The sequence below is a fragment of the Astyanax mexicanus genome, chromosome 22 (assembly GCF_023375975.1).
Source record: "Astyanax mexicanus isolate ESR-SI-001 chromosome 22, AstMex3_surface, whole genome shotgun sequence".
In the NCBI taxonomy this organism is placed as follows: domain Eukaryota; kingdom Metazoa; phylum Chordata; class Actinopteri; order Characiformes; family Acestrorhamphidae; genus Astyanax; species Astyanax mexicanus.
The window spans coordinates 30,527,266-30,649,161 of record NC_064429.1 but is presented as its reverse complement, the minus strand read 5'-3'; the positions used below and the strand labels follow the sequence as shown (position 1 = coordinate 30,649,161).

The 121,896-nt window shown below is 37.9% G+C and overlaps 4 protein-coding genes across 8 annotated transcripts in view; 2 read left to right on the top strand and 2 right to left on the bottom strand.

The window, feature by feature from the left end:
- Positions 1-19,770: 19,770 nt before the first annotated feature.
- purba (purine-rich element binding protein Ba) lies at positions 19,771-24,678 on the bottom strand. Its single transcript, XM_007238145.4, has one exon. It carries the CDS (start codon positions 24,337-24,339, stop codon positions 23,371-23,373), a length of 969 nt encoding a protein of 322 aa, XP_007238207.2. The 5' UTR covers positions 24,340-24,678; the 3' UTR covers positions 19,771-23,370.
- A 1,611-nt stretch (positions 24,679-26,289) lies between these two features.
- On the top strand, positions 26,290-32,513 carry LOC103037668 (histone H2A.V). Of its 2 annotated transcripts, XM_022667618.2 has the most exons (6): positions 27,686-27,732; positions 28,738-28,843; positions 29,701-29,778; positions 30,712-30,825; positions 31,011-31,140; positions 32,080-32,513. In XM_022667618.2, exons 1-6 carry the CDS (start codon positions 27,701-27,703, stop codon positions 32,139-32,141), a joined length of 522 nt encoding a protein of 173 aa, XP_022523339.2. In that variant the 5' UTR covers positions 27,686-27,700; the 3' UTR covers positions 32,142-32,513. The 2 variants fall into 2 exon arrangements, with proteins under 2 accessions (XP_007238208.1, XP_022523339.2); XM_007238146.3 differs by lacking the exons at positions 27,686-27,732; positions 28,738-28,843 and adding an exon at positions 26,290-26,527.
- Positions 32,514-35,661: 3,148 nt separating this feature from the next.
- hs3st1l2 (heparan sulfate (glucosamine) 3-O-sulfotransferase 1-like 2) lies at positions 35,662-75,839 on the bottom strand. Of its 2 annotated transcripts, XM_007238143.4 has the most exons (3): positions 75,350-75,839; positions 55,675-55,804; positions 35,662-39,610 (listed from the first exon to the last, which is right to left on the bottom strand). In XM_007238143.4, the coding sequence occupies exon 3, from the start codon at positions 39,458-39,460 to the stop codon at positions 38,540-38,542; it is 921 nt and encodes a 306-aa protein (XP_007238205.2). In that variant the 5' UTR covers positions 39,461-39,610; positions 55,675-55,804; positions 75,350-75,839; the 3' UTR covers positions 35,662-38,539. The 2 variants fall into 2 exon arrangements, with proteins under 2 accessions (XP_007238205.2, XP_007238206.2); XM_007238144.4 differs by lacking the exon at positions 55,675-55,804.
- Positions 75,840-107,707: 31,868 nt separating this feature from the next.
- Positions 107,708-121,896, top strand: part of si:dkey-13n15.2 (protein transport protein Sec24C) — a 21,267-nt gene continuing 7,078 nt past the window's right edge. Inside the window, exons 1-17 of one of the 3 annotated variants that reach the window (XM_022667532.2) lie at positions 107,708-108,077; positions 108,753-108,844; positions 109,144-109,515; positions 110,327-110,397; positions 110,625-110,693; positions 110,800-110,911; positions 111,820-111,947; positions 113,189-113,324; positions 114,053-114,156; positions 115,847-115,959; positions 116,040-116,231; positions 117,225-117,318; positions 117,890-117,994; positions 118,594-118,761; positions 119,727-119,823; positions 120,017-120,165; positions 121,069-121,207. In XM_022667532.2, the coding sequence (XP_022523253.2) occupies positions 109,200-109,515; positions 110,327-110,397; positions 110,625-110,693; positions 110,800-110,911; positions 111,820-111,947; positions 113,189-113,324; positions 114,053-114,156; positions 115,847-115,959; positions 116,040-116,231; positions 117,225-117,318; positions 117,890-117,994; positions 118,594-118,761; positions 119,727-119,823; positions 120,017-120,165; positions 121,069-121,207 (1,993 nt within the window). In that variant the 5' untranslated portion in view covers positions 107,708-108,077; positions 108,753-108,844; positions 109,144-109,199. The remainder of the gene's footprint in view (positions 108,078-108,752; positions 108,845-109,143; positions 109,516-110,326; positions 110,398-110,624; positions 110,694-110,799; positions 110,912-111,819; positions 111,948-113,188; positions 113,325-114,052; positions 114,157-115,846; positions 115,960-116,039; positions 116,232-117,224; positions 117,319-117,889; positions 117,995-118,593; positions 118,762-119,726; positions 119,824-120,016; positions 120,166-121,068; positions 121,208-121,896) is intronic. The other 2 variants (XM_022667530.2, XM_022667533.2) reach the window with 2 other exon arrangements.

Below are 121,896 nucleotides of genomic sequence, written 5' to 3'. Positions count from 1 at the left end.
GTGCAGGGCACTGATACTCAAATCTTAAACACATTTTCTTACATAAATCTAAAATCATCTTCAGTCTATGAGTGCATTCAAAACTCTATCTACATACTTTACCATACTATACTATACTGAGTGACTCTGATGTCTCTAATTAATACTACATACAGTGCTGTACTGTTTTAGTACTTTAGGTTGTATGTGGTCTTGGATGCAGCTGTATGCCAGTAATGCTTTACTGCAATTAAATCTTTCATTGTGTTTTTCTCACCTGCGTAACACAGGTAACTTAAATTAAATTTAAATTTATTTGCAATGTGAAATGTAGTTTTTTTTATGCAAAGCTTAGTATAGCCCTGCTAACAATGATGTTTTGAACAGCATAATGGTATTTGATGATGTTTGAGCACATAAACCGACCTATATGGACCCAATTAAGGACAACTTCACAGTCTGTTACCGTTATTAAAAAGAAAAGAAAAATGCTAAATGATGTGTTAACCAAATAGTCAGCTTCACTTAGAGCACACCAGTTACTTTGACCCTGCAGCTAAACACAATCACAATCCAACAACAACCCGTTTTTAAGTTTAATGGTTTGTAATTTGTTCATATCAATAAATATGTCGTTCTAAAATAAGTGCATTGAGCAGAATTCTATAAGCGAGTCAGAAAGGGTAAAAGTGAGGTTACACTGGGTCTGATAACTTAGAGGTGTAATATTAAAGAGACTTACAGAAAGAGACGGAGTGTGAGGAGGTGAGCCCCCTGGAGCACCAGACTCCGCCTGCAGAACAGATACTCACTTTAATTAATGCTCATACATCTCCAGCTTTATTACTGACTTTCATTTCAGTTTTATTTCAGTTATGGTCTAAAATGGCAGAAATTTCGAGGTTACTGACCTCAAGTGGAAGGAAATACCACCAGTCCATATCCGACTGCGGGGCGTCGAATCCGGTTACCTGGGGGGAAAAAAACACAGCAAAACACAACACAGAAAACACAACAATTACAGAATAATTAAACTATAATATATTTAGTAATTAAACTAGATAATAATTAAACAGTCTAAAGGATAAATCAGGCAGTGGGTCTGTAGTGGAAGCTGAATCTCTCTCCAGAGTGAAAAGCTGCTGCCGCTGCTCTCAAAACTCAGAAAAGAGTTTAAATAAAAACAAATAAATCGAACCTTTTACACCGTGCGCGCTCCCGCCGCTAAAGACCCGTATGTGTTTTTTATTTGTAACAATATGAATAATAATAACTATGATAATAATAATAATAGTAATAATAATAATAATAATAATAATAATAATAATAATAATAATAATAATAAAAAGAACATTATTTATTTTAATTACAGAAGACATAACTATAATATTACCATAAATATAGTTTATAGCCTTCAAAAACCCTTTGTGACGCCGCGCGCTTTCCTGCCACTAAAGTAATTTTTTTTCCAGTTTTTATTTATTAGTAATAACAATGATAATAATGGTACAAAATAACATTGAATTATTGAAGATATAACTATAATATTCACATATAGTTTTAGCCTTCAAAAAAATATATTAACGTTATATTTTTGCTGCCGCCGTGTAACATTTTCCCACCTCTAAAGTCCCGTCTTATAGCCTCATATAATATTAACAACATTTTTAATAACGATGATAATAAGATTGTGTATTTGAAATATGGTAGATATAACTATAATATTTACACAACAAATATAGCCTCATATAATAATAATAAATATAATAAAAGTTACAAACATAATGAGGCTGAAACAGACCGCACAGCCCTTTGAAGTGCATTTAATGTAAATGCGTTCCAGAGTCATTTATTTAAAATAAAATACCTTAAAACTCACTAATTTTAAAAAAAAGTGATATTTAAATTATTGTATGTGCATGTTTGTATTATATATTGTATTATGTGTTTTGTGCGTTGTATGATAGGACACACGAACCAAAGAAAAGTAATTACAGCACATAAAATAAATTAATACCCAAACATAACTAACACAAACACTGCTTATTTAGATTTCCATCAGGAGGACAAAAAGCTGTGTCTCTGCAAGGTTAACTAACTACAACACTGATACAACACAGACCCTTAACACTTGGGAGTTTTGTTCAGAAAACAATTATAGACACAACCAGGCATTTGGCATGAAACTATCCAATCTGGCAGCACTGCGAGCCGGTGTACGCTATTAATTTCACATACTTCTCTATGTAATTTGATATTAATGTGAGGATTATGTATCTAAACAGTGTAGATATAACAGAGAGATTACTCCATGATCAGCTCAGAGCTTCACTAACTTCAATTTAGAGCATAGTTTGTTTGTTTATAGAGTTTTAAACACGGCCCAACCACTCTAAATTCACTCCTGTTTTCACCACTAATTAGTGCACTAAATAGTGTCTCCCTATATAGTGCAACACTAATGAGGGAGTAGGTTGCCATTTGGGGGCGTGTCAGTAACAAGAGGTCAATAAATTTGTTAATTCTATTTAAATTGATAAATAAATTCAGTAAATTGATGCAGACAGTTCATATTGTAAACTGCTTAACACTTGCAGGTTGTTATTAGTTAACTAATAATGATTCTCATGATTCACAGTTCTAAAGAGAAAAAAAGTTTCACACTGGTAAATATGAGTTTGTGGTGGTGTTTATAGTGTAAGGTTTATCAGTTTAATTTTCTGAACGTTTTAGGCTAAATTTGAACATAGAAAATTGGGTATAAGACTTCATTATTTCATTTTTCATTCCATTTACTTTAGTGGAGAAGGAACTGATTTGCATATGTTTTTCCAATCTTTAGTTTTTCTTTTCTGCTTTTTGCTAACAAAATAATAACAATAAAATAATTATAATAATAGTTTTTATTAGTTATTATTATTATTATTATTATTATTATTATTATTATTATTATTATTATTATTATTATTTTCGTTTTTTTACATTGTTGCATCTTGTAACAAAAATCTGATGGTATATTGCAACTTAATTTTGTTACAATATGGAAAAATAAGAACATTGAAAAAAGATGTATTTTTTCTGCAGTTCTAATTGTGAGGTTCAGAAATAAATAAAAAAAAAGATTAAATTGGAAAATGGATGAAAATCCATTTTTTCTATAACTTACCCTAAATGTTCTATTTTAAATTAAGCCTTAAGATGTCAGACAACTACATTGATTAACCTTACACTGACTGTTCACATGGTCTCCTATCCTAAATACGATATTTTTACACGACTTGAAGGCAGCATTAGGAACTGTTAATTAAAAAAAAAATTAAACTAGAACATTTATTTTTTTTACACAGTTAATCTTTACAAAAAAGGGTAAAGGTAAACCCTTTACTGCCTTATTAACAAAAAAAAGCTGTGTCCACTATAAAGTAGGTGGAGTTAGGTGCATTCTGCGATTAGATTGGTTAGCCAATCTGCCCTGGCTAAGGTGGCTGTGTGATACAGTAGGTAACTGTAACAAAAAGGGGAGAGCAGACGGGGAAGCAGAGCAGACGGGAGGCGGACTTGTAAGCGGGTAAGAGAGACTTTAATGAATAACAAATAAACAAACAGAGGATTAACGAATAAATATATATACATAAACAAACAGGGAAGACCAACAGAGAGCTAAGCAAAACAGATAATAACAAAACAGGGCTAGGGATATATACAGGGAGAAAACGTAAATAAGATACAAAATAAACAATGAAACAAACAGGAAATGAACGTGACTAGAAATAACGTGACTGACAATAAACAAGAGCAAGTAAATAAGAAACGTGGAGAAAGCTGTGACGTGACAGACAACGTGGGAAGGTGCAAAGACCGACGGATAAACATGGACTAAAGCAGGGGTGTCCAAACTACGGCCCGCAGGCCATTTGCGGCCCGTTTCCTTTTTTGGAGCGGCCCGCGAGGTATTTTAGATATAGAATGAAAGTTAGCCCGCTGTTAAGCAGGTTTTTTATAATGTGAGATTAAAAGTTTGAACGCTAGGTGTCAGAAACGGGCCAAAGAGTCGGAGAGGATGCGCATTTCTAGCGCAGAAAAAACGGGCCAAGAGAGTCTAAAAGCGGAGAGGGTGCGCATTTCTAGCGCAAAAAAACTGGGCAAAAGAGTCTAAAAGCGGAGAGGGTGCGTATTTCTAGCGCAGAAAAACTGGGCAAAAGAGTCTAAAAGCGGAGAGGGTGCGTATTTCTAGCGCAGAAAAACTGGGCAAAAGAGTCTAAAAGCGGAGAGGGTGCGCATTTCTAGCGCAGAAAAACGGGGCAAAAGAGTCTAAAAGCGGAGAGGGTGCGCATTTCTAGCGCAAAAGAACGGGCCAAAGAGTCTAAAAGTTTCCGTAATTAAGAGTTTTATTTTAAGAGACATCATGAAATTAAACATCAATTTGAAAAATCTTAGTTTACACAACACTGTCAAAGATAAAGAGAGTAAGTCAAGTAAAATGGTGTGTAAATGAAATAATCAGGAAAAATTTATTATTTAAAGTGGTAAATTTCATTATTTGTTTTATTACAGAGTCTGTGGCCCATGACTTCAAATATATTTCTCCTTCTGGCCCCCAACAAAAAATAGTTTGGACACCCCTGGACTAAAGAGTACTATATATAGGAACATGAAACACTGAACACCTGGAGAGACAGGTAACGAGGGGCGGAGCTACAAATTACACACACGTGACGGAAAACTACTGGAGAAACACACTAGGAAATGGGGAAAACACAGGGAAACATAGCGAGGGCGTGACAGTAACGCTAAACTAACATGACAATGTTACTCCAGAACCACAGAGCTAACCCAGCTAACTGAAGAACCATGGTCTAAAACACTTAACGTAAAAAGGTTTAATGTGGGTTTTCTTTCTACTGAAACCTATCCGAAGGACAAATCTTAACGTGACTTACTGTGAATGTACTAAAACAACGAGCCAGAAACACCAAACATTTCTAATTTATTTCACTGCATAATAAACTTAATCAGAATCTTCATAAGATAAACAAACCCCTGCACTATAACCCACATTACTGACGTCTTTTTCTCTGTGACGTCTTTCGTGTGGATGGAAGGCCAAAACGGAGACAAAAACCTCTTTTTTTTTAAATATCCAGATTCGTGTGGAAGGGGCCTTAGAACAACATTTGCGGAATTACAGTTAATCACAAAAAAACTAAATATTTTTTTTTCTGTGTTCAGTTTACCATTAGTTAAATCCAACCAAAGGCGACTTTACAACCGAAACATGTTACTCCACATTACATTTACTGTTGTTAAAATATGCGTACAATGTCTGAATTATAATATATATATTATATATATATGACAAAAACTGATCAGTTATCTCCTAATATTTAAAAAAAAAAAACATTTCATAGAGATTTTAGGCAGAGGTTTATATGAGCATTAGATAACCCAAACCCTCCCAGTCTGTTAGCAGAATAAGACATTTCCCAAACTTTACTTAGAAATATGCTCTGAAAGTGGGTGCTTTTCATGACTGGGATGCAGATTTTGATGCGCTTTCAAAATAAAAGTTTATTTTAAAACAATATATTCTTTTTCATGTGATTTTCATCTTGTTGCTGCTGTCTGAGTTGTATGGGACTTTGGGTAGCTTCAGGAAGCTCAATGATATATTTTATGTTATTGTTGATTTCCTCCTCCCATCTGTGTTTTTTTCATCAGGCATTTTTTTCATTCAGGTGATTTTAATCAAAAGTTAATGATAGAGAGTAACATATTTTATGGGTGTATTTACCTGATGTTACCTGGTGTTTGTGTGTTTAAATCAGGCGCTTACATGTCCCAGGAATGGGTGGACCAAAGACAAAGTTCCCAGCAGCATTATTTATTTTGTTAGGACAGAATTACCATATTTGATTTTCCAATAATTTGCCTGCTTTTGTATGGGGTCATCCATGATACGTTTTTGTTTTATGTGCTGCTGTATGACTCTTAAAAAGCACATATCTGGTTGTAATTCATCAATACTCTGTGACAGACAATGTGTCTGTTCTTTTTATTTTATATTAGACAGATGCACTGGCAAAAATGGTTGGTTGATTTTAAGTAAAATAAAAACATTCTGGTATTTAACACATGTACAAATGTCCTCTGTTGTTTGTTGCTATATTGTCTACGCCTGTTTGTCTGTCAGCTAAGACTAATTCGCTATATGTACATTTTTATTTTCAGGGAGAAGAACTGGGATAAAAAAAAAAAGACATTGACCAGCAGGTAAGAAATGTTACACCTTCATATTGAAACAGTCTTTTAATTTAGAATAACTGTAATGTTATTCTCTATTTTCACTGTTTTAACCCTTAGAAGCCCATTGATGATTCATACTTTGTGACAAACAGGGAACTTTATTGTTTCTAAAAAATGCCCTGACCTCACGCTGAACTGAAGTGTTTTTGAGAAATATATTGTGAAATACATCTAAAGAATAGGCACATTTTTTCATTATAACGCCATTTATTGTCTCAAACCACACCATAATCTGCACGTTTTTTTTACTCTGTGGTCTGTGGTAAATCTCATGATTTCATTACTGGCACTGATTAATCAAAAAAAAATAAATAAATAAAACCGTGAAAAAAAAAAAAAACGTTTTTTTTTTCAGCCATTAATATTTACTTCTATTGCTTCTAAAATATTTAAATGAGGTATAAAATTAAATAATGTTAAACACTAGAGGGTTTATGTTCAAATGTATTAATGTTAATGTATAAATCTTTTTTGTGATATTTCATAAACTTTTCATTCAGGTTTTTATATGTGCATTTTAAAAACAATTGGAAAATCTTGATGAATGAAAGAAACAAGAGACTTTTAAAAAGCTGCTTTAAATTTATAAATACTCTGTTTTTATTTTATATAAGTATACTCCGAAGATGTTTGAAGAGACAATGAAAACTACTGACTATTAACCTCAGTGTCTCCCTAATCTGTCTGCTGAGCAAGTGTGTTAACTGTTAAAAATGGAAATATACAGGCACATTTCCTTTGCTTTTTAGTAAAACACATTGTTCTAAATACTCAGAACAAGTAGATATATTTTTAAATTTAAAAAATAAAAAGTTTTTACCTTTTAGCTCAATTCACCCCTATTCATATAGGACTCAATCGCGGCTCCCTCTAGTGTTTAACAGTGATATAACAAGGGAACAGAAAGAGGTCATTATTTATTCATTTAAAAACAAATTGTGTAGAAATAATACTTTTTAAATTAAAAACAAGTATATAAATAAATACAAACTCGCCACCTTATTACCTTAGAAAAAAATGGCCAACTATCTATGAACTATTTTGCTAAATTTCCTTTCGGATCAATAAAGTATCTATCTATCTATCTATCTATCTATCTATCTATCTATCTATCTATCTATCTATCTATCTATCTATCTATCTATCTATCTATCTATCTATCTAGGGTGCTGTCAAATATAGGAGAAATTTAGGAAAATTCGACATCAATGAAAGGGAAGATTTATTTGATATATAACGCCCTAATGGATATTAATACTTCTTCCCTATCATCACTCAACAATGTGCGGCAAAAAGATCTGGAATGTGTTTTAAGTGACCAACAGTGGGACATCATGTGTCATCATGTTTTCTGGCCTTTGTTAAGGCCAGAAGGTCAAAGGGTCACCACTACACCTGTGTATACTTAATCTTAAATTTAAGAATTTAAGATATGCTTAATGAATCATTACAGTAGGACATCTATCACATCTATTACAGTTATATATGCTTATTATTTTAGTATTTGAATAATAAATATACTATGTAAGTCTCTAGATTAGAAAATGTAATATAAATCAGGATTAATATGTGACTTGGTTTTGATGTTAATCGATCAAGTTGATTGACAGGCCTTTGTTAAGGCCAGAAGGTCAAAGGGTCACCACTACGCTTGTGTACACTGTTTTACATCTGTTTTTATGTGCGGTTTTGATTATATTGAGCCTAAATGTAATATAATGTATAGTTTATATATTTTGCAGTACCTTTTGTGTTATGGTTGTGTGTGTATTGTAATATAAACATTTAACTTAATAAAACTGAGTGTGTAAATTGAGTGTGTGTGTGTGTGTGTGTGTGTGTGTGAGTGTGTGGGCATGTGCTCTCTGTATGGTGTGTTTCTATGCTTTTCGTAGGAATGTTGCCAGCAGAGGGGGTTATCTTTTTCGTGCACATATTTCATACAGGAATAAGTGTGTGTGTGTGTGTTCGTGTGTGAACACATGGCCATATCTTTAGCTTCCTATGGCAACATGGCAACACTGAGGCTAAATATAGCACTGGAAACCCAGCACACACATAGGTCTTCCTCTCTCTCTCTCTCTCTCTCTCTCTCTCTTTTCTCTGCTGTGTCAAACCTCTCTGCTATGCAGAATAATCCCCCTCTGGCGCCCCCTGCCTCTGCTCACAGCATCCTTCATCCCTTATTCCTCTCTCATTCTCTCCGTCCTGTCTTTTTCTATCCCATCTTTTCTCTGTTTTTCTCTTGACATCCCTCCCCCTTTCTGATTTTCTCTCTTTTTCATCCACTTGTTTATATCGCTCTTGTTTGTGTAATCTCTAATCTACTCTTTCTTTCTTTCTTTTTTCCTTTCTTTATATTTCCTCTACCTTATTTACCCTACATTCTCTTTTTCACATGCTCCTGTCCCCTTAAATTTCTCCTTTACTCTCTTTTATACATTCTTACATTCTGCCTTTTAGAGTCTCTCTCTCTCTCCCTTCTATCACTCTATCTTTCATTTAATTTGAATTTACTCCTCCTCCTCCTCTCTCTGTATCTCTCTATCTGTTTCTTTCTCTGTCACTTTCTATCACTCCCTCTCTCTTGCCTACTTTCTTACAATTATCTCTGCTACACTTTCCTTCTATCTCTCTCTTTTTTCTCTTTATCTTCCCCTCATATATCACATATATACTTTTCTCTCCCTCTCTCTCCTGTCTTTTTCTATCACATCTTTTCTCTGTTTTTTTCTTTTCATTCCTCCCCTTTCTGATTTTCTCTCTTTTCATCCACTGGTTTATATTGCTCTTGTTTATGTGATCTCTTCTTTCTTTCTTTCTTTCTTTCTTTATATTTTCTGTATTTTTTTTATCCTACATTAAAAAAAAAACATTTTTTAGTTTTTCTGTTTTTATTTCTTGTTTTTTCTTTGGTTTCATCGTTTTGATAAAAGCTGTTTGTGCCGCTGTTTTATGTAAAAAATGTTCATTAAAGGCACTTAAATTCATGTCTCTCTCTCTCCCTGTTTCTTTCTCTGACTCAATCTACCTCTTTTTTGTCTGTTTTTCTCTGTTTATTTGACTCTGCCTCACTTTATTCTTTATCTCATTCATTTTATCTCATCTCATCTGACCTTTCTGTCAGTTTTGGTGTTTCTCTCTACCTCATTTACAATGTCCTCTCTCTATCTGTCTCTTTCTCTGTCTGTCTCACTCTCTCTCCCCCTTGGTTGATTCCCTGCCTCTTTCCCTCTTTGTCTGTCTCTGTCCCTGTCTATCTTGTCACTTACACTCTCCTTCTATTTCTCTCTCTATCTGTCTTTTTCTGTCTCTGCCTCTCACGCCCCCTCTTTTGATAATTCTCTAATTATCTCCCTCTTACTCCCTCTCTCTCTCTCTCTCTCTCTCTCTCTCTCTCTCTCTCTCTCTCTCTCTCACTAAGTGTTTCCTTCATCTATTGAATTGTCTCCATTTTCCCCCTTTACTTTACACTTCCACTATCTCTTTCCCTCTTCCTCTCTCTCACACACACTTCCCCTTGCTTGATTACTCCCTCATCTTTCTCCTTCTAATCTCTCTCTCTCTCTCTCTCTCTCTCTCTCTCTTTCTCTCTCAGAGCTGCGTATTGGTGACCTTGTTGCTATGGGTAGCTTTAGATTTATATGTGCTGTAATTGCGGGGATACACACAAACGACTCAGCAGGGAAACCTCTCTGCTCTTTCACTCACTCTGCAGAAACCAACAGCTTCCCACAGACCAGCAGTTCATATTTCTAGACCTTTTCTTTCTTTCACTGATGCTAAGAGGTGCTCACAATTTACACCAGAATCAGAATTACTGTGCCGTGTATGATCGCATTTGCAGAACTGCAGGCATTCGACATTCATACACTGACAAACTGATAATAATAAAAGATTTAAATGATTTATTTAGTAGAACAGAACCAGATACAGACTGATTTCCTCAATGTTAGAACAAATTATCCTCTGTTATCAGTAGATAGAATTTAAAGGAGTTTAGCTGGTTGCATTTTAAAGGAGAACTCCGGTGTAAAATGGACTTTTGTTGTAGTAAAACATGATAAAAAGTCCTTACCTTTGATGAATAGCACACCTCCGTTCTCCCACAGCGTTCTGAGATCCAGAAATTTTAACAGTTTGTCCAAACACCCTTCAGAACTGGGTGATACGGGGTATAATTTACCCTGATAAATCACTTTTTCCATCGTTATCCAGCTCAAAGTAGCTCCACACCTCTTTGCTAGAGCCCTGACATTTAAAATGAGGCATTAATAGCTTAAAAAGTGCACAAGAAGCTTATTAAAACCCACTGTTTACGTCCCATAATGCTTGCTTCAGCTTTACTGTACTGATAATGATATAGACATATATACATAGACTGTGCATAGCCTAACAGCCGGCGCCAAAAGGAGGCAGGCTATGCGGAATCTGTGTATATATGTCTGCCATTATCAGTACAGTGATGGCGGCGCTTGGAGCTGAAGCTAGCGTTGTAGGATGTAAATAGTGATTTTAATAAGCTTCTTGAGCACTTTTAAAGTTATTAAAAGCCTCGTTTTAAATGTCAGAGCTCTCCTGATTCTAGTAAGGAGGTGTGGAGCTAATTTGAGCTACTGAATAACGGTGGAAAAAACGATTTATTAATTATGCTCCGTGTCACCCAGTCTGAAGGATGTTTGGACAGTTAACAGCTAAAATTTCTGGATCTCGGAAAACTGTGGGAGAACGGGGTGTGTTATTCATTAAAGCTAATTTTATCAAGTAAAAAAAAGACTCCAATCTGCTTGGTTTTAGGACTGAAATGAGCCACACCATTCTGTACTGGACTGTTGCAGTTGAGTAATGCTCTGGTATTTAACACTGGATGCTTTAAATGCTTTTCCATGGATGACATCATTGTAAAAAATGTGAACGCTAACATGCCACAGATCAGTAATGAGTATTGTGTAGAATCTAAAAAAAAAAATACTGCACTGATTGTGGGATATGTGTGCGTGAGGAATATGCTATAATTCTAGATAGAAATTGATCGTCACAACCCACTGCATTATCCAATATGATGTACAGATGTGGACATTTGTTCCCAAGCCATCCCATGATTTTTTTTTGTAGTATTAGTTTTCCTCTTGACCAACAAAAGTTTTGCATATAAAATAGCTCCAAATAAATGTGTATACATATTTAGATATGTGTAATATATACAATATATTGTCAAAAGTATTCACTTTTGATTGATTTCGGCTTTCGATTTAAGCGACAGAGCGCATGCTCCCGAGAGGGGGTGCTTTTCTTGGCAGGGGTGAGGAATTCGGCTAACCAATCACCTAATCAATAAACCAACCAGCCAACCATCTATCCTCCCTACCTACTTACCTACCCTTCCAAACACTGAATGAACTACCTACCAAATCAGCCTTTCTATCCTAACTAACTAACCAACCAACATGCCCATCAAAACACTAACCCAAACTGCCAAACACCTAGCCAAAATCCTAACCAACCTGACAACCAACCACCTAACCAATAAACCAATCAACTAACCAAGCAACCAGCCAACACTCTATCCTCCCTACCTACTTACCTACTCTTCCAAACACTAAATGAAATACCTACGCAATCAGCCTTTCTATCAACTCACAAACTGACCACCAACTCAACTAACTCACCTATTCACCAAACCAAACAGGCACCATCCAACAAACCAAAGAACCTACTTATCAATCCAAACACTAAACTAGTACCCCAACCATGCATATACCTATTAAATGTATCTTTCCCACTCAACCTACCATCAATTCAGCACTCTTTAACCCCATTTCAGGTATTACACTTAAGTTCTTCGGTCAAAAATTCTTCTTTAGGACTATATAAAACCTTTTCTGATCCCTTTTTACTACAGAACCACGGCTGTATTATCGCACACTGATGCTGGGCGTAGAGATGATTAAGAAGAAGATTAAGTATCCCAGCATACAACCAACCAACCAACCAATCACCAATGTAGCTACCCACCCACCTACCTACCTGATCTCCTCTCCAACACTAACCTTAATACTTTTCTAATCAACCAACATACCTACCCATCAATCTATCAACTAACCAATCAGACCATGCTTCATTTATCCCTATACTGTGCTATACTATGCTATGCTATCCAAACATTATCTTACCAAACTCGCATATTCCCGCCACAACTCCAGCCTCATTTTGAAGTCTAAGAAATCTGAGCTGATTCTGTAAAAGAGCTCACAGCAACTATCCCAGATTCTTGACCAGAGGCTTCTCAGGTTCTCCAGTACACTGCAGCTGTCGCTAGCTTTGTCTGTGATCTGTGAGGTGATATCTGCACAGCTAGCTTTAGCTTTTGCTAGAGTACGGTGCAGCCGGTTCTACAGCCCCTCAGCTTCTTTGCAAGGCTCCATCACGATCTTTATCTGCTGAATGATCTCCTCTCTCTTTTTGTTCAGCTTTTCTCCGCTGCTTGCTGAGCTCTTTCTCTGCTATCTTTCTGTCTCTCGCAATGGCTTTCCTTTCATCCTTAATCATCTGCTTCTCTACCTCAATAGACTTCCACTCCTCTTCCAAGGTCTTCGTCTTCTCGCTCGCCTCTCTCTATATATCCTTTTTTGAGCCTCTGGATCTCTTTCTCAGGCATTTCTTTTCTGACGATCTTTTTTATTTTTGCTCCTCTTTCTCTTCCTTAACAGCCTCTCTTCTCTCTTCCTCTTTCTTCTTTTCTTGCTTTACAATTTTTTTTGTATCTTCCAGTGTCACCTTTTACACCTTTTCAAGCCTCTCCACTTTTTTTTATCTCTTCCTTTCCTACTTTCACTCTTCTTCTTCAAATTTCCAATAAATAAGGCCTCCAAGTTCCAAGTCCCCCTTCTGCTGCTTGTCCCTCTCTCAATCTCTCTCAGTCTCCTCAAGCTCCTCTTTTGTCAGTGGCTCACTGGTTCCAATGACCTCCTTCATCTCCAGATATTTCATCTGTTCAGAGGGCTCCATATTGCTCTGTTCCTCTACAGAAGTCACACAGCAGCTGGGCTTGCTATATACAGCTCAGGAAAAATGAAGAAAGCACTTCAGTTTCTGAATCAGTTTCTCTGATTTTACTATTTATAGGTTTATGTTTGAGTAAAATTAACACTGTTGTTTTATTCTTTAAACTATGGACAAGATTTCTCCCAAATTCCAAATAAAAATATTGACATTTAGAGCATTTATTTGCAGAAAATGAAAAATGGCTGGAATAAAAAAAGATGCAGAGCTTTCAGACCTCAAATAATGCGAAGAAAACAAGTTCATATTCATAAAGTTTTAAGAGTTATCAATATTTGGTGGAATAAACCTGTTTTTTAATCACGGTTTTTACGCATCTTGGCATGTTCTCCTCCACCAGTCTTACACACTGCTTTTGGATAACTTTATGCCTTTACTCCTGGTGCACAAATTCAAGCAGTTCAGTTTGGTTTGATGGCTTGTGATCATCCATCTTCCTCTTGATTATATTCCAGAGGTTTTCAATTTGGTAAAATCAAAGAAAGGCATCATTTTTCAGTGCTCTCTGATTGTTTCCAGAACTGTATAAAAGGATATAAATTACCAGTCAAACGTTTGGACACACCCTACAATCAGTGGTTTTTCATTATTTTAAAATGTTCTGCATTGTAGATTAATACTAAATTCATCCAAACTATGAAGAAAAACGCATGGAACTATTTAGCAAACAAATACGTGTTAAACAAACCAGAATATGTTTTATATTTTTGATTCATCAGGACCGCCCCAGGAAAGGAAGACCAAGAGTTACGTATATTGCACAGGATAAGTTCATCAGAGTTACCAGCCTCAGAAACCACAAGTTATTAAACAGCTACCCACATAAGAGCACCTAAATGCTTACTTTTTTTTTTTTTTGGTTTGTTTAACACTTTTTAGTTACTACATGATTCCTTATACAGACTTCAATATACTTTTTGGCCTGTTTTGCTTTTGTTTTTTTAAATACAGCTAAATTTTGCGTGACAGTAAGCCTCTTGTTCATTAGGTAGAGATGAGTTTGAAAAGCTGAGCACCAAAATCCTTTTTTAAGATTTAATGCAGAGAGTTTGGATCAGACGCAGCCTCACTGATGTTTTGCAGAGGGAACCTCTGGGTCTGGAACTGAATGAGCGAATAAGTGACAGCTGTGCCGGTCAGTACGTATCTTATCCTCATCCTCGGCGGGAGGCCACACAAAGTGAAATAATCTCCTCTGCCACTGGCACGCTGCCCAGCACGGTATTACACGCCCTTGAACTGTCCTCTCCCCTGTAGCCTCGGTGGATACGGGATGCTTTGCGAGCGAGTGTCTGCGTGTATGAGTGTGTGTGTATGCTCTCCTCTGAATGTGAAAGCATCTCCATATAGAGGAGATTACACAGGCCATCAGGTTCCTCTGCTTTGTGAGGAATAAGCTGGATGCAGTCTCTTACCACTGAATTAATATTACCATAGCATTAGCAGTATGGAGGGATATGCAGATAGGGTAATACACCGACACTGAAGAGCGTGGTGTCCCATGACTTTTGCCATGTCTCATGCTAAAGGAGCTTGCACTGATTCCTGCATTTTCTAATTTGTAAAAACCATCACTGATTGGTGGAAACTTCACACTAGAACTCAAGCAGCTTGGACTGTGTGTCTCTCCACTCTTCCTCCAGACTCTGATCCCTTGATTTACAAATGAAATGTAAAATTTACTGATGATCAGTGATGGTTTGGAGAGACATGTCATCTGCTGGTGTTGATCCACTGTGTTTTATTAGCAAGTCTAAAGTCAGTGCAGTTTTTTTTCCCTTGAAATCTTACTGCACTTCATGCTTCCCTCTGCTACTGACAACTTTTATGGAATCGAGGATTTCATTTTCCAGCAGGACTTGGCACACTGCCCACACTGCCAAAAGTACCAAATGGTCTTTTATAATATTAAATTTTTCTGAGACGCTGATTTGTGGGTTTTTTTATTGGCTGCAAGCCATAATCATCAACAATGAAAGAAATAAACGCTTAAAATAGATCACTCTGTGTCTAATACATCTATATATTGAGTTTCACATTGTGAACTGAATTACTGAAATCAAGCTACTAGCTACAATATCTAGTAGACTGTTTACTGTTTCATATTTTAGATTCTTCAAAGTAGAACATCTTGTTTTTTTTTTTCAATCAGTTTTATGAGGTAGAGTCACTTAAAATTCAATCAGTTTCAGTTAACAGCTGTGCTGAACTCATCAAGAGTTAATTACTTGAGTTTCTTGCCTCTTAAAGTGTTTGAGAGCATATTCATATTCAGGTATACAGTGAATATTTGAGTAATGTTCAAATGCAGATTATGAGAAGCAACAACTACTTAACTACTGAACATTAAAAGTATACTTAAGTTTAGTCGCAAAGACCATCAAAAACTTTATGATGAAACTGGCTCTCATCAGGACCACCCCCAGAAAAGGAAGAGCAAGAGTTCATCAGAGTTACCAGCCTCAGAAACCACAAATGAACAGCTCCCCAGAAAAGAGGTTTGTTTAACACTTTTAAGTTACTACATGATTCCTTGTTTTCCTTCATAGTCAGAATCACTTCAGTATTCATTTACAATGTCTCATTAAAACCGTCGTACACACAGTCAGTACTTTTCTTCTTCTTATCTGTGGAAATGTTTCCATGCTGTTTAGATGCACAAAATACTGTTTAATCAGTGTTCATACGATCTTTATCCAATCATTTTCTATGATTTTTTTATGACTTTTCCATGCTTTCAAGCTAAATTTTCATGACCATACAATTTTTAAAACATCAGTGCAGACACGCACAATAAAACCGAATTTAACTAAAATTAATTATAGTAGTTATTAATAAAGTATATTAATAAAGTAATTTTGCCCTACACAATGGAGCTCTCAGGATCTGACACACATTGTATTATTGAAGACTGTGTGTCAGATCCTGAGAGCTATTTGTGTAGAGCTAAATTACTGAATTAACTCTGAGCTGATGTATTTGTTTGCTCAAAATAGATTTGTAGACCAAATTTCCATGATTTTTCCAAAACTTTCTGGTATTTTTATTTTCCCAAAATTTATCCAGGCCTGAAAATTGCTTTTTTCAAGTTCCATGACTTTTCCAGTTTTTTTCATTACCATGCGAACCTTGTTAACCCTGCTTACCTGGGTACATGTTAACAATGAAAGCTATCTAAATTATATCTGAATGTTTAATATGAACACAGTAAATCTGGGTGTGAGGTCATTCCTAGCTCTGACTTCCCAAGATAATTGGAATGCAATATTACAGCAGAAACAAGGACCTTAGTCTAGACATTTAAGCTTAGAATGAAATATTTCCTCATTCCTCATTTATTAACAAAATTACAGTAAAACTGAATCCACAATTGACCCTTTGTTGTGGCCTGTTTTGCACGATGACCTTTTTCTGAACTCAGACTTTCCTCTTTCTCTGAATCTATGAATCAGCTCGTAACAGATCTTTGGACACCAGTTACTTTTTCATTCAGACCGATTGCAAAATTTCACTGTGCAGTTTACTGCCATCACTGTTGGTCATCATTGGCCATCATTCTATTGGCGCACGAAGATTACGCACGTCACAAGCACCCTTCTGACAGAGGATGAGTAGGAGTGATCTGCTCTTGACCCCAGCAGGCCGAGAGAAAGCCCTGGGCCTGCCTTTTCCAACACATTTCACATCATTCAAAGCGCAGCACTAAAACTGCTTGCACATCAGCATTACACTCAGCTCTCTGTGACTCACAACAAATGCAGTGAATCTAACCTTTCATCATCAGCCTCCAGCTGTCAAATGATGACACCACTCAAAAGACGCAGGTTTCTATTCTGGACAAGCTGAGAGGCAGGCTGTAAGAAAAAAAACGGCTGTTACGAAATAACACACCAATACAGCAGAATTGCTCGGGTGCTCACGACATGTTGAACGTGTCCTTGGTCACTTTTGTCTAGCGTTATGTAGTTTGTGTCTGTGTGGGTCGTGACATGATCACCCAGCTAACAGAGAACATTGAGTGAATAGCTCTTTTTGAGTTGTTATATCCTCAAGTGCAGTCGCAAAGACCATCAATAACGTTATGATGAAACTGGCTCTCATCAGGACTGCACAGGATAAGTTCATTAGGGTTACCAGCTTTAAAAAAATGGTGAAATAATGGTGTCTAGTTAGTGTCATGTAGTTTGTATCTGTGTGGGTGGTGAAATGATCACCCAGTTAAAAGAGAACGTTATAAGAACATTTAGCAACTTTGTTATACAGTAAATAGCCGTATTTGAGTAATGTTCTAATCTATATTATGGCAAGAACTGCTTAGCTAAGTAAAGAATAAAATGACTTTAAGACATAAAGGTCAGTCAATCTGAAAAAGTTCAAGAAATATCTTCAAGTGCAGTTGCAAAGACATGATGAAACTGGCTCTCATCAGGACGACCCCAGGAAAGGAAGAGCAAGAGTTTCCTCTGTCGCTCAGGAAAAATTCATCAGAGTTACCAGCCTCAGAAAAATATGTAAAATAATACACGACATGTTGAATGTGTCCTTGGTTACTTCTGTCTAGTTAGCGTTATGTAGTTTCCAGAAAGAGCAAGGCCAATTGTGCTTTCTCTGGGCTTTGGCAGCTGATGGCAAGCTACATAAGAGGGATTCGAACCAGCGATCTCCCGATCATAGTGGCAGCACCTTAGTCTGCTAGTCCTAAATAAAAATATTCTAAGAACATCCACAAAACTTGACAGATTGAACATTATAAAAGCATTAAATTTTACCGTTCAGAAAATGCTATGCCAGTCACGATCATTCCATCCCACTTCTCTGGGTGGTAATGCCTTCAATTACATGTGTATGGGAAACATGCGACACTGTGGATCAGGGTAACACTAAGGTAACACTTTGATATTGTTATCCATGACTTTTGGTATGTCAGTGTGAATCAGTAAATCAGTTTGAATCATAGATACAGACAGATACAGTACGCTCATCAGAGGGGCTTCTGATTTACTGCCTTCTGTGGAAAATAATGTCATCAGTAACCAAAACTACGCCTCTGGGTGAACTCTATGACCTGCCAGTCAGAGTGGAAGGGGAGGGGCTTATGCTTCATACATGCATACTCCCACAAACTATTGCCATTTCTTTTAAAGTAGCCTTTTTTTTAGATGTATTTTAATTAGAATGTGATTTATATGGAATGTACACGTTTCTTTTATTTTGCCATACCCCACTGTAGCTAAAGAATACTGCACTCACTTGTGAGACGTGTGTGTGGGGTCTCCTGCACTGATTATGGATGTTATTTCTGCCAGTTACTTGTCCATAAGCATGGCCAGAAACTGCCGATCATGATCATTACCACCTACTGCAGGTCAGGCTTCTCTGGTACATGGTAAAATTCAATGGAGAAAATACATGGTCCTTTCCTATGATATTAGGCAGGTCAGTGTATGAAAACAATAAGATCCATCATATACAACTCTAGAAAAATAAGAGACCATTAAAAACCATGACTTCCTTTGATTTTACCAAATTGAAAACCTCTGGAATATAATCAAGAGGAAGATAAATGATCACAAGCCATCAAACCAAACTGAACTGCTTGATTTTTTGCACCAGGAGTGGCATACAGTTATCCAAAAGCAGTGAGTAAGACTGGTGGAGGAGAACCTGCCACGATGCATGAAAACTGTGATTAAAAACCAGGGTTATTCCACTAAATATTGATTTTTGAACTCTTAAAACTTTATGAATATGAACTTGTTTTCTTTGCATTATTTGAGGTCTGAAAGCTCTGCATCATTTTTGTTATTTCAGCCATTTCGCATTGTCTGCAAATAAATGCTGTAAATGACAATATTTGTATTTGGAATTTAAAGAATTTAGAAAAAATGATGTTCATAGTTAATAGAATAAAACAACAGTATTAATTTTACTCAAATATTTGTCTCTTCACTATTTCCAGAGCTGTATATAAATAAGCAGGTCGACCTATGCTATTAAATTATCATTATCTTAGCAGCTTAAAACTGTGTTAACATTACAATAATATTGTATATGTAAATTATTTCGAGGACAATATACCATCCACACAAAAATAGTTATCATGACAGGTCTAGTTTAGATTGAACAATTAAATAACTGATTCAGCTAATCGTATACTAACGTTCATTAATGTTTATTACTCCAATAGATAAATTGGTACTGTTAAAGCATGAAAAGCACTCAAATCCGAGGGTCAAAGGGCCTCCAGGACCAGAATTGAGGAACACAACACTGGTTAAGGTAGTATCTTAAACCAAAGTCCACAAATGTTTTTTTCTTCCCAAACCGGCTATACATAAGCCAAAAACAGAAAGTTCCGGTAACATATTAGAGCATCGTTTATTTATCTTCCACCCGCCCTCCCGCCCCCACCTCAAATGAGAGTCATTTCCTCAGCAAAGAATTTTTCTTTATTGTTGAAAGGTCTGTGGAGAATTAGGTACAGCAGAACGATCTGGACTGAACAGCTGCCTTTGTCACAGGACACGGTACAGAAAAGACTGAAGTCCAAACTCAAACAGATTTTTAAAAGTAGTAGAAAATTACTATTGCTTCCCGGTGGTGTGGATTATGACAAACTCTTTGCTGTTTCGAGGGCTTCAAACCAAAAACCAAAAGAAAAAGGATCAAGGAAGGTTTCACATATCGGATCTGAGAAATGTGCAAAGAAAACAAAAAGTGTGACATTTTTTTTGTGAAATTAAGTAACAGCTTGCTCCTTTTTCTCTTGAGAGAAATAAAACTTGTGTTAACAGATAATACAGTAATTTGACAGGTTAAAAAAAACAATAAAAAGGGAACAGTGGGGCGGTTGTAAACTGTAACAGGCATGCACTTGAATATACCACGGAAAATCGCAGTGGACTGATGATTTTTTTGGCTGTCGTTTTGGATGATCAAATAATATCTTGTGATTGTTTAAATACAGGTAATAAGAATGTCAAAAAAAATATTTAGGGGGGGATGAGAAAAAAAACGTATGTCAAATTATTTTGCTGGCAGAGAGACATGATATAAACTAAACTGAATTTAAAGCATCTTAAATAGTGTCTATTTTGAATTCTATAATTTTCTATTCTTATGGCCTTTCGTCCATAAGGAACATAGTAAAAGTTAAGGAAACAACAGTAAGAAATATCCCACCGGATAATTGCATCCGAGATTTGTTTAAATAAGCCTGTTCAGGAAGCATTTATAATTGATTCTATATTCCTATATATAAATATATTTCTATATATATTTCTGTATATCATTTTTAAAAATAAGTCTTTAACCCCTGCTGGGTGTTTTTTTTTTTAGTTTAATCTCATCTCTTTTCCAGTTAATGCCTGAAAGCACTCCTTATATTCTTAATTCAAAAACTTCTAATTTGACAATCAATCAATCCAAGACTGATACTAAACTACCAGTGCTTTGTATGCATAATGTCCAAAGCACTGGTCCAAAACAGGCCAATGTCATTCCCTTTAAACACAATGAAACCCAGTATCCATGATAATAACCACTGCAATTTAAGAGCAAGGTGGCATCATCAGTATCTTCTAAATCAGCAGAGGTTACGGCCAACCTGTAGGCTTGGTGTGCTTTGTCAATCCCCCACCATCTCTGTAAGCACATTCTCCAATGAATTAGTATATACGCTCGTCCCTAGGACAGGTCTGAATCCTGTCTGTTCTTTCCTGACAAGAGAAAATAAGATTTCTTTTTTTAAAAGAAGAGAACGTAAGAAACCTCTGCTGATGCTTAAGGGAGGTGGTGAGAGGTTCATAGCACCTTTCTGGTTGAATTGTTCCACATTATGTGGCTTTATATACTGCAAATGTCCAAGCTGAGGCTTGAACTGCACCCAAGAGTTACGACGATCCAACTTACGACTCAGTAATTTGATCCAAAATGTAATAAATACATCAGCAAAAAGAAACCTCCTGAATTGGCTTTCTATGGAATCCACATGTCACTTTATAATCAATCAATGCTGGTCTTCTGTCCGGTATGGTAGCTAACACACCACAAGCACACTAAATAATCTCTTATCTTTTTTTCTCTTTTTCTTATTTTTTTTTCTCCAAGTAATACTGTACGCCCATTTGAGTTCATAAGCACACTAAGAACAGTTTGAAGGATTTTAATGGGTAAGGGAGTTTCTTGTTTCTTTTTTTTTTTATCCATAACATTTAAAACCGGGTTGCACCAAAAGGATCTTCCAGGCGACTAGGCCTCTACTGCAGCTAGCTACCTTGCTAACATGCTCATGTGGGGCACACGTAAGAGTTTGTGTGTGCAAGTTGGGATTTCCAAATAAGTAACATCATAACAGCCCACCCTAATCTCATATAGCAATGTACAACCCATCTAGTTATATGGAATCCATGTTTAACCCCTGCTGGTCTAACCACTGACCCTGTTGGGCATCCATATGTGTGGTCCAACATGTAACCCGTACACAAAACTGTACTCCCACCATTTGACTCCATGAGCACACTAAAAACAGTTTAAGGAGGGTTTTAACAGATAAACTCAGTTGCACCAAAAATACCTTCCAGACAACTAGGCCACTAAGCTAGCTACCCTGCTGACATGCTCATGTGGGGCTCACATGGGTGGTGTACATAGGCTCTAAGTGAGATTTTAATTCACATGTTATGTCTTTGGGACCCAGTTAGCTGAGTTCCCCAAAGCTAGAGCCCATGAGCAATGTACATGTTTTACCATCCTGGTCTTAACACAGACAAAACTTTCTGATTCTCAGCTGGGATACTCATACAGGCCCCACATGGACATGTTAGCTAGTGAAAAGTGATATAGCAAGCTAGTTAGCATGTCAGCTCATCTACACTGCTTTTAGAACAAAAATCTCCATAACACTTAACACTAGGTTGCACCAAAACAATCTCCAAGAAGGCTTTGCCTCTAATGCAGCTCATTAGCTACATGCTCAGCTTCCAACATGCTCATAGGGCTCACACGTGTGGGCGTTGGCTCTGAGTAGGTTTGTAACTCACACGTTTTGTCACTGGTAAATAAAGCCCACTTTATTCTTGTATGGGACCCATCTAGCTATGCCTCGAGTGCAATGTACAATCCAGCTAGCTTAAACATGAGCTACATGGTGCTCATGTTTAACCCCTTCAGGTCTAAACACTGAACCTGGTAGACATCCATGTTTGGAGCCAACATGAAGACTATGAACAAAACTTTGTTTGCCAGCTGATTTCCCATTATTGTTCCCCATCATTACAGCCTGCCCTAATTTTACATGGGTCCCATTTACCTAGATCCCATATGCAGCAGTTTACAACCTACATGGGGCCAACCTACATTAATTGACCCTTCCTGGTCTAATCTCTTATCCTGGTGGACATCTATATGTGGGGCTCAGTTGGTCTCTGTTTGGTTACCACTTAAGCCTTCTAAATAAATGTTTCTCATCATTAGAGCCCACCTTATTCTCACATGGGTCCCATCTAGCTAGGCCAACATGGAGGTCATGAACAAAACTTTCAGGTTGTCAGTTGGGCTAGTTACCCCATCCAGGGCGTGGCTCCCACATGGGCATGTTTCTTAGTTAGCTAGCTAGAGAAGTGGTTTAGCAAGCTAGCTAGCCATCCATATATCTCATCTACACTGCTTTTAACAAGAACTTTTATGTTTTTTTTTATTCGTTTTCTCAGTCTTACAACTTTTATTCGCCATAGTTTTCTTTTTTAGCACTAAAGTTCGATTCGTCATGCACGTTATTATTTTTTTTTATTATTATTATCATCATCATCATCATCAGAGATGGGTGACCCAGGTCCGGGCAGCTGGAGCCAAATCCTGGGCTGGATTTTTGGTTGTTTTTTGCCACTGTCTGGACCTGGATGACCCATCTCTATTCTTTTATTTTCTTTTCTCGCCTCGCGGAGTTGTCAGAAACACAATAACAACAGACCAGCTGACTGGATCGATCGATCAATCGACCAGTCAGTCGATTAATCGGCCGGTTGGTCAGTCATCGTCAACGTCGTCTCCCTCCGACTCCTCTCCACCTCCTCCTCCACCTCCACCTCCACCTCCTCTCCTCTCGTACATCTTATCCCTCTGCCTCTCCTGGATCTCCTTCATCTCCTCGGCGTAGCGGCAGAAAGCGCCCCCGAACTTGCTCCAGGCTTTGAACGGTATCGTTATGGAGTTCCTGTAGCTGGGCTTGACCTCGCTCACCCTCAGAAACACCCCGTACTTGTTGGAGCCCACATCGAAGAAAAAGCGCTTGGAGTCCACCGTGATCGACGTGCCCTCGGGGAGCTCCCCGTAGCCTCCGCCGCCGCCGCAGCCTCCTCCGCCGACCAGCTCGTCGTCCTCGCCGCCGTAGTCGTCGATCAGCTTGGCCAGCGCGTCGCGGAACTCGATCAGTCCCTGAGCCGGGAGGGCGATGGTCTGGCCGGACTGCACGCCCCCGCCGGGCACGCCTCCTCCGCCGCCGACCCCGAAGCCGGGCCCGCGGTTGACGGTCTGGCGGATCCGGAGGAACCTCCCCCGCTGGTTCTCCTTCAGATCGAGGTAGTATTTACGGTTCTCCCGCACCAGAAACTCGCTCTTCAAGGCCCGCCGAGGCCCGCCGTCCTCTCCGCCCGAAGACTGAGCGATCTGCTCCGCGGTGCTGGGCCCCAGCTGGGCGTAGTGCTCTATGAAATCCCCCAGGTAGTCGCGGAACTCCGCCGCGACCGACATGGAAAGTGTCAGCCGACTTTTCGAGCCCCCAGCGCCGACCTCAGCGATCTTGATGAACCGACCCTTCGAGTTTTGCTTCACGTCCAAGTAGAAGCGCTTGTTCTGGATGTCCAGCCGCTTGGAGGCCAGCTCCTGGGTCTCCTGGTCCCGCTGGAAGTGCGGAAAGCCGCCGCCTCCACCCCCTCCTCCGCCGCCACTGCTTCCACCGCGCTCACTCCCACTGTCCCCATCCGCCATCTTCACCATCACCAGCCAGGAGCTGCTCCTGCGTCCTCCTGCGCAGCTTTACTGCTCCCCCTCCTCCCGCCTTCTCGCTCTCAATTCCCGAAACACTATTGGATAAGCAGCTGTCAGTCATTCAATCTCAGTGCTGTGATTGGACAATACTCGTGTCGATCAACTTCTCAGTCCGCTCAGCGCTCGGAGGTGTCCCGTTTCATAGCGCTTCACAGGGTTGCACGAACTCAAGCAGTAGCACTGGATTAGCGTCAATCCCATTGGTTAGGCAGCTGTCAGTCACTCAATTCCTCTGCAGTCATTGGACGAAACCCGAGCCCATCAAAGCCATAATCCCACCCTCGCTATGTTGTCAAGGTTTGTTTTTAGCAGCGATTGGCTCGATGCTCTGTCAATAATGATGATATTTAATAATAATAATCTGAGCAAAGAATTTATGTTCGTTACCTTTTTCTAAGATTTTAAAAATATTTATTTATTACAGGTGCTTTACATATTATAAAAAAGTATGAGCTATAATTTGTTTAATGTGTTGTTGAACAGTTAAATTAAAATGTGTAAATACAGTTTCAAGATTAAGATCATTTTCTTTTCAAATATATTTGCTTTAATGAGCTAGGTCGTAATTCACAAAGCAGGATTGCTCAATTTAGCTGAATAATGTAGACTTAAAGTAAGTCTGTCCAATAGAAAACCTATAGACCTAAGTGATTAAGTCTGGGCAATATGTAATAAATATTGATATATTCACCAAACAATTTGTAGAAGATAAAAAATGACCATATCATAATATCACACCTGATATGCAGTTTACCAGTTAAATAATATTTAATTCTAAAAAATGTCAGATGTATGCTGCAGAAATATTGAATTATGGGAAAATGTTAAGAATATACTGCAAGCTATAATCACATAATTCGTCACCATTTCTGGAGATAAGAATTTTAAGTGTCATATCATCTATTTCTAAGAGGAATATTGCTATTGGGCTAAGATTATGACTAATAGAGATGCCTGCTTTGTGCAATGCATGCTAAAGATTGCTATGTGTTGATGTTCTTTTCTCCTTTGCAATGTACCTATTCATTTGCTTGTACTGAATATACAGCACCAGTCAAAAGTTTGGACACACCTCCTCATACCAATACCTAGAGTGTGCAGATCTGTCCTCAAATCTAAATGTGGCTACTTAGAAGAATCTAAAGTGACCCTAAACTGACCCTAAACAGTAATATATCTATTTTTTATAGCATTTTATAAGATTCTTGCTATAGGTTAGGGTCAGTGTAACGTTTAGCAGTTAAACTTTTGGACCGCATCAAGCTAAATACGAAAATAAAAAATTGGGTATAAAACTATATTTATTTTTTCCCATTCAGTATAGTGAAGAAGAAATGTATTTTATCCAATTTTTTTATCCAATTATCTAGTTTTTCGTTTCGGCCTTTCACAAATAGAATTTTAAGAAGATTGAAAAGTTGAATCTTCTCTCGATTTTCAGATTTGTCCATTTTTGGATCTTGTAACACAAAGTTAATGGTATAATCCAACTAGCAAAATGCAAAAATTGAAAAATCAGAAAATAAAGAAAAGATTCATTTTTTTTATTTTTCCCGAAATTCCGATTGTGAGGAGCAGAGATGAAGAAAAAAAAATGGGAAAAATGGATGAAAACTTCTTTCTTGTACAATTCACTACATTAAAAAATGAATAATGAGTTTTTACACCAATTTTTTTTATTTTTGCATTTAGCCTTAAACGGTCAGATAATTAAATTAATAAACGTTACATTGACCCTAAACACTAATATATCTCATTTTTATAGCATTTCATAAGACTCTTGCTATAGGTTAATATAGGTTAGTAGTAGTTTCCTATATCCCTCACACTCAAAATAAAGTTAGCACTGTTTTTGTTTCTTCACATTTCGGCAGTGGTCGTAAGACCCGCCTACGTGCCTGTATGTGCGATGCCATTCATCGGTGGGGGGATGGGAAATGACCCCCTAATAAGACGCGCTTCCATTGGTCGAACGGAAAATTCGAACCGAGAAGGCGGGCTGGGATTGGTTGTCGCGGCTGCTCGGTATGCTTTGAGTGTTCTCTCCTAAAGGGGCTTTATTGTTCCTCTGTGTTTGAGTCGAATTTGGGTTTTTAAGCTCCGGAATCCACCTTCTAAACGTCAAAACGATAAAATGGTACGTGTGCGGGGTTTATTTTATTAAATATATGCATTTTCTCAGCGGTTTGCCGAGTAGTGCGTGCATACGGCTCTGTTTTCTAGCTGTGTTGTTTGCTAGTTAAATGTTTAAAACCGAGAGAAGCAGTCGGTTAGCTGACTGACTGGCTGCAAGCGGCTGGGTTAAATTCAGCGCTCTGGGGATAAGCACGGTTTAAAGTAGTAGGTTGTCGCGTTAATGTTTGGGTATAATATGTTTTAAACGTTTATCTCAACCTAATTTCCTAGTTTATACGTATCTTATATTTCTTGATCGTTTTTTAATAGTTTTAACCTGGCTATCGAAACCACTGGTTGAGATTGAGAGCTAGTAAAGAACATTTGAATAAACGTTAGATTTTGGGTTGCATTGTGTTTTTAATAAGGTGAGCAACAAAAAAAAAAACTTATTTAGCTATTCATTTTATTTATTTTTTAAAGCTTGCTAACTTTAAATACTGTAGAAAATTCTGACATTTTATCAACGTTTATTTATTTAATTAAAGGTTTTCGTTAGTTTAATGATTAGGGCTCTGAATCGACACGACATGGATAAGTTTTGAAAAATAAACATACCCAGAAAGTTTTGGTAAAGTCATGGAAATGCAATTCACAAATGTGAATCTATTGCCCTATACAATGAAGTTTCTTTATTGAAGATTGTGTCAACATTGCTTACTATTATAGATATTGTTTTGTTTTATTAGCCATGTCTGCTGCACTGATGTTTTAAAGCTCGTATGCTCATGAACATTTTCCTGAAAACAGAAAAGTCATGAAAAAGTCATAAAAATGAATTGGTTAAAAAGTGAATGAGCCCTGTATAACTTATGTCCCTTTCCACACTGCAAGAGTAGCTAGAATACAAGCTATAACATAAACGAATAAAATACAAACAAAATAAGGTAACTTATATAACTTAGCATTACACATTTATAACGTTATAAAACTTATTTACCCATACCGTTCAATCAATGTTGAATCAACCTATAAACGATGTGCACGAATAAATAACGCCAGCTAAATCGATTCTGACCGTCAGGTAACTTTATCTGCGTAATTGCATTCAATACGTTAAAGATGGAAACGTGAACGTTGATTAAACGCGAAAACTAACTTTAGCTGTTACTTTTCCTTTGCAGCTACAAAGAGGATGTCACCTCTGCGTAAAATAAACGCCGCCAGGTTTGTGCAGTTTAGCTTTCATTGGCAAAACCCGGCTTAAAACACAGCTGAGCTCGTTTATTATAGTTTATTTATACTTGAATACAGTTTAAATCTAGATTTTGCTTAATACTGTAGCAAACATTTTTTAAGTTCTCTTTTTTGGCATTTTTTTTGTTTAGTTAAATTAAAAAATGTGCCTTTTCTGAGCGGGAGCAAATCTAGATAGGTTAGCTAACGCTAGCTTAGCCTAGTTAGCTAGCTAGCCTAATTAGTTAACATAGTGTTGGTAGTTAGCTAGCTAACGTTTGCTAGTTGTGTAGCTTGGTTATCTGTTTATTGTATTTCTTTTTATGTATGTAACTGGAATGTATAGCGACGTTTAAATACTTTTAACCTGTTTTGAAGTTAACAAAGAGCTAATTCTCGAAGCATTTGGGATCCTGCTCGGCGGGAAACACCACAGTGTGAATGGGAAACAGGAGAAATGTTTAGCTTCGCTTACTGTAACCCCTTAACAGGTCTTGGTCTGTAAACAGGCTACAAGTGAAGGTGATGCAAAAAACCTTTTCTCTGCAGTAAAACAAGTTATTTTTATGAAGTTATGAAGCTGAAGGATTTGCAGAGGTTATTGTATAGGACACTTGGAGAAGCTTCATGTTCACTCTGTGCTCTTAATACAGTTAATTTCAGATTAGTTTTAAGGTAAATCATGGCAATAGAGATAAAAAGCTAGAAAACCCTAAGAAACAAAATGTTTGGAATACAATGAAATGAATAATGTATTTAGCAAAATTTTTATTTCATTGTATATTGACAGATTTACTTTATTTTTTAAATATTTTCTGTTACAATCAGGAATTTCAGTAATGTTCCTTATCAAACATGAAACCTTTTATATGTGATGCTTGAAGAGAGATCCACAAGATATAGCTGTGTACCATAAAAAAGTGTTTGTCCTCCACAATCCCCTGATCTAAACCTGATCGACTGGGATTGATGGTTTGGGTGACTTCTGTCCATCAGAATAGATCATCATAAACCAGCCAATGAAATTATTCAGTGTCTTAGCCCCGCCTACTGCACTGGGGGGAAAGTGCAACTCAGACATAAGGGCATGTTAGCCAAACAGGTTTGTGATTTTAAAAACACTTTTTATCATATTTAGAAATACAAAAAAATTTCATTTTACTTATTTTAATATAGATTTTATATTAGGATAGTGGTGTCTTATTTTGTGTGCATTACAGACAGAAAACAGCATTAATATTTTCCCGTAACTTGAACATAATTCAGATCTAAAAGAGTTCAATAACCAACATTTTTTTTACCTGATATTAAATTCCTAAATCATCATGTTTAAAGAGAAATGATGCTGTAAATCCTAATTGTAATTGAAATATTTTAAAATAGTTTTAGGCAAATCAGCAACTGTCAAAATTAGGGATGCAGCGATGTGGAAATTCTTGGCTGATGCTGATATCCAATATTACACATTGATCTAGGTTCTATACCTGCTGATGCTGATAAAGCTACTCATTCATAACTTACAGATATATATATAGTGCTACCTGTACTTTCTAAGTTAGTACCTGAGTACCTCACTCCAAACATTTCAGTGCATCAATTTCCTGGCATGTTGTGCCAGTGACGGACAGTACAGCTTGAAAAATGTAGTAGGCTTTAAATGCATAACTACATTTTTTTATTTGAACTTTTATAAGGAACTTTTGGGAATAATAAGGCAAATGTGACACTTTTTTATGATTTGTTTGGACAATTACTATTATATTTAAAGTTTAGGTATGAATGATCAGAGAGATCTTGCTATAATAATTTGATTTAGTTCATACATCATTGCTGACCCATTTTATGTAAAGTGGAACGTCACATGCATTTGTATTTTGTAAGCACTGTTTTTCCAATTGCTTATTGATCGTTCAGAGACGTTTTGTCTATTACACATGACGCCCTCTCTCTTCTTTCCAGGCCGGAGGCAAGGCAGGAAAGGACAGCGGCAAAGCCAAGGCGAAAGCAGTGTCTCGCTCACAGAGGGCTGGACTTCAGGTAAGATTCATGTGAGAGTTATGCTTATGATCTGTTATGACTGTGTGTTTCCTCCTACCTCCCATAACACTCAGTGTTTCGGTGTGGGCTATACATAACTGCAAAGATGTGAATCAGTGGTTGGGAAGCAGGTTTGTCAAGATCGTAGCTGTGTGACTGGGTCATTTCACAGCCTTTTCTTAGTTTTATTGTAGTTTTTGGAATAATTTTGCTGTCAGAATTAAAGTTTCTAGTTACTATTAGTTTGTTCTAAAAGCACTGGTTGCTGGTTTAATAATATTATAGAGATATCAGTATAAATACATATAGTTATGGTATATTGTATCTAGGGGAGGGCCATATCGTATTGTATACAATAATATTGCTAACATTTTTGATTATCGTGAACGATATTATATCCTGAAATATCGTGCCATATCACCCACCCCTCGCACTGTTCTCATTTCCCATTATGTATCTACTAGAGACAGATTATGTCCTAGTTTATAGATCTGTCCAGTATCATTAATTTTACTTTTATTCTGGATATATGGAGATATTTGAAATGCATTATTAGTATCATGACATTCTGGATCATTGACTTTTGTTACAAATCTGATATTATTTTTCTTGTATTTTTTTTTATATGCAATAATAAAATTAAATTTTCATTTTGTTACAGTAGTGCATTATTGATTTTTATTTTTTATTTTTATTCAGTGTTTTGTCATATTGCCAAGAGAGAAATATCGTGATATTATTTTAGGGCCATATCGCCCACCCCTTATTGGATCACTGTCACACAAAAACATTGTATCTACCTTTACTGGAGAAGGGAAAATCATTTTAATTAGTTTTAAATGTTTCTGTTGGTTCATTTGCTGTATTTATTTTAGTGAAATTCATCTATTAGATCTCACAGTAAATAGGTTGTCCCTTTCCATCTGTTTTTAGTTCCCTGTGGGTCGTATCCATAGGCACTTGAAGACCCGTACTACCAGCCATGGACGTGTGGGGGCTACAGCAGCAGTGTACAGTGCTGCCATCCTTGAATACCTGACAGCTGAGGTAAATTCTTCTGCTCTATACAGTCTGTGTTTTTTGTGGATTGTCTTTTTCCAGTTTCCAGTGGAAGAATGTGTCTTTAGGGCATTTCTTTTCCCCCTCCAGACATGTGTAATCGGATAAAAATGTGTAAGGTCCTAAAGCTGGATGGCTTTCGTAGTTGATTAACGGTGGAAATCACTCCTTAGGTGCTGGAGTTGGCAGGCAATGCTTCCAAAGATCTGAAGGTGAAGCGTATCACTCCACGCCATTTACAGCTGGCCATCCGTGGAGATGAGGAGTTGGACTCCCTCATCAAGGCTACCATCGCTGGTGGTGGTAAGTTGGGATGCGTTTTAGTGCTTATCTTTGGATTTAAGTGCTGTTTTTGAATTTTTATGTGTCTTTTTTGGGTTTCTGTGTTCAGAATAACTCCCTATTGTAGACATGGTGCACTATATCTGTGCATTTTGTAGTTTTCTTTATAGTTCACTTCAACCATAATGTTATGTACAGAAGATGTATGCTTATATTTACATTGTAGTCCATAATATATAGGGGTCGGTCTCTGGTGAGCTTTTGTTTACAATCCTCCCCTGACTCTGTTGCGCTCCACGTGACTTTAGTTTCCGCCCGTTCTCGTTTTTCCGCCCATTCTTGGGCTCCTTATCTCCTTATAAGGGCGTTTTTTTCCCCCGGACATGTCCCAATTCACTAGCTGGGGCAGCGGTAGTGTATTGTACCACAACCCTGATGACACAGGTTCAATCCCGTGTGAGGAGAGGTGTGTTTATTTTTTTTTCCTTTCTTCTTTCTTCTTGGGTTTAGCTGCTTTGAGATCAACTGTTCTGCCATCGTGTTCAACAACCCTCTTTGCTGGAGAGCTCCATCCCTTAACACTTTATTTTCTAAAACAGAATTTTATTTTTTGTGGCCCACCATGTAATGCTTGGAAAATATCTGGCCCGCGGCCAAACTTAATTCCCGACCCCTGACATAATGCATTGGTGTTGTCAGGCATTCTCAAAGCAGCACAAATAAAGATGGTTTGTTTTTTTTGGGTCGTTGCCTAGTCAATTCACTATATAGTAAATGCTATGTAATGAATACAAGTAAAAAGAAGTAAATAAGTGAACCATTCTGAACACAGCTTTCATTTCTTACAAATGTGTGGGTGTGCATTAAACTGTCTCCCAGATGTCTTCTTCCTTCTTCAGAGGGGAAGATTCAAATTAATCTCTTGAATACAGAGTAATATAGCACTCTCTGTCTCCACAGGTGTGATCCCTCACATCCACAAGTCTCTGATTGGCAAGAAGGGCCAGCAGAAGACTGCATAATCACCATCGTCTTTGCCGTGGTGACCTGGACTCAAGGACTCACGTTTGGACTGTGACCAGATCAGCTTACTTTCATTTATTCATCCGTTTTTATTATTATTTTTTGTTTTGTTTCTTTTACTTTTGTTTCTTTTTATAAATTAATGTTAATGTTGTACTAGCTAACCACACGTGATTTGTTAGGTTGTTATTGTTACCTCCAAAATTAGTTTCAAAGAATTATTCTACCGCCCCTCAAAGCTATTTTAGAGAGACATGCAGGAGTTGTGATCGTCCTGTTGTGAAAGTGAATTCATTTGTTTGATTGGCCAGAGTTATGGAAGTGTTTTATACTGAAAAATGGAACTGATAAAAGTTTTTTACAAAAACAAAGTTTCTTGTTTTGTTTAATTAAATTCAATGAAAACTCTACACTCTACTTCAGAGTTTCCACATGTGCTTTAGTAATGGCTTGTGTTTATTATGTGCAGGGATGCAGAAAATGGGTTAATGTCAGTTTTATCTAAACTGATGCCGTTGTCTAAAATATCAACCTGGACGTGTTTGGTCTCCAAAGTTTGCTTCGTAATTTTACGCCGGGTAGTTGTTAAAGCTGATGTCTAAGTTTTGGGATTTAGGGCCCTCTCTGGTGAGAATGGATAATTGCACCCAGCATGATGAAGAAAAATAATTTTAAACTGAGCGGGGTGTAATGCGGTCTCCTTTCAGAGCGGATTAATCTGATTCCAGGTTATGTTCAGTCAGAGAGAGAGAGAGAGAGAGAGAGCACTCAGTCAGAAACTTCATTTCAACTATGGACTTTTTTTTTTTTTTTTTTTTACTATGCGTGAATGAGCTACTGAGCTCTAAGTTTCCTCTTCTGAAGTCTCCATTGCTCCACCAGCCGCTCGTGCTCAGTAAAACTGAGCTGGAGCCTCTTTTAGAGGTTGTACGTGTGACGTGGCCAGAAGAACTCCCACAAAAAACGACCTGTTTTTGTAATGAATATTATATATATATATATATTAGGTTTAGCAGGGATGGTCGTTCCAGCACACTGGTACCATTAAACACTATATTTTGTCCCTTCTCCACTGCGAAATGCGAAATTCTGCTTTCAGTTTAAAAACTAAATAATACGGACTCATACCTTAATTATCCAATTAGGTAGTTTAAAGATGTTGGGAACAAGGTAAACTCTGGAAGGTGTTGGGCATTGGGTCCAAGATCAAGGTAAGGAGCCAGTGCATTATAGTGGTGGATTTCACTCACTACTGAGGTAGGGTAAATTAAGCCATATAAATATAATAGCCATATAAATGACCAATTTCTCTTAGACTGAAGATACTGATTTAGAAGCTTCACACACGAAAATAAACCTTGTGTAGCTAATCTCTCCCATTTGACTTATCAATTAATCCTATTTATTTTATAGCTCGCAAAGAGCTTGATATGCTGGGCAGAAATGTACTCCAGAACTACTGCTATAAATGTTAAGCCTAGGGTTACTTTTTTACTTGCACCCAGAAAGTAATCTACACTACACTAAAGCAGTGGTTCTCATACTGATCCCATACAATATATGGGTATATATTGTATGTTTTATGCATACAGTCGTCTTCTTACAGATTTTTTGTTTTTGCTTTTTTGTCATGTTGATATATATATATATATATTTTTAATTCATATTTAATTATTTATTTATTTATTTATAATTACTCATTAAATTAGTCTGAGTTTAAAATTTGATGATCTAAAAAAAGTGTGACAAATATGCTAATACTAAAATACATTTTAAATATATTCCAAATATGTTTCTCTGTATTGTAATCCCTGATTCAATACAACATTCTAAATAAGAAAGTATTTTATCAATTAAATATTACTTTTCAACATACTTTAGGTGATTACTATATACATACATATATAATACATAACGATACGGTATTTTAAAAGTTTTGATTTATTAGATTAATCAGTGGTTAAAAAAACGTATTTACCGCCACCTAGCGGTCAGAGTGCGCAGTGGTGTTTTACAGTAGCTGTGTGTGAGGTGAGGGGTGGGGGATCTACTGTAAGAGTGTGTGTATGAGAATAATGGGTCCTGTAGTGCTTGTAGTTTACCTGTGCTACATATAGAGCTCTGGTCTATTTATAGCTGTTACAGAGCTGTGCAGAGTTTGTGCTGAGTGTGTGACCGTGTGAATCTGAGCTGATGATGATGACAGTGTGTGTGTGTGTGTGTGTGTGTGTGTGTGTGTGTGCTGGTTTTGGTACAGTAATAAAGTAGGGTCTCCTACTCTCCTCTGCTGACTAAACATACTGCCACAGTTCCTACCATTCCTACTGATACTGTGCTCAGGTACAGCGAATATTTGAGTAATGTTCTAATCCAGGAATTAATACAATAAAATTAAATATCGAAACTGCACAAAATAAATAAGGCCAAAAAATTAGATATTTCACGTCTCTGTATTCAGAGTACATTAGTAAGAAATTCTCTCTGTCTCTTTTTGCAGTTTCTACAGTCTAAAAACGATGTTACTCTTTACTAAGTGGAGGAATCATTTATGTAAATGAAGTCTATAAATTGAACATTGACCATACTTTATAAAAAAATATGTGTAACATTTGTTGCAGTGACTTTTGTAATTAATTTTATGCAACATGGGCTAGTTTGTCATGAATTTCACATGTTTTAAAATTGTATTTATAAAAGCACATACAAGTAAACACAGCTGAAATGAATGACTAATAAAAAGATCTAACTTCTTCAGTTAAGAAAAGTTGGATTTAGTAGAATTTTAACCTTGAATTATGGAGAACACTTTTATAATGCTGCGAGGCTGCAGAGGAACCGGGAGGATGGGAAGGTGTAGTGACGGGGTGGAATATTTTTTAAATTGGCTGGATGTTGAATTGGAAGGTTAATATACCAAATTCATATAATTATAGATGAGTCTATTTTGTTGAGGCTGCAACAGCCACCCATCTCCACTAGAGGGCGACATAGAACCACTTAACCTTGATTAGGATCAATCAGCAGCACCTGCTCTTCTTACCCATAACCGCTAGAGGGAGCCCGCGAGTGAGTCCTCAATGAAGGAGGATGAATGGGGGTTTAATTCAAATTTAAAAAGTCTAACTAATTATTATCCAGAATATTCATTAATTATCAGAAAGTTAAAACATATCAATACCAAAAAGCAGTTATGCAGTAAAGGCACTGCATTTGTGCTTAAGTGTGAAAGAAACACACAACTCTGAAAGTTTGAAAGTACTTACATCTCCTTCATCTGCTGACATGTCGCAGTCAGTAGGTACAGATCCCTCCCTCAGAAGAAGTCTGCTGGTTAATCCTGCTGTGTACTTTTTGAGGTTCTCAACCAGCAGAACATTATGTCCATTTTAATATGATTTCTGGATCTGACTCCAGCTTCAGAAATCGTAGTATGCTGTTTACATAACTGATTAAAAATCAGATTATGAACCGTATTTTGAGTGTGTATGTGAACACATTGATTGATTGACAGAGCAGGTGGACCAAAGCAAAAATATTTTATTACAAAATCAGTAAAAGTTTACTTATACCGGGTCCTGAATTACAGAATAGACTGCATTGAGTATTTATCACTGGAGTAGTGAAACATGAAAACAGTTATTTCATTTTATTTTTCATAATTCTGTATTATTATCTTCTGAGTTCTGAACATTGAATAATTATTTACAAACCTTTTTACTGAATAAAAAAAAATATTTTGTTTTGTGCTGAATGTTTAAAAAAAATGCGATGCCTCAAAATAAGCCATTGTAAGAGACAGTTAAAAAATAGAAATCTCTATTCAAAATGTCCCAAAGTAATCTTCAAGTACAAATTATTAATATTATGATCAGCAAATATATATTAAAAAAGAACAGCTATTGAACTAGAAGGATTATGGCTCACATTTGTGAAATATTTACATTTTATACAGAAATTTGAGAGATTGAGTATCTCCCTACTGGTCATTTTAACCTCAATTACTGTAGAACTTTATACACTCATCATCAAAATAATAGCTGCACCCAGAAGGAATCAACCGTCAGGAGTGAAACTTCGTGGGTAGTCGAGCCAGACTGTCCTGGAGTGACTGGCAAGTCGTTAATGAGGTCCTACAAACAGTGGTCCCACCTTTTCTGAGTGCACACTCCAGTGCACTATTCCAGCAGGACAATGCTCGTCCACATGGTTTGAATCCTGTTCATGTAGCTTGCCTTCAGCTGCCGGAGCCCTGAGAGAGCAAAATTGGCCTTGCTCTTTCTGGGTGGGTAGATGGCGCTCTTTCCCCACATCACTTCTAGGATGATGTCGATCAGCACAAGGCTGCGTCTGTGAGCTGTGATGTATCAGAACCGAGTCGCTGTGCTTTCCTTCAAGTGCACTGTGATGCTACCTGGCGATGCTGCATCAGAGTCTGACTTTACATGTACCAGAGGAGGTGTGTGCTAGTCTTCACCCTCCTGGTGTTGAAGCATCACTAGTGATTGGGGGAGTCCTAATGGGTGGGATGGGTAATTGGCCATGTAAATTGGGGAAAAAATGGGGATATAAAAGGTTAAAACTGAGCTGCATTGAATTGATGGATTATTGCAGAACTCCATTAGGAACCTCTACAACTCCACATGCCAAGACATCTGGAATGTAAAGTTAGACATACTGTAAATTACACACTATTTCTGTATCTGTAGCTCAATAAATATGACCCAGAGTTATATCCCATATCAGTCTAAATTTGTAATCATTTATTTTATATATGTTCCTGGTAAGCTTCATTTTCCTTCCGGATATAATTGTATTTTAACACATCTTTATTCAGTGCCAGTCTAAAGTTTAGACACACTTTCTCATTCAATGATTTTACTATTTTGGCAAATCATGGCAAATTGATACAGAAGTCATCCAGACTATGAAGGAACACATAAGGAATCATGTAGTAACTTAAAAGTGTTAAACAAACCAAAATACTCTGTGATGCATTTAATTGCTCTTATCTGGGGAGCTGTTAACTTGTGGTTTCTGAGGCTGGTAACTCTAATAAATTTATCCTGTACAACAGAGGGAACTCTTGCTCTTCCTTTCCTGGAGTGGTCCTGATGAGAGCCAGTTTCATCATAATGTTTTTGATCTTTTTTGCGACTGCTTTTTAAAAATTTAGTTGAGAAGTTTTCCCTATAATCTGGATTAGAACATTACTCAAACAGAGCTATTATTCACTGCATACCTGTAACTCTACCTCTTCACAACGTTACAACTGATGCTCTCAAACACTTTATTAAGAGACAAGAAATTCAAGTAATTAACTCTTGCTGAATTCAGCACAGCTGTTAACTGAAAGCCTGAATTCCAGGTGACTCTACTTCATAAAGCTGACCGAGAAAATCCAACCAATCTATGCAAGAGGTGCTACTTAAAATAATCTAAAATATAAAACATGATTCTGGTTTGTTTAATATTTTTTTGTTTACTAAACAATTCCATATGTTTTTAGTCTTTAGTATTTTTCTTCAATGTTGAACATTTTAAAATGAAAAATGAAAAAAAAAAGAAACACTTGAAATGTAAGGTGTGTAACTTTTGACTGGCACTGTTGGTACAGCTATTTCTTTGAATATGAGTGTATACATATATATTAAATATTTTGCAATATAAAGTCTTGCATATCAATATATATAGCACATGTTGTGCAAACCAAAAGCTGTTCACTCCGCTTTACATTTTAGATGTGTAAATTGTACGAGCATCATGGTGGCAGCTTGGTGTTTAGAACGTTCACCAATCAGCACTGGGGTCTTCGGTTCAAGTCCCGCTCTGGGTGGAGTTTACCATGTTCTGTAGTATCCTACTACACATCTGAGTTTACACAAAATCTGATGTAGTTCTGCACAACAAACGTCCTCTGGAAGAAGCACCTTTGAGCCAAAGATTGCCCAGGTCCAGGACTTCTGTGTCCTTTACATCGGCATGGATGTGGATGTAAAGTTCAAGTTGTGTAGAAGTCATGATAAATGTTTTACTACAAAAAACGTCCGTAAAAGCGTTTAAAAGTTTAGAAGTTCCATTATAAGTTTCTTTCTTTCCTGCCAAGAGTCCATATGGGAGTTGCATTGTTTCGCTTGAACCATAGTAGCTACACTGCCCCCACAGTTTTTTGTTTTTTTTTTGTGGTACTTCTCCTTTCTGTTCGTATTCGTACTTGTATTTTCAGAGCATGTTCACATACAGTACAACACAGACTAAAAGACTGCAAAGTACGGACAGGTGGCTTTGTCTGTATCTGTATCCGTACTTAATCAAATATTAACTACTGCTTAAAGTCTTGAGGAACAATAAACCCTGCCCTGGCAGTTCAGGCGATATTCATCATCATCATCACCACACATCAACACCACTTGAAGGTCCGCCCCACCATCCTGAAGAAGATCTGATTGGGCACCCACAGGTATCGACACAGCTTTTGGAATACCTCATTACTGAGGGGCGCATGCGGTCGTCCCTTGGACTCGTCGAGACACTTGTCGTGTCCTTCAGACAGCAGGCAGTAGAAGCCTTTAGTGGTGTTGAAGTAAAAGTTGTCTTGGGTGATGCGGGGTGGAAGTTCTAGGAACTTTTCCGCTTTCTGCAGCTCAGGGAATGGGTTGCGGATCAGCGCCTCACCGTCCACAATGTGGATCTGCTCCTTGGGGAAGAACTCCAGCCACCTGGCCAGGTGTTGGTGGTACAGGCTCCTCTGGAGGGCCTTGTAGTTCGGGTTGATTCGGCCCTTGCGCAGCAGCAGCTCCTCCAGAGGCTGGTAGGGCTTGTTCTGCTGGAGACGGTTGTGCAGAACCTGTGTGTAGTCCGACACCAGTCTCTCGGCCGGATCCCGAATGATCAGAAGGAGCTTCACCGCAGGATTGGTTGACCACATCCTGGATGGAGCCAAAGGTGCTGTGAAGTAGCCAGGTGTCTTTTCCACGGTCACTTGCCCTGGCAGAGTGAGGGGCATCTGGGCACGGTACCAGTCCAGGCCTTTGCGGAAGTTTTCGTCCAGGTTGAAGTAGTGGACCTCGGCCTTGGCGACCTCGATGTCCGGATGAAGGTTAAGCATCTCCAGCAGGGCTCTGGTGCCGCCCTTCCGGACGCCGATGATGATGGCCCCTGGCATGCGCCTCGAGGCCGTGGCGTTTGGACCCTGACCCGGGGGCACTGAGGTATCGGAGGACACTGAGGTCGTGGAGGATCTGAGCTCCCGCAGGCACACATACAACTCGGCCTGGAGCAGCAGCAGGAGGATCAGCGCCAACACCAGAGTCCACAACATGGCGAGACTTCAGTCAGGTCAAGGGTAGCACGAAGGAACACACTCAGGAACTCTCAGCAGGCAGGAGACGACCACGCGGTCGGTGGGCACGGGCACACTGGTACACAGCAGCTGTCGATAGTGGATGATTCAAATATCTGCTGCAAACATCTGCAGAGGAACAGAAGAAGATTTTTACATTTTTACATTTTTGCACTTTATTTTCTTTTAATTCATTATGGACAATTTATAAATGCGTTGTTATTATTAGTATTATCATAAGCAAGAACATGCAATGAAATTCATACTTGCATTCAGAAAAACTACCCAGCACCCAATTTTTTTTTCCTTTTTCTGGAAGACGATTTTAAAGTGGCAATAACTTATTTGAACAATTCAAATCAGGTTTCCATCCATTCCACAGTACTAAAACAGCCCTACTTAACATCACAAATGACCTTCTCTTTGCTGCTGATTCTGATTTACTATCCATACTCCTTCTGCTTCATCTAATTGCAGCCTTTGACACAATTTCACATGACATGCTTCTTGACAGACTTTTCTCTTTTAGTTAAAATACTGTTTGTTTCACTCTGTTCCTGTCACTTCAGGTGTTCCCCAGGGCTCTGTCCTGGGACCCCTGTTATTCATTATTTATCTTCTCCCCCTTGGTTTTATTTTTCACAAGCTGACACCCAGCTCTACTTCTCAACTAAACCTAATATTACACTCTCACCTTCACCCCTTACGGATTTTCTCCTTAAAATAAAACATTGGTTCACCCTACACTTTCTTAAATGAAATTGCAATAAAACAGAACAAATACATTCTACAAATACATTCCTCCATCTTTCCCTCCACTCAGGTCAAGAGTCTGGGTGGCACCCTTTCCTTCGCTTCCCATGTCAATAGTATCACTCGGTCAGCCTACTTCCATCTCGGAAATATTAATCGTCTCCGTCCTTCTCTCACTCCTCACTCTACTGCTATTCTTGTCCACACTCTGGTTACGTCTCGTTTAGACTACTGTAATTCTCTTCTTTTTGGCTGAACGCAAAAAAAACCTACATAAATTATAATCGGTTCAACATTTAGCTGCCCATATCATTACACGGATCCTCTCAATCCATCATTTCACACATGTTCTACAACAGTTTCATTGGATTCCTATCCCATATCGCATCAACTATAAAATACTCTTCCTAACCTTCAAAGCTCTTCACAATCTTGCCCCTACTTATCTTTCGGACCTTCTTCGCGTTACTACACCTTCCCATACCCTCAGATCCACCTGATCTCTATAATATGTAAGGTGAGGGAAGGCGCCCACAAATAAAATGTATTATTATTATTATTATTAAATGAGATTTTGTTTCAGCCTTGCTGCTCTAAATTTGAGTTGTATGCGGTTGGGATAAATGTTTAGTTTTAAGTCTTTAAATACTATCCAAAAAAGCCCAGAGATCTTTATAATAAAATATTCTGAGGACAATGAGACAGGATTCCCCTCAGCAGATGACTCTTCTTTGTGTCATATTAATGAAGTGAACAGAGGTCTGTGTGACTGTTGAAATAATATTCTCTTTGTGTGATTTAATTAACATTGCTATTAAAACGCCGCCAGAGGAAGCGCATTAAACATTCATGCTGTAAGCAGCACTCGCACTCGCACAAATCCCAGGAGTCAGAGCAGCTCACCACAGCATGTTACAATATTTCTGATTCTGTCTCCTTCCAGCGGTGAATCACAGAACTACACTCATCAGTAAACTCAGAACTACTGATACTGATACTGACCTGACACACTGTGAACACGCTCACACAAAAAATATAATAAAACACAGAATAAAATATACAGCTCCGGAAAAAACACTTCAAAGTTTATTTTTTTTCTGATTTTACTATTTTTATGAATATGTTAAATGTAAAATGTATTTTTTTTTTCATTTAGAGCATTTATTTGCAGAAAATGAAAAAGGCTAATATTAATTAAAGAAAACAAGTTCATATTCATAAAGTTTTAAGAGTTCAGAAATCAATATTTGGTGGAACAACCCTGATTTTTAATCACAGCTTTCATGTGTCTTGGCAAGTTCTCCTCCACCAGTCTTACACACTGCTTTTGGAACTAATGTAATGTAGCTCCTGGTGCAAAACTTCAAGCACTTTAGCTTTGTTTGATGGCTTGTGATTATCCAGCTTCCTTATGATTTTATTAAAAATCAGGGTTAATCCAAATATTGATTTATGACCTGTCCTGAGTTAAAACATCAGTATCGCTGTTTCTAGATGAATATGAAATTGTTTTATTTGCATTATTATTATTTTAGGTATGAAATTTTTGCAACTTTTTTGTTATTTTGACCGTTTCTCATTTTCTGCAAATAAATGCCCTAAATGACAATATTTTTATTTAGAATTTGGGAGAAATGTTGTCCATAGTTTGTAGAATAAAACAACAATGTTTATTTTACTCAAACATATAACTATAAATAGCAAAATCAGGGAAACTGATCATTTTTAAGTGGTCCTTTCATTTTTTTCTGTAGCTGTATATACACATAAAAATGCAACTCAGAAATTAAAATGGAATTTCTAATAAACTTTTATTTAATTGTAAACACTATGAACCCAGAATATTTAATAATTAATTCCTCTGCCAATTTTTTTCGAAATTTAATTTATTAATATACATTTTTATTTATCAGACCTGCAACACATTTAATGAAATTTAGGACCGTAAAGCATTTCCTACTTACTAAAGTTGTAATTTCTTCTCACAAAAACAATGTATATATATATATATATATATATATATATATATATATATATATATATATATAACTTTTTTATTTTCTCAATATCTTATTTATTTATTAATTAAATTTAATTGCATTTTTAAAATATTTATTTCTTACTTATATTTTTACTTTTTTAATTAAACTCCTTTTAATGGTTATTAATTGCATATTTTTCTTTGTTGTTTTTACTTAATATGATCAAATTCTGTTCTCATTTTTTTCGCTAAACTATATTTTCCTTTCAGTGAAAAATCTCCACACAAAAGCTGTTTAGTCCAGGACTAGGATTAATCTCTGACCTAAAACGCACAAAAAGTTCTGTAAGATTTTCTACAGTCATTATTTCAGTTATGTCACAATGCTCTGAGTTCAGAGCGGCTACTTTACCCGCTCTCTGCACCTCGGCTTTCCTCCCCGTCGACCCGGGGTTATTAATTTGCTGTATCTCTGGTCTGGAGCAGAGAGGCGGTGTAAACAAGCTGTTCTTCCACATGCGGTTTAATTGCACCGCTGGGAGTCGCTGTGAAGCCGCTCGGCGCATGCGCTGCTGCGCCAGAAGATCATCATCATCATTACCGCTACAAGCATCATCAACTTCCGTCATTACAGACCGAGTTGTCTGCAGTAATGGCTCTCGCTTTATTCCCCAGGCAGGCGGCTGTTAACCTGAAGTATTGCAGGCTAGCGTTAGATAACTGATGCATTCAGGCCAGAAATTTCGTTTGTATAAAGCTGTTTTTGTGCTGCACTGAACTTCTGCAGTTCGGCAAATTGGAAGGAGTCAGGTATTTTATATATCGTCGCTGTCCTATGAAAAGTACTCATCTCCATTTTTGTCGATTTTTAGTTTACTACATCATTTGAACAGACAAACTGTCCCTTACACTGTGCCAGAATTTCTTGATGAACAGACCAATAGAAACTCTTCAAAATGGTCTAAAATTAACTCTTTTTACATTGACTTCCATTGAAAGTTTACAAGGATTTTTCTCTCTCCTGTAAAGTTGCTGTTTTGGAGATAAGCTTAAGTGTTTGATAAGCTTAATAAGTTTGATGTTTGCTAAAAAAATAGTTTTTAATTTGTATATTATTTATTTATTTTAACTTAATTTAGGGTGTGTCAGTGTGTCTTTGCTATTGTAACAACAGGAAAAGTACATCTTGCACGGCTCAAAATGAGCAAAAGGTGTATATACTAACTCTCTAAATTAATCATGGGTGTGTTTTGGGCGTAACCTGAAATAAACCAATCAGCGTATCACTTGCCTAACATTCCCTTTAGGAGCCAGGTGTGCTCTGACTTTAGCAGATTGCTATTTTAACGGCGCAGCACTTCTGCTCTTCTTAGCAGAGAAAACTGATCTGCTCGTTTATGTAGGTCGGAAATTGTGAGGATTCAGGTATTTTATATATAGGGTCTTAGTAAGTATGATGCTTGCTAAAAGATAGTTTTATATGTTATATATATACATAATTTATATACTGTATTAAAATGTTTCGAGTATAAACAAATAATTTATATGTTATATGAAATTAAAATAATAGTGTTTAACAAATTCCTTTAAAAGAAATCAATTTATTCATTAGTTTTTTTATGTATTTACTAAAAACTGTTTTGAGCACATTACAGACATAAACAGCATTTATATAATTTTTTACATCACTAGAACATAAGTCAGGTCTGAAAGGGTTAAATGATGCAGATGGAAGGCGTGAAAATAGACTGTTGACGGGGTGTAAGATAGCAATGAGCATCGCGATGTGCCTATAGACTATTTAATAGGAAAGTAAGCCAAAGAATAGCTGTGCTGGTCACTTATAACTGTATGTTGTTCAAAACTGTTGGAATTGTCTTCAGATTATCACACTGCTTGTCAGTCTGCTATAACTATTGTTTAGGAAACTAAACGCTAGACAGTCGGTAGACATGCAGTTTTCCAGCGTGTTGGAGTGTAAGAAAACGGAGGCTTTTCTTTAGTCGTGTTCAGCTCCAAAAATGAACTTAAACATGCCATTTACTGGCTTTTCCTGTCGGCATAGTATTAACAGTTTTTGTAGCTAATGACTTTTTAAGGTCTTAAAAAGCTCAGTGGAAACACTGTATTGGTGTAGGATTGGTGTCTCAAGCTCCAATAAAGAAATGAACATGAGAATGTTTCACTCTGATGCATTTTACTGAGTTAATCCTCCCACCAAAACTACAGGCTGAGTATAACCCTGCTTACATGTGTGTGTTTGACACGAGTGTCCGTGTGTACAAAAACAGATGTCTGGTGTTAAGTGGGGCGCATGACTCCCTTGTGACTCTTTGCTATGACAGCGTATCCTCCCCTGCTCATTCTTTTTCTCTAAGCCCACACACACACATACACACACACACACACATACACTGTAACTTGTCTTTTGAAACCACATGATGCTTCTAATGCATCTTAATTTCCGACACGCACAGGCTCATATATTTTATTCACTGGTTTAATAGCAGATTATTCTGTCTATCTGAGCAAACCAGCAGAAAGAAACCTTACATCTTTCTCCAGCTACAGATACAAACTGTCATACACACATTTTTTATAAAATACAAGACAAAAAATGCACAAGAATGACATTTTAATAATACAGATAACATCTGGAATATGATTAAGAGGAAGATGGATGATCACAAGCCATCAAACCAAACTGAACTGCTTGAATTTTTGCACCAGGAGTAAAGCAGCATAAAGTTATCCAAAAGCAGTGTGCAGGACTGGTGGAGGAGAACATGATGCCAAGATGCATGAAAACTTTGATTAAAAACCAGGGTTATTCCAGCAAATATTGATTTCTGAACTCTTAAAACTTGATGAACTCTTAAAACTATGAATATGAACTTGTTTTATTTGCATTATTTGAGGTCTAAAAGCTCTGTATTTTTTTTGTTATTTCAGCCATTTCTCATTTTCTGCAAACGAATGCTCTAAATCACACATTTATTAATTTTTATTAGGAATTTGGGAGAAATGTTGTCTGTAGTTTATAGAATAAAACCAAAATGTTAATTTAACTCAGAGATAAACCTATAAATAGCAAAATCAGAGAAACTAATTCAGAAACTGAAGTGGTTTCTTATTTTTTTTCCTGAGCTGTGTATATATGGGGGAAACACATAATTCTGCGTCAGGCTGTACAGCCCTAATGCTGACACTGTCTTTGTATTAAAGTCTTAATTATGCTGAATGAGTTTGATGGTGTACAGATGGAAGCGGACTCAGCCTCTTTGGTAAATGAACCCTGAAGTGAAAGTGACAGATAAGGCTTTTCTCTTCTCTCCGCTGACTGAGAGACTCTTCTTTCAGCCAGTAAGCAAAGACAAACAACCGAGAGTCCCACGAAGCTGAGACTGGCACTGGGGCACATATTGGCTTTAATGAGGCACAGAAGGTGGAATCAGTTAGAGGCAACTGTGTTGGTTTTAAGTAGCTTTAAAACTGGATAAAAAGCTTGTATCGATTTGTCTCCGTGCCACTCTCTTATTGTTCTCTGGAGTTTGGCTGCTTTTGGCATTAAAGGTCCCATAGCTTACATCATTATTGTACTTTAATGGACCCTCAAGTCCATTTATGATGTTCATGTTTTGTATTTATGCACAAAATATAGTCGAACAACTCATCCTTTACTCTTCTTTAGCATTAACCCTTGTGTGGTGTTCGGGTCTGTGGGACCCGTTTTCATTTTTCATCAAATGATACAAAAAAATATTTTTTCTAACTCAAACTCATTGGCATTGGCTCATTTTTTGTGAAAAACATATATCAAAACACATTTTCGATAAACACACACTGTTCACCCCCCCCCCCCCCCCCAACCATTTATATTACATACAGTATGTTTGGCCAAGGGCTAATAAACATTGCTTCATTTGTAAATTTGAAACTAAACAAATTTTCTACTCCAATTCATTTTCTTTTACATTTTATTAAAAAACTAATAAAAAAAAGAGTAGCACTTTTTAAAAGAAATGTAACATAAGAAAGGTAAAGAGCAAATATTAACCATGTAAGCTGTTTATATTGTATGCAATTTAGGTGAAGCGAGCATGTGTAAAGCATTTTAATGTAAAATTGCTTAATTTTGCTGAATTAAATACAAGTAACAAAGTAAACGAGTAACAAAAATATGAACACCACACAAGGGTTAAACAGGCTTTTTTTTACTATGTTACTATGACTTTAAATATTCGACTATTATTTATTACTGATAAAAACTGATTAAATATAGTAATGCAGAAATGAATTATTACTGTTTCTGTCAGATAAAATCACACATAAATGCTATATTTAGAGAGGTATGTAGGATGTGGGCTGTTTAAAAACATCCTTTTCTGCTCCTGAATCTCACGTCTTTAACTTTTCCACTCACAAACATCCTCCCATGTCTCCTGAAACAAATGGATTCCTAAATTTAAATAGTAATGTTCCACTTTCTGCTATTTTTAAAAAATTATAATCACTCATTTTGTCATGTGTGCGTGCTAGCAGCTGATGACATTTCATTTACACAGAGATTCAGACGTGCTAAGCAGCTGTATTTTAATGAAGAATTATAATGTGTTTTCTGAGATAATGCTAAATGCCTGGAATTTTTTCTTCGTATAATTTTTTTAAGCAACCAGTCTTCCTTTAAAACCCTGCTGTTTGATTAGTTCTGTCTGTGCCCACAGAGCCACTGACAGTAGGTGGATCATTCTGTTAAAATAGTCATTTTTGTCTCCTTAGCTTTTACAGATATTATTTTAGTTAAAAAAAAATTAAAGTATAATTTTACTCATATTTTATATATAAAATAAGACAAGAAGACAATACAATTATTGAACCTTCTGAAACCATTAGTTTAGCAAATATTTGATTTATATATATATATATTTGATATATATATATATATAAATATGTATTTTTTTAAATTAAATTATATAGTATACAAGCACCACAGAAGCGCTGGTCCCTGCAGAAATTTTCTACCCTTTTAACTGTAATGATTTTGAAAGATTGAACATGAACATGAATGTAATGTGCAGTTTACTGGTCAGTTGCAGCAATTTTGTAAAATATTATGTGAATAAGTGCAGAAAAAATGAAAAAACAAAACAAAAACTAAATTACCTGTCATTCATGCGTATTTATATAACCAATAAGTTAAGCAATAACATTAAAATCTTTAAAATCTGACATTTGTACATCCCAAAAGTTGACTTTTCTGTAGAATTACCCAGACACAAAACTGGTCATGTGCAAACAACAGACAGAAGGGGCGTGTCTCTGAGTGTAACATTATTTTAGACAAGCACAATAAGGCCCTCATGATCAATGCATTATTATCTATTATACCACAGTTCTTTGTGACCCTGCAGTGTGACTGGCTGAGAGGTGTTCTATGAGTGACATTATCAGCCGGTAATGCACTGCAAACGAAGCTCTCCATGTATTACTTGCCACATACAGATAACCTACCAACAATGCAGCGCTTACAAGCCAAACAGCGCAGCTACGGAACGATTTTAACTAGAGTGTTTATAAGTTAATAACTAAAAAGATCGTATTTTCTCAGTTTTTGCTTAACTATAAATCATTCCAAAAGTACAGCATTGCATCTGTAATAAACAATATATGGCCAAAAATATTGGGACACCTGCTTATTAATTGCTTTTTTTGAAAGGAAGTTTATTAGAGCAAAATGTAGAACTGCTTATGTTGGAGTAACTGTCTCTACTGTCCAGATGAAAGGATTTCTACTTGATTTGCAAATTGCTGTGAGGGTTTGATTGCATTCAGCATGGTGCCAACAGGTTGATGTATTTATCTTTTCTAGATAATCCAATTGGCAATACTTTACCTCTACAGGGAGTTGACTATGTGTGTGCTTTTGCACATGTGTGTCAGCAATAGGTGCAGCTTAAAGTAGCTGAATGCATTCATTAGAAGACGATGTGTCTACAAAGATTTGGACATACAGTATAGTGTATGAGTGACTACAGCAGACAAGTAGAAAACTAGTGGTTGCACAGCTGAGGTGGTCCCCCTTTTAGGTGTTGCTATGGTGTAGCTACCGTATGCGGTTGCTGTGGTATTTCTTGTGGCTTCTGTGGTGTTGCCAGTCAGCTGGTTGCTAAGGAATTGCTAGTGTAGGTAAGTGTTGTGAAGCCCTACTCTTGGAGTACTGCACTGTATAGCATCTCATTAAAAAAAAGTACATGTGGAACACCATATATGGTAATTTGATGGATAGGCGGAGCTTAACTTGACCATAGGTTGAATAGGTGGATGCATGTGGTGTTGGGTTTTGTTACCCTCACAAAAAACAGGCTGATGGTTTAGCTTGGTGTTCATGTATGCATGAAAAATGTGTGTGTGTGTGTGTGTGTGTGTGTGTGTGTACATGTGTGTGTGTCCATATACACTGGCCTTTATCAGAGGCCCACAGACCCCTTGATACAGAAAGCCACTTTCCCAGCCTCAGCCAATCTCTCTCTCTCTCTCTCTCTCTCTTTTTTTCTCTATCTCTCTCTTTCTCTGTCTCTTCGTCACATATATACACACACTCTCTCATATACACATGTGCTCACACACACACACACATACACACACTCTCCCCTGCCGAGAACACACAGCGTACCCCTATACACACTCTACAACCTCACACTGCGCCGTTTAATCCTCTTTTATGAGTACCACTACCCATCAGAAAAGAAGCTCAGTGACTGCGATCACACACACAGACACACACACACACACACACACACACTTCGCCTATCACCCTTCAAACCACACTTTGCTGACTTTGAGTCTCCTCTGCTTTGTAGTAACTCAGTTCTGTGTGCGGGGGTTCAGTAATCCTAACATGCTGTTATAAGGAGATACACACAAATCTACACACACACACACACACACACACACACACACACACACACACACACACACACACAGTATAAATATATGTATCATTCCTGTCATACAAAAACCTTGTTTTCCACCATCGGACATCACCAGCTGTGCTTTAAACTGCATTACCATTTTATTATGACTGGACAAACAGAAATGTCTGAAAATGACGTACATCAAAGATGACTGTATATTGCATTAATATATACTAGGGTTTCACATGACATCAGATTGCACTCAGGGCTGTCAAGTCTCACGCATTGGGCATATGACACGCATAATTCAAGCCACACCTTAATCTCTCATGCACAGAATTAACTGGGACAACGGCCACCAAGGTAGTGCACCTCTAGTGTTTAGCCATGGACGAAAAACAGCATCATGTGATTTCCCACAAAGTTCCGAGAACTTCCCACACACCAGTCAATAAATTGAGAAATGTAGCTACCCAAGTTCCCGCCATTAATTTACCAAAGAAGATTCTACACTGCTTGGCCCCCAAAAAAGTCTCCACCTGTTTTTAAGTAAGTAAATGATGTGGGGTTGATGCTGCAGTTGGTCTGCAGGTTTAGGTTCAGCAACAGTATGCGCTGAAAGAATGAGGTCAGCTGACTACCTGAATATACTGAATATAGACCAGGTTATTCCATCAACGGATTTTTCTTCCTGGATGACACAGCCATATTCCAAGTTGACAATGTCAGGATTCATGGGGCTGGAATTGTGAAAGAGTGATTGAGGGAGCATGAGATCATCATTTTCACACATGGATTGAGAGAGAGTTCACCACAGAGTCCAGACCTTAACCTCATTGAGAATCTTTGGGATGTGCTGGATGGAGAAGAGCTGCTTTGTGCAGCGGTCAGACTCTACCATCATCAATGCTGCTGCAAGATCTTGGTTGCCAGAAACTTGCAGTAGTGATTACAGTAGTATTGCTAGGTGGCTGCTGTGGTGTTTTCTCATGGTCTTAGTATTCCAGACAGTTGCAAAGTATAGGTGACTGTTTCAGTGTTCTTTAAGAGGGTCCTCTCCTCTTGAAAAGCAACTTCAGTGAAGAGTGAATGGGGATTAAAGCACAAGTGTGTGCAGATATGATTGCGCCATCTTATGACTGGAGTGTGTGTGTGTGTGTGTGTGTGTTGGGGGCACAGACAGGGGAACAGAGGACAGGAAAAGGGAGGGAGATAACAAGACAGAATGGAAGAGAGAGAGAGAGAGAGAGAGAGAGAGAGAGAGAGAGAGGCAGAGGGACTGTGTAGATAAGTGTTTATGAACCCCACTGTCCCGGCCCGAGCTACACACACTAACCTACACACACACACACACACACACACACACACACACACACACACACACACACACACACAGAGACAGACCACCAGCTGTGTTTCAAATTAGCCTCTTTATGAAGCTCAGTTCCATTCTCTCTTTCTCTCTTCAGTGTATGCTTATATATCTCTCTGTGTTATTCTCTCTCATCCTCTTCTCTTTTATTTCTGTCCATCTGTCTGTCTTTCTCTTCCTCTTTCTCTCTCCCAGTTTACGCTTACCTCTCTTTTTGTCATTCTCTCTCTCTTCCTTTCTCTCTCTTTTGATTCTTACTCTCTTTTTCTCTTTTATAACACATTGTTTCTTTATCATAGTGTTTACTTATTTATTTATCTTGTTGTCATTCTTTCTTTCTTTCTTTCTTTCTTTCTTTCTTTCTTTCTTTCTTTCTTTCTTTCTTTCTTTCTTTCTTTCTTTCTTTCTTTCTTTCTCTCTCTCTCTTTCTCATTGTCCCTCTTTGCCTTCCTCCTTTTCTTCTCTCTTACTTTTTTACTTTCTCTTACAGTACATGCTTATTTATCTCCCTCTCTTTATACTTTTATATACTTTATCTTTTTCTTATAAACTCTTAGTTCTTTGTATTTTATTTACTCTCTCTCTCTCTCTCTCTCTCTCTCTCTTCTTTTATATACTTTATTTTTGTCTTATACACTCTTATTTCTTTGTCTCTTATTTAATGTTTCTCTCTCTCATTCTTTCTTCTTCTCGCTTCTCTGATGTGCTTTATTTTTTTCTTATAAAATATCTTCCTCTTTTTCTCTTATACACTCTCTCTTTCTCTCTTGTACTTTGTATGCTTGTTTCCATCTTCCTGTGATAGTCTTCACTCGCTCCCTTTTTCTGTTACATACTCTCTCTCTCTCTCTCTATCTGTCTTTCTATCACTTTCTCTCACTGTCCCTGTTTGCCCTCGTTTTCATCTCTCTTGCTCTTTTTACTTGCTCACTCGTACAGTACATGCTTATTTCTCTCTCTCTCTCTCTCTCTCTGCGATACTCTCTCTCTCTATTGCTCTCACAAGATACAATCTTGCTCTGTTTTTACTCTCACTGTGATTTTCTGCTGCACTCTCGTTCATATTTATTTTCTTTCTCGCTCTTTCTCTCTTTCTCTGATTCTCTGTGATCTTTCTCTTGGACTCTCGCTCATATTTATTTATTTTTTGGTCTTTCTTGTGTAATTTTTCTATTCTATATTTCAATGCTTTCTCTCTCTCTCTCTCTCTCTCTCTCTCTCTCTCTTTCTTTCTCTTTCTCTTTTTCTCGACTCTTCACTCACGCTTGAAGATCTGGGTCAATCGTATCAAGAGCTCAGAAGTCCCCTCTGCATGTTCCTTGCATTGATAATGAGACGTGTGTGTGTGTGTCGGGTGGGGTGCCTGTGTGTTTGGGTTGGTTTGGAGTTGGGGGAAGGGTTTCTGATGCCAGTGTGTGTGTGTGTGTGTGTGTGTGTGTGTGTTGTGTGTGTGTGTTGTGTGTTGGGGGTGTGTTCTAATTAATGGGGTTGTTGGCATGAAGAGCATGGCACGATGGTTGGCACACTGCCACACACCTCATACAGACATGTCTGTCTGTCTGTCTGCCTCTCAGCATCCACTGTACATTAGGTGCTGATTCAGGACATTCACAAGGAGAGAGATAATGAAATAATGTAGAGAGAGAAATATAAAACAATATATGGGCAAAAGTATTGAGACCCCTGATTGTTTATTGTTTCTACTGAAATCAAGGGTATTAAAAGAGTTTATCCAGCTTTTGCTGGAGTAATTATCTCCACTTTCCAGGCTAGAAGACTTTTTAGTAGATTTTAAAGGAGTTTTACTGTGAGGATTTGATTACATTTACCGCTCCCTGATGCCCGTAGATCAGATAAAATGCAAAACTCTGCATGCAAAACAGAGAGGGCTGTGATTGTTCTCTGCAAAGAGTCTGTAAGTCAGTTTTTATAGTGTGGGCGGGCAGTGTTTTTTAGTCTTCTCCTGAATGGGATGCGTTCAGGAGCATCATGGTTATCATTAAAACTGATTCCACCTCTCACTACTCTAAAGTATATCCATGTCTGGTAAAAGTAAAAAAAAAACATTAAAATCTTGCCTGCTGTACAGTTTGTAATAGTACTAAATGTTTGCAAAAGGCATGTTGAGGTGAGTTATTGTGACGATGTATCTATCTATCTAGGGGCATCTCCCTGAAATTATTTTTTGCAACTTGGGATGTATGGTGCCAATGCATTCATGTTTAACTGCTTCAGAGAATCCTATTCTATTGACAGTACTTCTCTACTGGGACTAGACAAGCTTTAGAAGGTGTGTCCACAAACATTTGGACAGTATCAGTCCAAAGTTTCCCTTTTTTTCTTTTTTTTCCTACATTGTAAATGAATAGTGAAGTGATCCAGACTATGAAGGAACACATAAGGAATCATGTAGTAACTTAAAAGTGTTAAACAAACCAAAATACCCTGTTTCTGAGGCTGGTAACTCTGATAGAAATATCCTGTGCAACAGAGGTAACTCTTTCTCCTCCTTTCCTGGGGAGGTCCTGATGAGAGCCAGTTTCATCATAAAGTTTTTGAGGGTCTTTGCGGGGACTGCACTTGAGGATGCTTTCGAAGATCTTGATTTTTTTTTTCAAATTGACTGACCTTCATTTCTTATAAAGTAATTTATTTTTTTCTCGCTTCTCATAATATGGATTAGAACATTACTCAAATAGAGCTATTCACTGTATACCTGTAACTCTACCTCTTCACAACACTGAATTTAGGTTGTATCTAAACGTTTAAATGTCACTGTAGTTTAAGTGTGTACTGTAGGTAGAGAGAGGATGAGATTTAGGTTTACTGGGAGAAAGAAAGGGTCAGTTTGTGGTTGTGAATCTTTACCATGGCGCCTCTGTAGATTGATTTTTGATTTCTCTCTCACTTTTTTATATCGACTACATCATTCGCTCTGCCTGGCATGAAGGACGATTGTCTGTACTTAAAACAGACAAAAGGTTGATTGTGTTTGTCACCAACTGTGTGTGTTTACTGAGAACTGTCTCCGTCTCTGTGCGAACAGTACGTCAGAGATGTTGATACTGTCATATATTTTCACTGCATTTGCATTTTAGTTTGATTGACAGGGAGAGGCCCCGGAGCCTTCGCACTGTCACTCACACACACACTCGCTCAGTCACCAGTGACCCGCTCCAGTGTGACTCCATTTACAGGGGAGTTCAGGGATTTCACGTCTCTCACATCCACATTCCATAGTTATGTTTTTATTTTTAGCTTTATTGGAGAACACCAACCTCTGTGCATTTGTGTGTGTGTGCGTGTGTGTGTATGAGAATGTCTCAATGATTGGACCAATCAAAATGACCCAAAGCATACATACTGTACATACATACTAGTGGTGTCAATCGATAAAAAAATTAAAAAATGTAAAAATGTAAAAATGACTGAGGACAACATTCTGTGATTAACTGAGATTAATTGCACTTGTTTTTTTTTAAGATGCAGGTTTTTATAGTGGATATTTTAATTTAAATAAAATAATAAATGTGTAAGAAATGTAAAATGCAATTATATTTATATGAGTGATGTCAATTAAAATACTAGTATATACTTGCATGTTTATAGGGAAATAAAATCAAGTTTTGGACAGGGGTGGGGCAGATTATGGTGGAATTTGCGGTTAAATTTGGTGACTTAATTAACTTGTGTTAAAAAAAAATAATAATGCGATATTGATTCCAAATTAATCACATGCATTAACGCTTTAATGTTGATAGCCCTATGTAATACACATGTAATTACACAAGAGATTTTCTCCCTTCCTTTAACAAAAAAAAGTACAGGCAAAAGTATTTGGCCCCTCAGTCGTTCATGGGATGGAGCATCGTTATTCCAGATATTGCAGTTTTACTTGTCCACAGCTCAATGCTTGGGGGTTTACACACATCTAGCCCATTGTCTGTTTTAAGCTAATTTTTTAAAAGTATACTTAACATAGAAAATACATACTTTTTAAAAAAATTAAATATGTACTTAAATACATATTAAATTTACGATTTTGGAACAATTTATGGCAACTTAAGTATATTTCAGTTGTAATTAAGCTATATTTAAACACAACATAAAAGCATTCAATTGTTCTTTTTAGTGTTTTTTTTTTTCGTATAATTTCTGCGAACTTAAGTAGATTTAAGAATATTGTTTTTAAACACATTTTAATAGACTTGAAGTATATTGTAAATGTACTACTTTACGAATTGATGCACATATTGTGTACACAACTTAATGCTACTGGGAAAAAAAACCTACAGTAAAGTGCACTTTAAAAAGTATTTAATGCCACTATATCAACATAACGTTTAATTTAAAGCATATTGCTTAAAAATACATTTTATGGAAATACAGAAAAAGTATATTAAACTGAAAATGTACTATTAGAATTCTTCACCTAAATTGAACGTATTTTTAATGCTCTTAAGTATACTTACTTTTCACAAGTGTGATCTAGTCTGGCATTAGGCATGTTAATCTGCTCCAGAGAGTCCTAATGTATTGGCAATATTTCCCAATGAGCCTAGAGAGTCAAGCCGCAACACACTGATTTCATCATCATCATCATTATCATCATTTTATTCACAAATCTGTTTAAGAAACAAGTGTAAAAACAATTTTTGACATTTAAATGATGCGAAAAGGGACACCCTAAGCTAAAGAGCTTTAATTTTTTTAACGCACAAAAATAAGTAACATATAACAAAGAAACTAATTTTTATAGTGAATCAACCCCCCCCCCCCCTCCAAAAAAATTAAGGTTCTCAATGTGGCTGAATGCAAAATATAGCAAACAAACTACTCAACCAGGCCAACTACTCTACACTACTTTGCACATGCTCAGTTTGACTATTCAGTTGAAGAGAGTCTACTGAGCAATTGCTACATATTTTAAAATGATATTTTAAGGCTAGTTTTGTGCAGCTGTAGTGATTGGTCTACTGTATTGTGCGGTGAGGGCAATGTCAATAGTGTCTGGAGGGGAGTGTGCCGTGTCTGGGGTAATCTGTTTCTCAGCAGGGGGTTTGTGTGTAAATAGGCGCGAATGGCAGATGGAGGCTGGACGGTTTGGGTCGATGTGAACAAGCGTCAGTGAACTCCGCTGCTTCTGCTGGGTCAGGGGGGTGTGAAGACTGACCTGGTTTGTGGTGTCCTTTGGGGGAATCGCTGAGCGCTGTTTGCAGGAGGAAATGTGGCGAATAGTAAGACGGCAGCATCAGGACTTGTTGCTAGGGTGACAATTTCACTTTCCTGAGGCTGTCAGGAGCCTGGCGATAAAAAAAATGTGTTTTACCATATTTTACGACTATAAAGCACAATTAAACTCCTTTAATTTTTGCAAAAAAATCGACAGTGCGCCTTTTAATCCGGTGAGCTTTTTGTATGAATTCTACCAGTCAGGTATTAAGGAGCAGTAAAGCCACTCTGCGTTATAAGTTTTCAGTAAAGTTTCTCCAGCACTAAGGCTGGGTGCAGCAGCATTAGCCGCTAACCACAGCACTAGTTCTTTCGCCATTCAGAGGCAAGTATATTGGATTGTAGTCTGTGTGTTTGCTGTTTTAAAACAAGCTACGTGGCATGAACCACTAACTAATAGCACCCTCGGTTAACGGAACACTCGGGATTAGCGGCTAATGCTAATGCTGCTGCACCCAGCCTTAGTGCTGGAGAAACTTCACTGAAAACTCACCCTTAGACAAAATATTGAAAACCTAAGCTTACTGTAAATAAACTGAAGCACTTTTCTCACAAAAATAAACAGTTTTCAGGAGAGAAACCTGTGCAGATTAACATCCAGCACTCATTTGACTTTGAAATATATATTTTTTTAAGAGTTTTGTTTATTAGGGCACTTTCCCCAGCTTCCCCATTAAAAGGGAAACATGGAGATACCCTTGCTCATTTCGATGTAGGCATCCTTAATGCACCTTATAATCTGTTGCATAAATAAAACCTTCCTGACGTTTAGTGGAAGTCAATGTAAAAAGAGTTTATTTCAGGACATTTCTGAGAATTTCTATTTGTCTGTTTATCAAGAAATTTTGATATAGTATAAAGGAGAGTCTGTATGTTTAAATAGTGTAGTAAACTAAAAATTAACAAAAAATAGATACTTGTTTTCACTGGACAGTGACGATATATAACTACATCAGTCAAAGTGTAAGCCAAGTTATTGAAAACTATGATTTTAAAGTATTTAAAGTATTTAATTAAAAACAAGTATTATTGTGACTATATACAGTACTGTACTGTACTAATGCATATACCATCCCTGGTGAAATTTATTTTTACTTAATTGTACTTATAACATATTGAGAAATGTCTAAGTATGCAGTCAATATACTAACAGATTTATGTACTTACTTAAAATATATTAAAAGTATGTTAATATTGTGCTTTAATCAAATGTTTAATAGAAAACTTTGATCATACTTTACAATATAGTGTATTTTAAATAAATAGAGAGTGTACTATGAAGTACACTTTTAGTTTAATGTAATTCAATATACTTCTAAAATACTTATTTTCAAATATACTTTTGTACATTTTTATCAAAGTGTGTTAAAAACAGCTGTAACAGTAGTTCACTTAAAGTACGATGTATCATTTAACTGTTTAGAAAGTAAATAAAAAAACTTAATTTATACAACTTAAAGTAAATTTGTAACACGCAAAAAATTGTAGTACAGTATATTAAAATATATATTTTAATACCCAATGAAATATACTAGAAGTGTGCTACTTACAAAAGATGGAAAACAAAAGGCATATTTGTACTCTAATGTACAGTAACTAGATCACATATATTTAACATCAATTCTTCTTAATTCTAACATTTCTAATATACTCTGTGTATAATAGTAATACAGTTGTAATACTCATTAATGAATGTATTATACTATATTTTACTGTAAGCATATTTAAAATATGGGGCTACATACTGTACATGAAGTAGTTTAAATGTTTAAATGTTAGTTAAGTATATTTAAAATAGCTGTATTTTAGTACAGTACTCTTAGCACAATTTAAGTAAGATTTTTGTACTATTTTTAATCAATTAAAGCATAATAAGTATTAAAAAACCATTTACTTTTATTGCATTTGCTTGATGCTCCGTATCTAGGGCAGCATACATTTACCCTGTTATAATACAGGTAGAAGAATGTAGATTAAGAAATTGTGCCAAAAAACATTATAAATTATTTAGCAAGTTTAAGTAGCGTGATGAATGACACGAAAAAAAAAAATAGAAAACTCAACTCACTGCACTAGATTTAAGATTTTTGAGTTTTTGAGTTGAATTTTCTTATTTTTTAAGAAAATGTAGCACTATTTAAATATACTGATTAATAATAATGTGGCTACAAGAACATTTTAGTGCACTATAGCTTTATAATAACGCTTAGTATACTTTAATCTACATTTTTTCAATATGGAACTCTTTTTACATTGACTTCCTTTGAAAAATGTATAAGGTTTTTTCTCTCTCCTGTAAAGTTGCTGTTTTGGAGATACTTGTTTTTCATTGGACAGCAACGATATATACTATAACAGTTCTGTACTATTATTAGGCACTATGCAGCCCATGTTTTAAACTGCACCTAATAATGCAGTTTTAAACACTAGATAATGATTAATGGAATACTGTTGCTTCTGCTCATCAGGTGGAGGCTACGTTACACCAGGTGTGCAGAAGGTATTTTTCTCTTGTGAACATTCATTAGAACCGGCTCAGCTGAGGCCGTCCCCACAGGGAGAGAGAGAGAGAGACTTGTGTAGATCTCTATTGAACACCATATCTGCAGATGATGCCACAGTTGGTGTCTTGTTACAGATAAATGAATGAAGCCCACAGTGGCGGTAATGGCGCAGTCTAATGCTTTAGCCATAAATGTGGAAGTGAAACATTTGGCAATTGGTGAGAAATATGGCCTGCAGCTCAGTGTGTTTACAGTAACCGCTGTGATTACTGCCATTTTCATAGTAATTCTTGTTGTGACCCGCTGGGGAGCAACACTGAAGGCCATGCTGAATGTCAGACACTCAGACAAACACACACACACGTTGTCTGATAGAGTTTCTAACACAGTTGTTTAAATCTGGAGCTGAAAATGTAGAATATATCACATTGGACCCTTTTGTACACCCTGTGCAAGGCGAGTCGTGATGCTTGTTGCTATCGTAAACCCCATAAACAGTCTATTTCAAGATTTGCATCTACGTCATTAAAATAGCATTACATGGGCATACACTAATGGGCGTGGTGTGGTCTGGAAGTGAGGTGTGTTCAGGTAGATTTCTGGAGTGTTTTTATCTTGGCGCCAGGAAATACAGGTGTGCCACTTACTGATTTAAACCCTGACAACAGTCAACAGTCCTCAGCAATCAAACACCCCAACTCGTTGCACACACAACGAAACAATTCAGCTTTTAAATCAACAATAAACTAAATAAAAAGAATAAAACAACTTTACTTTTAATAGGCCAGTATTCTGCACAAAAGTGCTGTGCTGTTAAGCATCCTGCGGCCACATGTGTTGCTTCTCATGGAAAGGCTTCTATTTGGTATATTTTAGCAGGATAATGCTCACCCACACACAGCAAAGGTTGTGCAAATCCCAGAAATGTCTTTGCCAGATTACAACACTTCCTTAGCCTGACTGGTCATAAGATTTATTGCCAATAAAGCATTTATGGGACCTGCTTGGAAGCCTGTGTGTGAATGTACCCATATAAAACAAAACAAGCAGTTTTGGTTCATGGATCATCGTATATAAAATACATCTCTGGAAAAAAATAAAAGGCCAGTTAAAAATGATGAGTTTCTTTGATTTTACCAGATTGAAAACCTCTGGAATATAATCAAGAGCAAGATGGATGATCACAAACCATCAAACCAAACTGAACTGCTTGAATTTTTGCACCAGGAGTAAAGGCTTAAAGTTATCCAAAAGCAGTGTGTAAGACTGGTGGAGGAGAACATGATGCCAAGATGCATGAAAAAAACTGTGATTTAAAACCAGGGCTATTGCACCAGATATTGATTTCTGAACTCTTAAAAACTTTATGAATATAAACTTGTTTTCTTTGCATTATTTGTGGTCTGAAAGCTCTGCATCTTTTTTTTGTTATTTCAGTCATTTCTCATTATTTTTTTGCAAATAAATGATCTAAATGACAACAATGTTCATTTTACTCAAACATATACCTATAAATAGATAAATCAGAGAAACGGATTCAGAAATTGAAGTGGTCTCTTCATTTTAATTAAATTCCAGAGATGTATATGTAATCAATAGTCAGATTAAAGCAGTTTTTTTTTTGGGGGGGGGGGGGCAATGTAAAACAAAAACATCCAATGAGAAATTTGACAGAAATAATAATACACAGAATTACTGTATATCAGCTCGATTTTGCATTTGAGTTTGCTAGCATTTGATAAAGCTTGTGCTAATGCAGTACATAATATTCATGTGTCTAAATTCAGCACACTCCAAAATTCACTTTTTTTCAGAGTGAGGGTGAAATTGATTTAATGAAGAGAACAGTCAGAGGGTGAGAATCCGTCAGCGCAGAAACAAGCGTCGCTCTCTCGTCTCGCAATGCCAATTAGTGCTGAGCACAGAAAGAGTTGTTTAGAGGAGAGATGAATGGTGCTGTCAGTCTGCATGCAGGTTTAGAGCGTCTATGTGTGTGTGTGTGTTTTGCATGTGTGTGCATTTGTATTCGGTGTGTGTGTCTGTCTGTGAGACGGTCTTTTCAGTACGTGTGTAATCTTGGCGCTAATGCCTTTGGTTCCACTTCTTGGCTGTGCTGGTGTTTCTGTGTTTTGTTTGCCAGTCCGCTGCTTTTGTCCTCAAATCCCCTCCGCATTAAACAACAGCAAAACAGCTTACTGCCTTCCGTATCATTAGCAACGTTCCCTAATGCTTCTCATTCACCATTATTTACTGTCTGCTGTCTGATCAATGTGATTGTAGTGGTTTCTCACTCATTCGCATCTGTATAACTACTCTTAGTAGCTGTTTATAACTAATCCAGCTTCTGTCCCTGACTTAACTTTATCTACAAGGTGTTTCAGCTGTAGGTAGGAGTGTGTATAATAGAGAGTGGAGGACAGCGAGAGATTAAACACAGTGTTTAAAAACTCCAGCCGCACTGCTGCTGTATCTGATCCACTCACTGTACCAGCAGCTCAACACACACTCCAAAGCTCCTGAGTACTGGAGAACCGGGTGAAAGAAGGGCGATATTAATAAAGTATACAGAGAAACACAGACTACAGGACTACAGTCTGTAATTATTAAAGAACTACAAAGTGCTCATATATATAATCAGTCAATCTGAAAATGAATAATGAGTGTAGAAACAAGTGTTCATAATGTTATGTTTGATACTGTGCTGTGCTGTGTTGTATTGTATGACTGTGTTGTTTGGCACAAGTGTGTTATACTGTGTTGTGTTGTATTGTATGACTTTTTATATGGCTGTGTTATACTTTGTTGTGTTGTATGGCACATGTGTGTTATACTGTGCTGTGCTGTATTGTATGACTGTGTTGTTTGGTATGAGTGTTTTATACTGTCTTGTGTGGCATTGTATGGCTTTATTGCACTGTGTTGTGTTGTATTGTATGTCTGTGTTTTATTGTATGACTGTGCTATACTGTGCTGTGTTGTATTGTATATCTGTGTTGTATTGTACGGCTTTTCAAGTCAAAGTCAAAGTGGTTTTTATTGTCATTTCAGCTATATACAGAGTACACAGTGAAACGAAACAACGTTCCTCCAGGGACCATGGTGCACATAAACACAGTGTAGACAGAACAATAAGTGCAACAGTACAAAAGTGCAGACAGACAATACAACACAATACAGAAAAAGAATAATAAATAACAAGACAGTGTGCAAATTATGCAGTGTGCAAAAAAGACCAGTGAGGTAGTAATTACCTCTATTACACAGTGTGCAATAGAGTCCAGTGAGGTAGTAGGGTTTTTAGTGCTTTCCATTTTCTGGGGTAAGTGGGGTAAGAGTGTGTGTGCATGTACAGAAAAACCATCAGTTCAGTCTCTGCAGTTGAGGAGTCTGATGGCTTGGGGGTAGAAGCTGTTGCAGCATCTGGTCGTGCTGGACCGGATGCTGCGGTACCTTCTTCCCGAAGACAGGAGGGAGAACAGTTTGTGTGAAGGATGGGTGGGGTCCTTCACAATGCTGGTTGCTTTGCGGATGCTGCGGGTGGTGTAAATGTCCGTGATGGAGGGGAGAGAGACGCCGATGATCCTCTCAGCTGTCCTCACAATACGCTGGAGGGTCTTGCGGTCAGAGACGGTGCAGGTCCCAAACCAGGCAGTGATGCAGCTGCTCAGGATGCTCTCAATGGTCCCTCTATAGAAGAGTGTGAGGATGGGTGGAGGGAGACGGGCCTTTCTCAGCTTCCGGAGGAAGTAGAGACGCTGCTGGGCTTTCTTGGCTGTAGAGCTGGTGTTCAGGGTCCAGGTGAGGTTATCTGCTAAGTGGACACCAAGGAACTTGGTGCTCTTAACAATCTCCACAGAGGACCCGTCGATGTTGAGTGGAGAGTGGGTGTGTTGTGCTCTCCTGAAATCAACAACCATTTCCTTTGTCTTGTCCACATTCAGGTGAAGGTTGTTGACTGTACACCAGTCTGTCAGCCGCTGCACCTCCTCTCTGTATGCTGACTCGTCGCCTTTGGTGATGAGACCCAGCACGGTTGTATCATCGGCGAACTTGATGCTGTTAGAACTGTGTTTTGCAGCACAGTCATGAGTCAGCAGGGTGAACAGCAGAGGACTCAGGACACTGCCCTGGGGGGCCCCAGTGTTCAGTGTGATGGTGCTGGAGGTGCTGCCCCCGAACCGGACTGACTGGGGTCTCCCCGTCAGAAAGTCCAGGATCCAGTTGCAGAGGGGGGTGTTGAGGCCGAGCGAGCTTAGCTTCCTGATGAGGTTCTGTGGGATGATGGTGTTGAATGCTGAACTGAAGTCTATAAACAGCATTCTGATGTAAGTGTCCTTCTTCTCCAGGTGGGTGAGGGAGAGATGAAGGGTGGTGGTGATGGCATTGTCCGTGGAGCGATTGGGACGATACGCAAACTGCAGGGGGTCTAGTGAAGAGGGCAGTTGTGTCTTGATGTTCCTCATGACTAGCCTCTCGAAGCACTTCATGATGACAGTAGTCATTGAGGCAGGACACTGTGGACTTCTTCGGCATGGGGACGATGGTGGTGGACTTGAGGCACGTTGGGACAGTGGCACTGCACAGGGAGATGTTGAAGATGTCCGTGAGGACATCTGTCAGCTGGTCTGCGCACTCCCTGACTGAACACTCTGCCAGGGATGTTGTCTGGTCCTGCAGCTTTCCGTGGGTTGACTCTGTGCAGAGTGTTCCTCACATCCACTGCAGTCAGGCACAACACCTGCTCATCCGGCTTGGGCATGGTCTTTCTCGCCAACGTGTTGTTTTGTGCCTCAAACCGTGCATAAAAGTTATTCAGGGCATCAGGGAGGGAGGCATCACGTTCACAGGACGGTGGCATTGTCCTGTAGTTGGTGATTGCCTGGATGCCCTGCCACATGCACCGCGCGTCACCCGTGTCCTTGAAGTGGCTGTGGATTCTCTGGGCGTGTGCGCGCTTTGCCACTCTGATAGCTCGTGACAGGTCGGCTCTCGCTTTCCTCAGGGCCACCTTGTCACCCACTCTGAAGGCGGAGTCACGGGTCCTCAGCAGCGCACGTACCTCAGCAGTCATCCAAGGCTTCTGGTTTGGGTGTGTGGTGATGGTCTTGGAGACAGTGACATCATCAATACACTTGCTGATGTAGCCAGTGACTGATGCTGCATACTCCTCCAAATCAACAGAATCGCCTTCAGTAGCAGCCTCCCTAAACATGTCCCATGCAGTGCACTCAAAACAGTCCTGAAGGGCAGAGATGGAGCCTGCCGGCCAGGTTTTCACCTACTTCTGAACTGGTCTGGAGCGTCTGATGAGTGGTGTGTATACTGGTGTCAGCCACACACACATGTGGTCCGAGAAAGCGAGGTGGGGGCGGGGCTCCGCCCGGTACGCGCTGGGGATGTTTGTGTAAACAAGATCCAACGCGCTCCTCTCAAGTTCACATGTTGGTGGAATTTAGGGAGCACTGACTTGAGATTTGCGTGGTTGAAATCTCCGGCGATAATAAACAGTCCGTCTGGGTGTTTGTTCTGCAGATCGCTGATAGTCCGATAGAGTTCACACAGAGCCTCTTTAGCATTAGCACCAATGCTAGCGCTGGGTGGGATGTAAACAGCAGCTATTAGCACGGCGGAGAACTCCCGTACTAAATAAAAAGGTCTGCACTTGACTATCAGGAACTCCACCAGCGGAGAGCAGTGTTTGGCGACAGTCACAGCGTTGTTACACCATTCCGTGTTGATGTAAACACACACGCCTCCACCGCGGGTCTTCCTGGATAGTGCCGCGCTCCTATCTGCTCTGAACGCGGTTAGCCCGGCTAGCTGAATGGCGCTGTCCGGAATGTTGTCGTTCAGCCACGATTCCACAAAAACCAAAACACAGCAGTCTCTGAACTCACGCTGGGTAGTTCGCTGGAGTCGGATGTAGTCCAGTTTATTGTGGAGGGAACAGACGTTTGCCAGAAAGAGCGATGGTATAGCCGGCCGGCTAGGACTAGCCTTTAGCCTCGCGCGGGTCCCGGCTCTCTTTCCGCGCTTCCGCTTACGCTTGCACCGCTTGCGATGGCACTTCCGCTGGGCTCCGGGGTCAGGAAACACCGCGGGCTGGCGGCCTGGGTCTCTTAGCAGGCTAAGCTCAAGTAGCGTCTGCAGAACCTCGTCCGGTAGCGTGTTTTCTGGCTGATTTCTCCACTGTAGCACGGTTTGGCGGTGGTAGAACATGTGCACGGGTGTTCCGATGCACATATTTGCAGGAAATAAACGAAAAAAACGACAAATAGTGACACAAAAGCACCATTTAACGGACCCGGAGCGGCCGCTGCGTGTTAACGCGCTGTGTTGTGTTATACTGTATGGCTGTGCGGTATTGTATGGCTGTGTTGTATTATATGGTTATATTATATTATATTATATTATATTATACTATGTTGTGTTGTATTGTAAATCTGTGCTGTATTGTATGGCTGTTATAGTGTGTTGTGTTGTATTGTATGGCTGTGTTTTTGTACGACTGTGCTATACTGTGCTGTGTTGTACTGTATGGAAGTGCTGTGTTGTATAGCTGTGTTATACTGTGTTGTGTTGTACTGTATGGCTGTGCTGTATTGTATGGCTGTGTTGTATTGTATGGCTATATTATATTGTGTTGTGTTGTATTGTATGGCTATGTTTTTTTGTATGACTGTGCCATACTGTGCTGTGTTGTATTGTATGGAAGTGCTGTATTGTATGGCTGCGCTATACTGTGCTGTGTTGTTCTGTATGGAAGTGCTGTATTGTATGGCTGTGTTATACTCTGTTGTGTTGTACTGTATGGCTGTGCTGTATTGTATAGCTGTGTTGTATTATATGGTTATATTATACTATGTTGTGTTTTATTGTAAATCTGTGCTGTATTGTACGACTGTGCTATACTGTGTTGTGTTGTACTGTATGGAAGTGCTGTATTGTATGGCTGTGTTGTATTGTATGGCTGTGTTATACTGTATTGTGTTGTACTGTATGGCTGTGCTATATTGTAGGTCTGTGCTGTATTGCATGGCTATGTTTTACTGTTTTGTGTTGTATTGTAAATCTGTGCTGTATTGTATGGCTGTGTTTTACTGTGTTGTGTTGTATTGTATGGTTGTGTTTTTGTACGACTGTGCTATACTGTGTTGTGTTGTATTGTATGGTTGTATTTTTGTACGACTGTGCTATACTGTGTTGTGTTGTACTGTATGGAAGTGCTGTATTGTATCGCTACATTATACTATGTTGTGTTGTATGGCTGTGTTATACTGTTTTGTGTTGTATTGTAAGGCTGTGTTGTTTTGCATGGCTGTGTTTACTGTGCTGTGTTGTGTTGTACAGCTGTGTTATACTGTGTTGAGTTGTATGGCTGTGTTGTATTGTATGACTGTGCTATACTGTGCAGTGTTGTATTGTATGGAAGTGCTGTATTGTATGGCTGTGCTATACTGTGCTGTGTTGTATTGTATGACTGTCTTGTGCGTGTAGCTTTTTTTGTGCTTTGCCATATTTGTTGTGTGGCACAGTATTAAATATGACAGTGCTGTGTTGTTTGGCTGTGCTGTGCTGTGTATATTGTGGTATGCTGGGTTGTCTTGTTGCTTTGTTCTGAAAGCATAATTGTGTGTTTTTTTCGGGACTTTTTTATGCTTTTCGTATTTAATGTGCTGTGCTGTGTGGTGTTGTGTGATGTGCTGTGCTGTATCATGCGACCTCATGCTGTGTTGTGTTGTTGTGCTGTGCGTGCTGAGCTGCAACGCTGAGGTCAGTCAGTGTACTGTAGCCTGTCATCTTAATGGAGCGCAGGCTGAGACTTCCAGCACTAATGACCCAAAAAATGACTGGAGTCCAACACGCGCACACACACACACACACACACATGCGCAAACAAACACTCATACACTCATAGCAGACACATTCCACACAAACACATAAACACTGCTGCATCTACACACACTTATTTTTCTATTTTAATTTTTTTTAAATATTAAAAAACTAACAATATCTCAGGATTTTCTGAGGACGCAGCTTGTCATAAACAGCACGTGTGTGACGTACGTAATGAGCGCAGTGGCCTGGCGTAAACCCAGCGTCTCCGTACAGCCTGAAGCCTCTCGGTCGGCCGTAGGAAGTGCGGTGTCGGAACATTAGGCTCGTGGTGGGGGTCGTGATTGTGACTGAATGCTTATGACTCTGAAATGGTTTCACATCGCCCCCCTCCCTCTGTCCACAGGCTCAGTATCGTACAGCTAATCAGAGAACGTGCTCCGGCTGGAACCGCAGAACCCTCAACAAGCTGCCCTCACACGCCTCACCAAGGTCACAGAGAGAGACGTAGCATCTCGGCCAGGCTCGGCTCGGCTCCACCTGTTATAGAAACGCTCCAGTGTTTTCAGCTCAGCGTGATCTGCTATGTGTGCAGTGCAGCACTGATTGGTAATTGTTATGGACATGCAGTAGTTAGTGAAAGAACAGAGAAATATTATACCATCTCTTCTATGCTCAACAACCTTACTGAAGCTCAGTGATTACCTGTTCAGCAGAAAAATAGCCCATTTCCTTGGCTATAGTACACTGTTTGCTTGCTGCTGTTGTGTTCTATACCTGGCGACCCAGGGTGTGGAAATGGAGCAGAGGAAATGGTGGTGGGCAGATTCGGAGACTAAAACTTCTTCTAAATCACTCACAAGATAATGATATACCACAACAATCCTAACTTTGTAGCTGATCAGTGAATATAAATGATTCAGTGCCCAAAATGCCCATCTCTACTATGCTAAGCAAACTTACTGAAGCTCAGTGATTACCTGTTCAGCAAAAAAATATATACATATAGCCAGCTCGCCCATTTCCATTTCCAACTCAGCATGCTTTCTTAATTTCTGAAGATACATCCTGAACATGTTATGAGTTACTACAGTTACTACATTCCATTGTCCATTACATTGCATTTTATATGGCATAATTAAATAATGAGGGTTAGGTACTGTAGATACATTTGCCAAAAGTATTTACTTGCCCATCCAAATCTCTAAATCATACCACTCTATTGTGTGGGATCAAGTAATAGTACCACAGTAGCAAGCCACAACAAGTCTTACTCTGTAGCTTATCAGTGAATGTACATGATTCAATGTCCAAAATGTCCATCTCTACTATGCTTAGCAACCTTACTGAAGCTCAGTGATGACCTGTTCAGCAAAAATATATATATATACATCTAGCCAGCTCCCCCATTTCCATGGCTTTAGTACACTGTTTGCATGCCGTTGTGTTATATACCTGGTAACCCAGGGTGTGGAAATGGGACTTGGGAGATGGCGATGGGCATTCGGAGGCTAAAACCCACACATATATCTGTGACATACTGCACAGTTAAGAAAATAAGAAAATACTGGCTGAAGCTCTGCTGATAAGAGTTGCCAGTGCTTTAACTCTGCATGTTTCCTTAATATCTAATGATACATCCTGATTATGTTAATACAGTTACTACAGAAGTTACTATAATCCTTAAAGGTCCTTTAAATGCCCATACACCAACAGTCATGCCTTGCTTAAACATTCCTAGTTCTCGTCACCTTGCCATGAGCCCACTGGCCAAACATCTTCTAACTCACTCACAAGATAGCACATAGAGGCACCAATTTTCTGCAGTGTCACTACATCACTACAGACCTCCAAACTTCATGTAGCTTCAGATTAGATCAAGCCGAGCAGCTCCATCCACCAAGCCTTACATCACCAAACGCAACCATGCAGGCGAGCACAGGATACTTTTGGGAACATAGTTTATAAGTGATATACTGTGAAACTCAAAGACTTTTGTGTAACAATAGCTGGAAATGGGCTAATTGCTAAACACCAAATCTGTTGCCTGAAAAAAGGCTAAAAGCTAATGCTAGGCTGACAGGAACAAATGCTGCTCCAGAGTAGGAAGAGCTAACTTGCTTCAATCTTGTTCAGATTCAGAAAAAATGCCAAAATATAATATGTTCATGTTACAGTGCAAAGCTAGGCTAGGCTACATTAGGTTAGGAGAGGATATGAATCTGTGGACCATCTTAGTGTCATAAAGCAGTTTAATAAGGTTGTAAATAAATATGGTAAACAGTACTTTTTCTGCTACAATTAAAGTCAAATACTTATCTAAACATCAAGAAGCACAGTAAATACTCAATAATTGCATTTTGTGGTACTTTTTAAATAACATCAGTAAATTACGTCAATGTCAGAGAAAAAAGTTGTATATGTACATAATATGACCCTTTGCATTGTTCTTTACAATTCTTTAAACTGACTTCCATTAAAAAATAACAATGTTTTTCTTTCTTCTGTAAATATGGAGTTCTGGCTATACAAGTTTTCGTTTGACAGTGATGATAAGCAAAATTGTAATTAGTCTGTTTGGGGTGTCCCCTGTCACTGATACTGACTCTGCTCTGAAACATATGGATGAAGCTCCTGACACCAGCCCTGGTCCAGTGTCCAGTCTGAGCGATGGAGAGCACCCAGGGTCAGCCCATCTGTCCATCAACGGGGTGTCTGTGCTGTCCAAAGTGACACAGTTCGTGCTGTTTACTTAAAGGAAAACTCCAGCATTTTTTAAATAAACCAATCAATGAATCAGTTGTGTCTGTAATATACAGACAAAATTCAGTGACCTGGCACAAATTCATTGACTTCAATTAAAAACTAGTTTTTCTCCTGCTTTTCTGTTCTTATTTAAGGTGAAGGCATTTTATTTTCAGGGTTTTTTATTAAGTTTAGAAAAACCACAACATAGTTAGCTGAAAATCTTCTTGCTGTGCCAGTATTGCACATGAATGGCACTCTATAAGTACTCAATAAGTACTCTAAATACCGCGGAGCCAAACTGATAAACTACTGAGAAGATTTTAATTCTGACTGTGTTCATTTAAAGCGGCGAAACTTTTCTTGTCTTTACGGTTTACGTGCTCTGCGGCGCAATAAACTTACAGACCAATCACATGTGCTGTACAATCACCAAATGCTCTCCTCAGCCAATCAGATCTGTGCAGATTTAGAGCGTGGAGGAGCACACACAGGTAAAGTAGGCAGTGAAAAGTGGCAGTCGGAGAATAAAGCAAGAAAGGCTAATTCAGAGGTGCGCACCAGAAAAAGAAATTAAAATACTACGTTTATAAAACATACTAACAGTAATAATATTAAATACAATAAAACTGCTGTTTTTAAACAAAGCTGATATTCTGGCCATTTTCAGCAAACATTTCTTCATATATTGTACGATTTGTCATTCATGTAATTATCATGACAGGCGCAAATCTAATATAAATGAAATAAAATAGAATAAATACAGCATTTTGAATCAAAGTTAACATACAGATTCACATTAATAGACTGGATAAGTTAAATTATTGAGGGTATTTTCATTTATTGTATGATAAGTCGATAATGTAATTATTTCAACAATAAATATAGTTAAAATATACTGAGTAGTATGTGTAATTTGTTTTGTCTTTCAGCTGTTAATAACATAAAACACTGACAGAACTACTATAGGCTTCTTCAGTATACAGGATAAAACACTGAATCATAACACAAGTTAAAAATGATGATGGCCTGTATATAAATAACCTTGGTCTGTATATTTTCCATATTTTAATATACTGTACTACAATTTTTAGTGTGTTACAAATTTACTCAACATTTTTTAAATGTAGTAATTTAATTTACTTTCTAAAAAGTTACATGATACACTGTACTTTTAGTGAACTTCTGTAACAGTTGTTTTCAACACACTTTGCTAAAAATGTCCAAAAGTATATTTGGAAATAAGTATTTGAGAAGTATATTGAATTACACTGAAGTAAAAGTATTTTTTTAATAAAAAAAGTACAATAATTTCAAGAATTTCCCCCCGGGGATCAATAAAGTATCTATCTATCTATCTATCTAATCAAAGTTTACTTTCAAACATGTGATAGTGAAATATCAATAATATTAATGTACTTTTAATATTTTTTTAAGTAAGTACATAAATCTGTTAGTATATTTACTGCAAAAGTATTAATGTATATTTAATATATATTTAGTATATTTACTATATATTTAGTATATTTACTGCAAATGTAATAATGTATATTTACTATATATTTAGTATATTTACTATATATTTAGTATATTTACTGCAAAAAGTATTAATGTACTTTTAATATATTTTAAGTACATAAATCTGTTAGTATATGTACACCATACTTAGACATTTCTCAATATGTTTTAAGTGCAATTAAGTATATGTTTTTTCCACCAGGGATGGAATGTCATTTAAGTTTATATTGCTGCAAATGCAGACATGCTATAGTGTACAGTACATTACCTACATATAGAATACCTAACTTAGCATTTTTATTCTAAATTATATAAGTGTAATAAATATTATATGTGCGCTTATGAAACACACTTCATTGACCTTATTTAAGGTGTACAGAGCAGTGAGTGAACAATTCACCCCGATGATTAAAGATTCATAGCGGCGTGTCCACAGGTCATCTGCGCTTGTCTCGCTCTTTTCTCGGTGGATAAGGTGTGTGTGTGTGTGTGTGTGTGTGTGTGTGTGGGGTGGAGAATGAGTGTTATTCTGCAGTAATAACTCCCGTCTGATCACTGAACGTCAGTCATGTGACTCAGTTAATCCCGACACTGAGGAGTGTGTGTTTAGTGATGCTCCCCTGAAGTGTCTCTCTGAACTCAACACTGTGTTCCTTAATTTGACACAGAAGCCCCGTCCCCTCTCTTTGCGGCCCCGCCCCCCACTCGAGTAAATACGGTTGATTGCGTTTGACTAGAGGAGCATCTCCTCCCTCATAAATTATGATATTTATTATTAAAGTCCCGCTCTCTAATGCCCCACCGTGTCCTGATGGGTCCCCCATAATGCACTGCAGCGGCAGCAGCAGCACAGAGTGAACCCTAAAAGCAGGTCACACACACACTTATACACACACACACACTCATGTGCACACACTCTGACCTGAACTGGGGTTTTCCTTTACTTATAGATAAACAGAGACACACTGATACACACCAGATAAGAACATGCAGGATACTCTACTGTTCTTTCTCTCATTTTCTTCTTCTCATTTCTCTTACTTTTTCTTTTTTGACACTGTTTTCTTCTCTTTTCCGTTCTTTCACTTTCTTTCTCTTCCTCATGCATTTTTCTCTTTTATTTTCTGTTTTCCAAATATTCCATACTTCCATACATACAAACTTATTTTCTCGTTTGTTATTTTATTATTCTCTTGTTCTTTTTCCTTCTTGTTTTTTTTTGCTTTCTCTTGCTTTTTTGCCTTTATCTTTATTTTGCCTCTTTTGCTTTGCCTGTATTCATTTTCTCTTCCTTCTCTTGCATTTTCTCTTTTATTCTTCTCATTACAGCCTTTTCTTTTTCTCCTTCCTCCATTGTTTCCTCTTCTTTCACACTTGTGTGAAGTAAAAACTTCTCTTTTCTTTTCTTTCAACTTTGTTCTCTTTCTTGTTCATTCTCTTTTTTTCATGCTTTCTCTCTTTCTGTCCTTTTCCTTTTCTCTTTCGTTTTTGGCGTTTGGCTTTTAAACATTTTCTTTGTCCAGGTCCCTCCCTCATTTTCTCACTGTCTCTTTTATTTTCTCTGTTTTTTTTTCTTTTATTACTCTCTTTTATACTTGCCCTTTTTTCCAACTTTTTCCTTTCTTTCCTTTCCTTTTTTCTTTCTGTTTTGGTTTTCTGTTCTGTCTCTCTTCTTCAAATTCTCATTTTCTTTCTCTCTCTTCTTTATTTGTTGGATATTTGTCTTTATTCCCATTTTCTCTCTCTTTGTCACATTTTTCTTGCACTTTTCATTATTTGTCTCTTTCTGTTACATTTCTGTTTCTCCCTTTCTTGCTTTTTATTTTGTCTCTCTATTTTCCAACTTTCCCTCATTTTCTCTCTCTCTCTCTCTCTCTCTCTCTCTCTCTCTCTTTCTCTCTCTTTCTCTCTCTCTCTCTCTCTCTCTCTCTCATGCTACTGATTCCCTTAATTCAGTCCAACTGTTTTTCAAAGCATTCCACAAAAATGTAAGCCCTAAAGGTATTTGTTGGAGTGTGTGTGTGTGTGTGTGTGTGTGTGTGTCACGTGTACAGATGTGTGTATGACATCAGTGTTTTACCAGCGTTCCAAACATCTGTACATTCATCAAAACCATCCTTTCCACCCTCAGCTTAACCAAACACACACACACACACTACACAGACACACACACACACTACACAGACACACACACACACACACTTCGTAGGCTCAGTGAGTACACTCAGTTTCAGTATTAATAATATCTACCTTTCCTCCTGTGAGTGGGCGAGTTAAAGAGCTAAAGGATGAAGAGAGTCTTCACTCTGACCTGCTTTTACCTCCTCTAACCTGCCCCTCACTGATAACATGGTATCACACACACACACACACACACACTGTAATAAATTTGGACCCAGTTTATATTAAAGCTGATGTCTGTAACTTTTGGGATTTAGGGCCCTCTCTGGTGAGAATGGGTAATTGCACAGAGCATGCGGAAGAATCATTTTAAACTGGGCGGGGGTCTCCTTTCAGAGCGGATGAATCCGATTCCAGGTTATGTTCAGTCAGAGAGAGAATGCGCGAGAGAGAGAGTGCTCAGTCAGAAACTTCACTCCATCGTTTCTTTGTTTTTACTATGAGTGAATGAGCTACTGAGCTTTCAGTTTCCTCTTCTGAAGTCTCCATTGCTCCACCAGCCGCTCGAGTTCAGTAAAACTGAGCCGGATCCTCTTTTAGAGGCTATACTTGTGACGTAAGTATGTAAAGACACGTGACGTGGCCAGAAGAACTCCCACGTAAAGTGACCCGACGCCCAAATTTTTAGAATGAATATATTAGCAGACTTATCAGGGATGGTCGTTTCAGCACACTGATACCATTAAACACAATATTTTATCCCTTTTCCACTCAGAAATGCTTCTGCTTTCAGTTTAAAAACTGGATGGATTGTTTCTAATAATGGTTTAGTTACACATGAACAAAACTACTGGTGATGTATGGAGTGGTACACAAAATGTACAGTACTATGGTCTCTGTAATTACATACTGTTTGTGCATCAGCTAAATATAGGAAGTATCTAAATAGAGTGAAAACAAAAACTCTTATGGCCGTGTTTGATAAGGGAGCCTGTGCTGCCTGTGCTGCCTCATAAATCAGTACCTTAGCGGGCAGCATTGGGATGAAGGTACCTACAATCAAACTGTTTTTGTGACACAATTTGAAGGAGCAAAACGAAGTTACCAGTATACAACCAACTAATTACAATCAGTAAAAATAAAAGCCAAAATTTGGAAATTATGCTGAACATTTCCCATCACAAATTAAATATAAGGGGAAAAATAATTGTAAATTAATTGTAAAATAATTGTAAAAAACTTACAACTTCAGCGTGTTGCTGCTGCTAACCCACAGGATCATGGGATACGTAAGGTACAAAAGAATACATCCTACTGACACTATTATCACAAACCGGCAAGATGAAGGTGTCTTCTTTTGCTCTTCCCTTTTCAGTACATTCCTGCCTTCAAATACTGCCTAAGTAGGCAGCATTTATTACATTTGAGATGCAGCCTAGATTTGTTTTTATGTATTGTGCATCTGGCAGTTTTTTTTGTTTGTTTTTTTGTTACAATGTATCAAGATTTAATAATAAATGGACCAATAGAAATGCTCCAAAAAGACATTAAAAAAATATTTTTTACACTGAAAATGTTTCACCATCTGTAAACTTTTATTTTGGAGATATTTGCATATTTTTACCTAATACCTAGATAAACCTGTAGTTTTTGTCTGCATTATTAATGTGTAACAACACTGTTATTGGCGCTTAATTATTATTAAGCAGAACCTGTTTTTTCCTTTTCAAGATGTGCCGCAGATTTACATAATATAGCAGCAGTGTAGGAAAATACTGATATATCAAACTATCATAATATTATGGGTACCACTTCGTTTTCAATTTTGAATTTTGAGTCTTTAAACAAACCAGAGTTAAACAAACCAGAATATGTTTTATATTGTAGATTCTTCTTAAAGTAGCTCCTCTTGATTAGATAGAGACATCTTGCACATCTTGGCTGGATTTTCTCAGTCAGCTTTATAAGGTCACCTGGAATTCAGGCTTTCAGTTAACAGCTGTGCTGAACTCATCAAGAGTTAATTACTTGAATTTCTTGCCTCTTAATAAAGTGTTTGAGAGCATCAGTTGTAAAGTAGTGAAGAGGTAGAGTTACAGGTATACAGTGAATAGTGAATATTTGAGTAATGATCTAATCCAGATTATGAGAAGCAACAACTACTCAACTATGTGACTTTAAGAAATTAAATATTTCAAGAAACTTAAAAGTATCCTTAAGTGCAGTCATTGCAAAGGCATCAAAAATGTTATAATGGAACTGGCACTCATCAGGACCGCCCCAGGGAAGGAAGAGCAAGAGTTTCCTTGGTTGCACCGGATAAGTTTGTCAGAGTTGCCAGTCGCAAACACCACAAGTTAACAACTAAATGATTCTCAGACTAATTTGATTTGTTTAACACTCAAGTTACTACATGATTCTTTATGTGTTTCTTCATATTCTGGATCACTTCAGTATTTGAATTTACAATGTATAAAATAAAAGAGGTCAGAAGGTGTGTCCAAACTTTGATTGGTCCTGTAAATGTATACATATTGTACTGCCAGGTTTTTCTAAATACACCGATGTGACAGTATGTGTATTGATTTTATTGGTTATTAAGTCATTTTGCAGCATTTCTATTAGTTTATTCATCATGAAATTGTAAAATGATATAAAGAACAACAACTGGATTCAAAAAGGGAAAAAGAGCAAAATGTCAAGTACTGTATTTTGACACATTGATTCAATCTTAGCGGTTCTTTACACTGTTAGAACTGCTACTAAAGATTAGACTGAACAAACCTAATGATAATTAAAACTTAAAATGAATTACAATAAAAGTTAATTTCAGATAGAAAAGAGAGAAAGAGAGAGAGAGACAAAAAGAAGAGAAAGGGTGGTGAAGCTTACCAGAGTTCCTGGAGGTTCCTAGAGGTTCCTAGATGTTCCTAGAGGTTTCTGGAGGTTGTGGTATCTGCTGCAGCTTCTTCTGAAAGTCTATCTCTTCTCTCTACAGCTGATTTAATTCTTCTGTCTTTCTTCCATCTCTCTCTCTCTCTCTCTCTCTCTCTCTCCCACTCTTGTTAAGAAATCGTTTCCCAGCTTCCACTCAGAGCGAGTGTGAGTGAGAGAGGGAGTAAGGTGTGTGTGACAGTGTGTGAATGGATGTGTGTGTGTGTGCGTAGAGAGTGTGTGACTGTGTGAGCGAGAGAGAGAGCTGAGAGTGTGGATGAACGAAAGCAGACGTTTCACTGAGCGCTTATCTGCAGCGTGTGTGTGTGTGTGTGTGGGTGTGTGTGTGTTAAGCTCGCAGTCTGAGACAGTATGTGTGAGTGTGTGTTTAAGAGAGAGAGAGAGAGAGAGAGAGAGAGAGCACAAACATGTTGCCCCTCTGGGAAAGCCCTCCCATCCTCTCCCCTCTTCTCTATTTCTTCCTTTCTTTCTTCCACCTTTCTCTCTCTCTCTCTCTCTCTCTCTCTCTCTCTCTCTCTCTCTCTCCTGCACTATATCACCTACAATTCTCTCTCTATCCCTTCTTTTCCTCTTTCTATTCTTTCTATTGCTCTTCCTACTCTCTTTTTTTGCTCTTCCCTCTTTTTTTTGTCCTCTTTTCTTCCTACTCTCTTTTTCTCCTCTTTCTAATCTGTATTCAATCTCCTTTTTCTCTTTCTCTATTGTTACGTGCTGTTCTTTTTTCTTATTATCACTTTTGTCTTCCTTCCTTCTTTACTTTTCTTTCTTTTCTCTTTTCATTTTACTCTTTCATATTTTTCCTTTCTTTCTTTCATCTTTCTTTCTTTCTCTCTCTCTCTTGTCCTATATCACCTTCTTTCTCTCCCTCTATCCCTTCTTTTCCTCTTTCTATTCTTTCTCCTTCTCCAGTTGCTCTACCTACTCTCTCTTCTTTTCTCTTTTCCTTATTTTTTTCTTCTCTTCTTCTTTCTATACTCTATCCCATCTCTCTCATCTTTTTTCCCTTTTTCTATTGTTATGCTCTCTCTTTCTCTGCTCTTCTGCTTATTCCTTTTTTACTTTTTTATTCTTTCTTACTTTCGTCTTCATTCCTTCTTTTTTTCTTTTTACTTTACTATCTTTCATATTTTTCCTTTCTTTCTTCCACCCCCCTCTCTCTCTCTCCTGCCCTATATCACCTACATGTCTCTCCCTCTATCCCTTCTTTCCCTTTTTCTATTCTTTCTCCTTCTCCAGTTGCTCTACCTACTCTCTCTTCTTTTGTTCTTCCCTCTTTCTTTTTCATTCTTTTTTCTTCATACTCTCTCTTCTTCCGCTTTCTATTCTCTATTCAAGCTCTTTTATCCTTTTCTCTTTCTCCATTGTTAAGTTTTCTTTGTTCTTCTGCTTATTCCTTTTTTATTCTTTTCTCTTTTCTTTCTATTGCTGTTCTTTTTCCTTATGTTCACTTTTGTCTTCCTTCCTTCTTTACTTTTCTTTCTTTTCTCTTTTCATTTTACTCTCTTTTATATTTTTAATTTCTTTCTTCCACCTTTCTCTCTCTCTCTCTCTCTCTCTCTCTCTCTCTCTCTCCTGCCCTATATCACCTACTTTCTCTCCCTCTATTCCTTCTTTTCCTCTTGCTTTCTCTCCTGTTTTACTACTATTTATTTTTCCTTGTTTGTCTCACTTCGTTCTATTTCCCTTTCTTGTTCCTCTTTCTTTTCTTTTCTTTTCACTCTCTTTTCTCTGTCTTTCTTCCTATTTTTTTCTCTTTTAACACTTTCTTCTTCCTCTTACTGTTCTTTCTCTCCTGTCTCTTAATTTTTTTATTGCCACTCGTGTCTTTTACCTTCTTTTTAATTTTCTTTATTTTGTCCATATCTTTAACTTTGTTCTTCTTTAGTCTTTTTGTTTTCCTCTTTCCTCTCTGTAATCTTTATTTCTTGCTCTGTCTTTTCTTTTCCTTATAAACAGCATATTTGCTAGAGTCATGTCAACACAAGTAGTTAACACTGTGTGTGAGTGTTAAAACACTGTTAGTGATTAATTAACTCCTATTTTATTTAACACTAACAGTGCTGACTTGTGCATTTGCTCACTCTCTGCATCATCTCTCTCTCTCTCTCTCTCTCTCTCTCTCTTTCTCTCTCTCTCTCTCTCTCTTTTCATCCTCCTCCATATCTTTCCTTCTTGTCTCGACACAGGAAGACATCCTTCACTCTTCTCCGTATCTCCACATGTTTGTCATGTTCTTCCATTTTTGGAATTCCAGTCAGTGTGTGAGTGTGCGTGTGTGTGTGTGTGTGTGTGTGTGTGTGTGTGTATGTGTATGTGTATGTTTTTTAAGAGTGTGTATGAATGGGTGTGTGTGGGGGGGGTGGGAGATTGGGGGTTGAATATATTTGCTTCAGTAAAATCTTGAGAATCATGAATAAGTTAGAGCTGCTGGCACAAAGCGCACATATTTACAGCACATCACTCTATTGTCTGTGTTAATCTGAGCACAGACTCCTAACACAAACTCTGCAGCTCACACACTCTCTCTACACTACACACACTCTTAATATGTGTATACATTATACAGCTCTGAAAAAAAATTATAACACTTAAAATGATGAGTTTCTTTGATTTTAACTAATTAAAAACCTTTGGAATATAATCAAGAGGAAGATGGATGATCACAAACCATCAAACCAAGCTGAACTGCTTGAATTTCTGCACCAGTAGTAAAGGCATGAAGGTATCCAAAAGCAGTGTGTAAGACTGGTGGAGGAGAACATGATGCCAAGATGCATGAAAACTGTAATAATAAACCAGGGTTATTTCACCAAATATTGATTTCTGAACTCTTAAAACTTTATGAATATGAGATTGATTTCTTTGCATTATCTGTTATCATTTTTGATTTTATCATTTTCCAACCCCCAGTACAGTGGGTAGGGCTAAGCTTTAAACGTATAAACTTTTTCTTTGGCTCGTTTATAGTCTATTTTCATTAAAGCCAGGTCTCAATTAGTGTTACGTGAAACAAAATATTTAAAAAAATAAGAAAATACTTGATGTTTTTTGTAATGTACGTAGAGTCCGAAAGTGTTAAATGAGCTAAATGCATTGAATATTAATATAAATATAATATAAATAATATAATATAAAAGGTGTCCAAAAACATTTGGACAAGATTTTTGGGTACCACTTTAAAATAAGACTACCCTTATACATGGTTTATAAATGGTTTATAAACTAGATTATTAAGTATTATTGATTAGGTTGTAAATGCCTTAAAACCATTGATAAGCAGTTACAACACATCAATTAAAAAGGCAACAGTGTTTCCGTTGTTTGCTTAGTCATTTAATTCGGTAATTGAGTAATTTAATTTATAGTAAATAGTTAAACATGCAAATATATTAATATGACAAGTTTAATGCTGATTGATGGAAAACACAGTAAGTGTCACAGTAAGATCAGTATCTAGAAAGATCTGAGGTTTGACAGTATAGAAATAAGTGTAAAAATGTTTAACTCACTGTTATCAGTTCTATCCATGTTGTTATTTATTCATTAACTGCTCATTAATGAGTTTTAAGGTTTAAGGTATTTGAAGCCTAATTAATAATCATTAATAATCTCCTGTATAAACCATTCATAAGCCCTTTATTTTTTGTATATATTTTTTTATAATTTTATTTCAAATTTTTCCCATTTTCTCCCCAATTTACACGGCCAATTACCCAACCCACTCATTACCCCTATCACTAGTAATGCCCCGACACACCATGAGGGTAAAAACACTAACACATGCTTCCTCCGATACATGTGAAGTCAGACACCGCTTCTTTTCGAGCTTCTCTTCAAGCATCACAGCACGCTCGGAGGAAAGCGCAGCGGCTCGGTTCTGATACATCAGCTCACAGACGCCCTGTGCTGCGGACATCACTCTAAGAGAGATGTGGGGAGAGAGCACCATCTACCCACCCGGAGGGAGCAGGGCCAATTGTGCTCCCTCTGAGCGCTGGCCACTTGATGGCAAAGCTGCATGAGCTGGGGTTCGAACCTGCAACCTCCCGCTCATAGTGGCAGAGCTTTAGACTGCTGGACCACTCGGCACCTATAAGCCCTTTATAAAGGTAGTCTTATTTTAAAGTGGTACCAATTTTTGTGTTACAATGACAATTTACATCATATTGTACTTCAGACACGACAGCTTTCTTTACAATCAAGCCCTATTATTTTCATTAATTCCGCTGCACGATGGTTCGATATATGACCACAGTAAGCTAGAATGCTGCTCATAGTGAAAAACTCACAGAGCAGAGGAACGTTTTTGGTATAAAATCTGTAAACACCAGCAGCTCCGGTGAAAAAAATTGGTTTCCATCACAATCAATTCAATCTATCTTTCAAACCGTCCCCCCGCATCCCTGCATTACAGTCCAGCAGGTGATAAACTCCCTCTCCTAGACTTCAACCAGATTATACCATCAGCACAATTACAGCCCACCGCTCCAGCGCCGGGATGCGCCTCACCCCTAATAGAGATAGTGTGTGAGCTGAGGGGTGTGTGTGTGTGTGGAGGGGGTGTGAGGGCTGGTTTTGAAAGGGAGAGACCCCCCGCTGTGCTGTAAAGTAGAGATGTACCCCTGCCCCCCTCCTCCTCCCCTCCTCCTCCTCCTCCTCCACATTTGGATTTCTGGATTTCTGTGTTTTTGTATCTCTGCTCTGTATCAGCTCATATTCCTCTATAATATCAGAGCTTTAGCACACTGTGTATTCAGACTGCAGCTTCAGCTCCAAACCATTTACTCAGTTAATGAATACTGCACTCTATCATCTAGATTAATACTCATCTATCTGTCTGTCTGTCAGTCCATTAGTATATTTGTCTGACTGTCATTATATCTAGTAATATATGTCTAAATATCTGGCTGTCTCACTGTCTGGCTTTCTCTCTGTCTCTATCCATCTGTGTGTCAGTCTCAGATTCTTACAAACAATATATCATGTTTATCTGTCTGTCAGTATGTCAGTATGTATGTCTGTCTATCTGCCTATTAAATATATTTTGTGCATATGTCTTTCTGGCTGCATTTCTATGCACAAGTTTAAAAATGTGTCTGACTGTCTTTCTGTCTGTGCGTCTCTTTCTATTACAGGACCTATTCATATGTCTGTCTGTCTGTATGTCTATCCATCTGTCTCTCTTTCCACATGCCTGTCTATATGTTTGCCTGTCTGCCTGTCTATTAATGAATCTGTCCATATGTCTATCTATCTGTCTGTCTTTCTATTCCTGAACCTTTCCATATGTCTGTCTGGCTGTTTGTCTCTCTATCCACATGCCTGTCTATATGTTTGCCAGGCTACCTATCTATTCTTGAATCTGTCCATATGTCTGTCTATCTGTCTGTCTGTACATCACTTTCTATTCCTGAATCTGTTCATATGTCTGTCTATCTGTTTGTCTCTCTATCCACCTGCCTGTCTATCTGTTTCCCTGTCTGCCTGTCTATTCCTGAATCTGTCTGTCACACATTAACTGTGTGTCCTGTCCTGTGTATTTCCCTCTTTTGGTTCTATGTGCTCCTGCCCTCTGTTTTCCTGTCTTGTGTTCCCAGCCATGTCAGAGGGCAGGAGCACATAGAACCAAAAGTTTGTCTATAAATCTGTCTGTTTAATGATGATTCCATATTTCTGTCTACCTGTCTATTTATGAATTTGTCCATATGTTGTCTGTCTGTCTGTCTGTCCATCTATCTATAAATGTCCATATGTCTCTCTGTCTGGCTGTCTATCACATTAATGTATTTGTCTGCCATTATATCCAGCAATCTATCAAGTTAGATCTGTCTGTCTGCATATCAGTCCATCCATCTATCTACCTGTCTATACACAAACCTGTCCATACTGTCTATCCATCCAAAATCAGTTCATCTGTCTGTCTGACTGTCCATTAATCTGTATCCTATTATATTTTGCAATCTACAAATTGTAACGCGGGAACCAGACGGGAGGCGGACGTAAATGCGGGTAAGACCAGACTTTATTAAATAACAAAGAAACAAATAAACAAACAGGGAAAAAACGTGAAACAGATAATAACAAAACAGGGCGAGGAAATATATACAAGGGATAAATACGTAAATATATACAACATAAACAAAGAAACAAACAGGAACTAAACGTGACTAGAAATAACGTGACCGATAACCAAACAAGAAAACAAACTAGAATTATACAGGGAATAAACGGAGATAAATACAAAACGAAGAACTAGAGAACGTGGAAAATAACTATAGCGAACGTGGCAAGACAAACAACGGGGGAAGGTGCAAAGACCGACAGCAAACGTAGACTAACAAGAACTATTTATACTAAACATGAAACAATGAACACCTGGGGAAACAGGTAACGAGGGGCGGAGCTACAAATTAGAAACACATGTGGAAAAGTACTGAGACGGGAGACACAGGGGAGCACAGGTCACGTGGGGAATGCACACAGAGACACGAGACGAGACCAAGACGTGACACAAATGTGGATCTATCTGTCTGTGCATCTGTTTAACTGCAGATATATATGTCTGTCTGTCTGTCTGCCATTTTGTATTTGTATGTATCATATACATGTATCATTACATCCATCTCTTTGTCTTTTTAGGTATCTTGCTTTCTGTCTATCTGTCAGCATGTCTGTCAGTCTGTCTATTATTCTATCTATTGTTTTTTCTTTCTCTCTCTCTGTCTGTGTTTGGGTGTCCCAGGGGTGGTGGCAGGGTGGTGGGTGGTGTGTGTTGGTGTGTGGGGTATGATGGGTACAGTGTGAGAGTGTTTGGAGTTGGGGGGGGTGGGGTGATGTGTGGTGGTGTAGAGGGTGGGGGGTGGGTAGGTTGTAGGTGGGGGTAGTGCCGCGCCCCTCTGCCATGCTGCTTGGCTCGGTGGGGGATGCGCTCTCTCTCTTCTCCTTTGGGAGATCCAGGAGCAGGGTTGTTTGTGAGTGTGTCTCATTAGCCTCCAACTCTTTCTCTCTCTCCTTCTCTCTCTTTCTCTCCCTCTTTCTCTCTTTTCCTCTCTTCTTCTCCCAGAGAATCCTCAAACTTTTTCAGCTATTTTTAAGCGCTCTCTCCTCCACTCCTCTTTATGCTCAACTTTCCCCTCGTTTTATCCTCCCTTCTCTCCGTAAAATCCATTTTCCCCCCTCCGATCTTGGATTTTCACTCGGATTCCCACTATCCAGCCACGATAGCTCGGAGCGAAGTGCTTCTCGCTGTCATTTTTTGAGAAGAGGAGGCTCCTTTCTTCTTTTCTTCATTAAAGCTGCTTTTTGTTTCTCCTCCACTGCTTGGTTTTATGGTTTTAGGGGCGTTGGAAGGGGGGCACACCCCAGACTCGCAGAGGGTGGGCCGCTTCTCAGGTTCAGGCCCGGAATAAAAGGGCTGTTTGTCGAGCGCCAAAGAAAGAAAAAGCTCTTATGATTTCTTTAAAGGCATCTTGGCTGAAGCGTCGCAGTGCTGAGACAGTATTGAGAGGCCAAAGCTGATTCGGAACGGAGTTTCTTGCTTGTCATTTCAGTTTTCACCCTGTTCTATCTCCTGCGGCCGAATTAACCTTTCCCATTCCGGCTTTCATCCCCGGACAAAAGTCACACGCTGAGGCGCTTTTATTTCCCGCAAACAAAGATGAAAGTGTGAGAGACTTTACTGGTGAGATTTAGGCCAGAACTGTTCCCCGAGAACCCTCACCAATCCGGGTTATTACGGACACGGGAACTCTAAAAGGGAATTTGCCATGAAATGACGATATTTCATCCGCCCAGCTCCAGAGCTGCCATCGCTCCAGACGCCTCCGTCCGCGGAGCGATGAGGAAAATTAAAAATGCATAAAAGTGACTTTAGAAACTGCCGATATTGTTCCTCATGAATTATTCATTAATGCATTAAACCAACAGTCACTCAAAACTGTGGCCTGTAATTTGAGAGTTGACAGATGACTCCTTTTAACTTAACCCATTTACACACACACACACACTTTCACTTTTCACACACACACACATTCTCGCACTACTCGCACTACTCGCATACATTAGAGAGTGTTTGGGTCAAGCCAGCTGTAAAAATGTAAAAAAAAAAAAAAAAAAAAAAAAAAAGAACAGAACAGACCCAAGCTGCATTTCTCTCTCTCTTTTTTACACACACACACAATCTGTATTACATATCTGTCCACCCTAATTACCCTAACCTTTTAAAAAAAATGATGATGCATTTGTATGAACATTATAGATATTACATCTACTTTGTACATATCAGATCTCATAAGACTGAAGCTACATTAATCTCCAGCTGCTTCTAGACATCATTGCTTAAGTCTCTATAAAATAGTTTATAGCTGGTTAAAATAATCGAACTGGCTTTAATGCAGATTGTCATGCTTCTGTCTGGTTCTATATCTTTTTTTTTGTTTGTCTGTCTGTCTCTGTGCTTTTCCTCTGTCTGTTTGTTTTCCACGTCATGTGCTCTGTAGCCACACCCTGAAATGGTATTCCCATCTATGTCTTATTTGTTACCCAGCCTCTCGTTATCTGCCCCATGTGTTCCTTGTCTGTCTCTGTGTATGTATGTATGTATGTATGTACACATTTTTTAAATATTTATTTACTGTAAGATTTATTACTTTTTTGTGCGTTTGCCTTCTCATAACTCTACAACCATAGGGTTAGATTCATGGTTAAGGTTCATTTTAAGGTTTGGTTAGGTTTTAATAGTTTTATCGTATATTATAATGTGAAGGTATTTGTACTAAAAACTTCCAGAATTAATTTGTCATTTTCCAGCCTCTTTTCAAATCAGTTTAATTGAGTTTAGTTCAGTTTAGTTCTTCTTAGCTTATGTAGCTAAAATAGTAGTTCAGGTTAGATACTTGAGATTTGATTAAATTTATATTTAATTATATTTTATTCAGTTCAGTTTAAGACATTTCAGTTCAATCCGAGCCACTTCAGTGGCTTTAAATCACTTCAGTTTAGTGTTTTACAAAACAGCTTTATAAAGGTTAAATCTAAGCTTCTTTGGTTAAGGATGACAGCAGGAGGCGAAACTCAACAAAAACAAAAAAGAAAGCACGTTAGACTAGTTATTGTTTTAGCACTGGATGTTTAAATAGACTGCTATTTAAATATATGTGTAGTATTGTATATTTGTTCCTGTGTTTTGTCCTTAAATTAAGTCTTACTTCTCTCATTTTGAGACTTTGCAATGGCTTATTTTAAGAAATTAGTAAGAAAAATTAGCTTTACCCATTGAAATTGTTTTGTTTTTTTCGCTTAATATAAGCACATATATGTCTCAATTTACATAAATATTTTGTGTAGTTTGAGCCAGTTGATATTTTGCCGTGTATTTCACATCCACATTCAATGCAGGAGACCCCACACACATTTTCTGCGGCTCAGTACAACGTTCTTTATCTGCTATGGGACATGCCAAAAGTCATGGGACACAAAACTAGTTGAGCAGGTGTCCCAATACTTTTTACAATATATATAATGAATATTGACCAGACTTCTGTGGAGTCTGCTTTATGCTTTATAGACCTGTAATAGTCCTGTAGTCCTGTCTAGGAATACAGCCTATGAACCAGCACTTAAAATTAAACCTAAACCTAAACTTAACTTGAACTTAAGTGAAACCCAACACCACGCAGTACAAACTGTCAATCACAGAGCAGCTTCAGAATGCGTGCACAGGAGGCGGGTAGGGAGTATTATGAAGGTATGGAGGAGAATAAAAGGAAGACTGTGGAGTTGTAGTCTGTATGAATGCACTGTATTGCATTGTTTTTAAGCTCGTCTTATTGTTTGCCTGTCATCGCCGGTCATTGTGGAGATTAATGGCGTTCAGTGCCGGTTTGCACCATGAAGCACTTTGTGGTGAACGCTTCCTTTTAATGTCACTGCAAATTTACGGGATGCATAAATAAAGCCCGGGAGAGAAGCATAAAAGGAGACTTTAAAGCCTGTTGTGTTAGCAATCATTATAAGAACAGACATAGGGAGACTTTATGTGCGTATACATTTTGCATTGCACGTTTGCATTATGCTATATATTGTGCATTATGTGCTATGCATTGTGCTTTAGCGAGCTTCCTCTTTGAGAAAGCCTCTTTGAAAGCTGCATTAGAGCAGCAGTTGTAAAATCTCTGCTGACACGGCACGGCCTGCCCGGCACGCTGGACGCTCGTAAGAAGCCTTTCCGGAGGCCCTGCATTGCCGGAGCCTCTAAAGGAGACATTATCTAGCGTCTCTCGGTGTCTCGCTTTAGCCGGTCGTGAATAGGCAATGAAACCTAATTAATCCCCTCTTCTCCGTTTGAAACAAAAGCGAGGGAAACCCACCAGGAGTCCTTTGCACCATTTGGCCGGTTCGGTCCGTCTCAAGTGCCGCTTTGTCCTCCTCTCCCGAACCATATGGTTTGCTTTAGCATTCCCAGCTAATTGTTTTTAGCCTACTTCATTAGCTATTGAAGCATCAGCTCAATCAAGGCGAAGTTGTGCAGGGCCTTGTGCAGGGCTTTGTGTTTGTGAACCTGCTCGCTAACAGATCTGTCGCTAAGAGACCTTCGCCTCCATGCTGAGTGTGTTATTGTGCCACGTCGCAGGTGCTTGAACAGAAGCGCTGGCGTCCAAACAAAAATGCTCCAGTGCAATCAATGGACAATGATCCGAAACTTGAGCTAATGGTGTTGGTCTGTCGTGTAGGAGGAGAATGAGGAGAATGTAGGTATGAAGTGGATCTTCAGCAAGACGAATGTCCTCCATTGCATCAACTGACATACTTATGTAAGTTCCTTATATTGCTATGTATGCTACCCATATGAGCATATAGGTTTATTATATCGGATCATCCAGTGAGTCAGTGAGTCATCCAGTCTGTAAGTCAGCGAGTAAGCCACAAAAATCTATCAGACTGTGTTTTGGTGGGTCAGTAAAATCCCTAGTTAGTCAGCAAGTCAGTGAGTTACTGAATCAATCAGAGACTTGAATGAATTACTTACCTAGCAGTCTGCTAATAAATGGAGGAAGCTAATGAGTTGGTCCACCAGTGGCTCAAGAAGTCAGTCAGTCAATCAAAGTCTTAATGGATCAGCCAGAAGTTCAATGTATCATTCAAGCACTGAAACAGTCAATCAGCAACTCACTGAATCAGTTACTCTCTGACTTTCACTATTGTGGTTCTAGTGGGATTTAGTGGGACAATGAGTTTCACAGTCAGTTCACGAGTCAATTAATCAATCTGGTGGCTAAATCAGTGGCTCATTCTGTCAGTGAGTAAGTCAGTCAGTCAAAGTGTTAATAGATCAATGAGTGAGTGCAAGTATTATACAGTCTTGAAGGCTATAATTCATTGGGTCAGTGAGTTTTTCAGTCAGTAAGCTAAAAAATCTGTCAATCTGTGACTCAATCAGTTTGTGATTTAGTGAGTTATCAGGAACTTTCCTTGTATCTAGCAAAAAGTTATGGACCTCTAAAAAAAGTGTTGCACCAGTGATTCAGTCAGTGGCTCAATGAATCAATGAGTCTTTGATGTGATTCATCCTGTCAGTGAGTCTGTAAGTCAATGAACCAAGCAGTCAGTCTGTGATATAGAGAGCCAATGAGTTTCTACGTTTGAAGCCAAAAGTCACCCAAAATGTGGAATAAGCCAGTAAGCCAATGCAGTGAGTGAAGGAGACATTCAGAGAATTTCCTAATGTCTAGCAGTCAAAAAAGCAAAAAAGTGTTCCATCAGTAGCTCAGTCACTCACTGAATCAGTCACTCAATTGGTGTCTTAATAAATCAGTCGGTGACTCAACAAATCAATCAATCAATCTCTGATTCAGTCTCAATGAGTGCAAAGTCAGTGGCTTAATGATTCAATCTGTGACTCTATAATTCAGTAAGCTAATGAGTTCTTCAGTTAGTAAACAACTCATTAAGTCAATCAGGGACTCCACCTGAATTACCTGTCTGGCAAGTCTGGCAGGTCTGTGATTTAATGGGTCAATCAGTGAAGTTCTTCAGTCACTGAAAGAGTCAATGGCTCAAAAAGGGACTCTTTCTGAATGACCTGTCCAGCAATCTGGCAATAAGTGGAGTTAAGTGAATCAGTTAGCCTTCAAACTTTCAATCAATCAATGTTTGAGCCTCTGAATCAGATGGTCAATACGTTACTCAATCAGTAACCAAGTCACTGAGTTAATCAAGAGCTGTGCATTGAGTGCATATCAGTCAATGCATAAGTCAGTAAGTCAATAAATGAATCAGTCTGTGACCCTGTAATTCAGTGATCTACTGTGTTCCTTAGTCAGTAAACAACCCAATCAGTGAATCAATCAGGGAATAAGTGGAGTTAATTGAATCAATTAGTCTTCAAGACTTTGATTTAGTGGGTCAATCCGTGGAGTTCTTCAGTCAGTAAACCGTAAATGAGTCAATAAATCATATAGTGAGTGTTGCGTATTTAGCTTTAAGATACATATAATCAAACAGTTTAAATTACTTAAGACATAAATATATAACTAACAGCTTTAAGACACATATAACCATATATGCTATATAATATAAGCTTTTAATTCATATAACCAAAGCATTGATCCATAGTTGAAAGCACACACACATAAGCCTCAGCATAGTCATCATTATACTCATTTATTTCATTATTTGTTTGAACTTATAGTTTGATCACAAGCCATCTCAATCTCAGGGGAACTTTTATGGTCAATTTAGGTCCTCTTTTGCCAAAAAAAAACATAGCCTTAAAACTGCCGAGAGAAGAACAGATGCAAGAGCACCAGCGAGAACTTCTTCTTTTCTCGAAGAAGCCTAACGCTGAATGCATCAAAGATCAACATCTTAAATCCGAGAAGCCGAATGCAGAACCCGACAAGATTAGATCCCATTAGTTTCGAAAACAACACTTTTAATGAATTTAATATTATATTTGGACATAAAGCATGCCAGACAATCACCAAAGCAACCGATGTACATCATAACAGATTATAAATGTTGGGTCAGATGAGTACGAGGTCAGAAGAACTTTGGGGCATTCGAATACAGTAAACTGTCTTTACATGCTTGAAAACCTTCTCCCCAGAATTCTGTAATAAAAGAATAACTTCACTGTTCACTCTAATTCTCCGTGTTATCTCGATTTCTTGGTATCAATGAACATGGAGAACAACAGAAGAGATTGTCCACATGAGTCAATGAGTCCCTGAATCAAGCAATCGATTTTGAGTCTCTTATTCAGATGGTCAATATGTCCTCATTCAGTAGACGAGTTAGTGAGTCAGTGAGTCACTGAGGCTCTCGTTGATTCTCTTCTTGAATGGCCTGCCTATCAGTCTGCCAATACGTGTATGGGATTCTCACTTTAGAGAGGTAGAATAAGGTAGTGGAGTGTGTGTGTGTTGGCGAGGGACCGAGGCGTGGAACAGGCCGGTCTCTGGAAGCCATGCTGTTGCTAACTAATTACCTGTCGCGTCTGCGAGCCTCTCCGGCCCTCCCCTCAGGAGAGAAGAAGTAATTTGGTTGGAGAAGCGCTGGCGTTTTCCCCCCTCTGTCAGTGGGGCAGGTGACACGGACGCAGTGGGAGAAGGTGGACAATTACCTCAGCCTGGACGCTGTCACTTCAATCTGAAAGACCCTCGGGCTGCACACGTTTCTATTCTTCAGCGTTCGGTAGGACACACACTTGTGCACACAAGTACACTGAGTCTCTAGTGCCAAACTTCTGGTACAGTTTCAGAAAATGCGGAAATGAGAGCGATATTGTTTTCAGAAGCAGCATGAATATGATTTTAAAGGTAGGAGCGGGTGGGTTCCCGGGCGGGTTCCCCCACGGCGTCGCCTCTGTGTTTTGTGTCTTTTCACACCGAAGGCTCCAGACCTCTCGTGGACGTCATTCAGGAGTGCCCACAGGCACCCACAGGACCCCAGACACATGCAGCACAGGTCCACTGAGGTGTGTGTGTGTGTGTGAGAGGTATGTGTGTGTGAAAAGGTGAGAAGTGTTATCGTACAGTAATGAGTGCAATCTACAGTACAGTGTGATATAAATGCTGGGCGTAGCCTTGTTTTGAAAAGTGCTGGGGGGCAAAGATGAAGATGAAGTAAAGGAACCTTACATAATTAATAATAACCTGAAGGTACATGAATTTATGCGATTTATGCAGCTGTATCTTTGTATCTTTTGCTTTGTTACTCTCAACAACACTCTCTTTAGCAGTACATACAGTATATGCAATAATGTTGAATTGTTTCTTACAATTTGATCACCTTACAACCACAAATCTGGCCTTTATGGAAGAGTGGCGAGAAGGAAAGCATTGTTGAAACAAAAGATATAAGAAGTGGCATTTGTAGTTTGCTACAACAATGTAGGAACACAGCAAACATTGTTATACCTCTTTCTTAGATGAAAGTTTTGCACATCATGGCTGGATTTTCTCAGTCAGATTTATGAGGTAGAGTCACCTGGAATTCAAGCTTTCAGTTAACAGCTGTGTCTTGATATATTATGGCAAGAACTACTAAACTATGTAAAGAAAAAAATACTAGGAAATAAAGGTAAGTCAATTGGAAACATTTCAAGAGGAAATATTAAATACATTACGATTAAGCTAGCACTTATCAGGACTACCCCAAGAAAGGAAGAGCAGGAGTTCCCTCTGTTGCACAGGATAAGTTCATCAGCGTCAGAAACCACAATTTAACAGAACCTCAGATAAGAGCACCTAAATGCTTTAGGAGTATTTTGGCGACCCGTTTCCTTTTTTGGAGGTATTGTAGAAATAGAATGAAAGTTGGCCCGCTGTTAAGCAGGTTTTTATAATGTGAGATTCAAAGTTTAAATGCTAGGTGTCAGAAACGGACCAAAGAGTCTAAAAGCGGAGAGAGTGAAGTTTTAGCGCAGAAAAACGGGCCAAAGAGTCTAAAAGCGGAGAGAGTGAAGTTATAGCGCAGAAAAACGGGCCAAAGAGTCTAAAAGCGGAGAGAGTGAAGTTATAGCGCAGAAAAACGGGCCAAAGAGTCTAAAAGCGGAGAGAGTGAAGTTTTAGCGCAGAAAAACAGGCCAAAGAGTCTAATAGCAGAGAGGGTGCGCATTTCTATCGCAAAAAAATCGCCGAAAGAGTCTAAAAGCGGAGAGGGTGCGCATTTTTAGCGCAGAAAAGGGGCAAATGAGTCTAAAACTTGCCGTAATTAAGGAGTTTAATATTAAGAGACATCATGAAATTAAAGATAGTAAAGATAGTTAGTCAAGTAAAATAGTGTGTAAATGAAATAATCAGGAAAAATGTATTATTTAAAGTGGTATATTTCATTATTTGTTTTATTACAGAGTCTGTGGCCCGTGACTTCAAATATATTTCTCCTTCTGGCCCCCAACAAAAAAAGTTTGGACACCCTTGTACTACATGATTCCTTATGTGTTCCTTTATAGTCTAGATGACTTCAGTATTCATTTACAATGAAGGAAAAAAATATATAAACAATAAAATAAAAACATTAAATGAGAAGGTGTGTCCAGAGTTTTGATGTGTAGTGAGTATCATCACTACAGAATAGTGCACAAATGTTCATTCCACTGGTAGCACACAATGCTACCAAAATAGCACAGGTAACAATACATCCCAGCCAAGGCACTCGCTTTTCATATAATATAGTATAGGGGGTATAGATCATCTTTGTGTCCCCAGCAGCACTTTTTACAGCATTCTTCCCATCCTCCCTTCATCCGTCCCAAAAGCAATTTCTCCCAGCAGCAACATGCTAATGCTAATGCGTCACCCCCTTAAAACTGCCCCTTTTTTCCTTCAGCTCTAGCTGCCTTCAAAGAGCCTGAAAATCCCCAACAACCCCATAAGCCACGAGCAGCAGCCAGTGTCAGTGTGTGTGTGTGTTCTGAGTGTTCATACATATATGTGTGTGTGTGTGTGTGTGTGTTTTGTTCTGAGAGTGTATATATGTGTGTGTGTGTGTGGGGTAGGGGGGTGGGATGGGGGGAGAGCAGTGTAGTAGTGCTAAAGGAAAGAGAAGAACGTAAGCGTGTGACACACACCACCCTTGAAGATTAGCTCAGGGAGCTCGGAGTGTAAGCTGCGGAGTCGTTTCTCATTAATCACGGCCTCGACAACACCAGACCTTACGGGTACGAGAGAGCGCGCACGCAAGAGAGAAAGAAAGAGAGAGAGAGAGAGAGAGAGAGAGAGGGGAAGGAAGGAAGCCACGGGCTTAGTTATATTAGAATGTCATTAATTTATTAGTATTACCTTCATGCTCGGTTAGCGCTCTCGGTTAGCGCTGGCGCTGCTCCTGATGCACTGTGTACAGTTTACAGTATACAGTAATTCTGTCGCCCTGCCGGAACAATACGCTTGGCCTTGGCCTCCATTCACAGCGTCAAAACCATGACCCTCCAAACATCAGTTACCCTCCTGTCCCCTGCAGCCCATTCCTCTACATCCATTCAATGCAAATAAATCAGTAAATAAATGCAGCCTGTGTGTGGGGGGCAGTTGATTTGTGAAGTGGGTTGTGATGGTTGGGACCTCTTTTTGTTTCGTGGGTCCTGTTGAAGCACACGGATGAGAGAATATCAGAATGCAGAAGTGCAAAAAAAAAACAACAGTCAGAAGAAGCAACAAACACTGCAAAGGTGAAAAAAATCCAAAAAACAGAAATATACAGGTCAAAATACACAAAGGTCAAAAAACAGAAATAAGAACAAAATGTTGTCAATACTTCGCAAACTGCAATGGTGTTTTCAGGTCATATTGACCCGGTGAATGTTTAATTATCCAAAAATCCTAACAAAAAGTGTGAAAACGTCATTACTAACTCCATTGCTAATAATTCATATATCAGTATTTAGTGCAATGGTGTTCCTTTTCTTCTAACAGGCTCAATTATACAATAATGGTTCAATTATGATCAGCATTTTTCATTAAAAAAATGGTACCACTTTAAAATAAGACTACCTTTATAAAGGGTTTATAAGTGATTTACAATTAGTTTATTAATGTTTACTAATTAGGTTGCAAATGCTTAAAAATCTTTTATGATCAGTTATAACCAGAGGTGGAAAAAGTACTGAAAATTTGTAATTAAGTAAAAGTACCTTTACTTTGCTAAAATTCTACTCAACCAAAAGTAAAAGTACCCATCTAAAAATCTACTCGAGTAAAAGTAAAAAAGTGCTCAATTTAAATGTACTTTGAGTGAAAGTTACATAGTTACTTTTAATTATTTGATGTAAAAAAAAGTACAACAAATCATAAGTTAAAATGTTTTAATGATAATAATTTATGTAATACATAATAATTGGGATCTTTCAGGCAGTATTTGTTCAGACCACCCCATAAAACATTTTCAAGAACAAGTGGCATAGGTTTCTATGATCCAATTTTTTCTTTACTTTTAAAAAATACAGTTTATAGTCACCTATATGACCCTATCTTTTGTTACGGTCATATAGGTGACTATAAACTGTATTTTTACAGTTTTACAGTACATTGTTATTTTTTAATTTGCAATTGCTCTGCTTTAACTGCTATTTAAATGTTTTTTAACATTCAAGCAGATTGTTTAATGACAAAAATACTTACAACCACATGCTTTCTCAGGTTTGATGTGGAAGTTTTGAAAGCTGACAGCTCTGTCCAGTGGGGCACATTGTGTATTGCATGAGGACGTTATTGCCTCGTTATTCCACGCACGAGCATCCATGCGCCAGTGCATCTGCACCAATTAATATTTTTTTTAATTCAGACAATTGTTTTTTTTTTCCCAGCATTTTGTTTTTACTCAGAAATTGGGAGTTTTCCAATGTAGCAAAGTAAATTACTTGTGTCAAAATGTACTTGAGTAAAAGTAAAATTGCCTATTTTAAAAACTACTTTAAAAATTACAAATTACTCATAAAATCTACTCAATTACAGTATTTTCAGTGAATGTAATTCATTACTTTCCACCTCTGATTATAACACATACGTAGAAAGGGCAACAATGACCTGTTGTTTGCCAAATAGTGTTGCCCTTTCTATGTATGTGTTATAACTGATTATTAATGATTTTTAAGGCATTTACAACCTAATTAGTTATCATCAATAAACTAATTGTAAACCATTTATAAACCCTTTATAAAGGTAGTCTTATTTTAAAGTGGTACCAAGAAAATACATGTTCGAACTTGTTATATAACAGTAGTTTTAAATAACATTAAAACATAACATTGCAATTTTGTTTTTGTTTTTGTTTTTGCAGGAGGTGTTTGCAAATATGTGAGATGAAACCTGTTCATATTATAAGTAGATTACAATATTAAGGAAGAAGTTTCATACGAAAAAAATGCTTTTAACTATTTTTCCTAGATCTTCACAATCAGGCACAGGTGAAGAAAATCAGAATTCAGGTGACAATGAGCGTGAGCACTGAAGGGCCTGTGACTGAGAGAAACTTGTATTCTGGTTAATGTAGTCTAGAGTGTCAATAGAAGGAATAGGTTCAGAAAACATGAGCATCATGAATTAATGGCACAATTTAAAGAAAAACTGAAGAACATATTCACATTATGTGACTAAGTGTAAATACAAAAATAAAACATATTATGTACAATATACAATTTAATTTATTTAGTGGGGGAAGGTGGTTATGAGGTCTGGTTGATGCAGGAGTCCATATCCCCATAAGTAGAAGAGTTTGGAGGTGATGTGCTGCTCTCCAGTATCAACAACACAATAATGTCCTGAAATTGTAGTCACATTTTATTTCACTTTACTAGCATTTACTAAAGCTTTTTTTGAGCGAGAGAGAGAGAGAACTAATAATAATGTCCTTATACACAAAATGTAAAATTGAAAACAGAGTTTTATGTGGTTTTAACCCTTGTGTGGTGTTCATATTTTTGTTACTCGTTTACTTTGTTACTTGTATTTAATTCAGCAAAATTAAGCAATTTTACATTAAAATGCTTTACACATGCTTGCTTCACCTAAATTGCAAGCAATATAAACAGCTTACATGGTTAATATTTGCCCTTTATCTTTCTTAAGTTACATTTCTTTTAAAAAGTGCTACTCTTTTTTTATTAGTTTTTCTAATAAAATGTAAAAGAAAATGAATTAAACTCAAGATATGAGTAGAAAATTTGTTTAGTTTCAAATTTACAAATGAAGCAATGTTTATTAGCCCTTGGCCAAACATACTGTATGTAATATAAATGTGTGTGTGGGGGGGGGGTGGGGTGGGGTGTACAGTGTGTGTTTATCGAAAATGTGTTTTGATATATGAGCCAATGCCAATGAGTTTGAGTTAGAATTTTTTTTTTTTGTATCATTTGATGAAAAATGAAAACGGGTCCCACAGACCCGAACACTACACAAGGGTTAAGTTTAGTACACTTAAAAGTGTTTCTAGTAGTTCTTTTAACCTTTACATTATATCTTTTTGCTTCAAACCTTTATGACATCCTTTGTTTGGGCTGGATCTGGCAACCCTGGTCATTTTTGTGTAATCTGATACTCAATTATTATTCAATAGTTCATTTCAGAACAGTTTGATGGCAGTTTAGTGTTTGTTGACCTCAGCTGAACTTTTACAGTTGCTTAATCAGTTATAGTTATGCTGTCTGAGGCGAACGTTTACTGCAGGTAAGTTGAGTGTAAGTGAGGAAACTGAAGCAGGCGGCTGTAATGTAATGTAATCAGGCCTTAGTGCTCTAATGATGATGCTAATGAGGGGTTAGAGAGGGCAGCAGCTTACGCAGCGAGTCTCTCTCTCTCTCTCTCTCTCTCTCCTTCAGTCTCTCGCTCTCTCTCACATGCTCAGTAATGGTGATGGTGGTAATGAGTGTGTAAGGTGCGGAGGGCGGGAGGTTATGCGGTGGGGTCTGTTGGGAGAGAGTTCTGAGCAGTCGTCATGAACACAGTCAGCAGGGAGTCTCTCATCTCAAGGTGAATCACTGTATGTGTGTGTGTGTGTTAGTGTGTATGTGTGTGTGTCCAGATCAACTTGCAACCAACTTGTGTGTTGAGACATAAACAAAAGGGTGTTTTCCAGTCCAGTTATTCCCACAGATATATAGACCAGTGTGTGTATATTTTCCTTAATGCATTACTCTTTTGGTTGGAGACGAGTGTATCAAATGACTATTTAATGCTTAATAATTAGATCCACGTTGATACAACTTAATATGCAGTTGCGGGAATGTAAGGGTTATGTATAGAAGTGATTACAAAATGTATTTTGGTGAAAATGAGAGTTGAAAATGATGAGTTTCTTTGATTTTACCAAATTAAAAACCTCTGGAATATAATCAAGAGAAAGATGGATGATCACAATCCATCAAACCACCAAGTTGAACTGCTTGAATTTTTGCACCAGGAGTAAAGCAGCATAAAGTTATCCAAAAGCAGTGTGTAAGACTGGTGGAGAAGAACATGATGCCAAGATGCATAAAAAAAAAACTGTGATTAAAAACCAGGTTTATTCCACCAAATATTGATTTCTGAACTCTTAAAACTTTATGAATATGAACTTGTTTTTTTTTTTTGCATTATTTGAGGTCTGAAAGCTCTGCATCTTTTTTGTTGTTTCAGTCATTTCTCATTTTCTGTTAATTAATTCCTATAGTCAATCATATACCTGTTTGTGGTTGTGTATGTGTAATACTGAAACAGATAGGAAGAGATCAGAGAGGACTGTTTGTGTGTGTGTGTGTGTTCCGGTTCAGCTAATTGTCAGGCGGTCCCTCTCCTGGATGTCCTGCTCCCTGATGGTTTAAAGTCGGCTGTTTGTTCAGAGCTCCTGTCAGCCTTCATGTTGCTCAGACAGTAAACACACGCCTGAGCGTAACCCCCCAGCACCCATCCCCCCCCTCCCGTCACAACCTGACAACGCACCTGTTCTTCAGCACACACACACACACACACCCTTTACCCCTCAGTACAGCGTTTACTCCTCTTAAACAGCACAGACAGCATGCTGTGACTGTTACAGAGCGTAGAACTCTGTTTGGCATCGTTTCCAAATCAGGAACTCTGTTCTGAGCTGGATATGTCTGTGACTAAAATGGACAAATGGAATTTATGATTGTATGACTGTTGGACAGTCACATGCTCCAACAAATAAAAAATAAAAGCCTAAAATGTTTGTATTTTTGTATCATTCATTTAAATTTTGTCGCCTTTTCTTTTCAATTTGGAAGGGTGAATACTTGAGCAAACCACCACCTCTTAATAGATAGATATTCTAATGGAATTGTTATTACTGTTATCATTGTTTTGTTATTACCATATTATTACAGTGTTAGTATCTGACAATTTCACAGAGGTGGAAAGTAATGGATTACTTTTTTTTTACAAAAACCTAAATCTGCTTAAATGTTTAAAAAACATGTAAATAGCAGTTAAAGCACAGCAATTGGAAGTTAAAATATAATAATGAACTGTAAAACTATAGAAATACGGTTTATAGTCACATATATGACCATAACTTTTTAACAGTAAAAAAAAAGGATCATAGAAACCTATGCCACTTGTTCTTAAAAAAATGTTTTATGGGCTGGTCTGAACAAATACTGCCTGAAAGGTCCAAATTAGTATGTGGAATAATAGTTCATTAAAGAGGATTTAATTTATTATTTGTTGTACTTTTTTCATTAAATAATTAAAAGTTACTATGTAAATTTTTTACTCAAAGTACATTTTAAATTGGGTACTTTTTTTACTTTTACTCGAGTAGATTTTTAAATGGGTACTTTTACTTTTACTTGAGTAGAATTTTATCAAAGTAAAGGTAATTTTACTTAATTACAATTTTTCAGTACTTTTTCCACCTCTGCAATAAAGCTATTGTGTTTTTCTAAGGTTATATAAATTTTACCTATCGCATTGTTAGTATTGGGTTATTACAAAGTTACTCTTTCATTTCATTTGTGCTATTACAGTGTTATCACCATGTTATTACTTTTATGATGTATGTGTTTTTACTATCTATGATAGATAGATTTGTACTCGTCTTTTATATTGGGGGAAATAAGAGAGGGTTTCTTACTAATGTACTCTGAAGGCAGAGAAGTGAAATATCTCATTTTGTGGGCTTATTTATTTTATGCAGTTTCAATATTTAATTCTATTGTAGTAACATTTATACATGTAGTTGTGATGTTCCTACTCAGTTTTTTTTAAACAAATGCTCTTAATGTCACTTTGTATGCTTATGTATGTTTAAATGGTTTTTTTAAACATAAATTTGTTTGGTTTGAATTCAATATATTCTATATAAAAGTGGATCGCGAATTAATGACCATTAGAAAATGTGGGTCCCTGTCTGAGACCCTGTTCTAGAGTAAGTTTCAGATTTCCAAGCTACAGAAGACGAATCCTACATGTCCCAGCATACAACCACACCCACTCCCCCCCTCTCACCACCTTACCAACCTGATAACACATCTGCCCATCATCGCCCAGCAACGAACCTTCACTACAGCTCTAATCCCTGTTCAGCAATGCTGTGACACTGGCTGTGTGCCCAGTACTGAGCTATTACACACCCAGACACAGTGATGCACTTCAGCATTAATAAAATATGACTATATGATATCAACCTATAGCACTATAGCTTTACTAAGCCTAAAGACAAAACTGTGTGGAAGTGAATGATTTGATTCATTTGACTCACTGTAATTTCTGCCTTAATGCTGCATCATAGAAGTGTGCAGACACACCCCAAAACCGTTCCAGAGCCTGGCTTTTGGATTTACAGCTGATAACAGTCTGGATGGTCATTTTTAATTTGGTCTGGAGTCATAGAGTCAATTTCTTCCAAGTAAGATCTGGAACACTGATTTATTTTATTACAATACTCGTTTTCACTGTGTGATGGCAGCTCAGAGACATTGATTCTGCTTCTGGGTAGGGTTAACGGTAACATTTTATAATACTTATAAATAATAGTTAATGAGTAGTTACTTTAAAGGAGACATAATAAGTAGGAAGTTCTCCAGTAGATATGTAAGTCTCAGTTAATAGTGAACTACTATAATCGTTAGTTCAGTACTATCTACTGAGTTATAACTCAGTACTCCCTGGTAGTTAAAAGGAGGGATTTAGGGGTTAATGCAGCACTATTAATTAGTAATAGTTACTGCTTAGTTCCTGCTTGTGACGCCTACCACAGACTCTGTAGTTCTTTTTTCTGACTCTGCCGTTCCCATCTATGGACAATCCCCGGTCCGGAACTACACCTCCCAGCATGCACCTGACAACACCACGTGTTCGGACTCAGCCAATCGCGGCTCATTCGTGCGGTCTACGTCACCGGAATTCTAGATTGTGTTCAGGTGTTGGTAATTTACTTCAGATATAAATACCTGTCTGTTTGTCTCGTTTTTCGCGAGGTATTTTCCCTGTTTCACCAGCGATATACTGAGCGTTATTTTCCTGTCTGTATTACCCGTGTATGACCCTTGTTTGTTCTTTTCGACTACGTTTTTTGCCTTATCCTTTTGTTCTGTTTGTATTGTGATTTTCTGGTTTATTGAACTCTGCTTCTGGTTAATGGTTTCGTTTTCGGTTTGTGATTCGGCTCTGATGTTGTGGTTGGTTGTTTTTCTGGCTTTGACCCACGCCTGTTATCTGACTACGCTATCAGCTTACGTGCTTTATAATAAAGCCTCGTTTTGTTTTTACCGCGAGCGTCTGACTCCCGTCTGTGGCGTTACACTGCTTAGTTACCTATTAGCTATGGAACAGTATTATAAAGTGTTACCGGGTTAACATAAGGCTTTGTTTTTTACAGTTTTTTACAATTTTTTACAATTTTACAAAGGGAAAATGGGCTGTTTTGTCAGTAAAATATATATATATATTTTTGGGTGGAAATACTATGAGTAAAATCCTCATCCTAAGAATTGGGATATCCGCTCATTAACCCTATACAGATCTATAATTAGCTATGACAGTGGAGCACTAAAGTTCAGCAACCTAGCTGCTGCTGGTTAACTAGTTAACCAACTAACTTTAGGGATTTTTTGTATGTCTTCAGAAAGGGGGCAGGAGGTGCAGCAATTAAGTATTATTGTCTTTAAATGCTACAGTCTCTGCCATATGTTGCTCTATTTAAGATGCAATGGGAAAGTTGTCTAGCTAGCTACTGAGATGAACTACTAGCATATTTTTAAGCTTGTTATGAAGAAAATAGACATAAAACCTTAAAACTGCACATTAAACTATGGTAATATAGTGGTTATCGTAATTTTAACAAGGAAAATACTTTATTTGTGGGTTTCTTGGGTCATTTGGCCGGTTTCCAGTGATTGACGTACCCCTCTGTTTTGAGTGTGCCTCTGAAGAATCTCCATGTAGGACCATGTAGCCCTAGCACTTCCCCTAACATACCCCTCCAGCCTAATGAGAATCTACCTACCCCTAGACATGCACATGACAAACTGAGAGATAGGGATAAATGGTGAAATGGGATTGGGCCTAAAAGTGCCTTTACTTTTAAGTGGCAATATGCTGTTTATGCTTTTCTACAGAAATTGGTTGAGAAAGTTGCAGTTGGTGAACTTGACTGTAAAAGGCATTGTACTGTATGATAATGAGGAAGAAGGAAAATGAAGATGAGGATGTTTCTTCTATCTAGTTAATTGACTTGCTGGTGCACTATGGTATTAAAGCTCTTCACAGTGATAGGGACAGTATTATGTCCTGATGATATTGCTGTACATAGGGCTTCTTTAAGACAACAGCAGTAAATCACAGGGTCTGATAGGTGAACTCTGCTATAATGCTTGCTCTCTGCTTCCTGCTGTAAAGTGGCTGAATGTACACATGGCTATGAGAAGTTAATATACCTCTAGAGTGCAGACCCCCCCTCACACCTTCCCCCTCCCACCCTGAGCGGGGTTAAGTGCACCAATAAAACCAAAAAGACCAGCGCTGCTTTTTAGCTGAAGCTCAGTGAGTGTCCCACTAGGAGGACTGTCTATTGGAGGCTGGAAGGAGTGCATTGTGGCTGAAGACTGGATGATAGTTATATTGTCTTCAAAGTAAAACACTATACTGTAATCTGTCTGGTTCTACTTCCTATTAATATTCTTTCAGGATACTTAGATACTCAGAAACCGATTTATATAAACTTTGTTAAAACCTAACCTCCCAGGACCTGGCGTCCACATGTGTGGACCACAACACTAAAATTTGCTCTATGAAGGCCTGGTGTCCTCTTATGAGGCCATTATACTGTCACCTAGTGGTGGCAAAAGAGCTTAACATGTTACAGATTCGATTTTGTTCCAAAATTTAAAGGTACATTCTGTAGGAAATGAGAGCGAACGTGTGAAATAGATAAAGCAGTCCTATTTCAAAACACCACAGAGAGCTGTCTGCTCTTCCCACCCCTCCCCAGACGCGACGCTAACTCGGGTTTCCAAGTTGGGCCAGGCTGAATCCTGACTGAGTTTAATGAAAGACACAATTCAACTTTTACCATGGCAAAAAATGACGAGTTGTATTATAAACCGGTTCATGTGAACTTTATCTGTAGCTAGCTAAACTGGCTTTATGCACCGCTAGCTGTGTTAGCCTAAGCCAAGGGTGTTCAAACTATGGCCCCTGGGCCATTTGCGGCCCGTTTCCATTTTTAGAGCGGCCCGTTTCCATTTTTAGAAATACCGGCGAGGTATTTTAGAAATAGAATGAAAGTTGGCCCGTTGTTTTTTATAATGTGAGATTCAAAGTTTGAACGCTAGGTGTCAGAAATGGGCCAAAGAGCCTAAAAGAGAGTCTAAAAGCGGAGAGGGCGAAGTTGTTGCTCAGAAAAACGGGCCAAAGAGTCTAAAAGTTGCAGTAATTAAGGAATTCAATATTAGGAGACATCATGAAATGAAACATCAACTTAAAAAATCTTAGTTTACACAACACTGCCAAAGATAGATAAAGATAATAAGTCGAGTAAAATGGTGTGTAAATGATAGTAATCAGGAAAAAGTATTATTTAAAGTGGTATTTTTCATTATTTGTTTTATTACAGAGTCTGTGGCCCGTGACTTCAAATATATTTCTCCGTCTGGCCCCCAACAAAAAAAGTTTGGACACCCCTGGCCTAAGCTAAGCCTGTTACACCTAAAAAAATCCAACTGCTCCAAAACTACACACCCCAGAGCTGGAATTACTACTTTACAGGTCCTAGTAATTTACTGCTTAGCTTAGCTTAGAAAACATATACATCTATATTTGAGTATCCTACCGTTTTATCTTGTTTATCTCCTCACTGGTGTCAAGCAAAGCCAGTTAGGACTGATAGGAGAGGCAGAGAAGGGAGTAGAGTGGAGAAGAGTGAAGGAAGAGAAATTCTAAACTCTTCTAAAACCTGTATCCAGCATTATATTGACTGTATGTTACATGACAGACAGATAAATAAACAGCTAAATAGCTAGATAGTTGCTAGGGATGGCTGTAAGTAATGTTCACCATTAATCGTTTTGGACGTAAAAATCACTCAAAGTATAAAATCACATTCATAGATAAAGTCAGTATAGAGACTTACTATAACTATAACTGGTTTCTGGCGTATATTTTGGAGTACTCTGTCGAGGTAGTATTCAGATGTGACATGGCTGTCTCTCTCTCTCAGATACACTCTGCCTTTTAATCCCAGCTGCACACACACTACTGATATGAATGTGAACACTCAATTTTAAATTAATTTAAACACCAGTAAATGGTAAGCTCATCTAGTGGTGGTGATGAATTACCTGACTGAGTTAGCTAGCCAGTTAGCCAGTTAGCTTACCTGTTCAGGAGAAAAGTAGCAGCTCTGGGTCGGTCTTGCAGTCTTTTTGAGCTCTAAATGTTCTTCACCTTTCAACTCACTGCCAGTATTCACTTTTGTTGTATTCCTTCTTTGGTCACTGAGCTTTTAGGAGATTACAATGTAGTAATAGATTGTACTGTCATAGCAATAACAGGATAAGAACTACATTAAGTAATAACATATAAATTATAGTATTAACTTAAAATGTTATATGTGAGATTTGGAAATTTTGATATTCCAGTTCAGGTGAAAAACAGCATTTTTAAGACAAATCTTTTTCTTAAGCCATTTAATTTTCATATACAGTGTTCTTCTTCATGAGCTGGAACATCTTGTCCATACATGAAGACATCTGTGACGACATTACTGTCCTTGGCTACTATCTTGGGGACTGTACTGTATGGTCATATATGTAGCCTCCACTGTGTGTGTGTGGGTGTGTACTGGGGCTAAGAGCACAGCCTTCAGGACCCCTGGACCACATCAATATTACAGCAGTGGGCCGAGGGCACACAGAGGAGCACATGAAATATTGATGATCTCACCTCTCTGTGCTCTACCTCCATTCTTGTTCTCACTCCTGCAGCTCAGTTTTTACTGAGAGGACACCTCTGGGTATCTTCAGCCGGCCGGGATGATTCAGCCTGGATCTAGTCACAGGATCTTCTTCAGAACACAGGGAAAGTTCAAGTGAGGACACGGGACTTTCCTAAAAAGCTCTGTTCCTTTCAGCTTTTTAGGATGTCCTGTGACTTGATGCAGGATACAATCAAATTCTCACAGTCATTGGCGTAGGAACCGGGTGTGATGCAATATCAGAAATAGGTGGATTTGTCCCCCTCCAAAATGATACCACAGAAAGAGCAGAAATTGTTTTAAAATGTATTTAATAAAAAATGTTAAACTTTTATTTTGAAAAGTTTTTGAAAAGTAAAACCTCCACCATGAAAAGCACCTCCTCTCTGGAGCGTGTTTCTAATTAAAGTTATTATCTAACTAAAGCAATTATCTCAAGAAGACTGTGTGTTCGCGCTCCCAAGAGGGGGTGCTTTTCCTGGCGGGGGGTGCTGAATTCAGCACAACACCAGCTTTACACGCAAGGTCAGTGATGAGAGCAATGAATCGCAACAATAACAATATACTGCAATAAAAACGACTTTTAGGAAATGTCTTGCTCTGCTCTGTTTTGGGTTATCTAACATTTATATTAACTTCTGCCTAAAATCTCTATGAAACGTACTTTCAATAATAACCAAATCTCTTGTTATATTATTATAATATTATAATTATGACTGATCAGTTTTTTTGTCATATATATATAATTTTTTTCTAACAGTAAATGTAATGTGGAGTAACATGTTTAGGTTGTAATGTCACTTTTGGTTGGATTTAATTAATAAAGTAGTCTCTGATGAGGAAAATAAAATCCCACACCATGCAAAAACTTTTTAAACTGGAGTGAGAGAGGCTAGCTCTGGTACCATTGGTCAGTCTGTGTGTCAGTGAGATAGACTGGTCTGTATCAACTAATTAGAGGGAACATATTAGAATTAGTTAGAATAGGTCTATGGTCTATACTAGGGATATTTAATTAGAATTCAGTATGGTCCAGTTAGAGAAAATTTCGACAGGCCAAGGTCCGGACCGATTGTTAACTTGTGTGATGATTCAGTGCTATATGCTGTAAGGTTGTTTGAACTATGATGAAAAAATGAAATATAATAAAAATAAAAAATGCCTCTCTGGCCAGATTTTGTTTACATTCCTCCCCTGTCATTCTGTCACGCTCGGCATGACTTTAGTTTCCGCCTGTTCGTGGGCTTCCTATCTCCTTATAAAGGAGTTTTTTCACGGCTGCGTCCCAATTCAACAGCCTGAGCAGCGGGACCGCGACCCTGACAACACGGGTTTGATCCCGCGTGAGGAGCGGCGTGTTTATTTATATATCTTATTCCTTACCGCATCTGTACAGATCTGATTGGCAGAAGAGAGCTTTTGGTTATCTTACACCACACGTGATTGGTTTGTGAGTTTACTGGGCCGCAAAGCATATATACAATTAAATCCTTCTCAGTAGTTTATCGGTTTGGGTCCGCAATGGACAACGTTTGGGTCCGGACCCGGACCACGGTCCGCCTATTAGTGACCTCTGGTCTATACAAAACATGTTCATTAAGTTCTTTACACAAAATCACTCCCACATAAAGAGATCTCACCAGTCCTGCTCTTACCAGTTTCAGTCCCTTTCAGAATGAACTGTTTAAGGGCTCTGTCACTTTTATGCAAAAAGCTGCTGGTGGAAACACACTGGAAAAACACTGTCTGCTCACATTAAAAACTGATTGGCTGTCTCACAGGCTCTTTCCAGAGAACAGGCCAATAAGAACCCTCTCTATTTTGCATGTATTTCATGAAAATGCACATGAATGGAGCAATCGGGGCAAAAAGTCTGTGTTAACTCTTGGGTCACTCGTTCTAGATTCTGGTAGATTTTATCTGACATTTGGATATTAGGGAGCCGTTATTGATTTGCGGTGGACTCCCGCAACTTCTGGGACACTAGGGACTTCTGTGGATGTTCAGCAGAGATTGTCAAGTAAATTTACGTTTTAAGTTTGTAAACAGTGTGATTTGAAAAAAAGAAGCCCAAACGTGACTGAAATTGAAAGAAGTTTACAGTGTAGTGTTAAAGGTATAGATCTGTCTCTGTAGGTGTAATTTAGGCCTGAGCCCTCAGGTAAGTTCAGAACTACAGCCCCTAGAGCGCTGGGCTGCTCTTTATTGATACAGCACTGACACCTAGAGGTTTGTGAAGGCATTGCAGGTAAACTTAAAGTTCTGTTTTCAGATTGAATAAGATTCAATATCAGTTTCCAAACTTTTGACTGGTTCTGTATATACACTACCGGTCAAAAGTTTTGGAACACCTCCTTATTCTCCCCCTTATTTTTGCTATTTAAGCTCTTCAGGTTTAATCAATAACCAATGTATCCAGTGTACAAACTTTTGCAGTAAACTGCCAGGACCTTTAAAGAAAAAACTGAAATAATGTTATGTTAAAAAAATGTATGCATGGCCATGACTTATTAAGGAGTGTAAACGAGATAAGTAAACCAAAGAATAATAAAGCTTGCTTTTCTGTAATTAATGCCTACGGAAACTCAGAGCTGCCAAGCCCTAATATATATTTGGCTCAGTATCATGTAATTACGCGAAAAGTTTTACGTTATAACTAATATATTTACCATGTTATAACGTGATACTTATCACGTTATTTCATGATATGGAATTATCATGTTATTTCATTATGTGGTATTTTCACGTTATAACAAGAAATTAATTTCGTGATATGAAATTATCACGTTATTCCGAGATAAGGAACTATCATGTTATTTCATGATATGCAACTTTCACGTTATTCTGAGATATGCAACTATCACGTTATTCTGAGATAAGAAATTATCACGTTATTCTGAGATATGCAACTATCACGTTATTTAATGTTAAACATTTATCATGTTATTTCATGATATTAGGCCATTCAGCACTTCAACACTTACCAGGTTCAGTGAAGGAACATGGCTCGTCTGCATGACTTAATTCAGTTCTATTTCAAGCTTGGTTTAAGGCATGGTGGAATTCTACAGTTGTTGAGCACTGTAGCTGGAGGCGACGTGAAGTGAAATGGAAGCGCGCTGGCTTGGCCGTGTATCAAAGTAAAACCATATTGATGTTTTCACGTTATAACGTTAAAATATAATGAAACAACTTGATAAATGTTTATCACAAAATAACATGATCATTTCATAATTCGAAATAACATGATAATTTCTTATCACGAAATAACATGATAATTTCACGATATAACGTAAAAATACCATATCATGAAATAACATAATAGTTTTGTATCACGAAGTAATGTGATAGATATCACGTTATAACGTAATAAATATCACGTTATAATATGAAACCTTTTACGTTATTACATGTTACTGAGTCAAATTATATTTCTATGGCTGGCAGCTCTACGTTGCCGTAAATGCCCATAAAAAAAACCTAAATATTACATTAAAACTCCAATCCAATGATAATCTTTTCTAATAAAAATGAAAGTGAATTGGTTTATTTTTATTTTCATATTGGAATGCATTATGGTGATATTTTGGAGTATCTTGCAGTGAGACATTGCATACATTAAAGTAAAAGACACTTAATTCTTAATATGTAGTGGCCACGCATTGTGTTTCTAACATGATGTCAGCTTAGGGGCTCCATACATTTCAGTTTTGTAAAAAAAAAAAAAAAAAAATATATATATATATATATATATATATATATATATATATATATATATATATATATATATATATATATATATATATATTTTTTTTTTTTTTTTTATTGTAGTATTAGCAAAAAACACAAACATACAAAATTTAAAACATTATTCGCATCGTCTATAGAGGAAAAAGGGGAAATACATAAATTCTATATTTATATAATAAATTATAAATAAAATATATTTTTATATAAAATAATAGATAAATGTATATATTTTGTTTTATATAAAAATAATAAAATATAATTTTAATTTATATTTTGCTTCCTGAGCTCGTGACGTCGTGCGCGTGCGCGTGAGGCTGCGTCGTCAGGCAACAGTAGCCTACGAGAATCTCTAATAATAGAGATAATAGAGGGGAGATCACCCACTTGAGAGTCTATTACCGATTTATTTAACCGCCAGAGGGCACTCTCGAGTGAGCCCAAAATGAATGGGTTCTAATGGAGCAAATGAGCAAAATCATTATATTGTGGCGGCTCTGGGTTGTGTGTGTGGCTGCCTGTAGGCATGTTTCTATTCTTGTGTGTGGGGCCTCTTGTGTTTTGTTGTGCTGTGTTGCTCCAGCCTACGTAATTGGTACCTCCCCCGTAACCTAGGGTATGGGGAGGGGCCATGCAGATGGGTGCTGGTTAGGGCACTCACCGTAAAGTAGGGGGATAGTGAGTTGAGTCACTTGGCTCTGTTGGTAGCCTACAGATAGAATGGTTTTAGCTCTCCTAGACTTGTTAAAACCTATAAGTGAGTGGAAAACCAGCTCAATAAAGATGTTGAGCATTCAGCGTGAGTCTCACGGGACTTCCTTCCACTTCCACGCCACAATATCATAAAAGTGTATATATATTTAATCATTTTTATATTAATAATTGCATTTTTTCACGAACACAAAACTATATCACGTGTTAGCTACAGCGTTTAAACTACAGTTTATAAACCTTTTAAACTCAATAACCAGTCTGTCAACACATGTTAGCAGAAATGCTAGCGCCTGTACTGCGTAAAACCGGTTGATTGAAGAAAACTTGAAACATGTAGGTTAGATTTATTTTCTTGTTTAGAAAAATACATAATTTTAACGTCCGAAATTAAAGGAAAATAGTGTCTAAATAATTAGTGATTATTTTTTATTTGTGTCTTTAGCCTTTAGCTCTATTCACCCCCATTCATTTAAGACTCACTCGCAGGCTCCCTCTAGCGGTGAGCAGTTGTTACTGATATAAAAGTGGGAAGGCTCGCTATAAACCAGCTCTGGCTGTAGCTGGAGGAGAGAGGCTAGCTGATAAAGCTAACAGAGAGGCGGTTAAATAGCCATTTTTAACGGGTTGTTTTTAACTCTTTTTAGCAGTTAAAGCGGTAAAAGCCCTGCAGGATGTCTGTCCTGGACATGAACCGTGTTAAAGGACTGAGAAAAGGCGGGGAATTAGAGCTGAAAGGGTGAAGGGAAGCTACCGGCTTCAGCTGCTGGAGAATCTGAGCTGAGCTGCTGCAGCTGCTGAGGTGAACAACCAGCTACTGATTATGATATTTTAGTACGAAATCATATTTTCTGATGAATTCTGTACAATATTTTATATTTAAACATGTTAATTAGATTAGACTGTGAGATTATACTGTTTTACAGGCTGTCGTGACCCTTCTGTCCTCTCTTAACCAACCGCAGTGCAATTCAATCCCTATTGATTCCATATAGCTAACCATTAAAAATTAAAAATGCAACAATTTAGTGTTAATTTAACACTATAAGCTACTATTAACACGTAAGTAGGGGTGAACTGATCACGTTTTTGCCTCTGGGTTCGAGTTATCAAGTTTTTACTTAATTATTCTTAATTATTATATTGATGCAGCAGTATCAAAACATACAGTTTCAGTCACAAAATAAATATGTGCTATATATCCATATACAGCTCTGGAAAAAGTTCAGAAATCAATATTTGGTGGAATGATCCTGGTTTTTAATGACAGTTTTCATGCATCGTGGCATCATGTTCTCCTCCACCAGTCTTACACACTGCTTTTGGATAACTTTATGCCACTCCTGGTGCAAAGTAATATTATGAATAGTATTATGTTTTGTTACGTTTCAGTTAGGGCTGGGTGATTTCTGGGTGCCAGAAAGCATATGCTTCTATGAGCTGTTTGTATGCTCTCTTATTTTGATGTCACAATAAGGAAACCTGCAGGGAACCACCTAGGCAGTATACAGCAGGATTAGCCAGCAGACTTCGTCTGAGAGAGGGATCTGTACCTACTGTCCTTGGCAGGTCAGCAAATTAGTGCGATCTTTTCTCTCACAGTTAAGCATGAACTAGCTTGTTTGTATTTTGCCATTTAGCACAAGCGACTACTAATGTGGTAAATGCTCAGCATAAACATGGGGTGGGGCCAGCAACAGCTTATTTGTAGTAAAGGGACAGTAAGTTTTTAAGTTAATTAAATCTTAAATGTTTTTTATAGCCCACAGACCTAAATATTGGTCGTCAATTCAAGTTTTTCATCGTAGTAAATGAAATTAACACTGCATATAACCAGTCTTGATATGATTTTTTGTATTTTTTTGTAGATTGACTTTTGCTATGGTGGAAGAAGTGAAGTCTTAGCTGGGCCAGTTCAAAGGAAATGGAGTTTACAGTCACTAACCCTGCTGAGTCTTGCAGTGTGCAGCAGCAGCACCACCAACAGCAGCAGTTTCCGCAATATCAGCAGTATCAGCAGCCGTGGCCGGACTGCAGGAGCTGGGCCCCTGTCTCCTCTCCAGCTGGATCTCCTCCTGGGATGTCCGGCAGTTTTCCTCCATCCTGCCACCCCCACCATCTGAGCTCTGCACCTCAGAGCAGACCGGATAACATGGGTCCTGTGTGGCCACAACCATCAGTGGGCTCAGGCTATCCACAGCAAGCAGCATGCTGGTCCCCTTCACAACCACAGTGTAATGGTAGTGTATCACCATTTTACATTACTCTCACTTTTACCTGAAGTTAAATACTGATGTGCCGAATGTCAGGACACCTAGTGTTCAGCCACACAGACAAGATAATACCTCACAACAAGTCTGTAACACCCCTTGACTCTTGGGATGTCAGTATATTGAATATGTTATTTCTGTTCAGTACCCCATCTTCATACTTTGCTTGTGTTTTTATAGTGTGTAAAGCCCTATCCGGGCAGGATTAGTTTCTCAGGGGGACGTCTGTAAAAATATTTCACTCTTCTACTCAGTGATAAAACTCTTGCATCCGGACTGCAATGAGTTTTTAGGCTTTCTCGGTCACGTGAAGTCGCATTCAGTAGCTCCTCCATTTCCACTCGCTGTTGTTTTTTAAGTGGATCTCCGTGGAAACGCATGCCCAAAGTGTAATTATCGTGTGTGGCAGTGGACAAATAGCTATTTTATTAAACGCGAGGTGATGAAATGGACGGGACTAAAATTACCGGAGGACCACGGAGTTCAGTTAAAAACAGTAGATAATTCAGCCTGTAATTTTCTCAGAGGACGTCTGATAAAAACACATACATGGTCGTTCTGGACAGAAATAAAATCACAGAGGACCCCCGTAAAAGAGAAAATTCCCCCAAAACCCCCTGAAAAACGAATTCCATCCGGATAGGGCTTATGGGAATAATATGTTTTAGATACAGCATTAAAAAAGTTATTCTAACTGCAGTGTATTTGCTCTTGGAGTTGCTTTACTTGGACTTTACTAGGTGTTGTACACCTACTGACTTCTTTACCAATGTTTCTTCAGGTGTATTTAAACCTGTTCCTGATGTCAGTGGTCCAACCCAGATGGCACCACAAGGAATCAGCTCCCAGCCGGTGAGAGAGTGTTATATTACAGCTTTCCTATCTTATGCTGATGTCTTGGGGTATACTGTAATTACTGTAAATATGTTTTATCTTCTGTATATTTTCCCTTTTCTACACTGGTATGAACACAGTTTAGTGTAAAATGTTTTTTTGTCTGTGTTTCTGTGAACTGTGAGAGTATATGCATTAACATTAGCATTAACATGGCCAGTAAAACCTGGTTCTGATTCATGTAGACCAGTCCGCTGTCCAGCCCCAAGTCAGAGTCTCGCTATGGTCTGGACCCTCAGATACTCCCCAGTGTCGTAAGTGTATTCTTTCTACAGTAAATTGTCTGTTTGCTAAGCAAAACTTTTTTTCCTACGTTGTTTTACTGTAAACTGTACTGATTTGTTTTTGTCTCTGCTACAGGTGCAGGTGGTCAGTGAGGACAGAGTCCAGTGGGAAGGAAAGGTGTTTTTATCAGAATCTCAGTCCTCCGTCCCTCCGCTCTCCACCACTGCCTGCACTCTGGAGGACAGAGGTACTAAGTTTAGGTTTGGGTTAAATCAGCACTCTGCTTGTTCAGTAAACCAGCAAAAGCTGTCCTAGCCAAAAAATGGCCTGGGACCTACCAGACAAAGAGACTTTATTATCATTTGTATCACATGTGGAACATTAGGTAGAAAACAATTGTAATCTTGAGGACCATCTTCACCTAAAAGAGCATTTATTATTATTATCTATCATTATTTAAGACCATTTGGTACTTTTGGCAGTGTGGGCAGTGTGCCAAGTCCTGCTGGAAAATGAAATCCGCATCTCCATAAAAGTTGTCAGTAGCAGAGGGAAGCATAAAGTGCTGTAAGATTTTGTGAAAAAACAAAACTGCACTGACTTTAGACTTGATAATAAAACACAGTGGATCAACACCAGCAGATGACATGTCTCTCCAAACCCTCACTGATTGGTGGAAACTTCACACTAGACCTCAAGCAGTTTGGACTGTGTGTCTCTCCACTCTTCCTCCAGACTCTGCTCCCTTGATTTACAAATGAAATGCAAAATTTACTGATGATCAGTGATGATTTGATTATAACACCATCCTGGTGACATACAACCAGAGACACTCTGCTCAGCCCAATCAGCTTTCTCATCTGCCCCGCCCCTAAATCCATACATTACCCACACATGCTCTGAGGGTGGAGTCAGTTAAAATCAGGGGGTTTTAGTTACCCTTTAAGGACTGCTTCTTTAAGCTTCTTCAGGATCCTTCAACAGAGCGTGTAGCCCCTGGTGGCTACACACAGGACAGCACACTGCCACACAGACACACAAAAAAAACTAACTGTGAGAAAGTTAACTTTTCGAAAGAGGGCAAGTTGTCCACAAGTTTTTGACGAACAGTATCAACTAATATATTATCATTTTGTTCTCTTTTTTCCTTTGTAGGTAACGCCACAGCTCGCTTTGTCCGCTGCACAACGTACAGCTTCCCTGATGAGGCCCAGTCAGCACAACAGTGCCATCTGCCTCTAGCAGCCATCTTCTGCCCTCTAGCCAGACTTGAGAATGAAGAGGTGTGTGTGCAATTAGACTCTATACTGCACTATTTCAGTCTCTACATTGTGTGTGTAGACAAAAATATTGGGACACACTCTAATCATTGAATCCAGGTGTTTTTTTCAGGCTCATGTTGATCAATAAGTTATAACTGCAGAGCAGAACTTCACTCCTGCCATTAGAGCTACAAAGGGGGACCGACTACACACTAATGTTTATGGATTTAGATTGGGGTGTCAAAAAAAGCTATTTTAGGTGTGACTGGTACGTTTCCCATTCTAGGGTGCAATAATATTTGATAACGGTGATATTGTCTATTGTGTTTATTTACTTGTTTGTTCACGTATATTTAACAGTGAACAGTATGTTAACCAGGAATGCAATCTCAGTGCTTCAATAACTGTGAATCCATACACACAGTGTGCACAAACTGCAGTAGGTGGGGGAAAAAAGTATATAAAGTGGCATAAAGTATTTGCCTCTTACAGGTTTCTTTTTATTTTTCTAAATTTTGTCATATTTACATTTTTCAGATGATCAAACAAACTTTATTATCAAACAAAAATAACAACAATGAATATAAAAAAGCACTTTTTAAATGATGATTAAAAAAAAAAAACACTTTTTGGAAAGTTTAATTATTACTAATTGTTACTGATCACTGCCAGACCTGTAGAATCAAAAGTCACTTAAATAGATCTTGCCTGACAACATAAAGCAGCTAAAAGATCTCAAAAAGCAACACATTATGCCAAAATCAGATGAGAAAATAAAGTCATTGATCATCTATCAGTCTGCACAAAGCTACAAAATCATTTCTAAAGCTTTGGGACTCCAGAGAACCACAGTGAGAGCTATTATTCACTAAGAGAGAAAACATGGAACGCTGGTGACCTTTCCCAGGAGTGGCCGGCCAACTGAAATTATTTCAAAAGGGCATGGACAACTCATCCAGGAGGTCCCAAAAGAAAAGAACCCATAACAATATTTCAAGAACTGCAGGTCTCACTTGCCTTAGTTAAGGTCAGTGTTATAGATATAATAATAATAATAAAGTTACTGGTCTTAAAATAACTTTTTTTTTTTTTGCAATAATTTCTAGGACAATACAGTATATCGTCTACAAATAATTGTTATCGTAGCAGGCCTATTCCCTGTACTTTTTGTCTATACAGTGTATTGTTAATTATGTACAGTGTTTGTTTTGTGTTAGATTATGTGTGAGCATGTTGTTTATCGTGTGAGTGTGTGTTTGCAGCAGACAGTGCCGGTGTGTGAAGCGGGGGAGTGTGTTAAGGGCTGTAGAGATTGCGGCGCCTTCATGAGTCCTGCAATGAGCTGGCAGGACTGTGGCCAGCGCTTCTACTGCCCGTTCTGCGGAAAGCTTACAGAAGGTCAGAGTGAATCAGAGGATGTTCTTTATTCATTCTGTGACGTTACAGTTTGTGTTTGTGTTGTGCCTGAGCCCACACTACACTACACTACACGATTTCTGTAAATCTAAACCAGTCATAACCACACATTTTAGCAGTCTTTTTTTATTAGTCATCTTACAATCATCACTACACTACAGGATTTCTTTAAATTGTAAAGTCCTAAAGACAGACATTATCAGTCTCTTACAACTAAAATGTTTTATTTTCAGATTATGCCTACTTACCATGAGCCCAACCAACAGTTATGTTTCTGAGAACCCGATCTCAAATTAAATAAATAAGAGATTAATGTGCAAAGAATTCTTATTAATACTTTTGTCTGGTTATTGCATTAACGTTAACAGAAACCAAAGGTGTAAAAATGCATAGGTTAATACATAGGTTTATTTTTTTGCGCTGTTGCGCTTTGTATTAAGTGAAATATTTTATATTTGTATAGGTTATGGTATTATTTATTATGAATATATTATAATTTCAGTTATTATAAAAAATATAATGTATAGTTTATTCATATCTTATTTTAATAAGTATAATATATGTATCTATAGCCAACGGTACAGTCTATAAATAATTATTGTGCTGTACTGTGTAACTGCGGCTGACTGCTAAATTATCATCTGTCTGTATATAATGTTATTTTAATAAAACTCTCTTTCTTTTATATCTTCCCTCTTTCTCCTCTGCAGTGCCATGGCAGTCCTATCAGCCTACCAACAAGGGGCAGCGAATCGACCGCGAGAAGAAACCAGAGCTCAGCTTGGGTTCATACGAGATACTGGAAACGCAGAAGGTTAGACGGGTCTTAAACGTGATCTCTGCTCTGTGAATTATATATTGGATGTCCCTCCACTGCTCTTATATGTAGTTTGCTGCACAGGGCTGAGCTTGCATACCTTTGAGTTGTATCTGTAATGTAACCGACTCACTTAATGCAATAACTTGTATTTAGCATATAATGCAAACAAATTAAATCAAAATAAAAATAAAGAAAATGTAATTTAAAACTAGCACTTTTTAAAAAGAGCACATGAGAACATGATACAGCACTAAACTTATACAAATACACAATCACCATTTTTATTTTTTTTTTTACATTTTTTATACATTTTTTTATTACATCAAACTAGCAACAAACAAGCTCACATAAAAAAAAATATCCACCACATTACTGATGTTACACACTTAGCAAAAAATACCAGTGAAAATGAGAGCAAATAAAAATCAGACTAACCAATGTATGTAAAAAGAGTTTTATAGCAGACTTATCTTTTTTTTAAATGTTCTCCTTTTTTAAATGATGCACAGTTCCAGTCAAATTTTAGACTCTTCTCATTCAGTGTGTTTTTTTTTTTTTTCTTTCTTTTAATGATTTTTTTTTTTTTTACATTGTAAATTTAATATTGAAGACCATATTAAAGCTATACAGGAACACATGCGAGATTATTAAAGTGTTACACAAACCAGAATATGTTTTATACTTCTAAGTATCACATGTATCTTTGAGGACATATCTGCACACTCTTGGTATTTTAATCTCAGTATCTTGAGGGAAGAAGTTCCTGGAGGTGCTGAACAATAGCTGCTGCTTTTCCTTCATGCTGTGAAGCTCCAGCTTATCCCAGTTAAATCACCTCAAATCACCATCTCAGTTAATCAGGTTTAGATCAGGGGATTAATGTGGAGGACCAATACTTTTTTTATACTGTATTATACTGTCTATAATATTAATCTACAATATGGAAAATAAATTAAATAAAGAAAAACATTGAATGAGATGTTTCCAAACTTTTGACTGGTACTGTGTCCTATATATTTTCGAATATTGCAGCAATGCACTGGTTGTAGATCAGTCCTTCTCAGCTCTTCTGTCATTCTCTTCCCCTGTGAAAAATAATATCACCCTCAACTAGGGGTGTGCAATATCATATTGTATCGTACGCAATAATGTCGCCAACATTTTTTAATATAGTAAACAATATTATACCCTGAAATATGTTGCCATACCACCCACCCCATTATCACATCAGGGTCCTTTTTTATATATATATATTTTTTTTTACTGTTTTTAGCAAAAGAAAAATTCACACTGTTCTCATTTCCTATTATATATCTGTAAGAGACAGATTATACCTCTCCAGTATCATTTATTTTACTTTAGTCCTGGATATATGGAGATTTTTTGAGTGCATTAGTAGTAATCGTGCCGTTCTGGATCATTGACTTCTGTTACAAATCTGATAAAATTCTTGTATTTTTTTATATCTCAGTTAAAGATGTGCCATATTGTATGTAATAGTTACATTTTATTTTTATTTTTTTGCAATAGTGTATTCTTCTTATTGTTTTTTTTTAATTCAGTGTTTTGTCATATCTCCAAGAGTATTGTTATTGTGAAAGTACCATTAAATATCATGATCCATTTGTTCTAAAGTGATTTTCAGTCTTTTAAAAGGTTATTATACATTTTTCTTTGTATGAAGGGAGAAGCTGCTGTGCTGCTCCTGGCAATCGATGTCACTGCCGTTGCGATACAGTCAGGACAGCTGGATTTCATCTGTCAGCAGCTCTGCTCCCTCCTGCAGTCTCTAGATGGGTATGACAGTCTGTCTTATACACAAACCCACACATGCCTTCATCCTGACCTCAGATCTGACTGCTTTGACCTTGTTTTAGGGGGGAAGATGCTGAGCAGTCCAGTCTCAGAGTTGGTCTGATGACCTATGACAGTAGGATTCACCTCTATGACCTCAGCCCCACTTTGTCCCGCCCCCACATGATGGTCATTACGGACACAGAGCAGCTGGAGCTTCCTGTGAGGGAGGGGCTTCTGGTGCCACTCAAGGAATGCAGGCATATTGTAGAGAGGTATCAACAGAACACAACATTACACAACTTTACACACTGTTAGTGTCATCAGAGACCATGCTTTTAAAGAGGTCATACCATTCAAAAGTGTGGAATCAGTGTTTTTTTAATCATATTAAATAGGGCTGGACGGTGTGTCCAAAATACACAATAAACAATGAAACTGAAACGCCTGTCATTTTAGTGTGGGAGGTTTCATGGCTAAATTGGAGCAGCCTGGTGGCCAGTCTTCATTAATTGCACATTATTGCACCAGTAAGAGCAGAGTGTGAAGGTTCGATTAGCAGGGTAAGAGCACAGTTCTGCTCAAAATATTGCAATGAACACAACATTATGGGAGACATACCAGAGTTCAAAAGAGGACAAATTGTTGGTGCACGTCTTGCTGGCGCAGCTCTGACCAAGACAGCAAGTCTTTGTGATGCATTTAGAGCCACAGTATCCAGGGTAGTGTCAGCATACCACCAAAAAGGACCAACCACATCCAACAGGATTAACTGTGGACGCTGTAAGAGGAAGCTGTCTGAAAGGGATGTTCGGGTGCTAACCCGGATTGTATCCAAAAAAACATAAAACAACGGCGCTTAGTGCCAGTTCAGAGGCAAGTATATAGGACTGTAGCCTTTCCATTTACTGTGTTAAAACAAGCTATGCGGGACGATCCACTAGCTAATATCACCCTGGGTTACCGAAACACTCAGGGTTCATTAGTTTAGCGCTTTCAGGCTAGCTTTAGTGGAAATCTGGAACTCAAAGATTACTGTAGATAAACTGAAGCGCTTTACTCTCCCAAATAAACAGTTTTCATGGGAGAAATCTGTGTAGATTAACATCTAGTGCTCATTTGACTTTAAAAATAATGTGCCTTATAATCTGGTGCACTTCTTAATTTATGAAAATAGACAAGAAAATACATGATGCAAAAAATACAGTACTATATTACTTTTAGTTGAATTAATTCAAGCAGATATTAACATGCTTCTTTATGTTCAGCGTTCTACAGCAACTCCCATTGTTCGATGCTGAGACTCAGGAAAGCTCAGGCTGCCAAGATCTTCCTGTTTCAGCTGCGCTCAAGATCCTACAGGTAGAAGATGTCTAAAATCTACTAGTATTTTTTACAAGCAGCAGATTAAAGATTAATCTGTGTAATCAGAATCTGATTAAATTTTGTGTAAAATATATTTGGACAAATCCCCTCTATTTACACCCAGCATTCCGAAATACTGAATTTAGCTTATGCTCCATACTAACAGGCTTACAATACCTATTAATATGCATATTCTTAGTGTCTTGTTTTAAATGCTAGGGTTCTAAAAATTTACCTATGAAGTGTGCAGCTATTTTGAGTTTGTTAATGGTGTAAAAATAGCCATTTCTTTGCAGGGTCAACTCTATGCCCCTATCACTAGCATTGTAAGCCTGTTGGGAGCATCAACTGAAATCGTTGTATTTGGAAATGCTAATAGTGAACGGAGGTGGGCTATTCTACAAACGTTTGTACTCAATATCATGTTTCTCTACAACCCAATTCCATTTCACACCAGATTTCTCCTTTAAGATATCAGTGTGAGTGTACATAGCACTGTTAATACATTCCTAGTATCAGAAAAATCCCTGTATCTAAACCGTGCACAAATGGTATGCTTTCCCAACAGGCCACAGATTGTCCTGGGAAGCTCCTGATCTTTCACTCCTCACCTCTTACTGAACCCCCAGACAAGCAAAGCTCCACAGGCTTCTTCACCTCCAGCAAACCAAAGGTGGAAATAATCACAGCAAAGATGGAATAAAGCCCTATCTGGACGGGATTAGTTTCTCAGGGGGTACTGCAGTAATTTTCTCTTTTATACAGGATTCTCTGTGATTTTATTCCTGTATGCAACAACCATGCACGTGTTTTTCTTACACGTCCTCTGAGAAAATTACATGCTGAATTATCTACTGTTTTTAGCTGAACTTTTTTCGTGGTCCTCCAGTAATTTTAGTCTCGTCCATCACCTCACGTTTAATAAAATAGCTATTTATCCACTGCCGCACACCGTAATTACACTTTGGGCGCGTGCATTTATACGGAGATCCCCGTAAACACAACAGCAAGTGGAAATGGAGGAGCTACTGAACGTGATGTCACGTGACCGAGAAAGCCTAAAAAAACACTGCTCCTCATGTTTTTCAATTGCAGTTCGGATGCAGGAGTTTTATCACTGAGTAAAAGTGTGAAATTATTTTTTTACAGACCTTCCCCCGAGAAACTAAACCCGTCCGGATCATGCTTAAATCACAATTAAATCACATATTTTATATATTTTCTTATTGTCTGTAAGAAGACCTGACTTAATTTATGATTTTTTTTTCCCAGTCCATCTTTCAGGTTCCAGACTCCTCCGCCTCATTGGCTAAGGCTTGTGTCAGTCAAGGCTGCAGCGTGGAGGTGTTTGTGTTTTCGCAGCAGGATGTGGGCGGGGCTTGGCCTGGACATGTTCCCTTTCTGACGGGTGGCAAGCTTCTCTGCTACAACAGTTTACAGGTACAGTTTGCATTGTACCACCAGATGTCCCAGACTTTGTCTAGATATTCTCTGGCAAACTTTAGGCTCAATTGTCCCAATAGCATACAACTCACTAATACAATAAGATACAGCTTAGAAATTTTTTACACACCTTCTCATTTAATTTTTTTTTTCTTCTTTATTTCTATATTTCATTTATTTTCTACATTGTAGATTAATATTAAAGCCATATAAACAGTAAATAGGGACATGTATAGAATTATGTAGTAAACAGTACAAAGTGTCCACATTAATAACCTGATCTAAACCTGATGAACTGAGATGGTGATTTGAGGTGATTTAATTGGGATGAGCTGGAGCTTCACAGCTTGAAGGAAAAGCAGCAGCTATTGTTCAGCACCTCCAGGAACTCCTTCCTTCAAGATGCTGAGAAAACTATTCCAGGTGACTCTACCTCATGAAGACACTGAGATTAAAAGACCAAAAGTGTGCAGATCTGTCCTCAAAGATAAATGTGCTACTTCTAGAAGAATCTAAAGTATAAATCAATATTCTGGTTTGTTTAACACTTTTTTTTTTAATTCCACGTGTTCCTGTATAGCTTTAATATAGTCTTCAATATTAAATTTCCAATGTAAACAATTTGCACTTAAATAGGTTTTTAAAGGCTTTTTTCAATCATAAATTTGACTGGTTTGTATTCTTTAAAAATGTGGGTCCTGGGCTGAGACTAGTTGAGAACCCCTGGTATAGAGGAAGGGCCCTATGTGTATCTTGGATGTTAGATGCAGGATCTATCATCTTCCTGTATTATATTACTATTATAATCTCTTAATTTTGTTTTAATGAAAGTCAAATATCTGTCCTGTATGTTTAAGGATTTATGGGATCTCGCATGAGGTCTGTTTTCTGACATGACTGTATAAAGCTGTAAATATGGTTATAATAAACTGCATGTTTCTGTGTGTGTGTTTTTTCTGCAGTCTGAGGTGGAGAGAGCACGTTTCTGTGGAGACTTGTTGAGGACTGTAAACACTGATACAGCATACAAAGCTCAGCTCAGAGTTTTCATCAGTAAAGGTAACTTGAGGACACCAGTAACAGCCCATCAGAACTGTTCTGTGGCTTTTTCATAAATCACAGCAGACATATCAGATCTAATATAATAATATGCTTTTCATAACTGGATTCAGTCTTGAGTGCTGAAATGAATAGAGTGAGAGTTTTGGGACGACAGCTTGTGACTTTATGTCTGAATTTGATTTTTTTGTAGAATTAAGTGTGTCTGGTTGCTATGGCTCCTTCCTTGCCGACCCAAACTCCCGCTGTGTTGCCATGGCAGCACTTGATTGGCGCACAGCCCTGGCATTTGAGTTCACACACAGTAAATCCCTTGATGAAATGAGAGGCGTGGCCATACAGGTGAGAACCAGAGAGACATGACCATATGAACATAAAGGAATCTTTCAGTATTAAAGCAAAGATTTGTCTAAAGAGTGTTAATTAAATGACTCTAATTTAAGTGTTAAGTTGTTGAGTTATGTTGTGATTTAACGTATAATAATCTGATAATGGAAAGACAGTTTTTATTGGGAGCTAAACACTAGCTCTTTTGCCACTCAGAGGTGAGTATTATTGGCATTTAGTCTGCTGCTAAACCCAGCTAGCACTGCTGGAGCAGCATTAGCCTCTTCCGCTAACCGTGCTAAGCGCTAGCTCTTTCACGGTTCAGATTTGAGTATATCCGATTGTAGTCTGCGTATTTACTAAGTTTAAACAAGCTACGTTGGACAAACTACTAGCTAATATTGCCTTGGCTTACCAGAATACTCAGGGTTCCTCAGTTTAACGCTGTCAGGCTAACCGTGGCTGGCTTAGCTTTACTTAACTTAGTAACTCCCCACAACCACCACCCATCAGTGAGACCTGCTGAATTACAAGTAAAACATGGCATCACCCCTGTTCCTTACTAGTGGCGCATAATTTGCCCTTTAATGTTGTGCGCCTTATGTATGAAAATAGACCAGAAAATAGACATTCATTGATCGCGTGCCTTATAGTGCAAAACATATAATAAATTAATCTACAGTACAGAAATAGCTTTGTACTTAATTTTGGATTTTTGTACGGATTTGATTCAGTAACCAGAGCATTAGTGGTCGGTTTCCCAGGCAGGAATTAAGCCTAGTCATAGAGGGGGAAAAAACTCTATTCAAAATGATGTGTACTACAATACTTAAATCAAGTCCTCAGTATCTCATCTGTGTGTGTTTCTGTGTGTGTTTTTGTGTGTTTCTCTCTGTGTGTTTCTGATTGTGTTTGTAGGCAGTTCTGTCTTACAGCAGCTCTACAGGAGAGAGGAAAACACGGGTCCACACTGTTACTTTGGCCAGCTCCCAGAACCTGCTGGACACGTTCCGAACCAGCCAAGCTGAGACACTGCTTACTTTCTACTGCAAAAAGAGTAAGCTAAAGCTAAAACCTTAACACATCTACTCTTATATCAAAATAATTAAACAACGTGTATAGAATTAGGATGCAGCTTTACCTATCCTTGGCACTCCCCCAGTATTGGGACACCTGCTTTTTTATTGGTTCTTCTAAAATCAGGCATGTTAAATAAAGAGTTTTGCTTGCTTTTGTTGGAGTAACTCTGTCTACTGTCCAGGAGGAGCTTTCTTCTAGATTTTGGATCATTTTTGCTTCTTTGCAGGGACTAGACAAGCTGTATATGTGTATTTGCACATCTGTGTCAGCAATGGTTGTAACTTAAAGGAGCAAGGAGCTAAATGCATTCATTAGAAGGGATAGCCACATGTGTTTGGATATACTAGTGCATCTCAAAAAAGAGAAATGGAATACTTAAACTTGATAAAACACAGTGGATCAACACCAGCAGATGACATGTCTCTCCAAACCATCACTGATTGGTGGAAACTTCACTCTAGACCTCAATCAGTTTCAAGGATTCAAGGAGATTTTATTGTCATTCGCATCTTATGTGGTACATGAGGTGGAATGAAATTGTGATCTCACGATCCAGTTTACACCCAGGAGCTGTTATTAATAGATATATAGATAAAAGTACAATAAAGGAATACAATAAAAATAGAATATACAAAATAGTTAAAGATAAATACCCCAAATGAAATA

Excerpts from the sequence above, each read along its gene's own strand:
- purba (XM_007238145.4), bottom strand. The coding sequence starts at position 24,339 with ATGGTGAAGATGGCGGATGGGGACAGTGGGAGTGAGCGCGGTGGAAGC.
- LOC103037668 (XM_022667618.2), top strand. The coding sequence starts at position 27,701 with ATGTCACCTCTGCGTAAAATAAACGCCGCCAG. Across the intron at positions 27,733-28,737 it reads CGTAAAATAAACGCCGCCAG|AATAGATCATCATAAACCAG; the intron begins GTTTGTGCAGTT and ends TCTGTCCATCAG. Across the intron at positions 30,826-31,010 it reads TTGAATACCTGACAGCTGAG|GTGCTGGAGTTGGCAGGCAA; the intron begins GTAAATTCTTCT and ends ATCACTCCTTAG.
- hs3st1l2 (XM_007238143.4), bottom strand. The coding sequence starts at position 39,460 with ATGTTGTGGACTCTGGTGTTGGCGCTGATCCTCCTGCTGCTGCTCCAG.